The 143,382-nt window shown below is 45.8% G+C and overlaps 6 protein-coding genes and 1 non-coding gene across 15 annotated transcripts in view; 3 read left to right on the top strand and 4 right to left on the bottom strand.

Annotated features, from left to right (window-relative positions):
* egr2b (early growth response 2b) overlaps positions 1-4,721 on the top strand; it is a 6,811-nt gene extending 2,090 nt beyond the window's left edge. Inside the window, exons 2-3 of the mRNA XM_028969508.1 lie at positions 2,480-2,907; positions 3,021-4,721. Of these exons, the coding sequence (XP_028825341.1) occupies positions 2,736-2,907; positions 3,021-4,054 (1,206 nt within the window). The 5' untranslated portion in view covers positions 2,480-2,735 and the 3' untranslated portion in view covers positions 4,055-4,721. The remainder of the gene's footprint in view (positions 1-2,479; positions 2,908-3,020) is intronic.
* A 1,870-nt stretch (positions 4,722-6,591) lies between these two features.
* On the bottom strand, positions 6,592-7,959 carry adoa (2-aminoethanethiol (cysteamine) dioxygenase a). Its single transcript, XM_028969918.1, has one exon. It carries the CDS (start codon positions 7,819-7,821, stop codon positions 7,072-7,074), a length of 750 nt encoding a protein of 249 aa, XP_028825751.1. The 5' UTR covers positions 7,822-7,959; the 3' UTR covers positions 6,592-7,071.
* An 8,968-nt stretch (positions 7,960-16,927) lies between these two features.
* Positions 16,928-17,000, bottom strand: trnat-ugu (transfer RNA threonine (anticodon UGU)). The gene has a single exon. It is a non-coding gene; the product is annotated as a tRNA-Thr (tRNA).
* A 22,241-nt stretch (positions 17,001-39,241) lies between these two features.
* On the bottom strand, positions 39,242-102,543 carry arid5b (AT-rich interaction domain 5B). 2 transcript variants are annotated; one of them, XM_028961713.1, is made up of 10 exons: positions 102,336-102,543; positions 101,531-101,785; positions 95,200-95,434; positions 81,221-81,451; positions 60,798-60,922; positions 58,119-58,344; positions 55,907-55,959; positions 54,381-54,478; positions 45,201-45,405; positions 39,242-42,795 (listed from the first exon to the last, which is right to left on the bottom strand). In XM_028961713.1, the coding sequence occupies exons 1-10, from the start codon at positions 102,354-102,356 to the stop codon at positions 40,738-40,740; spliced, it is 3,507 nt and encodes a 1,168-aa protein (XP_028817546.1). In that variant the 5' UTR covers positions 102,357-102,543; the 3' UTR covers positions 39,242-40,737. The 2 variants fall into 2 exon arrangements, with proteins under 2 accessions (XP_028817546.1, XP_028817538.1); XM_028961705.1 differs by lacking the exon at positions 102,336-102,543 and adding an exon at positions 101,921-102,072.
* Positions 102,544-108,645: 6,102 nt separating this feature from the next.
* cabcoco1 (ciliary associated calcium binding coiled-coil 1) lies at positions 108,646-117,474 on the bottom strand. 2 transcript variants are annotated; one of them, XM_028961738.1, is made up of 8 exons: positions 117,426-117,474; positions 117,123-117,205; positions 115,980-116,149; positions 115,650-115,791; positions 113,735-113,807; positions 111,710-111,823; positions 110,889-110,990; positions 108,646-108,829 (listed from the first exon to the last, which is right to left on the bottom strand). In XM_028961738.1, exons 1-8 carry the CDS (start codon positions 117,468-117,470, stop codon positions 108,746-108,748), a joined length of 813 nt encoding a protein of 270 aa, XP_028817571.1. In that variant the 5' UTR covers positions 117,471-117,474; the 3' UTR covers positions 108,646-108,745. The 2 variants fall into 2 exon arrangements, with proteins under 2 accessions (XP_028817571.1, XP_028817580.1); XM_028961747.1 differs by lacking the exon at positions 111,710-111,823.
* Positions 112,640-124,085, top strand: tmem26b (transmembrane protein 26b). Of its 2 annotated transcripts, XR_003743184.1 has the most exons (8): positions 112,640-112,927; positions 119,161-119,573; positions 119,651-119,747; positions 119,860-119,943; positions 120,065-120,258; positions 122,221-122,300; positions 122,396-122,723; positions 123,145-123,161. XR_003743184.1 is itself a non-coding variant. In XM_028961722.1 (7 exons), exons 2-7 carry the CDS (start codon positions 119,389-119,391, stop codon positions 122,641-122,643), a joined length of 888 nt encoding a protein of 295 aa, XP_028817555.1. In that variant the 5' UTR covers positions 112,641-112,927; positions 119,161-119,388; the 3' UTR covers positions 122,644-124,085. The 2 variants fall into 2 exon arrangements, 1 of the variants encoding a protein (XP_028817555.1); XM_028961722.1 differs by having other exon boundaries at positions 112,641-112,927; positions 122,396-124,085.
* Positions 124,086-130,719: 6,634 nt separating this feature from the next.
* On the top strand, positions 130,720-141,678 carry rhobtb1 (Rho related BTB domain containing 1). 6 transcript variants are annotated; one of them, XM_028963655.1, is made up of 10 exons: positions 130,720-130,823; positions 132,093-132,288; positions 132,462-132,565; positions 134,794-134,979; positions 135,855-136,819; positions 136,911-137,029; positions 139,014-139,164; positions 139,378-139,466; positions 139,604-139,709; positions 139,840-140,009. In XM_028963655.1, exons 2-10 carry the CDS (start codon positions 132,109-132,111, stop codon positions 140,007-140,009), a joined length of 2,070 nt encoding a protein of 689 aa, XP_028819488.1. In that variant the 5' UTR covers positions 130,720-130,823; positions 132,093-132,108. The 6 variants fall into 6 exon arrangements, with proteins under 6 accessions (XP_028819488.1, XP_028819481.1, XP_028819473.1 ...); XM_028963648.1 differs by lacking the exon at positions 130,720-130,823 and adding an exon at positions 130,859-130,996; XM_028963681.1 differs by lacking the exon at positions 130,720-130,823 and adding an exon at positions 134,017-134,057 and having other exon boundaries at positions 132,267-132,288; positions 139,840-141,678.
* Positions 141,679-143,382: the final 1,704 nt, after the last annotated feature.

Here is a 143,382-nt window from a genome sequence, read left to right as displayed (position 1 = left end):
CATGAAGTGATTATTCACTCCGCATGGTCGCCGAGAGCGACCGGGCCTGTGCCACGGCCGTGGAAAATGGCCGTCCATACATCAGCTTTATTGCAATTGGATTGGCGGACGTCGGCCGTGCAGGGTCCCGACGCGCGCCATTGAACGGCCGCAATTTCCATTTTAAACCAGAAATCCGGGGCGGCTGCGCTCGGCGCGGTTCGGCCGCGATCGATGCGTTAGGCGGGGGGGACGTTGAGTAGTTTGGCCCTCGTTATGCACGTTCAGGCCCGGGCCCCGCGTCTGAAGGGTTTCCCCGGGTTAACCGGGCCCGGCACGTCCCTCCAATCAGCTCTGTCACCGGCCTGTCGCGCGGTTATTCACCTCCGCGCCATTAGGGATAACAAACGCCGCCCGGCGGCAGGATGTTAATGCGGAGCCTCGCGCTATCGAGCGGCCGGGGGGTGATTTGCGGCGCCACACTCCAGTCGATATCCGGCGAGGGGATGAAACCGCGCCGCCGATATGACGTCTGCAGAGGGTCGGCGGCCTTTGACCCCCGTTCTGGTCCGACTCAGGCCGGCAGGATGTTTTTCTCCTCCGCTGTCTGTTCGGCGGTTGCAGACTGGCGGTCCTGAGCGGTGACGGCAGCGTCCGCCCCCGTCGAAGCCGCTTCTTGTGTTTTTTTTGCAGGGGCGGCAGCAAAAAATACAAAGGCGGCGGCGTGACACGAGGTAACCGGGCATTTCCACTAAAAAAGATGGCCGCAGCTTCGCCTGCTGATCACAACGTTCTCAAACAACTGCAAGAAAAGCCCAGTATTATTCACTGATAGATAGATAGATAGATAGATAGATAGATAAGAACAAGTACATTCCCATATATTCTTCTCGAAAATCTCTATATCTCACAGCATCAGTGAAATTTCCAGTTAGCCAGGCCAAGGCTACATTCATTCAGAGAGAAAAAATAATGTGTATAGCAAGCAAAAGCACACACACACACACACACACACTGCACAAAGGGGGAATTTATCAGTAGAGAGTGTGAAGAGGGCGCCACAAAAATTTCCTCTCGGTTTAAATATGTGCAACAACAACAACAAAAAAAAGTATTATATATGTATATATATTTATATGTAGGAATGAAGAGAGTCTTGCACTATTCAGCGTGTGTATTTCGGATTCTTAGAATATTTTGGATTACACACACACACACTTATATATATATATCTGAATATCTGAGAACCATTAAATCCTCTGCCACGGTCGGATAAAAAGACGCCTGACGCCAGGGTCGTTGCTCTCAAGGTGTTTCCATTGTGACCGCAGCTCATTTTAAAAAGGATTAATTAATATTAAAGGACACGAGGCGGCTCTGGAAATAGAACATGAAGCTCCACTGCGCCGTTTTTAACTGCGGTTCCGCGCCAGAACCGGGGGCCCGCGCGTCGGGCCCCCACGGGCTCGCTGCCGCCCCCTGCCGCCGGCCCGTGGAAACGCCCCCGGATCGGACACCATTAATATTCAACTTTTTTATCCATTTACTTGTTTCTTGTCCGGGTGGTCGGTGAGTGGGAATGGTGGGAAATCTGTCAGCTTTCCGCCATTAATGGCGCCCGGTGGTTTATTCTAAAAAAGAAAAGACAAATAAAAAAGCCACTAAAAAGACCTCGTTTGCGTGTCCGTGGGCATGCTTTCGACACGAACTGCCGGCCGTCGGAGCGTCTTAAACAACCGAACACGATAAACGTGGCGAACTATTGAAATATATTCCACCTCGAACCGCTCGACACGGAGCGAGTTTCTAAACCCACGGGGGGATTTCGCGGGAGAAACAACCTCGGGTGGAAACTGGCTTTTTTTTTTCTTCTTTCTTTCTTCTTCTGCTCTACTTTTTTTTCTAAATTCCATTTTTAGATGTGCGTGTAGTTTTTTTTTTTTTTCTTTTTCTTTAACACCAAAGTCAGCAGTTTTCCAAAAGTTTATTCCATGCATTCGGCGTTCCTTTAAATACCAACAGAGGGCAAGAAGTCTAACAACAAGAGGAATATTAATAATAACGATACTGATGATAATAATAATAATCATCATAATAATGGTGTGAAGTAACAGACATCCAGTCACGCCTGCGCGGCTATAAATAACCGCGGCCGAGACGCGGCCTGCTTTCCAGCAGCTTTATTCAAATCGACTTTCCGCCGCGAAATCAGCCGCGGATGGGTGTTCCGTGCTCGGCGGGACTCGTCACTTTCCGACGCTCCTGCTCCGGAATGGCCTCCATATATGAGCAGGTTTGGGTGTACCCCTGAGTGGCCGGATGCACCCCATTTATGGCTCGAACGCGGCGCCGGAATATAATTTTCCGCGGCTGGCAAACGTTACTGTCAAATGTAAAAAAAAAAAAAAAGAACCGCTTCTGTTTTTATAATTGTTCGTTTTTATTTAGCTGTATTTGCTGTAATATATATAAATATATGTACATCGGCTTGGCGCTTCAGGATTCTCCGCTGACGTCACGGGGCCGCGGGCCAATCAGCGTTCGCAGCGCCACTTTCTTTCTCTTTTTTCCCGACTCCCCGGTCCATATATGGGCAGTGACGTCACGGGACATTCACCGACTCCCCATAAATACATTACGGCCACGAGCGCAGCCCGCAAAGGTCCGTCACCCAAGCAGCGGGTCCGATGACGGCGCGACGACGACGACAACAACAACAACAACAACAACTTTAAACAAACAACAACAACAAAACGATGACAGCGAAGGCGCTGGAGAAAATCCCCGTCACCGGCGCGTTCGTGCACCCGCTGCCCGAGAGCCTGTACTCCGTGGAGGACCTGGCGGCCAGCCTGCCGGCGTCGGTCGCGGTCTTCCCCGGCGCGGACTTGGGGGGCCACTACGAGCAGATCGCGGGCTCCGCGGCGGGTAAAAAAAAAAACTAAAAAAAAAAAAAAAAAACTTCCAGAAGCCTCTCCATAAAAAAAGAAGTCGGTGTGCGCGGTTGTCTCTGAACTTTTTTTTTGATGTTGTTGTTGCAGAAGGTCTGATCAATGGAGACCTGAGCGCGGAGAAGCGGGCCCTCGACCTGCCCTACGCCGCCGGCTTCGCGCCGCCCCCCGGCCCCAGGAGCCAGGCCTTCACCTACACGGGCAAGTTCTCCATCGACTCGCAGTACCCGGGCGCCTGGAACCCCGAGGGGGTGATCAACATCGTCAGCGCCGGCATCCTGGGCATGACCCAGCCGTCCTCCGCCTCCTCGTCGCCCGCCTCGTCGGCGTCGCCCGGCGGCCACTTCTCCGGGGCGCTCAGCTGCACCGTGGCGCAGAGCCAGGCGGACATGGAGCACATCTACTCGCCGCCGCCGCCGCCGCCCTACTCGGGCTGCGGGGAGGTGTACCAGGAGCCCGCTCCCTTCCTGCCCGCGTCCACGTGTCCCATCTCGTACCCGCCGCCGTCCTACTCGTCGCCGATCATCCCGGACTACGCCGGCTTCTTCCAGCCCCCCTGCCAGAGGGACATGCCGTCCGTCCCGGAGAGGAAGCCCTTCTCCTGCCCGCTGGAGTCGTTCCGGGTCCCCCCGCCCCTGACCCCCCTCAACACTATCAGGAACTTCACGCTCGGCGGCCCGGGGCCCGAGGGACCCCGGCTGCCGGCGGCGTACAGCCCCCAGAACCTGCCCCTGCGTCCCATCCTGCGGCCCCGGAAGTACCCCAACCGGCCCAGCAAGACGCCCGTGCACGAGCGGCCCTACCCCTGCCCCGCCGAGGGCTGCGACCGCCGCTTCTCCCGCTCCGACGAGCTGACGCGCCACATCCGCATCCACACCGGCCACAAGCCCTTCCAGTGCCGGATATGCATGCGCAACTTCAGCCGCAGCGACCACCTGACCACGCACATCCGGACGCACACGGGCGAGAAGCCGTTCGCCTGCGACTTCTGCGGCCGCAAGTTCGCCCGGAGCGACGAGAGGAAGCGGCACACCAAGATCCACCTGCGGCAGAAGGAGAGGAAGTCGTCGTCGTCCTCCTCATCCTCGTCCAACCAGCAGCACGGCGGCCACACGAACAATTAACACTATTCCACGTTCCGGGGCTCGACCGCGGAGAGGGAAAAGGCGGCCAGCGACACTTTATTGACCGGACGCTGCGATTGGCCGAGCGCGTCGGCCAATGGGAAGGCGCGGTTTAATTGCCGCGGGTCAGCGATTGGCTCGAATCCCGTCAATCAAAACGAAAGTTTTTTTTTTTTTTACTATTTGTGGGGCTCCGGCGACAGAAAAATCACGATCGTTATTATTATTACTTGAAGATAAAAAGAAGGGAGGAGTGTGTTCTTTCTTTTTATATATATAAAAACTAAGTACTAGGCTCGTTTCTCGGCATTTTGTTCGTTGTTCCTCCTCTTGTGCCTTCTTTTCTTTGCCTGTTCTGTTTTGTACATTTAACTACAGGTCCGCGCGATCTTATCTAATATGGGATCTTGTACAGATATATTTTTGTATTCTGCGTTTTTTTCCGTGTCACCGTGGGGTGTGTTACGTTATAATATATATGTGTGTGTATATATATATATATAAAATATGTAGTCCCCACCTCCTTGAAAAGCTGTAAATAGTTTGGAACTGTGGTGAGTGCTCAGTGACTGATGTCGGGTCGTAAATGTGATCTAATTATTTCTTGTCGACTAAAAATAAACAAACAAGTCAATAAAAAAGAAAGAATGGAACGAAAAGAGAGAAACGGGGCAGATTCGCTTTAATGAACCGCCGGGCGCGCGCCGGACGGCGGGGAGTTTCCCGCGCACGCAGCGGCTCGTTCTGACTCACGCACCCACACACACACACACACACACACACATATACACATATATACACACACAAACACACATATACACATATATACACACACACATGCGGACACACACCCACACACACGCACAGACATACACACACTAAAGTTGTCTAAGTTTACTGTGCTGCATGGACAAGGTTCGAAATAACGCTAATTGCACTAGTTGATGTACTACTGTGGATTTGTCCAGTTTTATTGCGTGACTGTGTTCAGCTACAGTAAAATAATTGTGGGTTGATGATAAACGAACGATAAAAGTTCCTCTCCACAAGCCTGCAGATGTTCCACAGAATTGATTTACCAAATGGACCACAGTTGCGAAATAAACCCGCAGAAGGCGGGAGGCGGACAGCTCACCTAACACGCGTGTCCGTGGACCGTGGGACGGAGAAAAAACCTGGAGATCGCAGTCTAACTGGAAGTGCGGAGGAGAGATGAACAGGAAAAAAGGTGCTATAATCGGAGACGAGGACGCTCCAGCGGCAGGGAAGGCGACCCTGGCGACGAGAAAACTGCGAGGAAAAGCGCACCACGGTCCCGTCTGCAAGTCCCCACGCATAACGGTACATGATAAAAAAAAAAAAACTCGCCCACTTATTGCTTATCTCGTTACAAACAGGACACGGCTGTTTGGTACCCGTGGACAATATGAAATCTGATCATTAATATTGTCATTAATATTACCCCCCCCCCCCCCCCCCCCCCCCCCCCCCCCCCCCCCCATGAGATTCTGACATGCGCTATAACACACACGAAGAAATGGAAGGCAGTACCCTTCTAAAGAACAATAAACGTACCTGTGCTAGTAGGTTTTTTTGGTACCCTAGTCATCTGTAGCCTTTAAGGCCTTTGAGTGCCTGTCATGACTTATATTTACATATAAGTACGATGTGGGGGTCTGCTGTGGGGTCAAAGACCGTGCGGAAGGAGCCACGGACGTGGGGAGTCTGGGCCTGAACCGGCAACCTTCAACTCACAGGCACAGCGAGCTAAACATTGCTGGATGTCTGTCACTGATATATTTTCGTGTTTGATGTTCTGTCATTGATATGTTTTCACAGTCCTTTTGTCCTTTTTTTGCATCATGCTGCTTTTACAAACATGGAAAAATTGGCCAGACCCACTAGCCATTCTGTCACTATTGTGCAGCTGAAATCTGGCAATTTACCCGCATTTCTGTTGGTACGTTGTCTTAATCGGGATCATTTCCATGTGGTGCAGGTTCATGGGTACAACTGTGTACCCTATGTTTCCCAAATCATGTTCCTTTAAAGGCACAACATGGTATCACAAAGGACCTGTCCTGTGATTCTTGAGGTACAATGTACCTGGAGGTTTAATATTGTACCCTGTGTGTACCCGTTCAAAGCAACGGAAACGGAATCAGCGTCAGTCTAATCTGGATCAGATGTTAATTATGACAAAATGTCTTTGTTCTCGTGAAACAGTGGCGCGGTGCGTGTCGAGGAACAGACTCTGAGCAGCTACGCGGTTTTCTTCTCATCAGATAATTCATCAGTTTGGAGTTCTTCTAGAACATCTCTACACGCCAACACGAACCGCTTTACCTCTTTCGCCAGAATAATGTGTTTTACAGCAGCATCTGTTGGGAAAAAAATCTTTCCCCACTGCCTAAAAGTTTTTCACAGAGCGGCATATAAAAATGAACAACAAAAAAAAAAGAACAGAAAGAGGCAACGCAGTGCGTTAATGGATAAGCTTCACACTGGAGTTAATAATCAGAACTGAGTGAGGTGAATTCATATTTTAATCATACTTTGGTCCCGTCAATGCAGAATGTAGAAACAGTCATGCAAAATCCAGCAATAAATAAACTCAGTGCAATATGAGAATACATCTTTCGTGTGTAGGTTTTACATTCGGTATCCATACAAAAAATACAATAATACAACAAGATTTATAGCATTTAATCCCCCCCCCCCACACACACACACACAGACAGACACACACACACACACAGCCGCATCTACAATAATACAATAAAATGTATAGCATTTAATCCCAAAGATCCAGGTTTTGCATGTTTAAGTACAAATATAGAACCCAGAATAGTAACACACACACACACACACATGCAGAAACACAGACAGACACACACACACACACACACATCTACAAAAGTACAATAAAATGTATAGCATTTACTCCCAAAGATCCAGGTTTTGCATGTTTAAGTACAAATATAGAACCCAGAATATTGTCCCGGGCGACACTGCGGTCACCTGCTGTCCGTCCCCCGTCCCCGTCGCACCGACACCTCGGGTCCGGGGTAGGGCTCCGCCCCGCAGGAGAAGCTCTCGGGCTGCGGGACCTCGAGCAGCCACGCCTGCGCCTCGTCGCTCCTCGCCGCGGCCTCCAGGACCCGGAAGTAGTGGCAGTCGCGGCCGTCGCCGGGGTCGTACGGCGGGGCCAGGATGTCGAGGAAGGCCGCGGGCCCTCCCACGGCGCGGATCTGGTGCAGGTTGTCTTGGAGGGGGGTGAGGACGCAGGGCCCGCTCTCCTCGGAGAACTCGCCCGTGGAGCGCAGCGTGGAGCGCCACAGCGCGTCCTTGTGCGCGCCGGGCGCCAGCGGGGGGTCGAACAGGCCGTCGCACTCGCCGTCCGCGGGCCGGTCCAGCTTGTCGAAGGAGCGGATGTTCACCTTGCCGTACAGCACCTTGAGGATGCCGTCCATGCCGGGGTGGTCGTGCAGCGGGATGGACGCGCCTCGGCGGAGCAGGAAGACCCCCATGCTGAACGCGTCGGTCTGGCAGATGTGCATGTACGTGACCGGGGGGCTGTGGCGGCTCGGCTTGGAGCTCTTGGTCTTCGGCGCGGCGATCCTCAGGTCCGAGGCTCGGATCTCGCCGGCCAGCCGCACCAGCTCCGCCTGGGCGTCCGGACGCGCCTTCCCGTCCGCCGAGGCGAAAGTCGTGTGCGCCTGGTCGGCGATCTTCTGGATCAGGGGGGGTTTGGCGTCCCGCGGCATTTTGCGTCGCACGGAGAACCAAAATAATAATAATAATAATAATAATAATAAAAACCAGCGTCGGTTTTGAAAATAATCCGTCGCGCAACAAAACAACTCCGCGTACGCGCCCGTCCGCCCGCCCGCTACCCCGTTCGCGGTGACGGGGGTCCGCGCGTCCCGCCGCCAGGCGCGCCGGGACTTGTAGTTCACTCCCCCGCGCACGCCGCGACGCGCGGCGCCGGCCGGACTACACTTCCCATGCGCCCCTGCGCGCCGGCGACCAGGGGAGGGGGCAAGGCCAGCCAGGCCGTTCAACTCTCCGACTTCTCCGGCACCCCCGCCCGTCCCGAGTGGAAAATCAGTTTCCACGTTTTTGTCCCGTTTATCTTTTACTTTTCCTTCGGCAAATAGGCGTTATGTTCGCAACGCGTCCACACACTTCAGAAGAAAATTTAGATTCAAACAATCATCATCTCACATTATTCCATCACATATTTCTTTTTAATGCCTATTATTGTACGCCACGTCCACAGACGATTTAATACCTCATATGCAAAATCATCATCATTAAACACTTTTTATTTTTTTTGCACCAGAAAATGAGAACGAGAATGGAGACCCCACTGAGAGTACTGCAACAGCGTGGGATTTGGACAGGCGTGGTGGGAGGGGTGTTCCGTTTCTGGTTCACCCTGATGCTGAGCGGGTCGAAGGCGTGGCTGGGCCGAGGCCGCTCCCTTCTTTCATCCTGCCACAAAGCCCCCATGAAAGGCCGGCCACTTCAGACCTGATGAGACAGGCGCATCCAAATGGCGCCTCCGCTCCCGTAATTCAGTCAGCCTCCACTCAGGAGCCGAGATATGGAAATCAGGTGGACTGACGCGCACGGCCCACGTTTCCACTGTCCCTGGTCTTGCATTAAAAAAAAAAAAAGTATAGTGAAGTGAGTGACACAGTGCACACAGTGAAATTTGTCCTCTGCATTTAATCCATCACCCTGAGTGAGCAGTGGGCGGCCATGACAGGCGCCCGGGGAGCAGCGTGTGGGGACGGTGCTTTGCTCAGTGGCACCTTGGCGACAACCTTCTGATTATGCTTCCTTAACCGCTAGGCCACCGCTGCCCCTGTGGAATTTTTTTTTTTTATATATTCATTACAAGTGATGATTGGCAGATCGCCATCTCACTCGCCTATGAACCAGAAGATCCGGGTTCGAATCCCACTTACTACCATTGTGTCCCTGAGCATGACACTTAACCCTAAATTGCTCCAGGGGGACTGTCCCTGTAATACTGATTGTAAGTCGCTCTGGATAAGGGCGTCTGATAAATGCTGTAAATGTAACATTACTCCCAACATTACTGATGATCGGTCAAAATTGGATTTATAATGCAGAAATGTCCGACTTCTGAAAAACACTCGGCTCTTGGCTGTGGCTGAAAGGTTGTAGGTTATAAAACAAATGACCTATTCCACAGTGTCCCCATTCTTCCAGATGCACTGGTAACATGAAACTGTTTGAATAGGCAGCGTTGCTTTACATTTTAAATAAATTACATTTTTAGGGAAATGTGTTTTTCCGGTGACAGTCGGCGCATTGTCGTCAGACGTACACATACGCTCATCAGCTGGGGGGAAAACGGGCGACGCAGGATAAGTAATCGTTTCCCCGTCTGCCTATGTTCGGCGGAGATAAAGGCAACATTATTCTCCGCCTTTCGAAATGTGCATGACTAACATTGCGCAGAAGTCAAGCGCGCGGCCGCGGCCAAGAGTCCTGAATGACCGCGCCGATTCTTCTCAGGCCCCGCCTTCCGCCGGTGGGACAATATGGCTCTCTAACGGCCCGGCCTGAACGCGCCCATTGTCAGGGCCCGTTCTCTTCTGTCATAATGGCGGCTTGCATACTTCTGGCCGGCGCTAAATCGGCAGGCTCACAAGGAACGGCGTTGTTGAAGCGCGCCAACAATGGCGCGGCGCGATGAAAATTCATGAGTCCGCCGCTCGCCGGGAAATTGTTGGCATAATTCGGTGGCAGAGGGCAATGCAAACATTTGTTCTTTGCGTCGGGAAAAGGTGCGTCGCGTCCGAGAGCCTCTGAACGGTCTCCTGGTGAGATGAATAATGGGCCTCCTCCGTCACGGCTTTGTGTCATGCTAATTTCCCGCGCTCATCAAGCACCTTCGTTGTAAGTCAGGCCACGAGAGGCTAAGAGCCAACGTGGTACGCGTTCGCTCGAGATCAACGCCAGGCGAGCTCGCGTGGGCTGACAATGGGAGGTGTTCCCAGTTTTCTGACTTTGTCCGGCGTGGCATGAAATGGGGAAGGAGTAAAATCCATGCGTTTTTTTCCCGCCATAAATCTGATTAAAGAACGTCATTCCTATCAGCAAAAGAGCGGACGCTAGATAGCATTCTAGAACATTCGAGGTGGATGCTGTGCTGCTGTAGGGTGCGTAACTTTTACAGACTGCAGCAGGACCACGTCCTCGCCCCCACGGGAGGTGTGGGTTCTCGGCAACAGGTCCTGACACACCGGGTAATGTCCGATCTATCACCAGGCTGCGTGGGGCTTTGTCTTTCACGCATGGCCTCTGAAGCGGAACCTGCCGTGCCGCCGCTCCAGATGAGGAGGGATGACGGGCCACACTTCGCAGCCGGAGGAGAATGAGCTTTGTTTTGGAGCCCCCCCCCATAGCACTTAGTTTATTACATGGATGACAGTCGGCCGGCGACTCGCGCCCAGGCCCAGCCGACCCCACTGATTCTGGGACACAGTTCACAAGAGACAGCAACACGCAGATAGATCAACAAATGGAGGGGCACTGAGGACGTCGACGCCCTGAAACCATCACACTCCACGAAATCCCTGTTGGTTGCCAGTTTTGAAAGATGTTATGTAAGCCATGATTTATAAAAATACAATTAAAGTTATTCTTCTGGGTACATATTTACACACCAGTGAACCATGTGCTATGTTATAGTATTAAGAAAATTGGGCCCAGCGACCAGATAAGAAGCCCAGTACCCCAGGCGTTGGGAAAGACCAAAGATCCGGGAAATTTGGCATGCTGTGTGCTGATTGGTCAGTCTCCTCCAGTCCTGTAAGTGCCCCTGACGTTCACGTGAACAGCTGCAATGGAGGAGAACCAACCAGTCCAAGCACCGGAAGAACGGATCGATTTAGCCGAGCAGAGGAGCCCTGCATTTCTGGCCATCTTAACTGAGATGCGTCTCTATTAAAAGTAATGTGCTATGAAGTCTGGGAAATCTCAGGGCCAACTCTTTCCACCAAGAAGCGTTAGTAGAGGGATAAATGTCTCATTAACTCCACCCAAGGCCCATGGTGGTGGATCACATGATCAAACCACTCAGGCTGGGCTAATAATTCTAAAAAAGTTATGAGAAAAATGAGCTGGAGATAAAAGTAATGTTGCGGATGCTCTACGTAGAGCGAGTTAGGTTTACCGCGGTAAAGGCCTTGTTAGAAGTAAATGTAAAGAGACTGCTGGTACAATACAAAGCGGTAAGAGTTTTTGGGAGGGGGGAGCGGCGCGCCGACTGCAGATACTTACAAGTTACCAGGCTCCTGTCAGCCTGGTGGAGGTCCCCATTGCTATGCTAATTTGGACCCCTTGTCGCAGGGAGCTGTCCCTGTCAAGGTGAACAGCCACGGAGGGAGGGACAGTGGGCAGGAAGGAGCTCCTCTCCCCCACCGGGGGGCTCCGGGGCTTTGTGCGAAAATGATGTATGAGACAGCGTCTCCTTTGGAGCCCGAGGAGAACACGACAGAGTAGGTAATGCCAGAGAAAACACTGTCCCCATAATGGAGACGGATGGCCCGCGTCCTGTCAGACCGTTATTGTGGGGGACCAAGATTGAGACGGGCCCGGCCAATAAGGGAGCTCATCCACTCGGCGGCTGACGTCTGGCGGGCGCGCTGGCCCTTGCCGGTGGCCTTCCACCCCGGATGGAGTGACGGGACCTCAGTGGGACCGTCGGCGGCACCTGGACACGGGGCATTCCTGGCATTGCATTCACGGGCCAGGTTTTCTGGGAAACCTGCAGCAGGCAGGATGGAGGATTCAGAGGAGGGGCCCCACGACGGCCCCACAGAATGACGTTTTTTTTGTTTTTTTCCCCGCACGTCTCTGTCTTGAATACGGGCGAGACGGAACAAGATAATGACCGTTCGACGGGAGACAGACACGGCCCCCTCGAACAATGGCGAATGCTGCTTTAATTCAGTCACGATGAGCCCGACGCGATGGAATAATGGTGGTCCAAACACCTATAGGGGAAAAAACAGTTTGACACACTGAATCACTTCCTGTCATCGTGTCCACACGGCTGAGAATAACCTATGCGGGTTTTTCGACATTCAAGAAAGGGGCTCTTTTTTTTTTTTTTTTTTTTTTTTGCGTGAACAGGATGCGCGCAATTAACCACAATCGAGATTAAAATACAGAAAGCCGATTAAAGTCTGAGGTCATATGCCAACCCGAGCGAAATATGCAAGAAACATTGGATGACCGCCTCAAATAACACGGCCGGGCGCAGTTATTTGCATCTCTGGTTGAGGCTGTTGCTACGCTAACTGCTACAAAGGCTGCATTCTCTCGTTTTAGCGTCTCAGACATGCAGCTCCACTACAAGGACCAAATGTCCTTTGTATTAGTGAGCTATGTGAATGAGAGAGCCAAGCATTATTTTGTGTGTGTTATCTTAGTTACTGACGTCTTTTAACCAGGAATCAAGGTTTCTACAATCACGTTTATCTGAGGGTCACTATTTGCCAACGTCATGCTTGCTAAGGGCAAATTTCCCAATTTCACTTGTCATCTTCATACCACAATAAAGGAATTTCTGAAAGGTTGTGAAATCTGCCGTTTGGCGTGCGTGCTCCGGGGACAACCGTATTGTCACTGTGATTCAACTCACTGTATAACAATGACAACCGCGAGTTTCTAATTTTGGAACGCAACTTCCTCCTTCTGTTCTTGTTTTGGTTTACTAGCGCGCTGCCGTTGCGTATTTCCCATACAAAGATTCTGTCTGGATTTTGGATGGCGGCCCCTGTCGGAGGTGAAGGGGGCGTGAGCGTGAGTTTTGGTTAGGCCCGACCAGCCTCCACAGACGGGTCACGTGGGGCCGCGCCTCCGTCCGGATGGAGAGTTTACGGGGGAAGGGGTGGGAGGGGGACGCCGATGTGTCTCAAAACAAGGATCCGAAACCCAATGACCAGGTTCCACTCAAAAGGTCAAAGGTTGCTCTTCAAGGCATTGGCTGATATTGTTCACGCCACCAAAGCCCACGCAGTCTATGATTCACCACTGGATGATCGGAGAAACGCATGCAGGGTCAAATGATTCTAGGGAGGCGGTGTCATCACACCGGGTTCCCACTGCAGTAAAAAAATGCAACGTAGTAATAAAAAAAAAAAACTTTTGTTGTACTTTTTTTAACCACACATTTAGACGAACTCATTAAAGTCAATGCAATGTAGTTCATTTTAACTATAACACACACACACACACACATGCTTTTTGACAGTAGCACTAATGGTAAAGGTGAGATTTAAACACACACACTCAACATAAGGCACACACCCACATATTGCTGAATCACACATGCAGCCGCCTTCATGCTTTGTCGTGGGCTCTTAACACTTGTGAATGAATTCACGCACATCGTGAAATGTGTCCCGGGCATTTAACCCATCAAGATTTTTGTGAGCAGTGGGCAGATGCCCGGTGGGCAGTGTACCTCGCTCAAGGGGACCTCAGTGTCACCCTCCAGTTACGAGTCTGCTTCCTTACCCGCCAGGCCACCACTGACCTGCACACCTGTATTATGTGAAACATGAACTGAAGCTGCATACTTAATGAAGTTGTTTAAAAAAAAAAACAACAACATATATATATATATATAGAGAGAGAGAGAGAGAGACATTAATTCCGAATGAATCTGCCTTCCTTTTAATGTTGATTTTGGAGTCTGGGTATGTGACATTTGACCTATGGCACGGGCCAAATGAGACTGAAGCGAACCCTACATACTTCGCTGACTTTGTGCAATGGCCTGGCCGTCCACCGCGGCTCCTTGTTAGAATCTTGTTAGAAGAGCGCACAGACGGGCCCGATGAGCTGGAAAGCCCAGGCTTTTTGCGGCTGGAGGTGACATTCATCTCCGATATGACCGTCTCTGAGAACAAGTCAGGTCATCGCTCTGAAATGAGTGATCATTCCACCGCGCTCGCTTGCTGCTGAGCAGCTGTGGGCGAGGGGGTCAACAAGAGCAGAAGGGCAGAAGGACCACTGGAGTTTTAGATCCTTTTTCTTTGTTTGGAGGTGTTTTCGTGATTTAATGAAAAATTTAAGTTCACTCATCTATGTACAGGTATGATATTACCGGCACTATATGTTAAGAAAGCGCAGAGCAGTGCTTAAAGTGGGACTTGTTCACTAGTGTATGGTTAAAGGCATCCTGAGGGACGGGATGGGATCTGAAGCCCATCTGAAGTGGTTTTCTAGGAGACCTCACACATCCGGGCCGCTTCTTCCGAGGTAAGAGGTGGTTTGGGTTTCAGTGTGTTAGTTTGTCGTGTTGGAGTAAAAAAGCGAAGTGGAACTGAGTGGGCCTGAAAGTGGCGAAGCAGAAGACAGGCATCCATATCTTGTTCAGTTTCATAATGCAACAAAATTAATAGAAAATCAATGACCATGTGACAATGTGCAGTCATTTATGAATTGAACTACTTTTATTCAGTTTTTTCTTTAATCCTATTATGATGCCTTTGGTCAAGTTTATTAAAGTAATAATTTGCTGGTTTATTTGGAGTCACAGATTCACTGATGCCTGATGGTTCTGAGCTCCTCAGTCAGGTGGATGTACTAGAGAGAGATTATTAGGTAAACAGTAAAACTGCAAATGATGGGAATCATTTCATATGCTCCACTCGATCTCAAAGAAAATGTACATTTCTTAACAGCCCAATGGCTTCAAATTATTGAAGATGACCAAGAAAGCACTGAACTTTCCGGTAACAAAAACACGGGGTCGATAAGGGACATCAGCCCAGTATCCCTGGCAACAAAGATCGCAAAGACTGACTGATTTAGAGAAGTGGCGACAGACAGTTTGACACTGTTCCTCTCCCAAGTGGCAGTGACAAATATAGCACAGGGTTACTGCGGCCCACCCCTCCGGCCGCAGCAGCCCCTACGTGTTGAACTTTCCAGTTTTATTCAGGTTTCATTCAGCCCTGTTCCTGGTGGTCCCAGTCCAGCATCTCAGGTGACAGGGCTCACCGGAGCATGGATGGTTCTTCTGCCGACGCTCTAACGCCCTCTATTGGTCGCCACGACTGTTTCACCAACCAAGTATTAAACACAGGCCCAACATTTTGTAGCCCCTTTAATCCCTGACCTCAGGTCATTTTTTTAGAGAACACAGGAGGAGGCACCGGCCAGCTCAGACTGATCCTGGACCAGTGCTTCGTAAAACAGGGGTCACTGGCAGTTGCTAAGAAGCCCTGTCCACCGGAGAGGTCTGTTTGACTTTTGTTTCCGAGCTTCAGAAGCTGGACCTGCTCCCTGCGTGTGTTTAAATCTTTATTTTTTAAAGATAACAAATGTTTTTAACAAAGATTTTGTGTTGTTATTATTATTATTTGCTACGATTATGACTATATTATTCATTACCGTCTTCTTCTTTTAAGGATTTCATGGAAACGCTTCCATTACACCACACCTACTTTTGGTGCAGAAAATAGTTTGGCTTTTAAAAATGCAACTATAACATGACACAGGAAGTGGGGGGAAATGGGATTTCGGCTTTAATGGCATCCGACGTTTGCATAGTAAACAATTGCAGTGGTTCTCATCGCTGGAACACTGCATTATCCCACCCTCTGATTTACAGTCCTGCACTTCAGCAGATGTCTGCTTGTTTTACGACTTCTGGATGGGGTCGCATCACTTTATTGCAGGCCGACAGTCAGCAGTCTCCTTGTTCGCGTTTCAAAGCCGGTGTCCAACCGTCCTCTTTTCTGAGAAATTTGTGGGAATTCCTGCCATTTGTCCCTCCAAGCCCATTCCAGCGGTGAAACGTGGAGCTGCTGTCCACTGTCCACCGCTGGCCGTGACTGACTGCTTCTGTGATGCTTTCTGCCTGTTGCTCAGCAGGAAATGGAGAACTACCCTGCAGCGGGTATATGGGGAAAGGCTATGGTGCTGGTAATTGGGCCAATTAAAACGTCAACCGATGGAGACGGGGGACACTTCATTGCCATTCCATGCACAGGTTTGTGTGAAATGGTGTCTGCAGACCAGGGCCATTAGAACACCACTACCAGGTCTCACACACGAACGCAAGGCTCGCTCATTAGCTGCATCACTGCTAATTAGCAGCGAGGCTCTTCAGAGCCAAGACGGGGCTCCACTCCGAGGGTCACCGTGGGTGGGAAGTGAAGTCGAGGGCCGCGCTCCGGGATGACCATGTGTCTGCGTGGTTAAAGCAGTTTACATGTAACCGCAATGTACAATGGGGACACATTAAACAGACACAGAACCTTCCAAAACTCAAGCTTTGATCAAAAGTAATTCTCGATTATTTGAATTTCCCCACACATTTTATATTATGTTAGGACTTCAAAATCTCCAACTTCTTTGTGCCTGTTAGAGGTCCCCTGTTATGAAGATGATTTAACATTAATACGAGTTCCCCTAGCCTGTCTATGGTCCTGCAGTGGCTAGAAATGGAGATAGGTGTAAATAGTGCTTTGGCCGTTCTGCTTTGCCGTTCAGAGAGGTGCAGCTCAGAAGGTCGGATCTGGAGTTTGTCCCCTTATGACATCATAAGGGGAAAGGTTACCTCCCGAGAAATTTCCCACCCCTCCCCTAAAAAAGCAGCTCCACTGACCATCATGGCTTGAAAATGTGCAAAGCATTGCAATTGTGATTGAAAGTGAAGTGAAAGTGAAGTGAATGTCACTGCAGCACGAAATGGGTCTTCTGCTTTTAACCCAGCACCCTTAGTGAGAAGTGGGTGCCTGGGGATCAGTGTGTGGGGACAGAGCTTTGCTCAGTGACACATTGGCGGACTAAAGTGACCCTATTATCGAAAGGCTCCTGTGAGGATCGAACTCACAACCCCTGGTTTACAAGACCAGTGCTCAGGCCACTGAGCTATGAAGCCATTCATAATAGGGGAACTTTAAAGAATCTACGCTTATCCCAGAGAGTAGCAACCTTAATGCACCTAAAGAATGTAATCAAAATTATTGAAGTCTGAGAGAAGCATTTGTTCAATGGGAACAAATCATTTTTCGAAAAACACCCGAAGGACAACAAACTGTGAAAAGCAAGGCAGGCAGGGTCTGAAAGAAGGGAAACCACAGTTGTCCAGACCCTGTGCAAGAACACTACTCACATTAAGTTAGGGATATTGTTATTTACATGAGCGCTTTTGATGTATATTTGCATTTTAATGAAATAAGTTCCCTGTGATATTACTAATAATGTACAGTCCCCGACACAAGTCTTGTCTCTTATATATTTTGTAGAAACACCTGCTATTAACCTGACTATTAATTAATTAATTAATTAATTGGTGTAAGAAATAGCTCATATGAAAAGCTAAAAGCCTACCAAATTATGTTTATTGCATTGAAATGAATTAGTTTCACTGAAGATTTATCATTTAATCAAGACAGAAAAGGTCAAATTTTGGCAAGACAAACGTTTTGGCGCCTAAACATAAATTTAACAAATTTACTTCAAATAAAAAATATGTCAGCAAATGAAGTAGCGGTGCTGTGAGATCCAAATTTAATATCTTGTATGACTTCCATGAGCTTGAAGGACTACATCCGTGCGGTTCGGCAACGATTCATACAATTTATTGGTGAAGTCATCAGGAAGACCAAAGAAAGCAGTCTTGCATGCCTCCCAGAGTTCATCAATATACTCCTACCCCACACATGCTCAATGATGTTCATGTCTGGTGATTGGGCTGGCCAATTGATGTGGAGATGGAAGTATGTGATGGAGCACCATCCTGCTGCAGAATTTGGCCTCTTTTATGGTTGGGAGTATAAATGGTAGCTAAGATTTCTTGGTATTTCAGACTATTGATGTTGCCTTCCACCCTGCAGATCTCTTGCACACCCCCATACTGGATGTAACCCCAGACCATGATGTTTCTGCCACCAAACTTCCCTGTTTTATGGGTGAATCTCGGATCCATGCGAGCCCCAGTAGGTCTATTTGGAGACTGTGGTGTAACTCAACAGAAGATTCATCTGAAAAATCCACCATCTGCCACTTTTCCGGCATCCATCCTTTTAGCAGGCTGTGGGCTTTGGCAAATGCCACATGGTTTTTCAATTGTCTTTTGTTTAGTGGAGGCTTCTGGGCACTGATTCGACCATGGAGGCCAATTTCGACAAACTGTTCTGGTTGACACAGGGACTTCAGGTGACCGGGTCTCGTAGAGCTCTGCTGCAGTGAAATATGAGCTGGCCTTGGATTTTCGAGCCAACAATCAGTCCACTTGAGCAGTTGTCTTGCGGGGTCTGCCTGACAAGGCGACAACACTTATGTCTTTGGAAAAAATTGACTCAATGGGCTTTACCAAGCTTTGAATATTAAAATACTTTTTTATTCGAAATACATTTCAGCGGCACTTGAGGTCAATTTGTACACAAGTGACAAGACTTTTGTTAGGGACTGTATGAGAAGAAACACCATTTTTATTAGTTTAATTTTTTTTACCCCCAAAATTTAGACAATAACAGGGACAACAAAAATTGACAAAGTCAGTAGCGGGTGTTTCCACCATTTGCCGCAATGACAGCTTGACAGCGACGTCTCATGCTCTTCACCATCCTCGTGATGTTGTTCTGACTCTTCCACAAGTGCTACACGCAGTTCTGCCAGGTCACGTGTGGGTGGGGTATGGCAGGGACGGGTTCACAGCGGCGTCTTGGTGTCAGTGGAGTCGCCTGCAACAGTCGTCTGGCATTCAAGCCAAAGCTGTGGAGTCTTTGCGAATGGTTTGTCTGGAAACCCTGGTACACCTCGCATCTTGTAAACGGGCCTGCGGCTGCGTGGCAGTTGCATAACGATGTCTGAGTGCACAGGTCCTTAGGTTCTGGTCATCGTAGCAGTCTGTCATGATCTCTGCCAGTAGTTCTGGTTCTTGATGCAAGTCTGCTGATGACACTTTGAGACACACCAAGTTCACAAGCAACATCTGACTGCTTGCCACCGACCCGAAGGCGTGCCATGGCCAGGTGACGCATGCTCGTCCGTTAAGTGACGTTTTGTGTTCATGGCTGTTTGAATGATGAGCTTGGAATGACTTACTGACAATACCAGCTTTTTATACCCACAGAATGTTTAAATTGATGCCACATTGAGAAAGGTTGTCTCTTGGTATTGGCCCCAATATAAGGCACTTCTGTACACAGTCAGACCATAACATGGAACCATTATAATCGCTTCCCTACCCCAAAAATGTCTGACAGTATGTATGACATTCACTAAGTCTCTCACAATATCCCTAATTTGTATAACCTTACCCAAAACATGTCCCCAGATCGTGCAACTGGCCTGATGGAACAGAGCTGGGGCCTGAAACCAGATCTAATCTCGGTCACTGCTGCCACCCTGCGGATACAGAGGCGAACTGCAGCACCAACAATAATGACCTCGTTCATGTTTGAGCTACAAGCCACCCTCTCCCGCATAATTCCCAGCAGGCAGCGCTGGGCGTCCTTCTGTGGCAGCATGATTCTTTTATGGTTTTCTTATCTAAGAGAGATAAACGTTTCCTCGGAGCCGCCACTCTCAGGCTCATTTTTCAACAGGCGCTAAGGCCTCCGTGGGTCATGCGATAGACACACCCTTCACCTAGGCTAAGCAATCATTGTTGGAGAGGGAATAGAGCATTTGGGCCTAATGCTGATGACACTGACCATTTTAAAATACGACTGGACTATTCAGGGGTGAAGAACCCAAATAACAGCCTAACCTGTGATGTATGACTGAAAAACACAAAAGCAGAACATGCATTTAAACATTAAATTCTTTTTTCTGAAAAAAAAAAAACAACAGGGATTGTCTGCATTTGAAATGTCTACAGTTTCCTCCTGTGGCATCCTTAAAGCACTCTCCACCAAAGAGCCATGCTGCTGTCCTAACTGTGATCAATAAATTGATCAGTCTTCTTTGTAAAGCAGGTCTCATAATGGACACTGGCAGACATACAAAGCCCACCGTGAGAAAGGGGCAAGGAAACCTGGAGAGGGACCAAGACTCAAAAATGGGAACCTTTCCTCCTCTGGTCAGCTCTGTCAGAGATGCCGTACTGGGCAGACTGCTGCCTTGTGGAACGTTAGCTATGGTAATCATGATTTTAATAAGAAAAATGGAACCGGGAGGACTGGGAGCCAAGTCCTTGAGTTTGACATCTTCACCATATCAAACATACTTCACTTTCTCCTGATACAGTAAATACTACATATGTTTCTTGCATTGGATTCTTCAAAATGGCTCCATCTTCCATAACAATAACTGCCACGAAGTAGGCGCAACCAAACCTTTGACTAGTAGTGTAGAAGGAGACCCCTCTAATGCGCCTAGACACATGTTTGTGCTTTTGGGATTTTACTTTCTTGAATTTTCATGCATGTTATTGATGGGCAAGGGTTAGGCAAGGATGTGCATTTTACGATAATTGTGGATAACATCACAAAATCCTTCACATCATCTTTTTCATGTTCAGAATCTTTTAATTCACTCTGTTGAAGATTCCGTACAATAATAATAGTTCGGCAATAAGAAAGTTACAAGTTCATCTAAATATTCTCTAAAGAGGAAGGTCTTGAGCTGCCATTTGAAAATACTCAGTGACTGAGCTGTTCTGACCTCGAGGGGAAGTTCATTCCACCACCGAGGGGCCAAGATGGAGAAGAGTCTAGATGAGCGTCTTCCTTTTACCTTCAGAGATGGAGGGACCAGTCGAGCAGTACTGGAGGCTCGGAGTATACGAGGTGCAGTGCGAAGTGTAATAAGGGCTGTGAGGTAGGATGGTGCTACTCCATGTTTGACTTTGTAGGCCAGCATCAGTACCTGATGCGTGCAGCTACTGGGAGCCAGTGGAGGGAGCGTAGCAGAGGGGTGGTGTGGGAGAACTTGGGAAGGTTTGGGAAGATCAGTCATGAGATTGTTTAAACCAACTTCGATCTAATGACTCTCAGGATTATGCTTTTCATGATTCTCATGAGAACGTTAACAAGAGAGTTTTCCTTAAGGAAAACGTTTATTACGTCATTGGGGTCGTCAGACATTTTCCTTGCCTTCACTTCCCAGTGCTCTCCTTGTGCTTTGTAGCACATGGCAATGCACCGTCTTACGTTCTTGGAGGAGCCAATGCAGAGCTTCTCTGCCTAGAAGAAGTGCATCAGAGCCTCGTCTAAGAAGAACGACGGTTGGGAATTTGGGTACATGACGAGCGCAGCCTTCTTCTGCACCCAGTTGAGTGTGTGCATGTTGTAGCACCAGCACCCCAGCAGGTAATAGCATACTGGATTGTTACTGTCCACGGCCATCGCCCTGTCTAAATGCTCCTTCAGCACTTTGTTGGTTGTGATTTTGCTGAACATGCCATCATATTTAATGTGGATGCTGGCAAGAACGGCGAATTGCATGTGACAATCGGGGCTCAGCCCTTCCTTCTTCAGCGCAGCCAAGGCCTCCTTCCAGCCATTATCAGCGTACCACTTCTTCTCCGCGGGATTCGTCGTGATGCTGTACATGACTGTGTAGGCCCGAGCCAGACGCCACAAGTACTCCGGGCTATCACCATACACTGTCTTGCAACCGTAGAGTATGTGGAACGCCTCTACCTGCGTTGTTTTGTTACCGTGGTGTAAAACGTCACACTGTTAGAGTATCTAGGGTAGGTTTTCTAGGCGTGTCATTTGACTGCGCTGCTCCGCTAATCGAAATCTTTCAATGCTCATTAGACCAGACTGTGTCAGGGTGTGGTCTTTTTCTGGGCTCATCGTGAAAACTTTTTTTTTGTATATCTTATATGTAAAGTAACAAGTTAACCCGGTAATGGCTGCGATGCCAAATGACTTTATCATCATCAGTCATAATATTATGAAATATTCACCTTCTTTTGGTTAAATAAGGTTCCTGTTTTTTTACAAACCAATACAATAGCTTAAAAATTCTTTATTGTTAAAGGCTTTAGCATCAGTACAAAATCCAGGCTTGACTGCTGGCGAATTTTTCTTTAAAAAAGTTCTTTAGAAATACACAAGCATTCTAATGATGATTATAGCCAAATATTCCGTACAATCAACCCATCAAAAAAGGGATTCAATAAAGAAGCGTCCAACTGTGAATAAAAATGTCTTCTTTTATACCGTCAACACTGGCAGCTGATGTGTTTTTATAATAAAATAATTATTACCATATTCTAATTATTACCATATTCTAAATAAATCTTTATCCATGACGTAAAAAAAAAAAAAAAAAACACATGCAAGCTCTCCTTTTGGAACGGGAAAAATAATGAGGCACCAGAGGAGCTGACGATATCACGCCAGCAGCTCCGTACGTTGTGTAAGCGAGTATAAAAGCCATCTGTGCAACTCTCCCCTTCACACAGGATGTGGAAGAGTGCAGGACAAGAGGTTACAGCTCTTCTTTTTCTTAAACAGAGAGACAGCCAGAGAGAGCCGATGAGTGTGATACGCGTGCATTGTTAAAAACAACGATTTGATGCATTCATAAACGGGCAGCAGTAATGGTAACAGCTTAATTAACATAATTAACAAATAACATTATTCTTTTTTTATGTTTGGATCTGTACAGTCTTCAGGTTTTTTGTTAATTCAGTAATAATTACAGAAAGAAAGATTTAACAAACATGGATGGATTGTCACTAATACTTTACATTTCACTTTACATCTAATGAATTCATCTTTTCAGATCTACTATTTTGAGAAGCTCTAGTATTCATCATCTTTATGTTCTTCATGTTGTGCTGATTCACGTTGCTCCAAAACAAATGCATGTAATGGCAAGCGCAGGCCACAAATGGAGTGTTTCTTTCTATAATGTTCCACAGCATAACATGTCAGATCTAGCTGAAGTTGGCCTCCGTAGCGCAGAGGGGAGGGCCGCTGGGCAGCAGCCTCGACATTCCTGCGGCTTGGTTATAAAAGTCAGCTGTGCTCCGAGTGGATCTCAGCTCTGGGGCTTCATTCATTCGCTGTGGGAACCGGCCAGATCCCACATGGTACGACCCAGCGGGACCCTGAAACGTTCCAGATCCCGCCACCAGCCTATAGGCAGGGGTAGGTCCAGCGGCCGATAAATCAAGTACCGGGGTAGACCACAGGCCCACCGCATCAGGGGTGTTTTGCGGACGTGAAGGGTGAAGAGGTCAGATTTTTTTTCCTTTCTTTTTCCATAAAATGAGCGAAAATCTCAATTCTCTGTCCTTCCCACACATCCGGAATATTATGAATCGTGATTCAACTTCTGCAGAAACAATTAACAATGGCAAGGAGGCTGTTGGAGGGGGCAAGAGAAGCTTAAATCACCAAGGGGCATTTGTTTAAAGTCAGTGGAAGTGAAAAACCGGGTGGGGTCAGATGGTGCTTTTCAGGCCGACTCTCAGATGTTCCGCCCGTATGAAAGAGAACGAATAACAAATGAGCTCATTAAGGCGTGCCATTTGCAGCCAGACCCCAGTCAATGCCATATCTGTTCATCTAAAATGTAGACAAGTTGAAGCTTTGAACGCGACCTCCTTTGAGAGGTGCGCAACCTTGACGGAGAGCTGGGGGGTGAGTTGGAAGGAGACGGTGGACGCACCTTCACATCTGCAGCCCAGAGCTCGCTCTTTCTTCCGCGGCGAATCAAAGGGCCGGCAAACGAAGTAGGACACCGTGGGGAACAACACTTCATGTCCTGCTCTCCAGGCTGAGTGGACAGGGGTGTGAAAGAACCAGGCTCATGACTCACGAATGTTCCTTCCGCTCCTGGTGCCATTCACTGGCGCTGCGTCACGGCCCTGCGTGTCTGTGTGTGTCCACCTGTTGACACAAGGCTATTTCCTCATCCTATTCAAATGCTCCTTTGTCCCCGATAACAGCGGATCTGTTCAGATCATATGTCCCCATTTCCCTCAGCCCCTCCACATGTATTAAACAGGGACGGGACTATAAATCATGGTGATACTTCCTCAAGAGACGTACTATCAAAATATCCATATCAGTAGTTATGAATTTAGGATTAATGCTTCAAATAGTGTCATTCAGACAATACAGTTTGAAATTGCAGAGATTAATGATGAAATATGAAGTATACTCCGACGAATGTAATGCATCGCATGCCAATGAATCAGTGGTGTGGTGACATATTGTGAAATTGTGGGCGATATATTGTGAAATTATTGCATCACGTGTCACTCTTTCATTCCCATCCCTTAGTGCAAAATTGTTTGCAATCTGTAACGTGTCGCCACCCACAGTCTCCGCCAAGTGGACATTTTATTGTCGATTTACGAGCGCTAATGTGCACTGCACATGTGACAACCTAGAGTATGTACATGCAGCTGAGCGTCGGGACAGGGGAGAGAACGGCTGCTCTGCCTGGGAGAGGTGAAGATCGAATGCCCCTGGCCGCCTGACATTTTCCATCTAGCCTGAGAGTGGTGAACGCTCGCCAGATCCAAGGCCCATAGCCCAATTACACAAATAGAGGCAATTATGTTCAGCTATTCTGTGACCCGCCCAAAAGTTTGGTTTTGGTTTAATTTCAAGCCATATGTGTTTAAGGAGTGAAACCTCATTTGGTGCTGCAGTTTCTGTTCACTTTAAAAGAAGATGCTTCACTGACATGACATTTTCAAAAGCTAGAGACAGTTCCTTTATTTTCTTTTACACAAGGCACACAACACCATCTAGTGGACAGAAGCCATATCAACATCAAATAATGCAATGTCCTTAAAAACAAGTCAAAATGAGGCTTAGTAGTGTGTGTGTGTGGCCTCCACGTGCCTGTATTACCTCCCTACAACGCCTGGGCATGCGCTTGATGAGGTGGTGGATGGTCTCCTGGATGGTCTCCTGAGGGATCTCCCAGACCTGGACTAAAGCACCCGCCAACTCCTGGACAGTCTGTGGTGCAACATGCCATTGGTGGATGGTGCAAGACATGATGTCCCAGATGTGCTCAATTGAATTCAGCATTCAAAAGAGACCAGAAAGCATAGGAACTGAGAAGTGGTCTGTGGTCACCACCTGCAGAACCACGCCTTTATTGGAAAAGTCTTGCTAATTGCCTATAATTTCCACCTGTTATCTACTGCATTTGCACAACCGCATGTGAAATTGATTGTCAGTCAGTGTTGCTTCCTAAGAGGTTTGATTTCACAGAAATGTGAAATGTAAGTCAATGTGATTGACTTATATTGTTACACTGTGATGTTTAAGTGTTCCCTTTATGTTTTTGATTAGTGTTTTTTTTTTAAGGCAACATCTTTAGACAACAAATAAGAACTCTTGCCTATAATAATATTAATAACACAATAATACACAATATAATATTTGCCATTCCAAGTGCTTATTATAGAAATAAAATATTAATTTTGAATTGTAGTAGGAACAAAAACATAAAAATTAAAAATAAATAAATACAAGAAATAAGAAAAAAACAGGTGCTATGTCTAATCACAAGATATTATATAAAATTTTAACAAATTAGGCACATGCATAACTTCTGTTAAATAAATAAGGAGAGAGGAAGCCTTTACTTACTTTCATATGCATCTGGCAACACATTATATCCAGTGTTGCCAGTTCTTGCTCACGGAACAAATTTTTTTATCATCACTAAAATGCGATGACTAAAATATAATTTGTAATAACTAGTTGTATCTTTGAAATACTTTAATAGAAAATAATACAAATATTGTGACCTTGGAGAATAATAAGTATCCTGTCTCTGAGATAAATTACATATGTAATGCAGTCCCTGATTCCACACTAGATAAAAACATATGAAATGTATGGCACCCAGAAACAACAGAGAAACAATAACCTAACTTGGAGTGAGGAAAGACCGTATTTAACCCTGTGACCAGAATCTCAGTTTTCATTCTGTTGTGCTCAGAGGGTATGAAACAATGAAAAGTTGCATGGAGGGGATTGAAATTTAATTAATATACTTTTCTGGCATGGGTTAGTAGTACTTCTGCTCTCGGCCCTGTGGCCTGTTGGTACGGTGTAGCCATATGAAGTTTCTTTGTCCGTTTGAACATGTGGAGTGCTGCGTTACATTGGTGTATCTTGAGTGCAGGCAAAGCACTCCCTGATGGGCTATTAGGAACATATGTCTTCCGTCACTGCTGTTTCATAGCATGTAACATTTCAGTGGAAAACTTTACAAGGGCCGCTTGGCATTTTTTTCTCTTGCAGATCATGGACTGTGCAGCTTGCAAGGGAAGTGTTGCTTTATCAAGTACGACCAGGCTCGCCGCGGCCTATGAAGCTGATCTGGAGGCACCTCTGGCAAGAGCCACAAAGTGGTGTCCGACTTCAACATGTCAGAGACACCTTGCTTATACCTCCATATTAATTCTGGAGTGGAAACACATGTGCCGCACTGTGCTGAAGATGGTCCAGTGCCTCCATTTGGGTTTTCACTTAACTTCCTAAGCATGCATTTTTTTAGCCTTCGGGGCCTGCACATGAATTCAATTAACCAGGCTGGATGGGCTTACTAAATGTTTTCTAGGCCCGATGACTCTAAATCAATTCCAAGTTTGGCTTGCATCAGCACAAGGATTTAACCATCTCCATAAAACTGCTTGTCACATTGTCATGCGAGTGATACACCACTGTGCCTCATGGCTGAAGTGTTTATCTTGTACTTCATTGCCTTATGTAACATGTATCTCCACTTTGTTTATGTTTGGGTCAAAAAAGAAACAAAAATATCCAATGTCACAGGCCAATTTGCAGGGATACACCCAAGATTGGGGTGCCAAGCGCCGCCATTTTTCGGTGAAGCATACATTTTGTACACATCACATTTGAACAATTCTCCAAATCCCATGACAATAACAAACAGAATTCTAATCTAAGTGCCATGAAGTAAGCGTGGAGTTTGTTCACTAGTGTAAGGAATCCTCAGAATTTATAAAGATATACAATCTTTAAAGATTTTTGCATATGTGACATATTGCCAGGCATGGGATTAAATGATCTCCTTACATTTTCAACTGAGTGGATGGAACAAGTATTATGTCCTGTGGTCATGTGATGTGCTGTCTGTGTTATCTCTTTATTGTGTTTTTCATTTTTTAGGAGGAGCCTGTAACTACGGAACTCCTCCCATGCCTGACGCCGATTCGCGCTCCTGTCGGAGTGGGACCATTCAAGATGCCGTAGATCCGCTGTGGAGGGTAGGAAGGAGAAGGGGGAAATATCCAACAGATGCCCTGTTCACAGTAGCTGTCTACTCTGCGTTTCTTAGTGGCCTGACTGCTTTGTTTTGTCTTTGTATTAAGGCTTAAATGTATTTCTAAAAAAAAAATACAAAAAGTATTGGTAAAAAACATTTGTATGGTTTCCCTTCCTCTTTCATATTTGTTTACCTTCCTGTCTGTTTACCTAGAGACGGACATAACAAATGGGGGCTTGTCCGGGATCACTTTTCAAATTTCTGTGATTATTCTAGGCGCTCTTCTGCGTCCTGTGTCTGGGTATGTATGTTGCACTTTGCGCGCTTGCATACACTTGGGGGGAACTCCGTTTAGGCAGAAGTGTCCTGCTGAGTCGCGCTGAGCGCCAATCCGTCCTTTGGGCACTCTTTGTTGTTTTTGTTAGGGAATTTTCTTTGGGAATAATCTTTTTTATTTTTGAGGAAAACCCTGGGGAGAAACCAGTACTTCCTTGAAGACTTGCGAGGTGCCAGGCAGAATTTTGGGTAGGCAGGTTTTGGGGCTGGAGTTCCTGGAAGCCAAGTGTCCAGGTTAATGCATAGGCCGTGAGTCCTGTTTGGTTACCCAGTGCGCAATTAATTTTGTTTTATTAGTGCTGCTGCAGTTTCAGTTTGGGTAGACGTCACAATGTTAAATTTATCACGATGGCTTCAGAATTCAGGCTTTTTTCCAAGAGTCTGTCAGATTAATTATTGGACAGTTTTACTGAAGGTAAGTTAATGGAAGTGGTGGAATTATTTTAAATTCCACTTAATAGTGCGGATAAATGATTAGACAACAAAATCTGTAAAAAATTGGACTGATAGAGCAGGACGTTATTTATTCAAGTTCAAAGCACAGTAGCCCTGTTGCGTCCATGTTAAAGAAGTCCAAAGGATGTCGGGACCCTGCTGCTGCAGTGCAGCTGGTTGGAAAAGGTGCGCTGTCACTGTCAGTCAGTAAAGTGCAACTTTCCCATGGACAACTGAGAGATTTGTCTCTGGTTAAGTGTTATTCTGTATCTGTTAGCAAGGATGATCTAACAAATCTTATTTTTGGGATTATGGAGTTTTGATGAGGAAATGGAGACCAGTTGCTGATAATTTGATTTGGAATTCTGTTTACCAATTAGTGGTTCCACTTAAATTCAGGTTGCAGGATTACCCTGAGGGCACGATATTGTGTTTGTTGGTCACCTGGGATAACTAAAACCTACAATCAAGATTTTTTGGTACTTCTTTTGGCGTGGTATAAAAGCAGATGTACCAAAGCACTGTCGTTCATGACATGTCTGTCATGACCCTACCACCATCACCATTTGATGAATTCCAAGGAAGGACAACACATGCTTAAACAGACGTGACAGGAAATTTGAGCCTTGGTCCGTCTGTACCATCTTCCGAAGCATGGCACACAGATAGAAATATTTGAAATATTTAGTTTCCTTTCAATTACATTTTGTTGGCTAAAATGTCTGTGATACGAAATTTAGTAAAACAAAATAAAACAAAAAAAAAAAACAATATTGCTGTGGCACTCCAACTGGAGTCTGGGTGACCACTGCACGGCCACAAACACCACGGGCACAGAAATGTAACGCCAGCCCACACCAAAAATGAAGAATGGGCGATGACCCTGGGACAAGCCCCCACTTGTCATATTGGTCGTGTTATTAGAATGGTCCCTTCTTTTAAGGAGCGCAAGGTAGATAAATATCACTATGACTTTGAAATGGACGATCAACATTTGGACCTTATTATTGAGATCAGTTTTAACTTTATTCTGCTTTGACCGTAGAGCACAGTTCTGATCATGGGTTTGTGAAAGCTGCTATTTTAAATGCATATGAGCTAGTTCCTGAGACTTAGTTTTGTGGACTTCGAAAACGTATAAAATTACGTTGTTGGGTTTGCCAGAGAGAAAGAGAGTGCCTTTGATAGGTGGTGCACCTCACAGCGTGCACACACTAAGGGACAAATTCGAGATTTGCTGCTTATAAAAGAATTTAAAAATTGTGTTCCCAATAAAATAGCCATGTACCTCAACGACAAGAAAGATACCACTTTAACGCAGACTGCGGTGTGTGCTGAAGAGTTTGTGCTCTTTCATAAAAGCTATTTTCATCATTTTCTCCTCCTTGACTTGACTATGCACAACCTCCCAGAACCACCTCCAGTACCTGCTCAACTTGGAGGACTGTTGACTGGAGGAGCAGAGCTGGGTCCATGATGAGGACATCTATGATGACAGCCTGATCCAAGAATTCCATAGGTCCCATCCCCATTGTCCTGCTCCTCAGCCAAGGGGACACCCTCATCACAAACCCGAGCTGTGCCTACCCTGCTGTGCATACCCCCCAATTACTGGTGCCGGTGATTACTGATCACCGGCACCAGTACTGATCACCCAATAATCACTAGAGACACCCACTGCACTTGACACATCTGAGAACACCCTAATCACCTAACTATAAAGTCCCAATGGTGTCTGACCTTCACCTTACAAGCCATGTTGAGAGACTGCCTTTGCGTGTGTTTCCGGAACTCTGGCTCCCCCTCTCCCAGTCCACAAACCTTCTTATGGAGACTGGAAGAACTGTTATGAACATTGTCCCGATTATTGTTGGTTATGTTTTGATTGTCTAGATAAACTGACTGCCTGCAACTGGGTTCCCTCAATTTGCTCACATCACATAATGCCTTTTCATAGGCAAAAAAGCTTCAAAGTCATCAGTTTTCCATTACTCTGGTACCTTAATAGACCCAGGAAAGCAGACAGATGAGTCTTGCCTAAGGCAGGATTGAAACCACCAGTTTTGACACTGGGAGTCTAACGATGGATTTCTAGCAATGCATTGTATTTGATGTTTTATTAAAATGGCCTGATTCTGATCCAGCTATATGTTTTTTAAATTAAAGAAATCATTTCATCGTGTCCCCCTTTCCATTCCCCTCTCTTTGTATAAATGTATATTAATCTTTACAGACTTTTTAAATTCTCAACATTTCATCTTTAACCACATATAAAAAAGACATTGAGATGAATTTGTGCGCAGAAGAGGTTCTGTTGAAAACCCATGTTGAATTTTTTTACTCTCAGGGCTCATGAAACGGAATAATAAAACGCTTACTTTGAGCAGGACCCTGAACTTTCAGCTGCCTGTCTTCAATATAGACAAGCCCCTTTGGTGAGCAGGAGTCAGTGCAGAATTTTTACCTGCAACAATATGATTAATAAATATCCTGCGGAGGAGAGGCCTCTGCTGTGTGCACTGGTAATATGTACTCTTCAGCTTTCTCCTATCAATTTACCGGCATGAAGGATTTTTTAATAAAATATGACATTTTCTCCACCAAGAGCTGCCTTCTGGCTATATAAATATCCTAAGGATGAGCAATACCGGATTTATTCATATATAGAGGGGCAGCATAGTCGGATAATCTACCACTTGAATGCAATTTCAAGGTTTGCATAAATGGGCATAATGCTGGTTATATTATAAATACATTTTTTTATGTCTGATTTTATAGCACAATTAAGAAATTAGAGCAATTGGCCTCCAAGCTGATAAATTGCTTTAGATTTTCAGATACATGTCTGAATAAATTCTGTTTGATTTCATTTGCTTCTCCTCCCTAGCTACACTAGACCTGAATTTGCACAATTAGATAATGAATTCACCTACAGAACACTGTTTATTTCAATCTACGTCCATAGGATAAATTGCAAAACTATCAAAATGTTGGTAGTCGTGTTACGACGTCATGTTGAAGAGATGGACACATTCACACAGCATATAACCATTGGGGGTTAATACATGAAAAAAGGGCACGCAACAATACAAGACGGACATTCAAGGACCCAATGAGGACACAATGGGCATACATTTATAACACTTCAAAGATGAAAACAATCAGGGCAATCAGGATACACAAACTTCGGACTGAATTGCAGAGCTGGAGTCCCCCCTCCGTAGTTAGTCCATAACAAGTGGGTAAAACACTTGCCTATAAACTGGAAGACCACAAAGTCACAGGTTCAAACCCCAGTTACTACCATTGTGTCCCTGAGCAAGATGCTTAACCCTGAGTCTTTCCAGAGGGACTGTCCCTGTAACTACTAATTGGACCATTTAAACTAATTAAGTGGTCATTAAAGACTTTTAATTTGTACAGTGAATTCAAAGTAAAAAAAAATAAACAACAATATCAGATTGTCTTAACAATTATCTTAATCATCCTAGTAATTAGGATAGGCTAATGATTCTTCCACATCCTCATATAGAGAATTTTCATTAATCTTGTTATCAGAAAGTTTGGAAAACTGGAACCTTGTCTGGAACTTTGACATAACTGCTACCATGAATAAACTTTATCCTAAAACTACATTGCTCAAAAAAATAAAGCGAACACTTAAACAACACAATGCAACTCACAGGCAATTAGGCAATAAAGACGTGGTTCTGCAGGTGGTGACCCCAGACCATTTCTCATTTCCTATGCTTTCTGGCTGATGTTTTGTTCACCTTTGAATGCCGGTGCTTTCATACCATGAGACGGAGTCTACAGTCATTTACATTTACATTTACAGCATTTATCAGACGCTCTTATCCAGAGCGACTTACAATCAGTAGTTACAGGGACAGTCTCCCTGGAGCAATTTAGGGTTAAGTGTCTTGCTCAGGGACACAATGGTAGTAAGTGGGATTCGAACCCGGGTCTTCTGGTTCATAGGCGAGTGTGTTACCCACTAGGCTACTACCACCCTACTACCACCCAGTCCACACAAGTGGCTCCGGTAGGGCAGCTCCTCCAGGATGGCACATCAATGTGAGCTTGGCAAGAAGGTTTGCTGTGTTTGTCAGCGTAAAGACCAGAGCTTGAAGGTGCTACCAGGAGACAAGCCAGTACAGGAGACATGGAGGAGGCCGTAGGAGGGCAACAACCCATCAGCAGGACCTTTATACAAGAAGGAACAGCAGGAGCACTGCCAGAGCCCTCCAACAAGCCACAATTGTGCATGTATCTGCTCAAATGGTCAGAAACAGCAGGGGAACCACAATGCATCACAAAGCAGATGCATTTGTACTTTACTACTGTTATTGCATACAGTATGTCTCTGCAATTTTATAATGTGCAAAATTCAGGGCAACAAATGAGTAGAGTAAAAACGTCCGCCATCTGCCTCCACTTGATGTAATGACGAGGAACATTAATGCCAACTAATGAAGAAGATAATAATTTTAGTTCAAATAAGAGCTTGTCTGAACAAAACAGTGTGGCATAAATGTAAATAACATAACAAGTAAATCATGGCAAGGTTGATGTGCCTGCATGGAGATAAGATGCATCATTCAAATGGGACACTGAATTCCAAAAGCCCAGTTTACAGGATGAACAAACAACGCAGATTTTTCACGCAGCTTGTATTGATTCCAGACCGCGATAGCTGCATATTTTCCGAAACTGAAAAGGGGCTGTTGCCAGGAGTGCGCCGAAGGGTACATCGCTGTATTCAACAATACGGCATTATTGAATGAAGGGTGATAGATCCTGAGTCAGGGGTCCCGGGGCCAGAGAGAGCGCCTCAGGCCAGTCGAAGCCTGCGAAGATAGCCAAACTAGCATGTGCAGCTGCCTGCATCGCTTTAAATTTGAAACGTTCCCAAATCCAACCACAAGCTGAATTAACCAAGAATAGTGTGTTATATTTCAAATAATTATCTCCAACTGACTTTCAGAGTTTTTAAGGACGCCTGGGTTTATGCCTAAAAGCACCCCTCCGGGGTCTGTGCCTCATTAGAATCAGTGCATTTGCATTTGTTCAATATATTTAGCTATTATTAATGCCCTCCTACTATTTGCTTATTATGATTGAGAATGAAATAGCCTTTAAACAGCATTTCAAATGGGAATAAATCATTTAACAGTGCAGACACAGGCATTAAATCCCGCTTTGAAGCCTATAGTAGACCTCTGTAACACACCACGGTTCATCTTTCCCCTGCAATTCTTCTGCTGGCAGCCCTGACAAAGCTGCTTGAGCAGGTGTCCTAGAGTCAGAGGAGGCTTCACCCTGAATCAGCAGGTAAAGGCAGCGGCGTGATTAATGCCGCCTGGCTTCCCATGAGGCTCCGGGGCTGCCCCGCTCCATGAGCTGCCGTGGCGGACCTGTCTCCACCCTCTCCCATCCTGCAGTACCTGAGCGGCGCCAGATACGGGGGAGAGGCCATTAATCGTGCGACGGCTCTCCCTGCAGGCCCTCCACCGCTCCTCCAGGCCTCTTTTATTTCTCTCTCTCTCTCTCTCCTCCCGGTGACTAGGCAGCGGAAGCTGCAGCTTCGTCCGGCCGTGACAAAGTGCTGCTCTGTGTCCCGGTATTTTGAAGATAACCTCGTTAAAGACGATCTGGGTCTCCTCCCCTTAGGGAGCGCCACAACATCGGGCCCGCTTTGGCCTGCTCAGGAGTTCGCCAAAGTCACACTTCTGCAGCCAAAGCGCTTTTTGCTTTCAGATCTGCATCGCAATCCAGTGGGGAACTTTTCACTTTTTTTAGCCACTGAATGCAGCCTGTAAGGTAGAGCAAGGCAATCAGCTGTGCGCCTTCACCTTAAGCACAAAGGACACTCGTTTTTTGGACGAAAATGTTCAAATATTGGACAGAGTAGATAGGTGGTTTGAGAGAGGAGTGGTGGAGGCCTATTCATCCTATTTTGCTGCCCTTTCATCCATCCCCAGGAGAATCAGGCCCAATTCACACGTCCACCAGGTCGGCCATATTTAACGACCCGCTTAATGGGGGCAGGAGGAGCTGCCAGGGCGGGGCTGTCACATCCACCCGCCCCCCTCGAGGCGGGAGTGAGGTGAAACCAACCTGGAGGATGAGTTTGTGGGCACAAGCCAACTTTCCTCAGATTGACAAAGTTCTGTGGATGCAGAATGAAACGTCTTGACATTAAAGACAGAAAGTCCAGTTGCCGCGACTCAACGTGCAGACTAATTCACCTGGATGACTGAGAATCAGGGTGGTAGTGGCCTAGTGGGTTAGACACTCGCCTATGAACCAGAAGACCCAGGTTCGATCCCACTTACTACCATTGTGTCCCTGAGTAAGACACTTAATCCTAAATTGCTCCAGGGGGACTGTCCCTGTAAATACTGATTGTAAGTCGCTCTGGATAAGGGCGTCTGGTAAATACTGTAAATGTAAATGTAAAATCTTCACAGGTAGCGCAAGGCTAGTAACGAAACTCCCAGAACCGCTCCGATTACATAAGCGACCTCCTCCAACTCTCTCGTTGTTTGGCCTCAGTATGAGATTGTGGGGCCTTCCTGTTCCCTTTCCAGTGTTCTGCCACGACCTTTCATCGACTGTCATTGTTTCGCGTTGTCCTCAGGCGCGTATCAGGGTGACACCATGGTCCGCTCTGGGGTGCCCTGATTCAGCACGGCAATATGTGAAGATTGGGGTCACGTCCCTTAAGGAAGACCCTTTTTGCCACTGAGCAAACAACAACTCAATAATACCTGACCTTGATGTGAATGTTACACACACACACACACACACACACACACAGTACAGTCAAACTGCAGTAGATCAGCCGGAGAAAGTCCCAAGGTCGGCCGGAGCCGGCACCTCGCTGAGCCCCGTCCCGCCCCGCCTGGTGACAGGATGAATATTTTATCCGGCAGCCGAGTGGCGATGCGGCGCGGCCTGCCACGAGCCGGGGCGACGGTCCGCTCATAATGCATCTCTGAGAGCCTGCGAGCCGAGAGGTTCCCGCGCGGCGAAGGTTACCAAAACAACATTGCCTCTAATGGCCGTTTCTAGATATGAATCTTCTAGATATGCTAATGTCACCTTTTGCATTATCCTTACACACATAGTACAAGAGCAAACAAAAAGCCCCCATAAAACCTTTTACATCCCATCAAGACAGAGGGGCACGTGGAGTCTGACCCCCGCAAAGCGCAAGTATTACATCAAAACTAAATACGCAAATATTTGACATAAAAAAAATGGACCTCCTAGCCTTTCAAAAGTATTTTTACTTCACTCCATTTTCAGCTTTTCTCTGCCGGCCGCTCATTTTGCTTTGATTTGTTTCTAACTTTCGTCTTCTTCTCTTTGGCTTTTTGACACCCTGTGAGATGCTGACGTTATTGAATTAATTTTACGGCTTTTGCTCATTGCATTTCTGTTTAATGTGTATTTTATGCCTTGTGCGAACCGTCGTGTCTTTTGTAAAGCACTTTGGTCCAGTGTGTTTGTGTAAAGTGCACTACGAATAAAAAGCTGGATTGGATTGGATACTTGCCTAATGGCCTTCAGCGTCGTAAATTTAAACTGCAAATGTGACAAAAGTGGGCAAACTTTTAATGAGGTTTAACTATGTTCCGAATCTAAATAAAATACAGTTACATTAAAACTATACCAAAGAATAACACTGAAATATAGTTCAAATATTTCACAATGGTACATGCATCTGTTTCATAATTCACTGCGTTGGCATGGACATAATGCTGCCACAGCCAATATTCTTTAGTGTTCACACTAAGTGGCTGATTGCAGTCATTCGTGCTCATGTTCAATTCTAGTCTGATGCACACACACACACACACACACAAAAAAAAAAACCCCACTTTGTGTTTCTATCATGGGAATATGAAACAGGATGGTGGGGGGCAAGAATGCGTACATGCGAGGACCACCGCAATAAGCAAATGTTTGCACAGATAAGACGAGTGGGAGCCTGAAACTGCTCACATTTTCCCTTTATGGGTGTAATCAGTTTCCCATGAAGCTCTTTTTCCTGCCTGCTGCTTTTCCTGCCCCCACTCGGACTCAGATTGAAAACACGGCTTTGTTCGCATGTGCGTGTCGGCGTTGGGGGACGTACGGCGCTGGCCACGAAGCCTCGCGCTCGGCGATGGAAAATACATTTGTAGGACTTTTTTTTTCACACCTCATGCGAACAGTAGTGGCAGCTTTGTGAAGACAACATGGGGGCCCTGCTTTGTGAAACCAGAGACGCGCCCTGTGTCAACTCGTTGCGCAGGAAACAGGACACTGCGGCCCAACTGCCCATGCGACCAGCTCACACGGTGATCGCACACATGCCGGCAGATTATCGGGGTGCAGCTGTGGCGGGGGGCGGGGACCAGCTGCTGCGTGCCATCACGCCGGCCGAACAATGGGGCTGCCCTCAGTTCCGTGTCCGAAACGGGGACGCGGGGGGACGTTGTGGACGCACACAGAAGCTTAGATCTCCGACAATGAGTAACTCCGACAACGACACACAGAGCTTGACCTCTGGGGGTCACGGGCATATACCGTTAGAGCTTTAAACAACCCCTCATACCAGCCACTCTTAACTCTGCTCGAATGAACTTGGAAGTTTGCAGGTCGCGTCCTACAGCCGGGCCTGGTGGGTAATTCGAAGGGCTGCGTGCATTTACATTTACAGCATTTATCATACGCCCTTATCCAGAGCGACTTACAGTCAGTAGTTAAAGGGACAGTCTCCCTGGAGACACTCAGGGTTAAGCGTCTTGCTCAGGGACACAATGGTAGTAAGTGGGATTCGAACCCGGGTCTTCTGGTTCATAGGCGAGTGTGTTACCCTTATAGGTGGTTCCACTTTATAGGCAGGTTCGTCTTGTGGTTGTCTAATGGAAGTGGCGTATTTCATCCTCTGTTACAGTCACGCCTCGGTAGTGAATGACTTCACGGGATAAAAATATCCCACTCCCTGGACACCTTCCTTTTCGAGTCCGCCAGAACGTGGGTGTGCTTGCAGGAACTCGTCCTACCAGTGGGCAGCAGGGGGCGCCACACTCAAAGTCTCTGTGCTTTTTTTCTGTGTGATTTTTTTCCCACCATTGCCTGCCTGGGGGGGTTGTGCAGCAAAACATGCCGGGTGATTATTCTCTTGGTTTAACATTCCATTCATACAAACTCCCTTTGCTAGCTCTGGTACTTTCATTTAAAAAAAAAAAGAGTGGGGAGGGGTGGGTGGAGGTTTAGCCCAGAACATGAACATGGAGACCTTGTCCTGCTGTAGAGGAGATGGAGCTGAGAGCTGGCTGCCAAACTGAAACGCAGAAACACCCCATGTTCGTTTTTTAAGAGGGCTGATGGTGCTGTTGCAAAGCGCTGATAAGCGGAACAATTGCCACAATGCTTCTCACATTTATTTATTTGTTGACTTATTTATGTATTTATGGCACCCGTTCCTCCTTCAACCCAGACCAGATTCAATGAATCATTTCAAATAGATTTTCGGGTCAATAGATTTTTACAAGGCCTTCTTTGCAAGGCCTTCTTCAAGCAAGCCTTGAAAGATAAACATTATCAGAAATGATTTGTGGGCCTTTAAAGGCAAAGATTTCAACAAAAAGATTAGTTATTCTGCAACAAAGAATTACGCTGTGTAAGTCATTAACTAGCTCCCCTTGAAGAGCATGAAAAACATTTTTCAATAGAGAAGGAAACTGAGCGGTTTCCACCCATTGCACTAAATATATACATTAATCACAAAGCACGCATGCACACACACACACACACACACACACACACACAAGAAACATTTCAAAGGAAGGAAACTGCCTTGGCGTCAGCTGTCATTTTTCTTCTGAATCAACAGTGGTGTGACTGCGAATTACAAAGCCACTTCAAATACGCAGCAAACCACACGGATGAATGTTCCACCGCCTCTTATGAACACCATGTTGTTTTAGATTTGAGTGCATTTCCCTGACTGGCAAGCACTAAAAAATAATATTACAAATAATAAAACACTTACATGCAAGTGGATTGCAAAATGATTAATCAAATGGTTTCTTAGAAAAAAAAGAAAAAAAAAAAAAAGGGGGGGGGGTCATTTTTTGCAACTGTCCGCGCCTCCAGAGGGGAGCGTCTAAGTAGAGTTAAGCGTGGCCTCCACTCCATAAATCCCCCCATTTATTACAATTTATTACTGGGCAGGGGTGGAGTGTTTTTACTGTGGTATGCTGTGGCTAAAACCCGCGGACAAGATGTGTGTGATTAAGTGCAGCCTGCGCCTCCACCATTTTTCAAGTGCAAAATGTGTCCACATTCGTCCACACATTACGGCACAGTGAAGTAATTAAGCAAATATTTTAGTTGGACGAAGCCTCTAATGTTAAATGGCCCTAAGGTTACACAAAAGGGGCCCAAATTTATATCAGCTATCATATGGAACAGCTTGTGTAGTATCCGCTTTATTGCTCTGTTTTCAATTTAATTCCGATGATATATTTACTACGCTGGACGGTATTAGAAAATTCTGGCAAAAAGCAAACGTGTCCATCGGGGGATGTTGCGGCATTTTGTAGCTATCTCTGAAATAGGGCCCGTCGCGCAGCTGCCTGAGACAGTCTTCTGCCGAGGACCTCGGTAAGTGTTCCTGACAAACATTCTAATTATGGGAGCCCAGAAATTCCCAGTGCTCATTACAATTATAATGAACATGGTAAACTAGACCAGATGTGCCTGAAAGCCGAGTCCTTTGTACGCTACCCAGGCAGCGGTACTTTTTCTTTTTTCCCTGTCTCCCTCCTCCCCCCAAACCCTTTTATGCAGAAATACAGTAAAAACATCGGATTTGCAGCACGCATCGCTTTATGTTAAATGCTCTCGGCGTAACACATACTTTGTGGGGAGAGAATATTATGTGCAGATCCACAGTCCCCACAGATGTCTTTTTTTGTTCCAGCAGGGGGAAGAAAGAAAGAAAGAAAAAAAAAACAACCCAAAAAACAAAGGATAAATAAATAAATAAAGGCATAAAAAATTTTGTCAAAACCTGACAGCGGCATGTTTTATATTTATAGCATGGAACACGTGACAAAAAGGCAGATGTGGTGAAGCTGTTGAGACTAATACAAATTCGCAGCACGAATTGGAGAGTTTTTATGTTATAAAACTGTTTATTACTTATTAAAAAATGTTACATAGCAACCTTGAGTGTTACTCCAAACACTGTCAGAGCAAATACAATTTCTTGAACTTTAGTTTCTACCTCTAATACATCAGAAAATCGATTACCCTTTAGTATGATTGTGTTGCTTTTCGATCAGTCTTGGTGTTTTTCCCTCTGTGCAAATACAATATTTCGAACCGATTTTGTTACACTGACAGCCACTTTCCAGCGCGTCTTGCACATTATTTAAAATAGGCCCTTTTGTGAAGTGATTGCTCATTGCTGACACTGCAGAACTGATTTCCTCCTCTTTTTTTTTTTTATTTCAAATTAATTCAGAACAGCAGTTTTGCCACGTTCCTCGGTTTGTGTGCTTAAGTAAGTGCTCCTATAAATCACTAAATTTGTCTTTTTTTTTCTTTTCTGATTTGAAATACCTGCCGAGTGGCTCCTGGAGTGTGTCCTCTGAGTTAAAAAGGGGTCACCAAAGTACACCTGCAGACTCCACAGTAGTCCTGGACAGTACACTTCCTTGTAAGTGCCCACTCCTGCCATCAGAGTGGTCAGAAATTACAGTATCCAGTGAATACGTCACCAAGTGTTGTAAAGGTTTTTTTTCTTCCTCTTCTGCTCTTCTTCTTCCTGTGGAAGTATTTACAAGCACCTCTGTCCTACATTTGACAAAGACATTCCACAAGCCAAATACATCTGGGAGTGAGAGAACAAAGCTGTTGGGGGAGGCCAGCGGATGGCGAGACGTAAGAAACCTGCTTCACATTTCTTTTCGCCGTTGAACACTTCTTCAAGGACAGCAGAATTTTGTTTTATATTTTTATGTACATGTAACCGTGCCATTTAACGCAATAGACAGGTCTCCGGTGGTTTCCTAGATAACGGAATTCGGCAAATCTCACCCCTGCTGTCTTGAAATATGAACATGCGTACTACCACACCATTACATTAAAAAAATGCACAGTAAGGAGCAGTATGAAAAGGAATTTGTTTTTTCCGACAGTAAAAGGTGATTAGAACAGTTCATCAAGGAGTACTGTTATGCTTACCCCACGTAGTGTTTCAAAGAAGAGTGCTAAGAACAGATTCAAATTGCACTGTTGCATTGCATTGATTTGTCACTCGACTCGCTCTTGTTTCCTTTGGATGACCGCAAAATGTGTTGTCCAGCAAATCTCTGCCCATCGTCCACCCCTAGCTAAGCATGCTAGCGTCCTCCCCTGGCGCTCTAGCTGAATAGCCACAACCTACAACGCTGTAAGAAACAGCCACCATTGGCCCACAATCACAGACATGTGCAAATCATACGTGAGAGTGGCGAAGAAAACAATTTGCTTCCAGCATGAAGCATCTACAGTATACAGTCTAAAAGTGGTCAACAGCGTGGCCATGCTTTGCCGGGAGCACCGTGTCATTGTCACTGTTAAAGTCGCTGGGATAGCGTAGCTTGGGCAGGAATGTTGAGGGTCTAGGATAGTTTGGTGCTTGGGTGTACTGAGGACAGCTGAGGGGGGCTAAAGTTTGGCTGAGGGTTAAGAGTCGACATGGGGTACAGGCTGTGATGGAGGAGGTCCCCGTACGCGGCCCCCACCGGATGCCGGTACAGGTGAGCAGGGCTGGCCGCCTGGGCCAGAAGTTGTCTTTGCATCATGAAGGAATGGATGGCGAAGGGGGGCATGAGCGGGGAGATGACAGCCTGGTTCTTCAAGTACTGCAATGGGTGGGAATAACTAGTTGGGAGATTTGGGCCCAGGCTGTCGCACATGTCCTGTACCTGAGATACAAAGGCCCCTGGGTACAGCCCTGGGAAGATGGGAGCATGGAGAGGAAACTTGTGACTCTCCATGGCGTAACTGTTTATGTGCACAGCATGCACAGGTTCTGCCAGTTTCACAGTTTCAACCTCGGGCTCGGGAGTCCGGGTCTTTCCCGCTGTGTCCTTGGGAGCAGAGCAATGCATGGGGGTTACGGCACGGATCTTCTTTTCCGGGGGCCCACTCTCTAACTCCTCCAGGTTTCTTTTCAAGGGTCTTGCAGCGCCGATGTTCTGCGGGCTGCTCTTGGTACCTAAGATAGGCCGAACTATCTCTTCAATCTTGTAGCCCAGGGTGTCGTCTTGTCTCCCACTGTGGGATTTCTCAAGTGCCCGTGTATGCGAGTCTATGGACTTCTTGGGCGTCGAAACGGTCATGGGAGGAACACGACAAGCTCTGGGGTGATAGTCCAGGCCTGAGTTCTGGCCAGTGCCAGGCTGATAGAGAGGAGTTGACTTTAAGTCCTGTTGCATGATGGGATGAGATAGGCCACATATAGAAGGGATAGAGGAAGCTAGTTTTGAAGGGGCAGGCTTTGGGAGACTCAAGTCTGTAGGTTGGTCCTCTGTGGACTGTTCTTCTGGAGGTGACCTGTCTTTCAAGCTACTGCTGTAGACCAACCCTACACTGTTCGATGAGTGTTGGCCAGAAGGGAAGGCCTGAGAACTCTCATGGTCCCTTGGGAAAGACTCCCTACTCAAATACTTGCTTAATGAGTCCTTGTTCAGGTGGTGTTCAGTCTGTCGGTAGAGGTTGTGAAGGTGGGGTGATGAGTAGAAGTCACTCAGGAAACTGGGGGCATGTCCGGGACGGGGCATCTCACCTGACTTCTCTACAATATGAGGGTCTACCCTCAGAAGATAGGGTTCAATGGCATGGCCAACCTGGGGCTGGGGAATGCGATGGGATGCATCACACAGGTAGGACTCTGATGGACAAGTCTCTGTGGAAGCCCGCCGGTCCTCGGCACTACGGGGTTTGAAGCTCTGAGCGTGCTGGATGACAGACGGTCGGTTGATCACTCCCACATCTGCTCCGATGGAGGCTTGTGAGCCTGTCTGCCCTCCAGGAGGGTCCTCTGCGCTACTGGTTTTTCTGTGAATCAGCGGTGGAGGTGGACCATAATTGTTGGGTTGGGATGTCCCGCTGACCTGGGAGAGCATTTTTTTCTTGGCTAAAGGGGACATGATGCCAGGGTTGGATTTAGGGTAGAGGAGTGGAGTGTGGATGGGGGCATCTACGTGATCAGTTGGGGAATCCTGACTCCTGATTGGCTGTAGAGTCGGCAGCACCATCCCTACATGACCTGGATTCTCCTTGAGGCCTGTGTGATCTGTATTTCCCAGGGTGCTTGGTGGTCCCACAGTAAACTCGGGCAGACCCTGCTGCCATTGGTTCTGTGTGAGGGAGTGGTTCAGAAGTCTGGAGGGAGGAGTCACAGGAAAGGCACCAGAATCATCCTCCTCTCCATCAGACTTTTGAGACATGGCAGGATTGTCTCCATTGGCACTGTCAGGCCGACCCCCATCCCACAATGCTCCACGTGAATGCAACACTTTCTCTGTGCCACAACTCTCTGTTTCATTCTTCACAGTCAACTGTAGCTCGTTGTCCTCCTCCTTGCTGGTTCTTCGTTCAGTCTCCCTCTGGCTGTCGAGCTTCTGACAGGCATCTTCTTGGTCTTGGATCTTGCTGTCCTTGTCTTCCAGGCCCTGGAGATCAAACGCAAGGCATTTAAAAAATGAACTGATAAAATCGCACCACAGATAATGCAAACTATTTATTTGAAGAAAAAACGATGAACAACCTCAGAGGAACAAAGAGGGAAGCTCTTTTATTATACATTTTACAATGGCAGAAGGACAAGTTGCTTGTGTGCATCGTCAATGGCTAACAGATGATGCAGGTGCTGGTGCTTAGCACTGAGAAACCACAATGCTCCTCATATAATTTGTTCTCTTGTAGCATTAAAAGCTTAACTAGCCATGGTTACACAATGTGGACTGTTTTGCTCTGTTTTGAAGCAGGCCAAATTACACATTCCCGTCCAAATAATAAGGAGCAAAAGAAAGATATCTGTGAATATGACAAGCACACATATGCTTTAGTACTTAGCAGGCTGAGCCCAAGGGCAGAGAATCCACTTCTGGCAAAAATTTGGATGGCTCAGAAAAGGCAACATTAGCGGGAACTGTGCATAGAGAACCATCCATTATTACTGTCATTGAAAAAAATGCACAGATGTTTGACATTAGTGAGTGTCAAACATGTCGCTGGCTCATCTCTCTCGATTCAACAACCCTCCTGACTGAAATAAACACATCTGACGACATAACTGTGTGCAACGCAAGGCCGGTCTTCCCCCTCGTCTGCCTTGCAAGGGAGAAAAAGAAACGATGGTGGTCCCGGGACGTTATACACGTGAGCACATTTTCCAACGGTCCTAAGCATTGTGCAGATGACGACCCTTGACCTGCAGGGTCATGTTGATCCTTAGCTTATGGGCCAATGGAGTGACAGGCCTTTTCAGGCTTGTTGAGACTCTTTCTAGCTCACTGGAATATACACAATGTCTGGGGGCTTTTAGTGGCTGGTGACTAGCAGCCAAGAATACCCGGCTGCAATGGGGTGTAACTGGCTAGATAGATAGGTCAGTAGACCCGCCCGAATATCTTGTGCTCCTGACAAATGGGGGAATTAAGCATTCCTGTGATGCACTGACACACTCCACACTAGGGTGGTTGTAGCCTAGTGGGTAACACACTCGCCTATGAACCAGAAGACCCGGGTTCAAACCCCACTTACTACCATTGTGTCCCTGAGCAAGACACTCAACCCTAAGTTGCTCCAGGGGAACTGTCCCTGTACCTACTGATTGTAAGTCGCTCTGGATAAGGGCGTCTGATAAATGCTGTAAATGTAAACACAACTTTCAGCTTATCTCCTTATCTCCTTTCTTTTTTGTGATTTTATTCAAAAGGGTAAACCTTCCCATGTATGATATTCATGGCTGTAAAACAATATTATAATATTTCATTGTTTTTCTAAGCTGCAAAATATTCTTATCTTTGAAAAGGGGGCCCTGGAGAAAAAAAGTTTTTTTTCATATTAGTGCAGCAGTGCACTAATATCCCACCTATAAATAAATAAATAAATTCTCAATTCATCATATTCCTTAACTTGGCTTTTTCCCTCAACGTACTGTACACTCAAATATGTGGCTTTTCAAATTACTCAGCATACCAGATGGATGAACTAGGCATGTATGCCACTGGAAAACTAGTCAGCCCTACACAAGGGCCCTCTTTGTTTCCACACCGCAGCCTATCATTCGCTGCATTTTCAGAAATGAATATGCGCCATGTAGTCACTCTGAAACAGGGTCTGAATTTGACACTCTGAGAGAAAATTCGAACAGGCTGTCTCATCCGCTCTTTAATCGTTCGCTTATTCATGTGAAAATAACAACTCAGTTCTCACGCGCTCCCTCCCTCGCTTCATATTTACGCATAACTGGACAGACATTTGAAAAATCACCATGGATTCATTGGCTTTGGAGGATAAAAATAAGTCTGCGGTTTTTACGTAAGAGCAAAAAAAAACGTGGTGTTCAATCCTCCCTTCACGTTTACAGCCCATCAGGTTTGATTCCAGTCTCTTCCACTGAAATAACCAGTTTGTCCTCCACCGTGAAGTATGGAGGCTTGTCAGTGGCGCAGTGTTTTCACCTGGCCTGAGAACAGAGTCTTTCTGCAACCAGTTCAGGCAAAGCGCGAAGCAAAAAAAAAAAAAAAACTGAATAAATAAAAACGGTGCCCTCGATTACCCGAGCAGGGAAATGGCATTTGATTAACCACGCTGCGCAGTGCTCGGACCTACCAATTCAACTCAAATAATTATGTTCAAACCAGCTGCTCCTGACAGGGCTTTTCTTGAAGAGCCTGTGACAGCTTATTTGTTAAATAGAGAAAAGCACAGGGCCTGAAGTGGGCTGTCATGTTTTTTTCCCCCTCTCATCGCTCTCTCTCTCTCTCTCTCTCTCTCTCTCCCCCTCCCTCCCTCTTCTCTGCACCGCTTTGCTGCTGTCTGAATGCGAATGAGCGAGACGTTGACTGACCGGCGAGGGCTCGGGGCCTTTGACGAGGGAGGCGTCCTTTTCGGCCCTGGGCCTGGCGTTTTGCTCCTCTTTGGGACGCCTCATCGCAGCCAGTTTTGTCTTGACGCCCCCCTCCTGGGTGCCGGTCTCCTGCTTGCGGGGTTTGACTGGGGGGAGGGGCTTGTCCTCCTCTCCTTTGGTGAACCTCTCGTACGGCAGGATCAGCCTGGGGGTAAGAGGGAGGGTGGCAGGTTAGTGCTGCGGTGTACCTACCACTGACTCATCAGCTGTGCTTGTGCAATCACGCCGCTCTTTTGGCAGGAAATCCGACACTCGATCCCGAGGCAAGGCGGCGAAATAAGATCCGACGCAGCCAAACACCAAGTACGTTTTCTGGACTCCATCGTGTGCAAATATTATTGTTTTATAAACAAAGTTTCAAATGGGAGGAGCCTATTAACAAAAATGACCTCTGGTATAGACCACTCCCACTACCAACACAGATTACCAGTATCGCAATTGGCGAACTGGTGAATGTGACATCGGTCAACACAAAACATTCCACCTGATAATATGCACCGTGCAATAAAAATGCGATTAATATTTTCAAACAAAGAAAGGCGACACATTGTGAGCATCAAACAAACGGAACAAAGCTCTTGAACCTAATTAACAGAATTATTTTCTCTCCCCAGCAAGCTGACGTTATTAATCTGATTGGCCGTGTGCGCCCCGACACTTCACACGGAACACACCGGTGACAGGGAAGGACGCGGTGACAGAAGACTATTTATTTTTTGTTTTCATTTCCTCGCGCCTCGTGGCGAGATGGCGGGCCTTTATCTGCGCCGCTGACGCGGACCCCTGATCGAGAGGTGGTAATTGGAGGGGATACACCGTGCCGCAATCGTGCTCTCTGCTCGGGCGACCGGAGGTTTTTATAAATGTGCTTCGCTGTGATTAATGAGTCGCGGTGGGAACGGTCGGAGGCTGCGTGGAATTATCAATATTCGTAGCGCGTGCTGCGCTGCGTCCATAATCAAAACACATTTCCCATTTCACACGTCGCTCTTTATGAACAAGGTACAAATGAAGCCACCGCAAACCGTCTGTTCCATGAAATATGTATTCCATGCCGTGTCTATATGTGCATAATCCCTTGTTTTTTTGGCCGGCTGATAAAAGTGGCCTCTGGAGAAGTCATTTCCGCTCCCGCTTTTTTTTTTTTTTTTTTTCCCCTGGTCGCGGTGTTTACTCAGATCCAGGACCCGGCCCGGCGCACCGAGCATGCTCAGACAGGGCCTGGGATCTGGCACCTGGCCAGTGGCGAAGCTAAGCAGCGGCCCTGAGGGAACATTCATCTTCAGATCCCATTACCAAAAGAGTTTAAACATGTTACAGCTGCTAAAACTGGAGGGCCGCTCGCTCCGGCTCCCGCGCCGGCGAATCAAAATAGCGGCGCGGCTGCCAAATACCTGATTCCCACTGTAATCTTTCGCTCGCTGTTTATATAATACAGGCGTAATAACGCACACAATGACTTATCTTGTTCCCGGCTAATCCTGCCCAATCTTCCCGTCTGGAGCTGAGTGGGTGTTTTTTTTTTTCCAAAACCCGGCTCTTCTGATGCACCCTGTTTTTTGTTTTTTTTTGTGTTTTTTTAAAAGACACGTCCAGAAACGACACTGTCCCTGTTTTCATTTACCGGGCTGAAAAGTGCCCACACATGTCAGTGTGTAATGTGCTTCTCTCTCTGTGTGTGTGTGTGTTTGTACAAAAGACAGAATGGAAATGACCCCTAATGCCAGAGCAAGAAGTTAGAGGAGTAGAGCATGACGAGGGAGAGAAAGAAAGAGAGAGAGAGAGAGAGAGAGAGAGAGAGAGGGGGAAAAAACCCTTCATTCCTTCCACATGTCCATGTATGGCTGTTACGAGAAACCATTCGCGTCCCTCTTTTTTTTTTTTTTTGTGCAGAAAAAGGCTCCTACAAATAAGGCACTGGACTATTTCCTATTGCAGAGGGGGGGGGGGGTTTACGAGGCCAAGAAGGTCTGTGAGATCTTAATTTCTGTTGCTGTTCACTGCGCCGCGCAGCTGGCCGACAGAGAGCGGCAGGGCAGCGTCTCGTACAGCTGGCAAGGGGCGCGGTGCCAAGGGCAGGAAATCGACAATTAAATGTTCCTTCACAAGAGAGCAGGAAAGGGAGAGCGTGGGGTCGGAGTGGAGGGCAACGCAAATCATTCCGCGGTCGTCCGAGCCGGGCTTGTTCGGGGTGGCCGGCGGACGGAGAGAGGCGCGAGGTTGGCCCGCTGGTCCATGTGAACAGATACGGCCTTTTAACCCCGCGGCCCCGCCCCCTACTACCACTGCAGCCAGCCGCCGCCCGACTCCTGAGCGACTGATTCGATCTGCAAACATGACTTGTCCTGATGTTGATGCCAGGGTCACGGGATATGTGTGTGTCATTACAGTCCAAACACCACACTAGAGCATATTTCATATATGTTACATTACATATCAAGCCAAAAAATTGTTGTTTTAATGTGGAATTATGGAAACATTCATTTATTCAGTCAAAACTTGGCCCTGAAGTATCGCCTATTTTTAATTACATTTCAAAAACCTTCTTAACACAACAGAGCAATAGCAATAATAATAATAATCATGAGGCTGCTGATGAATTCTGGGAAAACAGGAGAAACCCAGGAGCCCTGGAGAATTGGCAAGTCTTCAGCTGAACGGGGTTTTTGCTCAAGTTATTTTAAGTCCTCGATTGCAGCGGGCAGCACTGACAGCGGCGGTTCATTCTCGGGCCAGATAAATACGGCCGAGCACCGCTGGCTGAGCTCAGGTGGTTTTTTTGTTTTTTTTTAAAGCGCAGCTCTGGAGAGGGACTGCAGATTTAAAAGAAAAAAAGAAACTTCTCTGCTTTCTCTGTTCTGCCAGCTTGCCGGGCCGAGCCATCCGCGGCCGCTTGCGGGAACTCAAGCTCTCCTCCGTGACCCAGTCGACGGGGTCTTAAATAGGCCAGCAGCTCACAGCCCGCAGAGCGGAAGGCGGTTCCTGCGGTTCTGGCCTTTTTATTCCCTGGCTGGCTCAATTTGAATATCTGTTTTCATTTTTCGGATCCCAGGTGCACGGTCCCGTCCCATTTCCACAAAAGCGTTAAAAAGTGCATCCCTGAGCCGCTTACTGTCATTTAACGTGACTGGTTCGCACTGTTCAGTTTGCGCAGGGAACTCGGGCCCAGGCTCAGAGGTCACCGGCCCACTAGGCCCGTGACATTTCAAAAAGCCGCCCTGTTAATACACGTTTAAATTTATTCTCTGCATAGGAGAGGGGAAAAAAATGCAAAAATGTCCCCCGCCATTAATTCAGATGCGCGCAGTAATTAGTGACTGGGTTCAGGTCGTGAATAATGAATAAGGGCAGCGACAGGGAATAAATAAATAAATAAATAAAAAACTGAAAAAGGTGAACGGAAGTTGTGTGTAAGTACACACACACACGTCCCACCCCGCCTGCGTCTCCGCTGGGAGAGCTGTTGTTAATAAGATTCCGTCGCAGCATCCTCGTCCTTGCGGCTTTTAATCCCGCTCTTATATAACGCTCATTTCCATGATAGCCCATTCCGAAACAAAGGCACTTTAATATAATCACGCCTAAAGAACACAGTAATTACACAAAGTGCCGCCTTTATTCCCGCGGCAGAGGTGCTGTGTACTTTTTTTTTATTTATTGCCCGTCGTCCTTGCCCTGGGGAAGGTTTCGGAGAAGAAAGTGGAACAGCAGGCCCGCGGGTGAGAACATGTGTCTGTCCCCAAAAAAGGGGCAAGTAAATACAGGAGCTGAAAAAATGGCCCGCGGTCCCCTCATGCAATAACAGCCGGAGGACGCGTGGAAGGCGGCGATGGTGACGATGGTGATGAATATTAGCGCGCAGGCCGCCGGACTTGTGAAACATGCGTGGCATGCAGGCATTTTGCAAGGTGCTTGTTCGGGGACAGGACTGGGGACAGGGCAAAAAAAAAAAGTGACAATGGCTTAATGGTACTAATACAGGGAGGCTGAGGACACGGCAGCATACTGAACATTTTTTACTCACGTTTACGACCTGCAACCATCAGTTATGTCTATTTAGCATTCATATGACGGCCCAAAGCATGAAGGCATCGAGCTGAGACAGAATACGGTATCTCACAGGAGTGAGCACAAATGACGGTGGCCACACAAAATATGACATTTTTGCCTAGGGGACAACTTTGCCTAACTTGGGGGACAGCAAATTTACACTGTTACACAAGGGGGGGGTGGCTACTCCTAAAAACTTCGTCGTCAGGTTGCATAATAGTCATGCTGAACACTTAAACGAGTCACTGTGCTCTAAGTGCCGTAAACGACTTTTTCGTTTTAAGCACATGACTTCAGACATCATCTGATGCCTTTGAAAAGCAGCCATGCAATGTAAGCGCATCATACAGCTGGCATAATGGAGCCATTGTGCAGCTGCACAGCTGTTGCACGGTCAGCCATGGGGGCTCACGAGGGAGACGGACACTCAGCAGCTGATGTCATCTAACATGGGGCTCTTAAGTATCCTTGGGGCGCGTTGCCGATGGTTGTTAGGGGCCACAATGAATATTGCTGTGTAATAATAACATTCGTATTTCTCCAATAAGAGACAAAAGTCTGAACTGGCGTTGCTCCGAGCGCCCTCCTATATTGAATCGCGCGTTGTTCAATATATTACGAGAGGCGTTTGAACGTGGGCAGATTGCGGTAGTCGTTCTTGGCGTGTGGAAATTTGAGCTGCTGCAATGCGAACACGCCACCGCCAGGCTTCTAGCGAAGATCAAAGGGCTTCCTGAGCGCACCTGCTCATTAAAACAGTACAGACATTCAATGATGTCCTAAGGTCGTCCGCTCAATAAATGGAGGCCGCGGTCATTTTTGGCCCCCTTTGGGGGTGAGATGTTATGGCAAAGGCTGGGTAAAAAAAAAACTGCTGCGTTCACCAGACCAGTCCTGATATCATACGGCACGTTTAAATTTGTGGTGCAAAGACCTTCAACGCGGATGCAGTTCCCCTGCGCGGCCACAAGGTGGCACTCAACCCAGCAGAGCGCCCCCCTGCTAACCAGGAAGTCATTACTGTCATGACAATTATTACACCCTCAGCCGAACGCAAGCTATTTTTAGTGAGGTCAGCTTAAAAGGCCTCATTCGGAAATTTGCCCGCCTTCAGCGTTAATGAACCGGAGAGACCAACTGCGACCCCCCCCCCCCCCCTCTTACCCAGGAGCCTTTGCTCATCAACATCAACAACTTGATTCCCCCCATTCATCATTTATTTAGATTTTTTTTTTTGGTTCAAGCGTCGAGGATCAAACAGAACAGCGAGCGATTTGAGCGCTCGATGCAGCGGCGCTCGGCAGGTCTCCGACGCTCCGAGAATGTTAAGCAAATAACCGGAGGCCTGTTATTGGACATAATGCAGTCTGCAGCAGGCCCGGGGGCCGCTCGTGTGCTTCTGCTACGCCTGCACGCGCTGCAGCAAGGACTTTAATTATCGCCACCATGCTTTCTTTCTTTCTTTCTCTCTTTTTTTTGCTGTGCAAATGAAAATTATTTGAAGTGCTCGGAAGAAAAAGGCTGCATTCTTTCCTATGGTAAGGGGTTTCAGGAAATGCTGAGTTGATGAAAGAGACAAAAAAAGAAAAAAAGCAGAGGAAGGTGGGGGTGCAGAAAACAGACATTGTTCCATCAGCTTTGCTCAACCCCTGAGAGATTTTCTATTCTTCGTTTTTTTTTTTTTTAAGACCCTCGACCTGCCCCCTGGTTTGCGCCATTTAAGGATGATGTAAAGCAATGGCCAAAACCAGACCTTTGGTTGGCCCTAAAAAGGATCAGACTGCCTCCCCAAGGACCAGAAGTCATTAACTTTCAACAGCTAGCTTGAATAATTGAATGTGTTATAATATACGATGAGCTCTGTGTTCTGGTTCGCAGTGGAGTCCAGCTGGAGCGCTCTGTTTTTTTTTTTTTATTGCAGGAATCTGTGTTCTGAATGGGTCCCAAATTAAGGCCGCATTCCTCAGTAATGATTTTAAAGACATGAAATTGAAGGCCTCTGCTTGCGCAACAAGTCCCCTTTGAACGAATGTCCCCCTCGCAACAATACGAACACAGCGGCCTTTCTTCGCGAGGGCAATCCGCGGCAATAAAGCATAAACAGGCCCTGTGAGAATATGAGGCTGCATCAGCGCAGAGGTTCGCCAACAAAACCCCACCAAAGACCTTTTTAATTGGCAAACGGGGGGAAAGAGTGGTGGAGGGATCGGATTATGAGGCCCAAATTGGACAAAAGCAACGTGGCGCCTCCCTAAATGCATCACTGGGCCTTAGACTAATGAAAAAACACATGTTACTCAATGGATGGTCAATTCATCAATACAATGTCAATAGAACATATACGCCACTTAGTGCCCTATTTTCAAACTGCCGTTAAGTGTGGCGTATGTCTGTAAAGCAAATAGTGTCCTCTGGATTTACATAAATAAATAGATCAAACAAAACAGAAACACAATATTTAATGATGTTTGCAAATGTGACATATTGGCGCACATTAGAGCTGTCAATCATCGGGCTCCTTCCATAAAATGTTTTTTTTTAAATATTGCTGTTCTGACAGACATAATTACACACAAAAAAAGGGTAATTAGTTTCTCTTTTTCAAGATAAGGATAAGCTTTGTATTCACGTAAATCCTGTAAGGTCACGTAAACGTCTGACCTTACACTAGTGAAACAAGTGGCCTTATAGCAGTTATATAGCAGTTATTCGCCATTTTTCCATCTGAGACATACATCAGGTGCCAAAAGAATTCTTTATAAGCACCATGGCCACCTCATCCTTATTTTTCAGTAATTATTCATCATTAATGCGGCATCTACATTACACAAAAGGCACATAATGGGCTTGTGGACCCATTAAGGTGTAGGTTTTTTGAATAAACATCATTATTGTATGGCGACGTTGTCGAGACACGGTGATGCTGACGCGCGATTAATCTTCTTTTTGGACCCGGCGATTAAACAAGTCACTTTTTTACTCCTGTTAAACAATGAAAGTGATGGCATTTTACCGGGGCAAATGAGGCCGTAAATTTAAAAATGCAAATTGGCGCTGATGAACTAATTAGATCAATCGGGCTTTTTAATTAGGTTTTGTCAGTGTGCGAACACCCACAATGTCACCCCATTAGGTAATTCCACCAGCACTGTAAACACAGATAAACAGATAATTATAAATAGGTGTGAATAAATAATTGCCATTTTGGATGGGGCGCTAATTATCACGTTACGTTCACTTTTTTGCCGTATTAGAGCGGAGTATTGCGAACGTTACAAGACTGCTTTTTTGGGGTTTTTTTGTGCCGACAAAGCTTCGGTGTCTCGGGGGACAATGACAGCTGATGTAAAGCTCCATCTAAAGCAGAGATCATTAAAATATAGTTAAAGGGCTCGCATTAAAAGCTGTCATACTCGCTGTGGGTTCAAGGATGTGTGCTTTGGAGCATGGCTTGTTTGAATTTAGATCAAACATTAATTCGGAGAGGAGGGGGGGGGGGGATCAATACGGCGCTAGGAGGAAAATCGACGCATTTCTTCTTTCCTCTGGGTGGAAGAGCGGCGGTGCAGATTGTGGCTGGCGGCGGGGGTTTGTCGTGCCTCCCTCTCCACCGGCTTGTGTTTTTTAATTCATGGCTACTGTACGTACTGGCCTAATTACGGACGGCATATGCATCCTAAAATATTCAGAGCGCCACTCCCCGCTTTCTGGCCAGATCTGGGCGGAAAAAAAGGGGAACGCAGCTGAAAGGCAAACGTGCCTCGACACAAACAGGATTTTACGGCCGATGCAGAGTGGCTTGATAAGGCCTGGGAAACGCTGTTATCTTTAAAGTAGTGCTCATAAATGGAACGTTCTGGAACAAAGATTTCAACGTCGAGGGGAGGAGGAGGAGGAGGGATGAAATAAATAAAGCGGGTTGATTGATCAGTGTCACTGACCTATATAATTAAAAAAGACTGGGGGTGGAGTGAGTGAGTGAGAGAGGGAGGGAGGGGGCAAACAGACACAGCAAAGCTCCTCAAGGTTATTGATGTCATTTTTTATGACCTAATTTGAAATCTGCAATACTTTCTTATTTATTTCATTTCATTTTAAGCCATGACTGCACAGCGTGAGGGCCATTGGCGGAAATCAAGAGCATAGCACCTCCACGCACTTCCAGTATTGATTTGCATTTTATTAGCCCGAAATGTCTGATCATTATTTTTTTCTCTTTCTGTAGCTTCGGTCGGTAACTGTTTAGCACATCTGTACTCTTATCATGGCCCAATTTCCAGAACAATCTTGAACACTTTTTAAGGGTCTGGTTTATCCATTTGTAAAAGCGAGAGGGAGGGGGAAAAAAAGCTGGAGGGATATTCGTCTTGTTCCAAAGAACTGAGGTCCGCTTATAAAATAGCATCAAACGTCCACATTCCCATCTGTGGCTGTGGTTCTTGTTTTTTTTTTTTTTTTCCATTGAGCTCAAGCCATCTCGTGAAAAGCCACTTCAGTTCAACCCGAAGCGGAGGAACAATGTGCCATCCCATGTGCCGAAACAGAAGACGCAACTGGGGACCGTGCTCAGATAATACGGCGGCTCACTGCGAGCCGACATAAAGGAGCAACTGAAGAAAATAAAGACAGTTATCAATTCAATTAATTACCCTCTCAACAATGCACATCGGGCCCTTTATCTCCTGATTCACCACAGCCAGATATAAACCAGATTTTTGTACGTATTCCCAATCAGACATTGTGTCTTTGTTCCTGTCTGCAGAATTTTTGCAGCATGCAGTGCAGACCGCGAAATCAGGTTCTTTCTACTGTGGCAGGACCTCATCCATGCAAGAGATAATACTGAGCAAACGATGGCCTACAGATGACCTGCCCTGCTTGTCACACCGCTCACACCACGGTGTCCGGAACCAAAACAAGACTTTCTCATGGCAGCCGACTGCATTATTCATTAACACGCAGACGCGGTAATTAAGCACTTTGATGTGCTGCGCAGCAGCTGGACCGGTTCTCTGGACCCACGTCTACAGCCTCCTCAGTCATGGCGGAGTCGGGCAGAAGGGTCTTTACCTCTCGTAGTGTCTCCGGGTGCATGTGGCGGCGCTGGTGCTACCCGGATTGCCGCCCAGCTCGTCGTATACATTTTTCCACTGTCGGCGGGCTGTGATCTGCGAGGAAGTGGAGGGGTGGAGGAACACCGTGAGCACATGCAATAAACAATGGCTAATAAAGTCAAAAGTTATTAATAAACCTGATTCCCATCACATAAACACACACTGGTACATTTATGGCTCTTAATCAAAATCCATTTACAACAAATGAACACGGGCTGGGCTTTTTACAGTCAACAACGCCCGATTCCGTGTAAAATCTGCCGCAATTATTCCAGCGCACTAATATCAGTGTGCTGACTGAATTGGTTATTCGTTTATACAATTTCAATTTAATTTGATAGACCAGCAAGATGGCATGAAGCGTAATGCATCAGACAAAGAGCCAAGGCTAAATCTGTATAATTGGTGGCCTCAGAATTTATATGCGTGATGAGCCTTCAGAGCGCCGCGCATGAAAATAGCCATACTCGGTTGCTAATGGTTCCCCTTTCACAATATTAAGTGGTCTATTAAATGCCAAAGTGCATTAAGAGAGCGGGAACGTTTCCTTTGCAGTTTATTTATTCAGCCTGAAAAACCGTCTCTGCGATAATTTAAGGGTACATCCATTTGCAGAGTAATAATGCGATCCATGACTGTACTTCAGTCCATTTACAAAAAAACATTTTACATTTTTTAACCATCCACTGCCCATCAGCGTAACATTTGGCTTCGGCTGTCTGACCCCAAACAGGCCGCCCGAGGTTCGCTTCGGCACAAAATTCCTCGGCCATAATTTCACCGGAATTTGTTTAAATTTCACTGCCGATGAAGGTTTTAAGGTTCACGCCGGGCTGGGGTCTGAACTGCGTCGCGCATGTCAACGTTTCCAATGACATCATGCGCCACCATGCGACGGCTTGCATAACGTCCGTCGCCGACCCCTCCGAAAGCTGCGGAGTGGATGGTGCTAGAAACAAGGGTTTGAAAGCTGCTGCGAGCACTTCCTGTTTGCCGAGTGTAAAGCGATGAACGCTCTTCCTGTTTATTCATCTTCCAAACAACCCGCCGGCCCTTTCGCTGCCCCCTCGGCAGGCCTGTTTTTTGTTGAGGCTTCACTCCGAACGTCGAGACTCGGCCGGGCGGTGCTGAATGCCGGGCGGATGTCGGAAGGCCTGCCAGTGGAAATCCCTTTAGCGGACCACTCGCCTGTTGCACAATACAAGCCCCCCCCATACGAGTCTCGACACGGTTACAGTGCCGGCGCTGCCATTTCCCTTCAGAGCGAGGGGGGGAGAAAAAAGAGGGCTACACGTGTTTTCCACTTGTAGAACAACGGGCAACCGCCCCGGCCAAGTTTGGGTCTGTTCAGAGACTTGTCCAAAGCTAATAAACACACGTTTCTTTTCTTTCTTTCTCTCTGGTTTGTGTTGTTAGGAAATTGTGACGAACCGAGGTGGGGTCGGGGGAAAGAGTTTTCAAACAAATGATATAGACACTCACCAGCTCGTATCCTCCCAACTTCTGAGCAGCTTGAAACATGGTCCAGAGGTTGACTGTCAAAGGGAAGAATGAGCGTGGAAATCAATTATTCAGAAAAAGACACGTAAACACACACACAGGCAAAAACAGGATGACATTATTCCAACACACACCAATGTAGCTTGGTAGTATGACCAGTTTGGGTAAAGATAATTAGCGACTTATTCAGGTATAAATCAGAAGCAAAACAACTTGTATTATACAGATCATTTCAGTAGAATTTCAGCAGGTCAAAAGCTAGTTAGGCTAAAGCTAGTTAGCATACTTTTAATCAAGCATAGCTCATAAAAAAGCGTGCCACATACAGGCAGAACTTATTCCAATTAATTTCATGTAAAGTAAGTAAGAAGGCTATGTTACTTTAGCTTTGTGTGGTGAACATTAGGAATTAGCCCCTTTTAAATTTTCTTGCTATGCTAATTAACATAAGAACACCATATAACTGGGGGGGAAAAATATTATTCCAACGAAACCCAGGAAAGATGGCATTTTAACTAACTCGTCAATGAATGTTAATAATTATCCCCTCCTTTTTTGTCAGATCTGGCTAAGATAATTAGCGTCAACCGAACAAAGCATTTCCACGTCAAGAAAGAGGCAAAATTAATGATGGACTTTTGCCCGACGGCAAGAGTAATCAATCACGATCCACTCCACAGTCGCACAAAGGCCCTCCTGTGTCACCGCGGCCTTCGTCCACCGGCACCCTATATCGGGTTATTGATTAGTTCCCCTCCCCTTCCCAGCAGCTGTTTCAGGGGGACGGGAGTCTACCGACTTCATGAATGGCATTAGGCACCGTGCTCACTATGCTGCACTCCATCGGTAAATAAGTGCTTTTAAGCATCGCGATCGTTAAACCGTGTTTCCGGGGGGGAAGGGGAGGGACGGTGCGTGGCACTGATGTTGCAATAGACAGTTCACCTCTCAAAAGTTTATTCGTATTTGCATAATTACATGGCTCGTTTTTTTTTTCCCCCTCCCACCCTCCGTACTCTTTTAACAAGCCCTCGTAACACCAGAGTTGGCCGTGTTTATTTAGGCTACCTGAGATAAGAGCAGGTCCCCTTCCTGTAAGGCCTCTGAATTGTCTGTTATGTAGCTCTGTGGGTCGATGTGTGAGCCTGATATGATATCGCCCTGGCACGGTTCAACTGCAGTCAATCTTTCTACGCGTCTCTGTCACCTACTGTAGACTGTGTGTGTGTGTGTGTGTGTGTGTGTAAGCGGTACGTGTGTTAAAAAGACGCAACCCAACGTCTGAGAGTTATTATTGCAACCATTGCCTAAAGATTGTAATTGAAACAACATTATTGGTCAGCGTGTTTGTTTAAAGTCACATCCCTTATCAGATTCCTCTGCTATCTGATTTCTCGGAAACAAGCATTAAATATGTCACGCGACAGTGACGGATTATGATGATTACCGCTGCAGAATTGACATTTACGTTTAAGAAATATATGAGGTTAACCTGTGTGAATCGTGAAAGTAATGAATATGAATGCGCATGAAACATGAACCATAAATGTTTATGAACGTAAACCAAATATGCTGAAAGCATTCCGTAGTGCAGCAGAGAGTAGATTTAATCACAATACCCAGCCCAATAAACATGAAATATTTGCCATTCAACAGAAAAAGAAGACTATGAATGACTTATTGATGAGGTACATCTCTAGAGCTCATATCCACATATCCATATTCATAAAATATGGGGACAAGGGGGATAAAATCAAGAGGAACATGTTTATAAATAATTCCCTTTTCTAGCATTCTGCTGCTAAACTAAACTACTTGTCTATTCAAGCCCTTTGCGACCAATAAGGAGCTTGGGAGCTGAGTAGGAATAATGGCCTCCTTCCTCTCTTAAATTACACTGACCTACTTTATAACCCTGCAGAAGAGATTAACCGAAAAGAGAAAAAAGTGAAAGTGGCGGCTTCCACCGGGTACAATTTGGTGTAAACGAGGGATGCAGATAATGGCTCTCACAGAACTCAAGGTCCCTAAACGTGGAATGCGGCGTTTCTCGAAAGCCGATACCGCCGCTGCCTGCGCCACCCCTGAGTGATGCTGTCACCCAGAGTGGCACTTCTACCCCTATCAGATCCGTCTCTAGGGGTGCCTCTGGCCCAGGGATAAGGACGGATGAACGGAAGGGCGATGCACTCACTCTGTTTGAATCCGAGATACGGTATCCTCTCGATGGGGGTTTTCCTCTCTTTCATGTATTTGTAGAGGGAGACGAGGAACGCCTGCTCTTCGGCCCGACACTCCTCGCCCTCGCCCGACTTCGGATGCTCATCGGCGGCCACTTTTTTGCAGCTGCTGTTGCCGCCGGCACCGCCGCCAGTCCTGTGTTTAGTGGCGGCGACCATAGCCTTCTGCTCGGCCTTCACCTGTTGCCAGGGAAACAGATCAGTCAAAACCACACAGGGATATTCAGAGATGAATGATGATATTTACGCCGTGTTACATTCGTGCCATTTAGCAGGGCAACTTACAATCAGTGGTTACAGGCAGTTGCTCAAGCAGCGGCAGTAAGTGTGTGAGTGTGGTTCCCACTACAACCAGTTACTTAAATTGCTCCCTAAGCATCTGTTCTTCTTAACTTTCTTAATTACACTGGATGCAGCAGTATTTCCAAGTAGCTGCTAATTGCAAGCTCTACTCAAGTGTATATCATTATTGTGTTACAACCTAAAGGCCATGTTAGAATCTATCCATTTCCATTTTCCTATTATTACAGATAATATAACAGGTATAATTATATTATCTGTAGCTGAAATAACTATTTTTTAGGGATGTCAATCGATTAAACATTTAAATCGCACCTTTCGGACAATCGTCATTTTTCAGAATTAAAAGCGGAAAAGGTTTCTTTTGACGTCATGTCCCGCCAAACTGCATTGTGGGTCTACTGCTTTGCGTTGCTTGCAGCAGAAGCATTTAAAGCACAGAGTAGCAGCCATTGAAATTAATTCGTGCAATTTTCTCAAACGCATTGGCCAGTCGGCCTGGATTTTTACAGGTTTAAGCGATACAGTACAGCTGTGTTAACAGCTAAACACGCGAAAATAATCATAGTAATTATCGAGGATAATGTTGACAGCCGTAATATTATTATAGCTATCGATCTATAAGAAGTCCTCAGAAGTTTCGAAAGTTCAAACGTTTCTTAGATGTGCTCTTTCTTTACGGTGTTCAAAAGACATAATAAAATCTCAAAACTATTGCTGCAAAAGAACGCATCTTAGTGGTAAGTCAACCAGCTCAGGCCATAATCCTTCCAAATCCGAACAATCTGGCCCAGCCCTTAGGCTACTCCCAAAAGCCCTGATGAGGATATTGTGCACGTGTTTACACATTTCGCGCTACGGGCTGCTGTCACTCTGTCCAGGTGCACGGCAAAGCACAGTTGCGCTTTACGGATCCACCTCGCAAGTCAGTGGTTTCCACGTCACCTCGCGAGTGATGCATCCGAGGCGCGGCAGAACAGCTGCGCTGGCTTTTGTATCAATATGGAGCCTTTGGCGCGCCGAGAGACCCGGAGAATGATCCGGAGAAGCGAGAGGCTTGGTTGCTGACACATTGTCACACACAGTAGTCAGCGCTGGCCCACACGCGTCTGCTAACCCATCTGCTACTGATAATCAGGCGCGTTTATTTTCTGAAAGGGGCTATCAAGGCCAGTTGAACGAAACGAAACAAATCAACAACAAGAAGAAGAAGAAGAAGAAAAAAGGGAGAGTCGGGAACGCCGGTGCACTTTTCCGATTAACACGAACAGAGACACATGACCATCAAGCAGGATCTGAATTGACAGTGAGACACAAGGAGGTAGAAATACAGGAGTGTGCAAAAGTTTTAGGCATCTTCTTGACAGTAACTCTGAAATAGTTCAAAGTGCAAAACACACAAATACTAAGGGTTAAAAAGTGGATGTGGCAATAAGTTCATGTCAACATTGAGAGATGGGGACAGGGGTGGCCTAGCGGTTAAGGGAGCGGACCCGTAATCGGAAGGTTGCCAGGGTGCCACTGAGGTGCCACTGAGCAAAGCACCGTCCCCGCACACTGCTCCCCGGGCGCCTGTCATGGCTTCACTTTCACTCAGTGTGCCTGAAGACCTGCCGGTTGGTCTCCCTCAACTCATGAATGATTTAGGGGTGTGTAGTAGCCTAGCGGTTAACACGCTCACCTATGAACCAGAAAATCAGAAAGTTTCACAGATTTTCAAACCAGGCATAGATTTAAATTAAATGTAAGTGATCTCCTAAAAGCAAAGGCCTACAGATGGAGAACAATGTTGCAGCAATAGGATAATATATGAGGAGTCTCATGTCATTGTTCAATGAAAACAAGGAAATTCTGGTTTGCATTGGTGCCTAAGACTTCTGCACATTACAGATTATGTTAGTTCCTACCACAGGTGGGTGCTGCGTTTATGAATCCATGTGCCATGTCAACAGGCACAGGTCTGCCTGGCCGCTCGAGAAGAACCGTAGCACCTTTTAAACCCCTCCCATCTAAAGCACCGTCGCTTTTAATGGATAAAGTGCTTTTACTCCAAACGTGAAAGGTAGGACGCATTAACTGGAGGACGAGAGGAGAGTGAAATTATTTTAAGCCAAACATGAAACGCACGCCCCCAGGCTGAAAACGTCCTCTCGCCGAGAGCGGGAGGAGACGTAAAGATGACACAGTAAGAAGGGAGGGAGAATGTTCAGCATGCTTGACAGCTGAGCATTAATTAAACATCGCTGGCATCCGAGCAAAAGCCCCGTGTCACTGCCAAGCAAGGCCGAGGGGGGGGGGGGGGGGGGGGGGGGGGGGCGGCGTCGGTACTGTACCTTGGCTGAGGTTTTGGTGGCCTCTGCGCTGCTGGCATCCTTGGCCGCGGCGCTCTGCCCCTGCGAGTCCCGCCGCTGGGAGACGGACAGCTTCTTCTTCCGGGGCCGGCCCTTCAGATTGGGTGCTGTGGAGAGACATAAGCCGGGGTGAGGACCTGGAATCACTAGAGGCCCTACAACATGTCTCCAGGACATGCCGAAAGAAACGGAGCACGTTCTGGCTGCTGGTGTGTACTTATTCCTGAATTTTGGTGATGTTTTTAGAAACGAAGTCTGTAGGCATTACTGACAGCTCTGACAAATCTGGACAATTTAATACACCTTGTGCACCTTCGTGATACATAGGGCAATGGTGGCCTAGCGGGTAAGGAAGTGGACCCCGTGATCAGAAGGTCGTGGGTTTGAATCCCGACCCGGCAAGGTGCCACTGGGCAAAGCACCGTCCCCACACACTGCTGCCCGGGCGCCTGTCATGGCTGCCCACTGCTCACTCAGGGTGATGGGTTAAAAGCAGAGGACACATTTTGTTGTGTCACCGTGTGCTGTGCTGCAGAGTATGACAATCACTTCACTTTAACTTTCATGTTAATACGTTGTCCACAATATCCTCTTTATTCTGCACTCTGCTGTTTTAGTAAAGACCACCTCTGGTAAAGACACCCCCACCCACCCACACACACACACACACACACACACACACAATGTCACTCATTTTAAGCATCAATAATCAATTTCCATCCCAAATCCAATAATCATACATACATAAGATTGATGTCCAACCATGACAATGATTGATTAACTTTGCAGAAGTCATTTTACACCATTGTATAATAAACAGAGGTGTCATTTACCACATAAGGATATTGCTATATCCGGCAAGAAGGTTATTATTAGAAAAAATGCTGTACAGAAATGGAGCTAAAAAAAGTGTCATATGTTTTTACACCTGAAGGGGGACGTATTTCTGCTGCGCCGCGTCCAGCTGGACGATTAAGCCGCCGGGAAGGTTACGAGGCGCTCCAAGGCCGGACCAGCTCTGACACACACTGTTTTTCCGAGTCAGACTGTCTAACTGCGTAATATGCGTCTGGGCGGGAGGGGTGTTTTTTTTCTTTTTTTCGCATCTCCGATTGTCATCTCTTTTAGTCTAGTTACAAAAAAATACCCCCCCCACACAGAGACAAATTTAAACCATTCTCCGGGTAGAATAAACATCATTTTATGTAAGACATTTTGTCACCTTGGCAACAGGCAGGCTGTTTGTTTCGTGGAGCGCTGTGACAAACGCGTTTTGCGTGGCATCAGAGCTACAGCGGCCTCGTGGGGCTGATAGGGACATAGGAACGGATGCTGGGGACGTGAGGGGGGGGGGGGTGTCTTTGTCTCGGAGATTAATGTACTTTTTCAGCCTTCCCCCCCCCCCCCCCCCCCCCCTCCCTCTTTATTCTCCATGTTTTTTTTTTTTTTTTCATTTTTCCTCTTTCGCTACACCACAGCTCTCTCTCACAATCATTTGAATTCCAGGCCTGTGAGTCATGAATTAGTCATGATTGCTGGAGTACATTAGCCACTATTCCTCATGCTTGTTGTTCCTTTTTTTTTTCTTCTCCTCCCTTCCCTTCTCTCCTCTCCCCGACCCTTTCAGTACAAGCGAACCCGCTCCAAATATCAAATATCTGCGCTGCAAAAAGTGCCTCAAGTTCAGTATTGCGTTGACAGCACAGCCATAATCGATGTCGCGGACGCTGACGACGAGCATCTGTCAGTATTCAAATGCCGTGTCCAATCGTTCTACAAGATTCCAGACTAAGGGAGAGAGACCACTAGAACATATCTGGAACTCCATAACTCACAACATAAACAGATTAGGCTGGCAGGACCTTGCTGGCTTTCTGCAGGAGCCGCTCAGCGCCACGTAACCGCTCACTTTGTAGCCACCGTGGCCGTCTAGAAAGCTCTCGCGGAGTCGCACACACAAACTACAACAGCTCAAACAAACAGCTCGGCAGAAGCAAGGAACAAAGGAGCTGCGGAGAACAGTGTGGCAATCTTCAGGTTACATTTTAACGCTAGGGGCACTGTTTTCATACCGGCACCAAGGGCGAGGCTTGCACGCTGGTGTAAGGTTAAACCCTCAACAGCCCATATGTCACATGTGCAAACATTCATTTATATATACAATGTATTGTGTCGCAGGTTGTACTTGAATAAGATATGGATCATACATTTACTTTACTGTAAATGTTATTCCTTCTTTTGTATTTTGGTAGTAAGTAGGTGAGTGGATGCCATGTGTATGTTACTGGACACATACATTTCCTTCAGGATATATAAAATATCTCTATCTGTCTGTCTATCTTCTTTCTTGTTTGATCTATTTGGTATTATATATCCAGAGGATGCCTTTAATGCAAATTGAACAATGATATTTATTTTACGTTCACCTAAATGAATCCACATTGATGCCAGTATACTCAATAGCAGGCTGCTGGTGTCAAAAAACGAACACATTTTTGATGAGCTGCTGAGCGTGACCTCTCCTCCACATCCTCTCCGGCGTCAGACAACGGCGTGACTCATTCCAACGAGTTCATTACTAACTGTGAACTGATTCACTTCTTAAATCCAGCGTGTTCCCAAACATCACAGATTGCTCTGACTCTCATCCCCCAGCCGTGTGTGTGTTGTGTCCAGAGAGCCTTTGCCTGGGGCGGGACCCGCAGCGTCCAGCACCTCCGACAGACCGCATGCAACTCAGCCGCATTCCTCGGCCCGTGTTTTGTTGGGAGTTGTGAGACTGTCTGAAGTTTTTCCACAGCCACTCTGCCAGGGATTTTGGACGGAGTTGGCCGAGGCCGAGGAGAGATCTCAGAGGAAACCAAATGAAATGCTTTAAAAAGAGCTGTGTTCCATTCATGCTCAGAACACAGAAGGGAAAGAAAAAAAACTACGTCCGTCCCTCGCTGTTGTTTATGACTGAGGCTTTCATTCCATGTATTTTTCACACTGTTTTGATCTAGCTGTTAGCAGTTTTTTTTTTAAAGAAATAAATATTAAATTATGAGTTGGTGAAGGGAAACTGGCATCTGCGAAAACAGGAAAAATAAGATGTGGTTACATTACAGATGATGTAATTATATGACACTCGCTGGCTTCATACGTGTATTGTAACATTCTAACCGATAAGTGATTTTAATTGAGGCCTCAGAATACTAGACTAAAAGATATTTTAGCCCACAAAGAGCCAAAACGCTCCACAATGTTGCTTATAGTCCCTGTTTGTAAAATTGTTCATGGTACTTAATTTGTAAAAGGGCATTTTTTTCTCAAAGCCTCTACGCTAGCATTCAAATGATTAAGGTAATTTAGTAGCGGTGGGTGGGTCCGTGTCCCATGTCCTAACCCTGAGTGACAGGACTAGTGACAGGAAATGGAGGGAGATTACTGCGCCCAGGCGTTCAATTAGCTACGTAGATCCGGCATAAATGGACAACAGCGCCGCCACGCACCGACGGCCACGGCAGGGATAGACACGGACTTGCGTTGCCTAGTGGAAAGTTCGCCAAGTCGGGATGTAAGGAACAAACAAACTCGGTCCACGCCGACACGTGGCCCTTTTTTATGCATTTATTTCCTTTTATTTCAGAAATCTGTACCGAGCTTAAACGCCTCTCTTTAAAACGTAACGCAACCTTCCACGCCCGTGACCGCCATAAATAATTAGCCAATTAAGCGTCCATCTGCATGGACGCGGCGCGTCCCCGCGGCGCGCTCTTTTGTACGCGTCACCGGCATACAAATGCGCGACTCCGACAACTTCATCCATAATGCAGCGCGGCGTTCCTCTCATGTCTCACGACGCTTGATCCCGTGTTTTTTTTTTTTTTTTGCCCCCCCACTCTTTCCTGTTTCATTACCGGCAATTTGTCCCCATTTAATTTGGCGCGGACGTAACCGGCGTCGCGACGGAAACGTTCCACCCGCACGCGTCCCCCTCCCGGCGTCCCTGCTTCATACCCCGGGTTTAATTCCCCCACTTCCCCGCGTGTGTGGTTTAATGCGCTTCCCCCGGGAAAAGGGCGGCGTGAGGCGTGGACGCGGCGAATAAAACATCACCTGTGACAGCGGCCGGAAGTGTGAACACCACGAGCTCCCCGTTGGACCCCCTCCGAGGTCCAATGCCCCCAAAACCACGCGTTTATTTTTACATGCAAAAGTTATTTCCGTTTTATTTGACTTTGAACGCGTAATAGTTCGAATGTAACACGCATGCGCAGACAAGTTGTTTAAAGTGAGCGTGTACGGGGATCTGGGGATGATTTATTTATTCATTCCTGTTGGCCTAAATCACACATTCGTGTGACCTAGACGAAAAGGCACGCAGCGATAAGGATACTTGACAATAATCCACATTCCATCTTGGATTAGCTGTTTTTTTTTTTCGTCTTTCTTTCCGCCTCTGCCTATTTAAAGCGTCATTTTGACATTACTTACTCGTGCCATTTGTCGGTGAATGCTTGACCCCCACACCTCCCATCTGACTACTCGTCTAGTTATTCTCTCGGGGTAAAATATTCTTCAGATTTTACAGATGCAGTTATTAGGAAGGTAATTCTGGGCGGGGGGGGCTTCTGGCCTTACTCACGGCCTCTAGTGTCGGTGAACGGTACTGCATGCGCGGTAAACGTACACGCCGCATTGACTGGGCCAATATTAGGCATTTTCCTATTTCACACACATCAAATATGGTTCCAATTCCCAGCGAGGGAGCCGACACTGGAATCCTAATGAAAAAATGATGAGCGCGCACGCGGCCAGGGACCGGCGCATGGGCATCCCCGGGAATGGCCTCGGACGGGCGCGGCGGTCGCATCCCTCACTCACTCGGCTGATGAAAGGATCAATAGGCCTAATGGAAAAGGCATGGAGGGGTAATGCACATCCTCCACTCCACTTTAATGGTCATAATGTATGGCGCTGGGCACGCTGTCCTGACGCTGGCGGCGCTGGGAGATGGAAAACGCGCCCAGGACAAGAAAAAAAAGAAACGGCTGCTAATTACTGTTCCTTTGCACAATTTTAAACACAGTCACGTGTGATATGCAGATGCACACGAAGCCATGAGAATAATATTAGCTCCTACTTGAAATAAAGATGACAGTCATCTCCGCCCCATGAGCAGACAGTTTAATGGGCACCGGGCCTCGAAGATCCTCAAAAGACTTGGCAACGTGAGGGTCAACCTTGGCCAGCCACCCCCCCCCTCTGAGCCAGGGGAAGGTGGGAACGGGAGACTCCTGGCTGGATATATGGGCACGAATATGGGCGCGCCCCCCCCCGTAACCCGATTCCCCCGCGCCCCGCAGTTTACTTAGTGCGTCTCCCCGTACGCTACATTTCACCCTCATTTAGAAATGTCACACAGCACAGAGAGCGAGAGAGAGTGTGTGTGTGTGTGTGTGTGTGTGTGTATGTTGAGGGCCTCTGCGGCGAACGTAATATCCTACCTGCCCATTTCTCATAAATGTCATTTATCTTTACAGGCTCCTCTCGCTCTCTCTCCCCTCCTAAAAGCGGGCGGTAACACACGGAATCTCGCGTCGACACTTAATGTACCGGGCAGTTAACACCGACGTTCCAGCCGGCTTTAAAGCGTTGCCGGCGAGTGGGACCGCCATCGCTCTGGAGACTCTCCCGGGGGCCAGTGTGTGGGGAGGGTGCTGTGCTCAGTGGCACCTCAGTGGATCGCGATTCGAACCGGCAACCTTCTGACTACGGGGCCGCCATTTTTTTGGTTTTTTTACTTTTCACTTCATACTTTGACTTCACTCATTTGCACACCTTCACCCTACTTGTTACACATATTTTATGTTAAAGACGTAAAAGTGTAATATTTGTTTATGTTTGCAATATTTGCATATTGGTTCATTGTGTACAATATTTGCAATACTGTGGTTTGTAGCAGTCGCTAAAGCATTTCACTGCATATCATACCATGTATGTATGTGACAAATAAAATTAGAATTTGATTTGATTCAATAAAAGAGAGGAATGAAGTGAAAGGTGAAGAAATATGTCCTCTGTATTTAACCCATCACCCTTGGGTAGCAGTGGGCAGCCATGACAGGCGCCCGGGGAGCAGTGTGTGGGGCCGGTACGTTGCTCAAGGGGACCTCGGTGGCACTTTGGCGGATCTGGAGTCGAACCGTCAACCTTCTGATTACGGGGCCGCTTCCTTAACCGCTAGGCCGCCGCTGCCATTTCATTATACTCTCCTTATGTACACTGTTATGCATAGTTATCATGCATTAGTTAAGTAAAGGTTTTAGTAGTACGCTTCAGGAAAGGTCCTTACGTCTGGGTACCTGGGCTCAGGTACAGATTTCGGGGTCAGATGAGGTAAAGGGGGGCGGGATGTGTAATAGATACGGAGCGAGTTCACAGTCATACAATCCCCCGTGCGGACGGGCGCTTAAAGCCCGTTAATCTACGCGCCGGTGCAGCTCTCGGCTGTCGCCTCCTTACCATCACTCTTGGGCTTCGCATCCAGAATTTCTGATTATTATAACTTTCAAAAACAAACCAAAAAACACAATCTGACAAGCATATTCCCCCACCGCTTTATTTTCATGCAGGGCTCCAGTCGGAGACGTCGCTCTGCAATGAATAAGAGCAACAAAAAAAAAAAACGGGAACAGGCGGGCAGGCTGTTTGTTCAGCGTGGCTGACATAATATGAATTCCACAGTGGGCACGATTACCAAGGAGATAGGGCCGCCTGCGCCGGGATCTTCTGGCCGCCTTCGAAAAACTTCCACTGAATATAATTACGTGCCCCAGCGTGGGGCTTTTTTTTTTTTTTTTTTTTTTGTCCAAGTCAACGCAACAAAAGGCCAATATCATAAGCCTCCCCTCCGTTTTCTTTCTTTCTCTCCTGTTCTTTTTTTTTTTTTTTCAAGAAAGCATTATGCCTCCGACATTGTAATATGCCGTATACGGGCAGGAAATAAAAATTCTGAGCCAGCAGATGCTCCTCTTTCACTTTAAAAACCCCATTAGGACTTCAAAGAACGTTCAAGGTAAATATGGAGCAGGACCTTTTGACGGAATGAATGGTTATGATATTTTTTTTGCGTTTTTTTTCTCCTTCCCTCCAGCCCAGGCGCTAATCAACATTACACACACCCCAGTACCGCGGGGTCCCCATGACAACGGGCAACCAGTGGCGCGCGGATATTTACAAGAAACTCAATATAACTTTGAAGTTGATGCCCCCTGCCTTAGGTGAGCGGCTTGAATTGGCTCGATCGGGCTTGATTTAATTCACATGCACACGCTCAAATGGAATATTAAATCTAGCTTTCACTGTTGCTAATATTATCCCCGAAACAGAGAGCACTGCCAGCGGACTCATGTGAAAAGGTAATCCTGTGGTCCACCGTGATTTCATTACACACTATCAAGGCAATCTAATTAATATATACATATACAAACTCTTGGCTGTACCAAAATTCTTTAATTAATATAATAAATGCACTGACGATAACTGGTTTGTTAGTTAGTCGATTAACATGGTATGTTTAACTTTCATGCATTCATCAACACTTGTATATGGCGCTATATGCCCACCAGTCACTTTACTTTAGGAGCTGGGGTAAAGGAAGCGGACCCGTACCCGGGATGTTGCCGGTTCGAATCCCGAACCGCGAAGGTGCCCTGGGGAGGTCCCCTCCCACACACTGCTCCCCGGGCACCTGTCACGGCTGCCAACTGCTCACCACGGGTGATGGTTAAATGCAGAGGACACTGTGTGCACTGGGTGCTGTGCTGTGTCAGATGTGACAACTAATCACTTACACAAACACATCATTTAACTGAGTCAGAGTCAGATTCATCTTCCAATATTGTTAATTATCACATTTATGTGTTTTTTCACGTACGATGTTATACTTATGACTTTTGAAATGACCATTTTTAATGTCTCGCGGAAAAGAAATGGCGCAATAACAGCTGATGATAATAAAATGGCACCGGCCACCATTCGGGCTATTAATGTTCACACGGGCTTGATTGTTTTCGCCCCCCCGTTAATACCCTCCCCCCCTCCTGCCCTGTCACAACAGTCCGTGTCCCTTTTCGCGGTGTCATGTCGCCGGGAGCTCTAAGCTGAAGCGAAGCCAGCTTGGGGATCCTGACATATTTCAGCATCGTCTTCGCTGCTCTTTTCCGTCTCTTCTTGTAAGAGCTGACATTAGCGGTGGAGGCGGCGTGTTTACCCGGCCTCTATAATTAACCTCTCCCGCTTTCTGCCGCGGCCACCGGGCGTCCCAGGAAAACTCGGGAGCTCCATGGCGACGGGGACACGCCGTGCCAAGTCCCATCCGCACGGAACGTCCGCGGCACTGCTCCGCGTCCCCCCGCGAAGCTGCTGCTTTTAAACGCGCAGAGCCCCGCCCCTCCCCTCCTGGCTCCTCCCCCACTACTCCCACCCGGCCACTCACAGCCCCCTCATCTGCATATGCTTTTGGCCGGAGCTCTGAATCAGCAGTTCCCCGGGTCTGTGGGGGGCGGGGTCGAGTGGAGCGGAGGGCGGTCCCGGCAGGGCTGGCTCGGGCGAAGGCTTCACTTCACACTGGCCTGCCTTTTTTATGATTATGTGTTCAATATTCATATTTTTCCCATTTCAGCATGAAAACAAAGAATACTGTATCACAAATTAATGCTATATTATGCATGGCCAATCAAAAAAGTAATTGGCCTGGGCTGGAGGTTTACATTTTTTTTATTTAATTGTGATGTAGAACACAGAAAAACTACATCATTTTGCATGCAGTTTCACTCTCGGAGATGAAGTCTCAGGTATTTGTTTCTTTAAGATACTGTACCTCACTGACACTATGAGCGTCTGGTCGTGCACCACCCCGCCCCCGGGGGAAAAGCCCTGCACCCCTTCGGACCCTCTCTCTACCTTCTCAAGGTTCCGAAAAAAGAGTAAAAAGAATCTAAATTCGTACATTCAACGCATGAGCGACGGAGCTGCGGTTGTGCTTATCCTGCTATAATAAACCCTTGTGCACTGCGAAGTGGGGACTATGTCACAAGGTCCCGCCGCTGACCTTTCAAACGCGAAAAGTACGGCGTCGCGGAAACATAGCCGTTTGTAGTGTGGAGAAACATGGCCGCTGCTCTGGGAGGGGATTAATAATGAAACAGCACTGTCACCAAATGAAATAATACCGGTTGGAGGTGTGTGTGTGTGTCTGTGTGTCTGTGTGTGGAGACAATGGCACAAGCATATGGACGTTGGCGCTATTTTTAGATAATGGACCATGCACCAGAATGTACTTCCCCGTTCACACTTGCAGAGAGAGAGAGAGAGTGTGCATTGAGAGCGAGCGAGCGAGCGTGCATTGTTGTATTTTTTTTTCCTCCCTCTTTTTTCCTCCTCCACGGTAATCTGTCGGTGTTACTCTGCAACAGGAAAGAGATCCTTTGATCTACGGCCCTCGGCTCTGGGCAGCCCTGCAGTTGCGCTTCCTGTCTGGCAAGTAGCTGAAGTGTGAGCAGGACAGCGTTGGACAGAGAGAGAGAGAGAGAGAGAGAGAAATATCAAAAGCCACTCGGCCGCGACACCGCCTAATTTCAACGCCGCTGGCTTCGCTTAATGCCAGTCTGCGTGGCAATTACTCCTCGCCGAGGCACCCGTGACCTTGCAGATGCCCCGTTTTACACTCGTAACAGCGTGGAGTTTTTTTTGCCCTGGAATTTGGGGGTCTCACAATAACCAGGGAGGTGCAAAGCACCAAGTAATTGTTAAGCCGAACTGGAGGGCTATTAAGACCACAATTGCACAGCTCTTCAAAATGGTAGTCTATTATTTCTGCATGAATGGCATTGTGCTATGTAAACTCTGACTGGGTCTCTCTATCGCTCTCTCTCTCTCTCGTCGAAGCCAAGCCTTTCCTTTCATCCAAATAACAGATATGAGTCGGGTTCAATAAAATAAACAAGCCCCACTTTTTACCGCCGAACAGCGGGGCGACTGTCACGTTGTTCGGAACAAACCCATTTTTTCCCTCCAAGAAAGGAGGAAATAAATAAATAAATAAATGTATAATAAAGCACTCGACATAATGGCAGTTAATTACAGTGAAATGCAACACGGAGCTGATTTGCCCCCCCGGGTCATCGATATGTCGGCGTGGTATGCGAGGCGAGCCGTACTTGTCTGCCATCGCGCCCCCGGTAGTGAGAAATGCGAACGCGTCCGCTGAACCCTGAAATAACGCAGCAGATGTATCAGCAATCATACGGCGTGTCACATAACTTGGGTGGGGGGGTGAGACAGAGGGCTTTGTTCCGTGGGGGGGGGGTGTATAGATCGCCTTTCAGTGCCGGGTCAACACTGCCTGTTTGTTCGGCGGCGATGGGTTTCACTGGCAAATATAATTACACGAAAGTTGAAGGTAACTAAGCTCACTTCAAAAAAATAAATTACCATGCGAAACTTGTTAACAATGGCATAATTAATCACAACACATTTTGATTAAGGCAGTAATGTGTCGCTGTGACTGTCAATGTAATTATTGCTTATATTATAATCAACAGCATGCTTTATTTAATGCGAGAGGGCCAGAAATGTATATGAAATACAGACACCACCTAGTGGCGCTTCATTATATCACACAGAATAAAAACATAATAAAATAAATATTCTGTATTTATCACACAGAATAAATACAGACAAGCCTTCACAACTCCGAGTTGAGGTTTGTATGTTATTCCCTCCTCTATCCGATAATCATTATTCATTTATGACTGCAGAAAACACCCATCAATCCCTTGGCTTAATGTGACTTCTACTGTACATTTGTGTGTGGGGGTGTGTGTGTGTGAAGCAATTATTATTTTTTTTTTAACACTCTGGTGACAGTGCTGGCACGGCGCTCAAAAGCAACAAATTCCCTTTTCCTCATTGAATCATCTGGGTGAAACACTGCAGTGACCTTATGGTCGAGCTGAACGTTCCCGGCGTGACGCGAATAAACTCCGAGGGCGGAGGAGACATCAAACGCCATGCAACACCCCTCAAAGGTAAAATCACCTCTACAACAGAAGCCATGAATCATCCAGCGCCGGCTGCTCCCCCATGCGGCGCCGCCGCCATCCAAAGCTGGCGTTTTTGGAGCATCTACCTCATTAGAACAATACTCATATCAGATCCCTGCAAAAACGCCATTACGGCTTTCAAAATGACTTTTTAACGTTACCGCCCCTGCTGCATCTGTTCTAGTCATGCTATATGGTTTTAACATTGTAAAAATGACACTGCGTCAAAATTATATTGATGATTTCTCATCATGTCAGGAGGTTTTTATCAACAAAACAAACAAACTTTTGAAAGTCTCAGTGATAAATGGGCCGTCCCTCCATATTTCCCACAATGCATTACATTACATTTATGGCATTTACCAGACGCCCTTATCCAGAGCAACTTACAATCAGTAGTTACAGGGACAGTCCCCCCCTGGAGCAACTTAGAGTTAAGTGTCTTGCTCAGGGACACAATGGTAGATTTGAACCTGGGTACCCACTGGGCTACTACCACCCTATATATATATACACTAGATGATGCACACACACATATATATTTATAATGAATTTGATTTTATTACATGCATCATCTAGTATTTTTCCCTTATACATCAGGTTTTGAGAATATAGTATACCTTCATAAGCTAAAACCGCAATATTACATAACAGTGTAAGCTCGTGGCTGAAGATCACTGGAGGTATTGTGCACAATTAAATTAAGATTTTTCTTTGCTTATGCAGAATATGGCAGACGTGTGGCCGTTATTTAAAATGCCGCTCTGTCAGCCGGGGAGGCTGCGTGTCCCCTCTGTTCTCCGCACGCCCGGCTGCCCACGTGACGAGCGTGCGGTCCTCCAGCGAGTGTCGGGGCCACTCATTAACACGCGTCGCGGCCCTCCGCCCGGCTCTCCGAGCGGCACCGCTAATGCCACTCCGACCTCTCGGGCCCCGTGGGTCCTTTGGACGGCCTAGGGTCGCCCCGCGATGCCGGACGGTCGGAACAGCGGCCTCCGCCGGCAAGCTGCTCCGTTAGTGCCGGGAATATCTGAAGGCGTGGCCCACGCCTCTCGCCTGTGTACATAATTCATTGCTTTATTCATGTTTAACAGCGGGACGGCGCCAAAGCCGCGTGCCCTGGAAGTGCAGCGGTCGGACTGGAAGTATAGTCTTTGTGAAAAACGGCCTGTAATGGAGATGCCGGGTGTTTTAACAGATCAGCGTACGTGGCCGTACGTCTATATCAAAATCTATATCTAACATCTACATCTACAAGGTGGGCCATTTATATGGATACACCTTAATAAAATGGGAATGGTTGGTGATATTAACGTCCTGTTTGTGGCACATTAGAATATGTGACGGGGGAAACTTTTCAAGATGTGTGGTGACCATAGTGGCCATTTTGAAGTCGGCCATCTTGGATCCAACTTTTGTTTTTTCAATAGGAAGAGGGTCATGCGACACATCAAATGTATTGGAAATTTCACAAGGAAAACAATGGTGTGCTTAGTTTTAACGTAACTTTATTCTTTCGTGAGTTTCTGACCACTTATAAAATGTGTTCAAGGTGTATCCATATAAATGGCCCACCCTGTATATCTACAGAATAAAGTTTGGAGGGGCGAACGCACACCACCGAAGTGGCTCTGAAAAGCATCTCTGCGTCCCTGTGATGTTTATTGGCCAGTGTTCAGACAAGTGTTTTCAGGGATTAATTTGATATATAAAAAAAAAAAACGCAACGGTCACCCTAAATTCAGTTGGCATTTAAGAGCCTTACGTAACGCAAGCCCCCGGTGCATTTACAGTACGTCTTGCGGGCAGAAATAAACACCACCAGAGCCGGTGGAGGGGGAATGAAAAATGCATTATTTAAATCGATCCGACGGGCCAAAATGACGACTGTGCCGGAGATAATGAGAGCAGCTCGCCGCTTCGGCTGCCTCCATTTTACAGACCTTCAGCGAAACACTCAAAAGACAAAATAAACATGTTTTGCGTCGAAAGGTCTGAAATGGGCGCCTTTTTTTTTCTCCCCCCCAGAACGGAAACATTTAAGGGGACGGCATGCAGTATGAATGTCCATTAATGTCTCCATCAAGCGGCTATTGTTGGTCACGCTAAGCCAAAAATAACAGGGAGCGAGTTGCTTGGAAGTAAATCAATCAGACACACGCCCCACATTGCAACAAGCAACACGGGGCTGATGAGATAATGTTTGAAAGTTTCGCATTCTGCACCAAAGTGCAAATATCGAATTACAATTTCAAATGACTTCACATCGCCCGTGGCAGGTCAGCATAATAACATATTTAAACATGACACGATCTATCAGCGTGCTCCTCATTACCGAGCTCTTGCAAAAAAAAAAAAAAGATTCGTCCGGGGGTGGGGGGGCTGGTTGTTCTAACGCTGGCCAGCTCTCACATTCCTAAACGCCTGCCAGAGAGAGAGATACTCAAACGAGACGGAGCCGTGTGTGTGTGTGTGTGTGTGTGTGTGCGTGCGCGTACGTGCATGTTCAAGCAGGAGAATAATAAATAAATATTGAGCCGCGAAAACAAAGGAGCGAAATCAGTTAACAGGCAGCCATGTTTTGTTCGGCATTCCAGAAAGTGCATCAAAGACTCCTTGCTTTAAAGCCATCATTGGTTATATTCCTCCGCGATTCTCTCAGATCCACGTAGTTCAGCTCATTAAATGTTTAGGTGGGGGGGATTTTACTGACGTCGGCGTGGCAATAAATCACAGCATCGACCAAAAAGAAGCATCTCCTGGAGAAACCAGGCCACGTACACCTGACGTGAAATTGTGTGTGTGTGGGGGGGGGGATTAAATACTATCTTGGGCTGAAAGTGACATTTTACTTCAGACTTGTGTCTCAAGTGGAAATTTTATTACCAGTGGACAGAACCAGAGAGAGAGGGAGAGAGGGAGAGAGAGAGAAACTCCGAGCCCTGAATGGAAGGTTCCATTTTTTTACACCATGAATTATTTATCCCTCCTGTAAGTAGTCTGCTGGGGATACGACAGAACAAAAAAAAAAAAAAATCAATACACTTCAACAGCGGCTTTTTGTTGAGCTGCTTAATAGCAAAGGGCATTCGAGTAGTCCAAATGTTGCCATGCGCGGCTCCTTTTTTCAGGGTGCGAGGCCGAGCGGTTCAGGAAGGGGGCAGTTGTTTGTCGTTGGGGTGGGCAGGGGGGGGGGCTGTTTGAGAGACTTGAGACTTCTCTCCGTCTTCACTGAAGTCTCGTTGCCAATAATGAACGTCCCCAAACCCAGAAAGGGGAGCCAAGAGCGTAATTAGTCCAAATCACAGAGGAGAGAGACACTAAAAATATCGCCCGTGAGCTCAAATGTCACCTCCTGACTGATGATCCATTCCAACGGGCGAACCTGAATTCCAGAACGGTGACATTATTATCCGTGACATTATCTTCAAACGCACGTGTGGGTAAAAAAAGGCGGATTGAGCACAGGTCATCGCCTATTAATTCCTTTGTCCGGATGCAGTGCCGCTATTAGCCTTCAGCGGCCGTATCGTTTCACGTAAAAGCTACGTGTGTTGGGCTGGATGGGCTTCTAATGTAAAAAAATCAATTATCTCACACAAGGCCAACCCAGTCACCGCATCAGAGTGAAAAATATGCCGAAGATCGATTGCAAGTTGGTTTAAATTTTTGGACCAAACACATCTGCACATTTTATAAATACTCATCAATTCAGCTATTCTGAGACGATCTGCTCACACTGTTTTCAAACTGGTGCTAACTGCAGCACTATGTGTTAAGAGTGGGGCTTCTTTGCTGTTTTAAGGCAAGGTTTTACATAACTAGATAAAACATACCACCCATTCTGTAGGAGACAGATCATGATGAGCTGATAGCTCTCTTTACTGATGATTTAAACCCACACCTCTCAATATAACCCATGCACAAACCTAATTAAAGATCTTGTAGATCTTTCCTGTTTTATCTATTTGACCTTATACTAGCGAGCAAGCCCCCACGCTTGCTGAGTAATGCTGCGCTTGAAAATAGGGCCCTTTTGTGTTTCACTTTTTTGTTACCAAGGCCGATTGTATAAATATTGCACCACAGAGGATTATGAACTACCTGCTGGAGGCTTGAGCTAACATGTGCTTCGTGCAGGCATGAAGGATGCATGAGGGTGTCCAGAGGCATCGGAAGTTTAGCCATTGGGACCTTAAAGACTCTGAGAGGAAGAAGGCTGTGGTTCAAGCCCCCCTCTTGCATGAGACATGCATTAAACATCTTAATTTTTTCAGGCCTGGACGTCTGAAGACTAAGACTTCATACCCGATCGCCGCAAGTTGTTCGATGGAGAAATGAATACCTCAGAATGATGGGAGATTTGCAAAACTCCAGCTAGGTATTACAGAATTAATTCTGAACTGATAAAATAACAACCCTGCAGGAATTCTGCAGTGAACCACAAATTATGTGTGTTGGTGTGTGTGTGTGTGAGCAGACACACACACTCACCCCCTTCTTGCACCCCACACTTAACCAGCAAATAATATTTCTCAAGGCTAAACACTGGCATGCGTGGCCTATAATAGCATGCATCTGGAAGGCTTGCATGTTATTCATTAGGAAATAAGGGAATATTGTACCTCACCAGACAATTATGCAAATTCCACTTAAGGGTAAAAACGTTTTCAGGTTTGTTTTTTTTATGAGGTCATTTTTTTTAGGCAAGGGTACCTCAAACAACCGTGCCAGGAATATCACTTAAAAATTAAAACACAAAAAAAAACCAACCTCCTTTTCACTTTCTCCTTGAATTCTTTATATGACATATGGATAAGGCATATGGGCTATTAAAAAATGCATGACCTTTAGTAATTCAATCCAGATTGTGAAATGACTGAGAGAGAAAAAAAAATAACACTGAATAATCAAACATAGAGCGGAAAAAAAAAAAAAAAAACGGAGAAAAAGGAAAAAAAAATCTGTGATCTCATTTTTTTTTTTATTTTGGCTAAAGCAACAGAGACAGATAGACTACAGCCCGAGCCGAACATGTAGGTCTATTTTGGCATAATGCGCATGATTACTCCATATAGCCTGTGTGCCGGGCTAATTGCACGTTGCGCAAGTGGAAAAACAGTAATCATTTTTCTGGCGTTCTGTTTACTTAACCGCGCGTACAATCCTTCTTAAAGCGCACGAGGTGACTGGTGCGGAGGGGAGGGGGCTGCCTGCCTTGGCTTGTCCGTACTTCCATTTGGGCCCCAGAAAATCTGGATGGTATTAATAATAACCTGTGTTAAACTCTTGGTGAAACAAAAACCGCTGGCATTTCATTTAGCGGGACGTGGGAGAAAAAGAAAAACGGCGATTTCGGGGCGACAGAAGTGGCCGCTATAAATAGTGGAGATTGCCGGAATCAAAAAATGCAGCCCGCTCGGTTTACTTAAGCATGCCTGAGGTTCCCTGCTGACTGCCGGAGGAACTGGGTAATAGGTACATTTTTGCCCCCTGCTTCTTGTTCCTTGTTTCACAACACTGCGACGGGTGATAAATCTCTTCCGAGCATCAAATTATTCAAATGCTTCCAAGTGGCCACACGTTCCCGGCCAGAAGGCCTCGCCCACTTCTGTGAAGCCCTCCAACAAGTCGTCGTGACATCAGACTTTGCCTTTAGAATGTGGGGGAAAAGAAAAAGAAATAAAAAAAACCCACCCAGCTTCCCTTTTAATGAATCGCCCAGCCATGCCCGGCGTCCTAGAGGTATTTTATTAAACATACAGTGATACTTTCTCCCCCCGCCATCGCTAAACCATAGACTCCTCCGTTGTGCGGGTGCACGCTGAGAGAACTGCTGAGATATGCAGCATAAACACACACACACACACAGTCAGGCAGGCTTTTTGCTTTTCATGGGAGGAAAGTAAATGACCCATTTTTTATTGCAGTGTATGTGGTAAACATGGTCCGCAGAATAAGTCTGGAAATGGATTTGGAATTCTTGAGCCCCGGCGTCTCCGGCCTCGATCGAGGGGCGGTATAAAAAAAGAGCGAGAGAGCGAGAGAGGAAATCTGAAATCTGTTATTGCTGTAATTTGATTTATTAGAGTGCGAATGATTAACACTCAAGAACAATAGCTGGTGCAGAGGGCTTTCCTGATGCTGCACTAACAATGAGCTCTTTGTCTCGGCCATCTTTCCGGCGCACAACAAGCCATCATTAATTTGTCCCTAGTTGCTATGCAGAAATCATCCTTTAATAACACGCGCGGAATTCCTGTCACAAAGGGCGTCTCTGGGTGGAATACAAAGTGCTTAGTTTGTAAAGAATTATGTGGGGGGGGTTTCATAATCTCCACACACACACCCCTATTTTTATTTGCATATGCTTAAACCCACATATCTTGAGAATAGAGTGCTGAAAGATGCCTTGATGTTGTCCTAACACATACAAAAAAAAAAGCAATTTTGAGTTCATATTGGCGCACTGTATTAATAACATCATAATAATAAGAATAGCAATCACAATTATGATGTTATTGCTGGTTAAACTGTAAGAGATGCTATGGAGACACAAGTATGTGTTTGCTCAAGCACAGCACTGTATGTGCCTGCATAATAACACCAGGTTTCTAATATTAGCTCACTCGCAAGGAAAATGGATCTGGATGGCCATTACAGCACATCAGTGTACAAAAAAAAATCTGCTCAATAACGCGTGGCTTTGTGCGTAACAGCCTCCTCCTCCTGCTCTTGAATGTCCATCATGTCCCCCATCCCATCCGGCCTCCCATAATCTGAATAAGGATCTTCAACATACAACTAAATATATACATCAGTATTACTTAAATAAATCAGATATCAGTTTGATATATGAGCATTTTTCATGTGTCATATATGTCATATTCACTAATTCACACATCAGAATAGTTAAAGAGCTGATAAGATGCATGTTTGTGTTGTAAGTGGGTGTGGTCTTTCGGACATACATAACTGGACTTACTGATGGCAGGGGGTTTTAAAAGTTTTAAAAGGACTGGGCGGGCAGTTCATTCCTCCTGTCCCAGATAACTAACACGTCAGCAGTTACTTCCTGGTGGTCCAATTGATATGACGCCCATTGATACATTAGAAGACAATTAACATGTTATGTATTACTGACAGGTTAGTCAACAGGGGGGAAAATACATATTTTTTTAAACTGTAAAAATATACAGTACAGGCCAAAAGTTTGGACACACCTTCTCATTCAATGTGTTTTCTTTATTTTCATGACCATTTACGTTGGTAGATTCTCACTGAAGGCATCAAAACTATGAATGAACACATGTGGAGTTATGTACTTAACAAAAAAGGAGAAATAACTGAAAACGTGTTTTATATTCTAGTTTCTCCAAAATAGCCGCCCTTTGCTCTGATTACTGCTTTGCACACTCTTGGCATTCTCTCAATGAGCTTCAAGAGGTCGTCACCTTAAATGGTTTTCCAACAGTCTTTAAGGAGTTCCCAGAGGTGTTTAGCACTTGTTGGGGTCCAGCTCACCCCAAACCATCTGAAGAAATGGGTTCAGGTCCAGTGACTGTGGAGGCCAGGTCTCCACCTTTTGTTAAGTACATAACTCCACATTCATAGTTTTGATGCCTTCAGTGAGAATCTACCAACGTAAATGTTCATGAAAATAAAGAAAACACATTGAATGAGAAGGTGTGTCCACACTTTTGGCCTGTACTGTATATCCTCTGGAGTCGGTTTTAACATGTCAGGCACATCTGATATGCCTGAAGCCGAGTAGGGTCACCTGACTGTTCAGGTCATCTTTAGGTTTTTAGGTTTTTCCTTCTCACCCACCGTTGTCAAAAGGCTCAATTTAGCTGACAGATTTTTACTGGGCTGCCTTAAGCATGACACGGAGAAGAAAGAGGGGCTGAAATAACAGGCAGCCAGTAGAGCAAATTCTGGGAACACTTCTGCTATTTCTATTAACTGAGGAGAAAATGTTCACCAGCAACAAATGACTAAAAGTACACGAGTGATAGCAAGGCTAACCAGTCAATTTCCCTTAAATACTATTCCATCACTCGACCCCCTGACTACTTTCACGTTGGCCACCGGCTACAAAAAAAAGCTTAAAAAAGTTAATAGCAGCACTAAACGTGGTATTTTTTTTTCTCCCCCTCACCAAGTAGCTGTCATTCCGGGCACAAAAAGGCTCTGCGAAGTTTCTCATGTGTCGCTGGCAGGATTCAGACTGACCACAATGGGATCTATCCCTGTGTAATAAATTCAGCGTGTCGGGGGCCCTTACATGAACAGTGACTTCATGCGCTGAGATCAAGACTTAATAAATACCACTCGCGGTGTAGCTGCCTCGGAGAAAGTCTGAAGCCATTTTAAAGCTCCGGGACACGAAACAAAGACATTTCGATCTGGGGCATGTAAGCTACTAAAACGTGTTTTAGATTCATTGCCTGAAATTCATTGCCGCTGTCAAAACACGTGGAATATCTGCAAAATGGCTCTCTTTCTCTTTCTCTCTCTGGCAAGTCGTTTGTCGTTAATTCTACCGCGCTGTCCTCTACTGTACATGAAGCGTCTCGACGACAAGAGAACTCAAGAAAGCAAGACGTCTTAATTATAATCCTCGCGTTGTAAAGTGTGGTAGTAGCCTAGCGGGTAAAACACTCGCCTGTGAACCAGAAGACCCAGGTTCAAATCCCACTTACTACCATTGTGTCCCTGAGCAAGACACTTAACCCCAGGGGGGGGGACTGTCCCTGTAACTAATGATTGTAAGTTGTTCTGGATAAGGCTGTCTGATAAATACTGTAAATGTAAATGCCATGTGCCGGTCTCGGTTTAGAAGGGTTTAAAATAATGCCGATGTGGTCCCCGACGATCAGAGCCGCTAACGGGCCAAGGCCTCATCTCGGACACCGTCAAGGCGTCTTCCTGAAGGAGCTACTCTGCGGCTGGAGACGTTCGAGCGCTCTGACCCGACCTCGGTTTAAAAATATCCGTGGCGAGTACGGCTGTCTGAAGAAGCGACCGCTCGGCCACAACAATCTGAGCCAGAGACTTTCCTCATTTCTTCAATTAGTGGCTCACCCATGACACACCTATGAACTGCCCAGGTGTCACTGAGGTGCCACTGAGCTAACACGCTGCTCCCCGGGTGCCTGTCATGGCCGCCCACTGCTCACCAAGGGTGATGGTTAAAAGCAGAGGACACATTTCGTTGTGTGATTATGTCCTCTGCTGCAGCGTTTCACAATTTTTCCTCTTTCTCGTACATGCACACATTCCGTACTGTCGAGGGTGAAAAGCGGCACTTACCAAACTCGTCACAGACGCTTTCGTTCTCAATGAGGGTGGGATGCTCGAAGGTGTCCCTGCAGTAGAGGATCTGGGTGTTGTTGGTGAGCGACGCAATGCCGCCCAGCGCCAGCACCACATGGTCCGTCAGGAGCGAGGTGGGCCGCTCGCGCAGCCGGGCGATGATGGACCGGTAGCGGCAGTACTGTGGGTAGCTCAGAACCAGCACCTTCTTCTCCTCGCCGTCATCGCCTAGGCCCAGAGGGACAAGGAAAATGTTAGCATTTAGCATTACCATCACATTTTATTTGCTTTAGGACGAATGCTAATGCTAGTATACGTAAAGCTAATTACAGATTCCACTCTGGGGTTTGGCCCTGAGAAGCAAAAAAGCATTTAGCATTAGCGATATTTAGCGTTACCATTAATATTACCATCACATTTTATTTGCTTTAGGATGAATGCTAATGCTAGTATACGTAAAGCTAATTACAGATTCCACTCTGGAGTTCGGCCCTGAGAAGCAAAAGAGCATTTAGCATTAGCGATATTTAGCGTTACTATTAATATTACCATCACATTTTATTTGCTTTAGGATGAATGCTAATGCTAGTATACGTAAAGCTAATTACAGATTCCACTCTGGGGTTCGGCCCTGAGAAGCAAAAAAAGCATTTAGCATTAGCGATACTTTCATTAACTTTAGGATGAATGTTAAAAAAGAATGCATATACAATGCAAAAAATAAAAAAAAATCAGTTTTGTGTTCGGGTTTGGCCTGTGAGGAACCAAAAAACGCATTTAACATTGATATTGTTCAGCATTACTATTATTTATTATTTACCATTAATATTACCATTTCCTTTCATTAGGAAATAAGGATAAATAGCAATAATGGATGCATAAATCCAACTGCGTGTTCCCGTTTGGGGTTTTATATTGAAAAGGGCAATTCTTCCAGTCTACCCCAGGATTTAGCAAAACATATCAATAACAAATGATGAACTCTGTTCGGTGTTGAAATATAGATCTGTGAGACCATTTTACTGCAGACAAAAACTGCTGTTTTAACAAGCGTGCTCGCTGTCAGTATTGGCAATATAAAAGAAACCAGGCAGCATGCCATGTCATTCAGAGCGCAGTGAGATCAGAGCGTTATTCCGGGGTTTTTCTGCCTCACAAGTCACTGCGATCCCTTCTGCTGAATCGGAAAAAAAAGAACGATCCCTCTCCCCCCCGACCCCACGACAAATAATCAAACTGAAATATAGGCCCGTTCGGCGATGACTGCCAATGCACGACCTGTACAGCGCCCCGAAGGGGTCCGGCCGCGAGGCGATGGTTGCTGAGACACGGCGGCGGCATAAAAGATCTGGCAGGGAGTCATAAAACACAATCCACTTGACACGGCCGGAGTGAGTTTACATCTGTCTCAGACGTCAAAATCCATCTGCGTCTATTAGACGAAGGCGGCCTGTGTGTTGGCACTTTAAAAAGGCTGACATAACCCACCACACGGCTGGCAGGACTGGAATGTGTGGATGGGAAGAACAGGGTCTTCGGGATCAGTGCTTCCCGAGCCTGATTTTTTTTAATTCTCATACCTTTACCTCTTTAGAGAATATTTAGATTAACTTGTAACCTTCTTATTGTCTAACTTATGTACAGAATCTACAACAAGAGTGAATAAAAAGATTGTATTCATCTTTGGGGGTCCTAATGAACCAGAAGTATTCACTTCATCGATGGTAACTTGAAAGCACGGTGTAAGTCGCTCTGGATAAGGGCGTCTGCCAAATGCCTTAAATGTAAATGTAAATGTAGCAGGAATTTTTCAAATCGGCCCACGGCCCACCATAATTCTGGCAGTTTTCAAATAATCTTCAAATGGCATAATGATGGATGAGTTGTAATGAAAGTCTTGATTTGCTGTGAGCTTATCTTTTTTATTGGATTGAGATATATACAGATATATAGGATTTATTTGGGGGGGGGGGCAGTAAATGCAACAGCTCAGCGATGGGCCTCTGTTTTCTTTTTTCCCTCCACGTGCAATAATGCAACTTCTAACACAATCAATGGAAAGTCTATTTGCTCCGTGAAACCACCGACTCGCTACACTCAATCTTCTTCAATTAGCTCGGTGGAAGTCAGTTTGGGGAGGAGGGAAAAAAACAGAAGGCATGTTTTTTAGGCCACGCTGGCCTTGCGCTAATCTCACAGGGGGATAGCGCATACATTTTTTGCTGATTAGATTTCGCTTCAGGGCAGAGAGGAGGGCACGGAGGAAGCTGCGCAGCAAAGATCCCCAGTTACGCAGTCATTTGCTTAATAAAATCTAACCTTTTTTTTTTTTCCCAAAGAAAGGAATTCTTATCTTTTGCCGTTTAATGGGTAGGGGCTGCACTATCATTAGAGCACATGGAAAATCACATTATGCAATTTTCCTTTAATACCCCTGACAAGCAGCCTTTGTCAAGTGAGTTGGGGCGGAGGGGAGGAAAGGGGGGAGCGAGGCAGGTAGACCGACTGGCTGCAAAATCTACCCTAAAATCAGTTCAACTAAGCCTGGCGTCTTATCAGATCAGGGCCAATGGAGGCTGTTATATTATTATATATTTTTTTTAGTTTTTAACCATGTCAAGTGCTCCACAAAAATATATTTATGTAACACCTCTCAACTCATATCCGGGCCCCAAAGTGGTCCAATTAAAACGAAACGGACAGAGGAGGAACACCTCTGCTGTATTAATAATTCATGTTGTACCGTGGTGGGATGATAGATAGCGTACACAGAATATTTTGAGGATTCGTGCCATCCATCAAGTTCTGATAAGGCTGTAGAATATGGGGAGGAAAAAAAAAACCCTAATTGAGTTACTAGTTTTGAAAGCGAGCTGTCGTGCATTACACTTTGCATCACAAAGTGATGTTACATACCTGCCCAAAAAACAGATAATGTAGGGCTTTTGTGGCAAGGATGGAAATCTCAACATTTCATTATCTTTTTATAATGTCTCCAAAGCAAGAATGCAGACACATCAAAAAGGCCCTTTGATTACATTTCAGAAAAAGACGAAAAAAGCTAAAAAAAAATAAAATAGAACACGAGACATTGTTTCATATCAGGCATCTTTTTTTATGATGCCAGACGGTCGACTAAGCTTAACAATGAATAAAAAGCCTGCCTGTGTTCTTGCTAATGTACATTACGCATTATCTTGAAAGTCTCTGCAAATGGCTCACAAATTCCTCCGAAAGAGCAAACACATTCCGACACGGCTCCGCCCGCGAGAGGAGCCATTACCCAATATATTCTGCTGTCAGTGAGTCAGCCTCGACAAACAGTGTGTTTAATAGCTACCTGTCTGTTTAAAATGTGCTGGGGAGAAACATCAAACCCACTGTCAGTGTGGAAAAATGTCGATGGGAAATAGCGAACAGCAGCTGCACTTCATCATTTCAAAATTTCGATATCGGGTTGCAGCATAGCGCAACGTCGACATGAAACACACCAAAAGCTCGCTTTTAAATGATTCATAAATACAGTCTCAGGTTATGTGAGGCTATCGGAACTGTCCTCGCCCAGCACTACGTCTGAGTACCTGCTATGAGATGTATTGCATTAGGCCTAGGTGGCATCTCTGAGGAGCATGAACGCTCTCCACGTCTTATGGGGTTCCTCCAAAGTCTAGCACGTTCTTTGAGCTGGTGGTGTTAAAGTGGACCTGGACCTTTCACCTCGCAATACACTGGTGTCCTGTCCAGGGGTAGTTCCTGGATGGCTGGATGGATAACAGGTTTAGGATTGATGAATTTTTCATGACGATGATTTTAAACCGCTGCATATAAATAGACAAACTCTATGTTGCAAACATGATGTCATATAATGAATCACCAACAGATGTATTCTGGGTAAAAGTTTGTCAGCTGATCAAGGTAATAATAATAAAAAAAAACTAGAGTACATGACATGGATGGTCAACTTGATAAAAAATAGTCAGTAAATATCACACATTTCATTAAATAGTCAGCTCATTTTAAAACACTTACGCATGTATACCACCATTTCGTGACATCCCAAATGATCCCAAATCCCTGGGTGATTAGCATATTACTTACTCATCTGTTATTATACCAATGAAAAAGTCCTATTTGTCATATAATTAAACAGCCTTGTTATGGCAGGAGAGATTTAATGTTGCTATCAGAGATAAATTTGCATATTCTTATATTAACTATGTTAAATACTGCAATGCACATGAAACACCACACATTACACGGATGCATTTAAAAGGCCGCGTGTCACAAATGGCAACTGAATGTAAGTGTGATTTTGCTTTATTACTATTCTTTAAAAGCGCAATGCCAGGTAACAGCAGCTGCAGAGTTCAAGACGAGACAAGAAAAAGAAACAGTGCCGAGTGGCGCTGCAATCTCGCCGGCGCGATTTCTGCGGGGAGCTCTTAGGTGTGCAAAGCTGTCAGAACAACGCACTCAAAGCAATATCGATCTCAGATAAGATACGACGGCAAATATTTGACGGGGGGGAGGAGAGAAGAAAAAAAAGTGTTTTATATGCGGTGAGGAAGGCAGCGTTTCATAATTATTTATGGGCAGTTTGCAGTAATGTTCATCTAACTGAGCCATTTTAATAGAGTGAAACAGCCTGTAAAGTCAGTCAGTGAAAAGAATGCTTTCTCCAAATGAAATAAATTATACGCCAGCCTGGGGAGCGCAGGACGGTGGTCACTGAACTTATTCCTTGCAGCAGAAATGAAACAAGGCCGAAATATGTACACACATATACGCGCAGTAAAATCTCCGAACTTAAATACCTCACCCTTTTCATATTCAAATGACTCTAATAAGCTGCTGACGATGCTTCAGAGAACCATGCAATCTTAAAGAGTCCTCAAGAATGTTCCTGCGCAATTCAGATCCCTTCATTGAGAGTCATTATGACTCCAACAAACCTTTCTTTCACTGAATGAATGGAGTCCCCTTAAGCATATCATATTTTCACAAGAAAAAAAAAAAAAAAACCCAGAGGAAACCTTCTGTTGGAACCGTGTGCCTGCAAAAATACAGTCCGTGTTTGTTCCTCGGGCTGAATTTCCGAAATCCTCTGGCCCGCTTGTTAAATTTGTGCGATTGCTCGCCGGACGCCAAGAGAAACACTCAAACATCTACGCTTAATATATCACAATTCGACGAACATAGATCGGGCCGGTCCTGCGTGTTCTCTCTCCCCAACACCTCCAAAACTTTGACCCATGCTTCATTCACGCAAAAAAAAAAAAAAGGCCCAAATTGCCTCGAGGCACATTTTCCAGCGTACGCCGCGGTGTCAACTTAAAACAGCCACTTGATTTATGTTGCCTCGCAATATTTTATTATGTTGGACATTCCATCCTCTAAGCTCCTAGCTTTATTTTATTCTTTTTTCTCTCTCATGTGGCTCCCTAGCAACAGGCCAAGGCTCCGGTTCTCTAAAGAGGGCACCATGCCAGTTTCAAACGTCCGTATTATTGATTGTGCGACTGCGAAACGTTGCATTTAATGACTTCTGAAATGCGCGGCTGTATAATAACAAAAGGAAAAAAAATAGTTTTGTTGTCTCAAGAGATGACCAGTTCGAAATAATTTTCAATTTGTGCGATTAAAGGGAAAGCATGCGGATGAATCCGGAATCTGTGCATAATCATTAATGGCTGTCGGCGTGAGAAGGAAACGCCACGATGGCCATACGTTTGCATCCCAGCTACCAGCGGAGCTCGAATTATGAATAGTGCATGAAACAGATGAAAATCTATCTTTCATGAAGCAGAAAGGGCCCGTTTGAGCTGGCCCACAGTTGTTTGTAGGGTATGAAGGGGGACTTGGCGGGGACAATACTATGTATTTTTGATCACCCATAAACAGTAGCCATTGGGCGATCCACGACGTAAATTATTTAAGCATCATCGTCATCCCCCTCTTCGTCTGCTTTCTCCGAGCTGCTTCAGAGGCTCTTTCCCATGATCCTTCGAAATACAAAATGTGCCAATCTGCGGCGTGACAAGAGGAGGCTTAAAATAAACGCTGGTTAGGGCGCAGCTTACTGTATCACTCGATGACGGCGGGGAAAAAAGTAAGCAGCAGTCGGAAAATGCATCCAAATTGGGGTCAAGTCAGAAATGTACAGAGTTCCCTCTATACATTTACATTAAACCCCAGCGAAATCCAACGTTTACCCAAAGCATCCGTGCGCCGCATAAAACCCCCGGGAGCAATGTTTCATGGCGGAACTTCGGTTAATCCTCAATTGAAATATGCACCAAGCCGCGCGCAGGTGTCTCAGGCGAGCGGCGTGGACGCCGCAGCGATTAAGCCGCGCTTGTTTGCCTAAATGGAAATTATATTCAAACAGGGCCGGGTCGTGAACAATGGCCGCCTCTCGTTTTTAGCACACGAGTGGGAGGAACGATCGCAATTTCCACAGTGCAGGAAGAATGGCGGGCAAATAATAGCATTACTCAATGAAACCAATTAAAGAGCATTTAGAAACGTGACACAGGGGAGAGATTAGATGTCGGCAGGGATAAGGAGACTTGCGCGCCGTCAATGCGCCATTGTGCCGACTGCTTCATCTGCAGTCGCGGTTGGGAGCGAAATCGTTCACAATTCGGAGACGGAGAGAAAGAAAAGGGCCATTCCAGGAACGCGGGCACGCGAAACACCTTCCCGATCCTTCACGCCCTCTCACGAGAATCAGAATAAGAAGAGCGGCGAGCTAATGAGTGGCACATTGCCCGTATCTGGTTTAGTGAGACGACCCAATGAGATTAGACGTGCAGAAAATTAACGACACGGGAGGCGCACCGCTCTCTGATGCGGGAGGGGCACTGAAGGAACGCGCCGATCCTTCCCCACTTAAAATCGCTCAGCATATGGCCGCGGCTGCCGGCGTGTACCCTCGCGCATAAAGGCCTGCACGAATGTGGATCCCTAATGGCTCCTATTGACCAAGAATGAAGGCCCCATGGGGTGGAGGGGGTTAGCGGGGGTCACTGTGACAACTGTTCATCGGAGACGGGTCACGGGGGTAGGGGAGGGGCGACGGTCGGGATTCAGGGGCGGGGGGGTTGAGAGAGAGAGACGTTTGCAGCTGACTTGATATTTAATGGCCATTTGCAGGCACTAAATCCACATTCGGGTCAATGGTGAGAACCAGGCCGCGGCCGGGGCCAATTCGATTGTCGCGTAGTTAATGTGTGCCAGGTCTGCAACGCAAGTGTGCAAATTACAGGGCATTTCATATTTAAGGAGGTGTCGGACTGGTGATAATAGCAGATCAGTCATCGTGCCTGGATAGGGCCTGGCACCGCGTGCAACATAAAGACACTTTGTGCCCTTTTTCTTTTTTTTTTTTTTCCGTCACAACGCACAACGAGCGCTCTTAGGTTCACGTGAACAATGGCGGCCTGCATTCCTGCAGGGAGGGGGTGGAGGGCAACTCATAAAAGAGCGCCGCGTACTGTACCATTAGTATTTAATTAAATTTCCACTTTAAGCGGCATCCCTAAAAGAAAAAAAAAAAAACAAGGGAACGATTTAAGCAAAGAAGTAACAGAGACAGAAACGAATACATTACTTCAATGTTTTGGGGGCTTTTTTTTTTGTTTCTGGCCCTCAGGGGACTTGTTTTATGTTATAGGAGAAGTAACATTAATAACTTCACTGTTGTTTCAGACTTAGTAATGGACGCACAAGAGAACCATTCATTTCCTCAAAGGTCAGCCCTCGGAGACGTGCACATTGTTTGACTGTCTGCTGGCCCGGCTATCATCTCAGAGCACGCGCTGCCGGGAACGGCGGAGCGCCGAGCGGAGCAGCGAAAAAACAAGACGCCTTTCCCACTTAAAAAAGGGACTCGGTGATGCCAGCCCCCCCGCCCCCTCCGCCTTCCAGAATGCATCCCGCCGTTATTAGGCGGGCAGGAAAGTTTTTTTTTCCGGGCCAACTCACAGATTTAGCGGCGCTGGCAGCTGTCCATGCTTTAGTCATAAGGGGAATATTGATATGAGCAGATCAGTGAGCTATAATGGATACTAAGCCCTGTAAAACGTCCAAACGGGTCTGCCAATAATCAAAACACGATGAGTATTTATTAAAAAAAAAAAAGAGAGAGAGAGAGAGAGGCCCGTCTAAAATACCTCTGAGCGAGAACAGAATTGTTATCCGATATGCTCTGTGGCCGCTGCAAAGCAAAATATATACTTTTTTTTCTTTTAAAGTGGAGCAAAAGAAAAAAAAAAGAAAAGAAAAGCTGCACATTTCATTATGCAAGCAATGGTATTTTTTTTTTTGTGTGTGCGTGTGCTTTTAAAGAGTTTGGAGCGCTCTCTCCCTTTCCCCAGCAATGCCAATGCAATCTGTTTTTGTCGTGCACAATCTGCATAATCTGCATAGCAATATTTATTGCCCTGCACAAGGGGGGGGGGGGGGGGTATGGGGGGTGAGCGAAGCGACACCCACTCGCCGCTGACCCAGTAAACTTATAAATAATTAGCTTTTATATTCGGCGCCCAGGTCTACCAGACGAAGAGATGTATGAATATGTGTAAAGCCTGAGGGGGGGGGTGCTTTCTTATTCCTATTGGTCTTGTTCTTATCATCGGCCGCGATCGGAGCCACGCACAGTATCCAGATAAAAACAGCAGCCGGCGATTTGCATTTTGGTCACCATTAAAGCATCCGGCGTGTTTCCGTTTCGCTGGTCCCTGCCACCTTTTATTCATCTTTGTTTTTTCTTTTTCTTTTTCTTTTTTTTTTTTTGCATAATCTGTGCGACGGCCAAATCTGATAAGTGTCACATTTGGCCTGCAAAGTTTCACGGCACAGGTCATCCTCCAGCCATGGTTACCTGAGCAAGTGTGTCAAACGTTAGGTGACTGTGTTATATTAAGTCTGTGAAATGCCTTCTGTTGAGTTCAGGATGTACAAGTACGACACAGTGAAAAGTGAAAAAAACATGCAGATGCCTGACGGTGAAGAAAATACGCCGTTGATGGGTTTTTTTTGGACAGGTATGTGGTTTAATTGGTTACGCCGAGCTGAAAAACAGACTATTTGGGATTTAACAGAAAAAAAAGGCCGACTCTGGGCCAGATTCGCTCACAACAGGCACGTTAGCGCTCTTCCTCGCTGTTCTCCCTGCTGATGCTGCTGTGCAACCGGGACGTTGCTCGCGAATAAGACCCCGACCGCGGAATCAGACTTGACTCGCCGAAATCCCTCCGTACAAGTATTCATTACCCACCTGCGGCTGCCGCACGGCACAAGACGGTTCACAGGGCCGGCCGATGCCGAAAAAAAAAAACATGGACGCCATCGCAATCAATGCATTCAACCCATTACTATTACTGCCACTTTGCATTGATTGCATGGAGAGTGCAAGCTTGATGCAATAAAATATCAATATATGCAACTGATATATCCAGGTTGCATTACGTTCAGCCGGCGCTCTTATCTAAAGCTCTTACGTGTGGGTTTATATTTCGTTCAGATTGTGCAGAAAATCAGAGAAAACGATGGAATTAAAGGTTTTCATACGCCGCTGCTCTTGTTGCACACTTGTGAACACAATCCTCCGTTAACGTGCCATTGTTGCCGGCAGAAGCAGTAATTGTGTGGGAGAACGGGAGCCAGTTGTGATTATATCACCATCCTCCAGGTGCCCTTCAGTCCAGCGGCTTCTCACCGTCTCTGCCGCAAAGGGTTGCTTTCTCATGCTTGTTTAAGGAAAAATTACAACGATGATAAAAACGATCTAATAAATAACACATATATTTCCTCGAATTGGGCCGATTGGGTTATTTTGACATTACACGACCTCAGGGGTCAGCGTCTCCATTACTGATTTACTGAGCTGTAACAGAACTGGTGAAGCCTCAGGCTGCGCCATCGTACCCGTCTTCAATAAAACCAGTGTACGTTTTTATATGATTAAAAAAAAAGAAAATAACGTGTCATGTTGCGATATCACTGATATGGCGCCGTGATTCGTCTACGTTCAGCACTCGCCTGAACACGACCGACACCGAGAGCAGCGAGTCGGTCTCCCATGATGATTAGAGGCTGACAGTTTTTTTTTTTTTTTGGTTTTCTTGGGAATCCCGTAGTCATGGGATTCTTGCAGGATCGGAGTCAAGTTCACTGTTCATCTCTTGCCTGGGATGGGACAGTGATAAGAGCATTAAAATCAGTCTTTTTTCATTATGAATATGCGTGCAACAATTGCTGTCTTGCAGTAAGCAGGTCAAAGGGTGTGTGTTTCTTCAGCATCATAAATATATCCATTAAGAATTGTCATAAATTTCATTATAGCAAATATGGCAATAATATAATTTGGAGCACAGTAACAGATGAGACGTCCTCTGCGATCATAATCTACCGACGCAATTTTATTACACAATGTCAGACTCACAAGCGCAGAGGTTCATGTGCGCGACCTTTGACCTGAATCACACTCACACCCACAGCTCTCAACAGCCAGTCGGGGATTACGGAGAGAGAGCGGCCAAGGTATCTGTACCATCATGAGAATTAATGACTGGAAACTTATCCTAAAGACAAAAGAGGAATTCTTCATCAGGGTATACCGAGGCCAGCCGGGAGACAGTTTAATTACGAGACGAGTTTTTCTGCTCTTTTCTCTTTTCTTTTCTCTCTCTCTCCCTCTCTCTCTCTGCTTGGTTCACTAGGCATCTGAAACAAGAGCCTATATGAGTTTTAATTTAGCCTCGGAAGAAATTCTATAGTTCGGTGACACAACGACCTCTGTATAGACGTGCTAAACACACACCGAGCACTTAAACAGCAGTTCATGTGCTGCAAATTCACCAGACTAAAACAGGCCGATATTTCAGGCCTCTTGTATATTATACTGTTTCAGCTGGTGAATGAATCCTTTAAAGCGACAGTAATGATTTACTACTATTACTACTAGTACTGATAATGTGGCTAGAGTAAACAGGGCAGTGGAAATTCACCGCCGGCACACTCGCCCGCGCGGCCATTGTGCGTTCGCATGAAAAGTGAGTCATAAACCTATTTCACAATGCCATGAAATGTAGCAGCATTGAACAGCCGCAGCCTTTAACAGCAACCGCATTGAACGTTCTAGAATTCTGCAACTGCAAGGAATGTCAAGGTGGCTGTTGGACGTGGAAAGAAGAAGAGGAGGAAAAAAAACCGAGTCCGACGCTTGCTGGGAAATGGCTGGCATGCAAATGAAAAAGGCGTGCATTCAGGAAGACCCTGAATTCGTTTATTGTCAGATATGGAAAGGAGAGGGGGTTGAGGGGGTGGTTTACAGGGCACGGAAGACAATGCCTTCATTATCCGCACACAGTATTACTGTAAAATGTTACTCGAAAGCGCAGTATTTTGTTACGTTTTATTATTTTTCTGTCACAGATTAGGCACCTGATGCAACAGATGGGGCTTTTTTTTTTTTTTTTTTTTTAAGGCCGCTATGCTTTTGTTTTCAACCGCCGTCAAGCTGTTCCTACTGGAAGGGACACGCCGTTGTCAGGATCAGAGCACGTCTGTTGACGGAGGTTTGATGGGAGAAAGTCGTGAAAATTAATGGCCGAGACGCTTCTCTCCCATTCCCATTTCTTCAGGTGAACAATGACTTTTTATACATTTTTTCCCCCAATTATTATTCAACGGCAATTTTTTTTACAGCAACAGCAGCGCTGTTATATTTCTTATGACTGAAGCAATTTTCACATCAAATAACGACAGCCCCTTTATGTTCAGGCTGGGGGGGGGTGGCGTTTATAGTGGATGTCAGGAAAAACAAGAGGGAGGGGGGTCACCCCCCCGTGGCCAATCCCCTCTTCCCTTTAATTCCTCTTTCATTTTGTGACTTATGATCTTTAATGAAAAGGCAAATGAGTTTACTCCATATTTCTGTGATTCATTATAACTGAAGACATCAATAATAAATAGACTTTGCAGAAGTACTGGAGGGGGAGGGGGTTGCGGAGGAGGAAGAATGGGAAGGGGAGGGGGGGGGGGGGGGGTCAAACCTCAGAACAAAAGTTGACGTGGCTAATTCATGTGGCGGTTTCAATTAATGGTTTGTTTCCATCGGCGGCCGCGCATTTTGAAAGTCGGGCCTCGCTGCGATTGAAAAGCCCTTCCCTGCTGAATGATTCCTTTCTTTTCTCCGGGCAACAAAGAGAGCGAGCGAGTGAGAGACGGTCCCTGGTTCCCCGCCAGAATATTTTGCTTACCCAGCTAAAGCCACGGGCACTTTGACTAGCTGCATTTACAATCCTGACAACACCAACGGGCTGATATAGTCATTAAACAGCCACTTATTAACATTACAAAAACGTACAGCCTCAACGTGCACAACTAATAAGGTTATAAGACTGACAGTAAATAAATCACACACACACACACACACACACTATATATATATATATATTTTTTTTTTTTTTTTACCCCCCCCTCCTTCTCAACACCTATTGATTCACATTCGCTGCTGTGGCTTCATGTACGCTTAAGTGACAAGGCAGCTATTATTGATTCCTCTATCTAATCTCGGCGCGGGGATCTCATACATCAGCCAATTCAAGGGCAATTTAACATTTGTTTCCATGGACTGAGACAAAGGCGTATGCAAATTCCGGCAACTGGCGGAGTCAAAAGACCTGCATAATTACTGCATCTACTAAATACTGAGGAAAATCTCCTGTGGCAGCGGCCCTGTCCTTCTCTCAATTATTTAAACAGATTGCGTAAAAAAAAAAGAAAAAAAAGAAAAAAAAGAAAGAAATAAAGGAGAAGGGATGGAAAAAATGAAATGTTCTATTCTGGGTTTGGATTCAGTGGCACAGTTGCGAAACAAGCTTACGGATCCTTGAATGTTCCTGTTGAGCCAATTCTTTGGCTCCGGGCAGGTATCTGCGTGGCAGGAAGGCTGCCAAAAATTACACATTTAAAAGCCCATAAAGCTGAGGCTTTTATACCAAACAGGGAAGGAGTCTGTGATAACCGGGGGTTGTTACAGATGTACAAATGCATTGTGCGGTTTGAGATTGGATGGAAAAAACACTTATTAATCCCCTAACATGACATTAAAATTTTTTATTATAATTTTTTTTGTGCCTGTGAGACATTCTATTACCTACAAATGTAAGCTGCAATACTCAAACATGCTCTCGGTCGAGAGTACTTGTTTAGTCATATCAGCTGCAATGACTGCAACGTCATGGTAAGTTTCTGCATATTGGGATGTTCCATGCATTCAAATTGTCAGGTTTGATCTTGGTTATTTTGGTGTTCCGTAGTTATAAATCACTGCATCTTGGTAAGGTGCTGGTTGGAGTTCCATAGATTAAAATAACAACTTTTTGTGAATATTCTGTTTATTCTGGTCTTCCACTTGCTTAAATAACCACAACTTTGAAAGGTCTGGGACTTTTTGGCATTTTGTATGTTAAATGACCACATCTTGGGAAGATTCTGGCTATTTCTGGTCTGTCACAACTTTAAAAAAGTGCATCTTGGGAATCCTGTGGTCATTTTGGAGCCCCGCAGGTTCACATAACTGCATTTTGGGACTCTTTTAGTTATTTTGGTGTTCCGCGTGTGTAGAAAACCGTAGCCATATGCTGTTGACTCAATATCCTATTACATTCTTAATTAAGGTCTCTGAACGCCTAAGTGAGTGCAGCTTATTGCACTTTCAGTTATTCCCAGGTCATATATTTTTTTTTACGTACACATCTCTAACTTTCACCTGAACACATAAACACGACTTTTACTCTTTTAGACTTTTAGTCTTCCATTCAAACGCACCAGACGTTCCATCAAAAACACCCCAGCGAAGCTATCGACTTCTGTGCAGGGGACATGAATAACCCCGTCACAGAGGCGCGGTGCAGTGAAAAGGGGGTAAGGGGAGAGTAAATAAGTTAACGGCGTCGAGCAATTACCCAGTTCCGCCTTCTCCTTCAGCACGTCTTTGAAGTTGAGGCCGCTGTTGAGGGTGGACTCACGGTACTTGTGCAGGGACTCCCGCTGCCCGTTCTTGCCCAGCTCCCTCAGGACGGTGGGCTTCAGGGGCACGGCCGTCGTCCCCCTCGGCCAGCCGGACGCGTCGCACACTGTCCATTTCGCCAGGTCCTCGAGCTTCACTATCACCTTCTCCGACACGGCCATGACCTCGTCCTGCCACCACAGCAAAACACGGAAGTTAGGCAGGGTGACGCTGCTCGCTCGATTCGCTGATGCTCCTGCGGTCTCTAATTACAGCGGCGGGGGGGTGGCAGACTTTGCAGTTTACACATAGCTGAGATCCCCCATCCCCCCAAAAAAAGGGGCGGAGAACGACTCATAAATCAATCAAACGATTCAATTAGCGCACAGATAACGTTGCGTGCGCTTGCTGCTTCGCATTGTGTGAAAGCCGCAGCCGGAGAGGGTCGCTGATAAGGGCCACGGCGGAATAAATAGAATAATAATTAGTTCAAGATAAAGAGGAGCATGTGACCCGGCGTGGGATAACCGTGGGAATTTCGTCTTTTTTCAGGAGGCGATGAGGCTGCGGGACTAGTTCACCGCCAACACCTGCCCCCTGTGGTGTCCGAAAGTTTTTTTTTTTTTTTTTACTTTTTTGCCCTTGTAGGCAGAAACCTACACCCCCCCCCATCTGGTCAAGCTATTTATAACGTGTCTTCTTTGGGCCATTTTTAGAGAGGTTGTTGTTTTTTCCTATAAAGAGATATGTCCAGTGATGTGCTAAAGCCACGCCCCCTTCCTCGAGGGTCAATTACGACGACAAGCCGAAAACTGGACGCTGCATATGGCAGCTTTATTGGTCCACTTCAGCCATACATGTATGGCCCACCAGAGCCAGAACTTCGATTCAGAATCAGAAGACCTCTTAACTCTCTGCTATTTTCTTACATTTTTGGAACTAAGCTATATGTTTTACCGGCTTCACATACAGATGCACAGAACAAATATATACACAATCAAAAGTTAGAACACCCACTCTTTTATGGGTCTTGCTTTTTTTAAAATTTTTATTAAAGAGCAAAACTGCAGGCATGGGACTATGAAATAACACACATAAGGTTATGTAATAAACAAAAACAAGGCAGTTTAATATTTGCTTCTCTCCAAATCAGGAAGCTTTTGCTGTGATTGCAGCATTTCACAGTCTCGGCTTCTCTTCACCACCTGTTTCCAACAGTCCTGTCGGTTTATTATGCTGAACACTTTCTTATCATTCACTCGTGTTAATGAGCATCTCATCAGGCGTCTTTTGATGACGACAACAGTGAACAAAGCAGCCATGAAGGTGAAAACAGATTCATCTTCACTTTCTCCTGATACAAACTTCTGACCGGACGTGTATTCTGTCACTTTACCAGAAGTCATCCTAGTCACAGATGGCCAATGTGAGTTATCTTCTATAGCAACAATGTAATAAGGCCAGGGTCATCAGAAACAGAGAAATATTTCTGTATAAGGTGTTTAGAAGCAAAGCTCAGAATTAAGTTCATAATGCTGAAACATACAGTACAGGCCAAAGGTTTGGACACGCTTCTCTTTATTTTCGTGACCATTTACATTGGTAGATTCTCACTGAAGGCATCAAAACTATGAATGAACACATGTGGAGTTATGAACATAACAAAAAGTGGAGACCTGGCCTCCGCAGTCACCGGACCTGAACCCAATCGAGATGGTTTGGGGTGAGCTGGACCGCAGAGTGAAGGCAAAGGGGCCAACAAGTGCTAAACACCTCTGGGAACTCCTTCAAGACTGCTGGAAAACCATAATCGAGAGAATGCCAAGAGTGTGCAAAGCAGTAATCAGAGCAAAGAAACTAGAATATAAAACATGTTTTCAGTTATTTCACCTTTTTTTATTAGGTACATAACTCCACATGTGTTCATTCATAGTTTTGATGCCTTCAGTGAGAATCTACCAACTTAAATGGTCATGAAAATAAAGAAAACACATTGAACGAGAAGGTGTGTCCAGACTTTTGGCCTGTACTGTAATTTACAGTGCAATAATAACTAACGCATGTGTTCAACAGGACAACGGTATACTTCCTAGTTAAACGTTCCTTAGACAAACACGGAAAGGCTCCCGCAGACCCATAATCGACCCTCAGACAGCCGTAAAAGAACGTTTAACACAACTGAAACAGATCGGGGCCACTAATCCTCATCAGAACATGTGTCCCGAAACACGAGTTCCTCTCGTCCTCATTCCACGGCGGGCTCTTGACCCTCGGAGTTGCCGCTTCTCTAGAGCGCAGCAGCCACTTAAGCGCAAAGGAATCTGTTCCTAGAAAAAAAAAAAAAAAAAAGCACACCGCTGGCGTTTCACCAAGCTCTACCCCGAGGTCACGTGCGGCCGGCTGCTTTTGAAGACCGGACGACGTTCATTAGGACATTTCCGGCCTTCGCTTACTCCATACATGCATTGTACGTCCTTTCACGAGGATTCAGGGACTCGCACTTTTGCCCGTGCGTGGTTGGGCTTAAAAAAAATAACCGGGCGTAAAGGCCGCTTTGGGTTGACAACTACGCCTTGGAACCGAATACGTCTCGTTCGGAGTGGCAAGTAACAACTGGCTCCTTGTAGCGTCGGGTTTTTTTTCCGGAGGGTGAAGTCGGCCGGCATCAGCCAGCGGTCTCGCTCCACCGAATCGGCGAGGTCGCCGCAAGAATCCCCCAGGTCACCGCAGATTTGTCCACCTGCTCCCGGGCCTATTGAGTTATTGACCCGGCAACATGAAAAATGTGCCTCGCCGCGGCCGAGGGGGAAGCCTTTACGCTTGAGCTTTAAAAAGTTGAGTCGCGTTGTTTCTTTTTTTTTTTTCGGCCCCCCCCACCCTTTGACCAATAATTGATCGGGTCCTGGGATCCAGTTAATTACTTTGTCCGGGTAAGAAATGCACATTTCACATACTGATTCACAGAAAGGGGGGGGAATTTTTCCGGACGAGTGAAAGATTAACAAGCGTCAGCTTCGAAATCAATAAATGGCAAAAATATTGTTTTGCGTGGCGCCTCTGCACGACATTTGGCTTTCACTTATATTTACTGCATTTGCCAGACGTCCTTTGTCCAGAGCGTCTTACAATCAGTAGTTACAGGGAAAGTCCCCCCCTGGGGGGTTAAGTGTCTTGCTTTGATTTGAACCGGGGTCTTCTGGTTCATAGGCGTAGGGTGGTAGTAGCCTAGTGGTAACACACTCGCCTATGAACCAGAAGACCCAGGTTCAAACCCCACTTACTACCATCGTGTCCCTGAGCAAGACACTTAACCCTGAGTGTCTCCAGGGGGGACTGACCCTGTAACTACTGATTGTAAGTCGCTCTGGTATATAAGGGCGCCTGGTAAATGCTGTAAATGTGGTATGAGTGTGCAGAAGTACGGGGAGAGAGAGAGAGCCGAGGTGTCGGACCCGGAAACCCGCTCTGACTCAAGCTGCGAGCATCCCGCAGTGGAATGTTGCCCACGAGGACGGGGCAGGAGTAAAGAAAAAAAAAAAAAAAACCTCGGATTATCTCATTCGGGCTATAAATCCGCTCCAGGCCCTCGAAACCCAGGCCGTGCCGGGACCGGTGCCACGGGTTCCGAATACGAGCGACTCGCCGCACGACGGGCCCAGAGTCCTTCGCGCCGCTTGTGGGGAGATGACTGGCCTGAGCACGGCCCGGTCTAACCCTAGTTCCGGAACGCCGTCGCAATAAACGAATTCATCTCGGCTACAAAGAACGAGGCCGACTTCGACTTCGCCCGCGCTGCAGCAGGGCCGCCATGAGAGGCCATTTGCGCGCGGCCCTCGTAAACCAGCGGCGTTTAAAATGCCTGGGAGCCCGGCAGAGTGGGAACAGCACCCGCTCGGAACCAGGGCGTAACGTTGCCCTCTCCAGGATTAAGTGCTAAGTGTTAAATTCTATAGGGCCGCCTGCCAGAGCGCGATGGGACCTGCCCGCCCGCCCGCCCGTTGCCGCTTCGGCCGCTGCAATTCTCCTAATGAATGACTAACCGCGGGCCGGGGAGGAAATGACATCACCTGGGCGTAGAAACAAATAGGCGTCGAGAAGCACAGAGCCTCCCTTTACTGCCGCGATCGGGGGGCCATTATCCGGGCGCACTCGCACAGTAAACACGAGGCGGAAGAAGGCATGTTTTTGCCGGAACTCTGACGCCGGAGAAGTTACTGATACAGGAGAGCGACGGGCACGCCGGAGGTCAAGACGGAGAAGAATGGGGTCGTGGTGATGGTGGTGGGGGGGGGTAATTTGCGCCTCTCCTGGATTATTCAGTGCAGATGCTAATGTCATTGAATTGGACAATTCGCCGAGTGCATCATCGGCGGCGGCGGTGCCGGCGTCGGGTTACCGCAGGTGGCCGGGGCGACGCTCGGTCGCACCGTAATCGCCATCGTCCATATGCCTCCCGTCCCAGCATAACTGCTATTCAGGCCCACTGCTGACTACAAGTCATTACAGGCCAATAATAAATGAATATTAGCTGAATATGTCAATATTGTCATATGCACGTATTGATCCTGTGACATCTGCCTCCTCGGTATAAAACGTGTTACTTTTATGGTTACTTGTGTTGTTTATGCGGCTCCTATCTTATCACGGCTGCTAATACCAGCAACTGGAATAAATGAAGGTACAATTTGAATGACAACCCCAGACACAGAAGTGTGTCGAAAGCTGTCAGAATTGCAACGGGGCGGGCCGAGCGACGCGGTCTATCGTTCCGGACCACCAAGAATGCATTCCTGATAAATTTGACAGACAAATAATTCGCCTTGTTGGCAGTAGGCGGGCTCCAGTTTAACGGGTGGGAGTGGCCTAGTGGGTTCCATACTCGTCAATGAAACCAGAAGACCCAGGTTCGAACCCCACTTACTACCATCGTGTCCCCGAGCAAGACACTTAACCCTGAGTGTCTCCAGGGGGCACTGTCCCTGTAACTACTGACTGTAAGTTGCTCTGGATAAGGGCGTCTGATAAATGCTGTAAATGTAAATGTAAGTTCAGCAAGAAAAAAACTTTGAGCAAATAAGGTCAAGTCCCCCCCCTCGAGTTTGCAAACCGTCTTATGAACAGCTAATGTTATTACGTTTGTCGCCAGGCAACCTTGACATTTCACCACACGCATTAAAACCTGTTGCTTATTATGAAAGGGAAATTTGATCCTGGACTCTTTTAGGAAGGTGGTGGTGGTGCCGGGAGAACAATAAAAAGTTCGGCTGGAAGGAGCTGTATTCCTTTGTATTCCGCCACACTGATTACACTGGCAGTACAAGATAAAACAGGTTTACACCACTCCTCCTCCTCCTCCTCCTCTCTCCCTCCCTCCCTTCCTCCTCCCCTTCAGCTTATTGCATTACAACACACCATCAGAGCAGCAAGAAAAAAAAAAAAAAGAGAACAAAAAACAAAGCCCGGCGTTATTACTGCTGTTATTACGGCTCTCGTTATTACCATCACCACGACGCGGAATAACCTTCACAAACGGGACGCGGCCCCTTTAAGGCGCGTTATACCAGCGCGCCGTTATTAATCAATTCCTACTGACCCGGCGCGTTTCGGGACCGGGGGGGGGGGGTCGATGCAGATGCTTGTACTTTAAATATCGACGAGCAGCACCACGACGCGTTTATTCATGCAAGATGAATGTCATTTATTTTTTAACATTTGTATTATTATTTTATTATTATTTATATATTTGGTTGAATAAAGCATGCGTTGCTGCGGTTGCCGTGAAAAGACGCTGTCGGGCACGTCTTTTTTTTTTTTTTTTTGGAGGGGGGGGGGGGGGTCCTCTGATGCGCCGCGTCGTAAATTTCCGCACTACTGTACTTATCAGAAGACACGAAACCGCCGGGGCTGAACGCGACAACTTCACAGCGCCACATCCTGCGTGTCATTTAAACACACACACACACACACACACACACACACCGCTGGTGTGCAAATGAGCAAGGTTAAGAAAAGCGAGGCTCGACAGACGCGAGAAGAACGGGTCTCTCTCTCTCTCTCTCTGTGTAATAGGAATTCGCGATCTTCCTTCTTCATTTCACACGCAGACATAAAGCGGAATAGCGGTCATGTTTCGCCCCAAAAACCCCAAAAAAAGCACGAATACATATACAAAAATATACAAATATATAAACTTGCGCACGCAAAACGCAATACGAATACACCACAGCACATACATACATACATATATATATACATTTATTCCATATATATGGAAGAAGCGTAATCACCTCTCCATGGCTGACCGTCCTTCCCTGGGGGGTGTCCTCTGGCAGAAAATAAAGTTTGGAGCTGGACAGAAGTTGCCCGCTCGTCCTCTCCTCCCACAGCAGCTGCAGCTCCGCCACGCAGATCGGCTCGCCCGGCTTGCAGCGCACGAAGAAGAAGTCGCCGAGCGACAGGATCCTCGGTGCGGCGTCAAGGTGAAAGCGGAACGCCTTGTAGAAGACGTACGGGCCGTGCAGACCGCAGGGCGAGCCTACCCACTGCGGAGACAAGCGACACGGGTCACGCATTTCGCACGACTCGCACTCGCGACGCGGTCGATGAAACGTCCCGGGCGCCGGCGCGACGGCGACAAGTTTTGCCTGCGACAGAAAGTTGGCGGCGGGTTCCAGTACCGTGAGTGAGTCGGGCTCCATCTCGGCGCTCTGAATTGATTAAACTCAACATTCTCCCCGAACTTGTTGGCTTGAATGGATTGCTGAAGGTCCCGGAAGGACGTAATATCCGAGCACCAATGATCGCGGCGCTCGTCGATACGAATTCGGCACGGGAGCGAGAGAGAGAGAGAGAGAGAGAGAGAGAAGGGGGGGGGGGGGGGCAAAGAAAAAAAAGAAAAGCAAGAAAAGGAAAAAAAAAAACGCGACGACGAGATGGAGGATTATAACGTCGCGTCTACGGGTCGGACGCGTTAAAGTTGCAAAATGCGCAGCGGGCGGAAGCCAACATGGCGTTGGATATATATATATATATATTTATTTATTTATTATTGTATATTATTCTTGTTATCGTTATTAATTGTAATATACTCACGTTTCCCCCCGCGCAGGGCATCGTGCGCCGGCGTTCATCAACGCGTCGCGTCGCGCATTCGTCCGCCCGACGCGCGGCTTTTTCTCCGCCTTTGCGCGCCGCCCGGGACCTGCGTGCGCGGCAGAAGAGAACATTTCCTGCGGACCCGCGCGGATCCACTGGCGCCCTTCTTCCTATTTCCAGAGCGCGTCCGCGGCGTTAACTCCTTTTTATTTCTCTCTTTATTTTTGGGGTGGGGTGGGGGGGTTCTCGCTGTTTTGAACCCGCGGCGCGTTAATCTCTGTCCCCGTCCTCCCCGTCCTTGTATTTATTATTGTCGTGATGATGAGGATGATTGTTATCGTCATAATTTTATTATTGGGAACAGAAAGGCTTTAGTTCGCGCGTTGCGTAAAAAAAAGAGAGAGAGAGAGAGAGAGAGAGGGACTTGAGAATCGTGGGGAAGCGGCAGCCAGAAGTGGCCGGTACGCGTGGACGGGGGGCTGCGGGAATCCATTGTGCGTGGATCACGTTGCCGGAATGACGGCGCGTAACAGCAACGTCAGCTATTTTTATAAACGTTACGCAACGTCCCATCTCGGATCACGCGGGCGGCGGGGACGATCCGAGCCTATAGTCTGTACGGGGGGGTCCCACGTTATTAATTCTGTTCGGATATCATCGCCCTGAGCCGAGCTGGCGGCGTCTGCCGTGGAAATGCCGAGTTCGTACACGCCGTGGTGGAGTGGGGGGTCACGTGACAGCGACGTGCTTTAAACGGGACGGTTCATATCCGCCCGTGTAATTTGTAAGGGTTGGGGGGGGGGGGGGGGGGGGGCACTGGGGGTCGCCACTAGTAATGCTGTGATTAAGCCACTTTATTTGGAGACCATCAATCATCCATGACCCTGACACAACGACAAGGGGGCTTAGATTAGAGGAAAATCTACTCTTATGCCCAACACATGCTACATAATGTCACATCTGTCACATTAATGCATGACATGCATCATATATGATTCATATTTTATTTATATATATATATATATGTATGTATGTATGCATTATATTTTTTTAGAGGTTGCCTATGAACCAGAAGACCCCAAGTCACAAGTTCAAATCCCACTTACAATCATTGTGTCGGTGAGAAAGACATGTAACCCTGAATGTCCCCAGGGGGGACTGTCCCTGTAACTACTGATTGTAAGGCCCTCTGGATAAATGACATAATTGAAGAAGCCATATATAAGGAAATAGGGATGTACATAATAATGTATTCATCTTTAACTGCGGGGAGGTGCAAATTGGCAGATATAAATGGCGAGGGGGACGTCGGTTGTGCGTTTCCGCCGCGCGGTGCGCTGTGACAATATGACTCGTGCAGATTGATAGCCTAATCTCTCCTTCCCCTGAGCAGCACGAGCATGTTTTAGCCGTTCGAGAGCTTGTGGGAAAATTGAATTCCCCTTCCTGTGTGTGTTTAGGTTCTGTGTACGTGTGGGTGGTGGTCGGTTTATTGTCCTAATATCAGTTTCCCATCATGCAACAGCAAAAAAAATACTATATATATATATGTGTGTGTGTGTGTGTGTGTGTGTATATATATATGGTCTCATTTGTATCCCGATTGTATCCAGATTGGACGTCCAATTTAACTCAAACAATCTGGATACAAATGAGTCCGAATTTGAAAAAGCCCCGCAGTGCTATAATGTAACCTATTCATGGCATGCAAAGTGATTATGCGTCGTCCTTTCAGGTTTTCGGGGACCTGCTTTGAATTAAAAGTGGAACCGTTTGAAGAGATCGCTCCGAGGCACTCGCATGCAGTTCACCTTCCCGGCAGTAATTCAAAAAAACACCGTCAGCTATTTTTTCCCCCCTTTCTTTCTCCTTTGGAGATAACAAATAGCTTGTAATGACAAATCATTACACTACATTACTCAACAGCAAAGCTAGTGGTGAGAAATGGGCATTACACACACACACACACACACACACATGTACTTAAGTCCAGTTTACTTGGACATACTGAGGCTTTCGACCGGCTTGCTAAAGATCCTGCCGCCAAAATAAACGTCCACGCAATCGTGCATTTCTTTTGCAATACAGCGAGTACACAAACTATCTGGGATGGCATCCAACAACAGATTACAGCAACCCATCGCGGGCAAAAGGGTTTATTCCTCGCCACTGTAAATTAGCGATGAACTAAGTTCCAGTTTTTTTGCGTTGGGTGCGAACGTAAAGGTGGCTTTTAGATGATTCATCTCTGCGGCTCCGGGCTGTTTCTGTGATCATCAGTTTAGGTGGATGCCCATCTCTTGGTACCCACCAAACTCGCAAAAGCCCTATGAAATACGATTAACTTTGCAGTTGTACCGTGACAAAAAACGTGGGAAAAGTTCCAGGGGTGTGAATAGGCATGGTTTAATATTCTATACAGAGCTGTACACAGAATGACCGGCATTATGGGAATTGTAGTCACTAATGTAAAATGACCCCATGGAGTCCCACAAAATATAGGTCAGTGTGGTAATTTTTTATTTTTTTTTTTGCAGAGAATCGTGGAAACACGTGGATGTTAGATCCTTTTGTTTTATCCCAGAGAAACGCCTTTCCTTCTTCCGAAAGTGAGTGAGCTCAGCCGGCAAGCAGAAGCTGCCCGTAAGCACGTCCTAAATGTCCCGCGTTATCGAAGATAATGGCCATCAACTCAAGTCGAAGAAAGGCTATCATTAACACATGAGTGGATGGATTTAATTGGAGGCCGTGAAGCCCGGAGCAGACGTAGCAGCCAACCTGCTCCACATTCCCACAGTTCAAATATTTACACATTACGCTGACAGTAAAAGTGAAGTGGTTGTCATCGTGAGACACTGCAGCACAGCACGCGGTGACACAACGAAATGTGTCCTCTGCTTTTAACCATCAACCCTTGGTGAGCAGTGGGCAGCCATGACAGGCGCCCGGGGGGCAGCGTGTGGGGACCTCAGCGGAACCTTGGCGGATCGGGATTTGAACCGGCGACCTTCTGATTACGGGGCCGCTTCCTTAACCGCCCCGTGAGGTTCGTGCAAATATCGTTTTTAATGACGGGTCTCGTACGTCCACTGAGGCTGACGCATGATTACGGGAAGCACGGGGTCGCAGGAAACCCCCTGTTGGCGTAGAGAGGAACAGCCCCACCCCGCCCGGCTGAAACGGATCCGTCTACTGACAAGCATCAACTGTTGGTCGGAGAGCACGACACCGGGCTTCCAACACCAGATCGATAACATCAGCTTGTTGTTTTTCTTTTAGCCACGCGCCCCCAGTGCCGAGCAGCAGTGTGCATTTTAAAAGAAAGCTCACGAATTGACTTTTTTTTTTTTTTGGGGGGGGGTTGAGACATCTTAATTGGAGCCGTGGTTTGATATAAGGATGGATTTGCGATGGCGGTCACGTCAGGGGGAAGAGGAGCGGAATTGTGCAGCCCCGGCGCCGAAACTGCTGCATTATTCAAACTCCCCTAGCACGTAATAATGCAATTCATTACGGAACAACCCCGCTTTAAGGAGCAATATTAACAATGCATAATTCAGGATTGTTACACAACACACGTTTCGGCTGCCGCCGAGGCAAAATGGGGGCCGCTTTGAATTATATAAACCTGAACATAATCGAGGCCCAATATGGATTAAGCCGGCACTGGAGGGGTGCGCTTACGACAAGACATCTTAACCGAAGCCAGGCCGCAGCGAATGGCGGTTTAAAATTTCTGATTCAATTATGCCACGCTCACTTATCATGTTTCCAGCCATTCTCTCGCAGCCGGCCAGAGATATTGCTGTTGCCAACGCTGGATGAAAGCAAATATTTCTCCCCGCGCCGGAGCCCAAGAAGTTTATGATGAGAACATGCACCCCCCCCCCCACACAGCTTCCCTAATAACAGGATCTGCTGTCATTGCTGATCCTGAAGCTCTCAGGCCTGCAAAGCGATCAGGTTTCCCATTTACATAAACATGCGGCGGCATGACAGCGACCTCCTGCACCCCCGGCGTCACGGGCCCCGGCGCTGCGCCACACTCCGCCATCCCGGGGCCTTATTTGTATTAATAACAGCGTAGCTGCGTTATTAGCATAAGCAGCAAAAAATAAAATAAAATAAAAAACAGCAGACAGATCATCTTAAGATCGTCCCGGGGCCGGGAAAACATTGTCGGTGAGAATTTTCACGTTTAAAAAAAAAAAAAAAAAAACGTGGCCGGGAACGAGTGAGATTTTTTTTGGCCTCCTTCCCGCGCTCCATTGTGCATTGTGCAGGCCGGCCGCATTCCTTTAATATCAACGGCAAAGTGCTGGTATGTCAATAAGACCTGACCTTTGCGACCGTTTTTTTTTTTTTTTTGGTTGGTTGGTTGGGGGTTAAACACGCGAGCCTATCTCGCACCCGATAAGATTATTCCGATTCTTGGGAGAGAGAGCGGGGAAGCGCAGGGTGGGGCTGATCTAGTGCGGCCCGTAGCGAAGGGAGCGGAATTAATGATTTATACGACGGGCCCTAAAGACAGAATGAATTTCATTATGTAAGCAACATTAATGGCGCCTAACAGGACTGGAAATGAATATAAACTGCGGCGGGAGATAATGAGGCCGAACCGTGGGCTGTGTTTTTATTGAATCCCGTTGAAACATATTGTTGCGCGTCGTTTTTTCCCCCCCCGAGTGTCACGTTTCTAACGAGGAACTACTTTTATGGAAATGGCGCGGAGCAGGCCGACCATGGGCGGCAGGAGCTCAATGCAAACAAGGCCAAGTGATCCTGGCCATTTGCATGGATACGGGAAAGACAAAAAACAATTCAAATCTAACAGCTCGACGGTCCCCGTGGCGTTTTTATTGCGTTCATTCGGTTCGTTCTCGTCCTGCAACTCAAACTTTTTTTTTTTTTTTTTGGTTGCAGTTTTAAATTACACGGTCATTTAGGAATGTGTGGAGAGTTCAAAGGCTACCAGGCAGGCATTTTGGATAACCCTCATAACTCAGAAGCGCAAGATGTCAAACATCTGGCTTTTAAAACATTTTTTTTTTTTTGCGGCTCCCCGGGCCTCAAGTGTTTATGTTCTTAAATGAGTTTAAATATAACTCGTCCTCTTGGTGTATATTGTGCTCTAGTTTATTTTCCTCTTATCTTAGCTCGGAGGGAGAGGGACGCATTTGATATTCGTGGCCAAGTGGAAGTGATCCACCATAAACTGATCCGAGACAGGGAGAATCGTGCGTTTATCGGGGCGGCCGCAAATTTGCCCCAGATATCGAGACCCTCCGAGTCCACTAACGTTAAACTCGGGACTAGAGTTTCAATGTTCGGCCTGAACTTGTGTCATCTGGGAGATACTGACGAGAACCTGCTCTGTAGCAGCTGCACAACATGCCGGCAGCAGTGGTGCATGGCCACTTCGCCGGAGCTATTTGCATCCTCGACCGCAGCGGCGAAGAAAGAAAAAGAACCGAAAAAACCCCCCCAACAAGTTCTTATAATTTCAGCTGGGCTCGGAATTGCAGGGGATGTCACAGCCGGCCTCAGGCTTCACCGTCACCGCAACTGTGCATCTGACCTCCATTAATACTCGCACCGATAAGACATGCAAAGCTGACCAGCTTGCGTAAAACGGACGTTTTTTTTTTTTTTATTATTATTTCCACCCATGCGGATGACGTTGGATCAGAAGCAATGCAAAAGTAATGGATCTCAGGGTCGGGTCAGGGTCATGTTTAGCGCTGTTCATCATTTGCTAAAATGCCGGGGGTTAAATGTCTGCGCGCTTTCGACTGCGTCCCCGCCGTGAAATTATTGATGGAGCTGTACGGGCCCTGTACGCCGTATTGGGGTGTGCGTCGCGCTGTTGCTCCAGCAGAGGGCGTGTTTCCCAAGTTTGTTCCCAAGTTGCTTAACCTCGGACAAGAAGCTGGAGGAAGGACCCACACCTCCCTGGTGGATAGAACTCCAAAACAAGCCCGTGCGCTTCTCACCTCGTCCTGGGAAATAACCACGGGGCTGAGGGAGAAAGCGTGAAAATGAACCCCCTTTTTTGTCAACGTTCAATTGAACAGACGTAATAAAGCGAGAGGCAAGAGCCTCCTGACGGACGAACAAAGTTCTCACAGATAATGCGTCTTTGTCTCGGCGCCAGTAATCATAGGAACTGCTCAGTCTGAAGACAATGGCAGGCATAAAAACCAGGGCACTGTGGAGGGATGTGAATGGGCTGAGGGTGTGTGTGTGTGTGTGTGTGTGTGTGTGTTATTCTTTCAGACGTACTAAATCATAGAAGGACCAACGCTTCTTGTGAACCAGGGCTGGGATTTAATTCGCTCGGCACAAACATCCGAGGAGCACCTGTCCTGCGTGTAGTGTAAAGTGCCCTCGTGAAGGTCGGCGCTGTGTCACTTGGACGAGGCGCTCTGCAGGCGCTCTATTCGGGCGAGGCACGCCTCCTCCCGGATCCGCAGCTTCGCCGTGAATTCCGCCTGTGCGAAAACACAAGGGCGCGGGGCAAAAAAAAAATCAGCCAGTGTATCAAACCATCTGTTTATTTATTCTTTTTTTTTCTTCTCCCCCATAGGGAACGATTCCACGTCCGCATAACACTATTTGGTCTTGAGGTCACCTGACTTGCATACCATATAAGGTTTGAGGAGATCTACATCTGCAACTGGAAATATCCTCTTGTGAATAAAAAACAAGCGTTAGGCCCTTAAAAGTAAACCGGAGGCCGGATGAGTGATAATTCCGACCAATCGTTTTTGAATGGGCCGTCTAAATTTAGCCGGTCTGAAATATGTAATTGACCTTGTGCAGACATTAAAGCTGGGCGTGCCCAGGAGGCCTGATGGGAAAAGAAACTAGTTCTTCTGCAGAGTAATTCAGAAGCCACATCCTCCCTTTTAGTGATATCACACACACACAATGTTAAAATTACACAGAGGGCCAGATAATAAAGGCACAGCTCTTTTATTTTTAAAACCTTCTTCTTCGTTCTTTCTTCAAACAAAGGATGACTACAGTGTTCCTAGGATGATTAATCCTAATCAAAGTGAAACCGCGGTGCTTTTAATTAGGCCAGGATATTTGTAGAACGCTCTGGACCAGTTCTGCCTGAGCGAGGAATTCAAAGTATGCAACTTGTGAAAACTTGCGAGATGTGCGGGGACAAAAACGACAACCCCACTGCAGTGTTTCCGGACGGCCGCAGTGCACTGAGACCAAAACCTCTGGCCGGTTTGTTACATGGCGAGTGGTGAAGATCCACGGCACAGAGCGGGGAGGCACACAGACCTGTCTTTGATTTGCAGCCACTGGTAAAGCATTAGAAACCGCACAGCCTTACTGGTTTCTTACAGGTTCAACAATTGTACAAGTGGATATAAGTTTTAAACGCGTCTGCTAAATAAAGTAAAATAAAGTTTTAGCTCCTGGCATCCTCATCTTATATTCCATTACCCAGAACTGCTGTATGTGAAATTGGAGCATATATTCCAAAAATCATGCAAGCATTCAGTAAATATACTAATAAAATTGTACCATTCTAAATTTATAAACTGCATATACACTATTAGGTGTAACAGTAGTCACTTTTAATACAACTTCAGAGTACATGTAACAAGCTATAAGTTTATAAATTGGACTTATACACTATTGTATAAGTCCAATAAAAGTGACAATTGTGTATATACAGTTTATACATTTAGAATGGAACAATTTTATTAGTATACTTGCATTTGCAAGATATTTGCATTTACATTTACAGAATTTACCAGACGCCCTTAACCAGAGCGACTTACAATCAGTAGTTACAGGGGACAGTCCCCCCCGGAGCAACTTAGGGTTAAGTGTCTTGCTCAGGGACACAATGGTAGTAAGTGGGATTTGAACCTGGGTCTTCTGGTTCATAGGCGAGTGTGTTACCCACTAGGCTACCACCACCCTTTTATTTGGAATATATACTCCAATTTAACATACATTAACATGATAAAAGGAACTTTTTGGTAATGCTTAGTTTGTGTAGGGGAACTTCAATTCTTCTTTTGATGTAAGCATGGAAAATTCTGAGAACAATATCCTACATCTACACCTATAAGCCAATCTGTCTTGCCTCATGCATAAGGCAAGAATGCCTAGTTATAATAGTAAAACCAAGTGCTGGCCAAGTATATAAGTAACTATCTTAGTTAGTATGAGACAAGTATACTTTTTTTATATGACAAAACGTAAAAAAGCATTCGCAGTTGCGACTATTTACATTTGTTGTCCTTTTGTTTCTGTGACCTGACCACATAAGATGCCCCCGTGAGGGTGACACTCGAGTGTCACAGAGCACAGAACCTCCCGCCAGGTTCTCTTCATAAACAGAACGTCATGGAAACGTCTCTTTCCAGATGCTGGGCTTCAGCGTGGCCTTTAAATGGGTGTTCAACGAGATTGATTACTGATTAGCGATTTCCTTGCCTCAGAGGGGTAATTATATGGGGTTGAAATTGTACCACATTGTGGTGTTTGTACAGGAAGTTGAAGAGCAGAGAGAGTTACCTGCACGCCTGGCAGCATCTCCCCCAGCGCCTCCTCCAGCGCCTCCTTCACCTCCTCCAGGCTGTACTCCTCCGCCACTCCTCCATCCCGCTCCGCCGCCTGCTTTAATTCAAACAGAGTTCACCATGCAGACCTGGAGTCGTGCCCGGCCTCCCGCGGGTACCGTATAAGGGCATGAGGGTTACCAGGGTAATGGAATCCATTAAATGGGGAGAATTATAATTACACAGGCCCTTGTCTGGTCAGAGCCTAACGTTGCGACGTAATGCGTTTCCCATGCGAAGCTGATTAGCACCCACTGAAAGCGATTTACTGCTGTTTCCCTGCGCTGAAAACAATGTTTTGTACACCGCCACAAGGCCCCAGATGAAGTTATCAGGGAGCGTAGCAGGACGTTCTGGTCTGGAATGTACCAAAATAGCTTTTTACGAGCCCAAGGACTCGGTTTGGAGAAGGGGGACAGCACCTATTTGTGGCTAAGTGCTGTACTACATCCCGGGCCCGATGAATACTCCTTAATGTGGCATCGGCATTCGAATTCGGGGCTGGGGCCCTCATCGCGGTGCAAGGCAAGGCGCCACAGTCATGGAGACAAACAAGCCTTACACTGAACAAACGTTCATCCTAAAACGAAACATTTAATATTACATTTTTTTTTTAATATGAAAGGGAGAAGTTTTGTATAGAACCAGGATTGGGATATTTCGGAACGTTTAATCCTCACAATATGCTACAGGCGTGCGTGTGTGTGTGTTTTTTTTTTTTTTTTTTTCATCTGCAGAGCAAATGCTGTTATGTAACTGGCAGCCCTCGGTCCATACCTCTACAAGCTGTTCAGCGGGAGCGGGTGCCAAGAAGCGGAGGAAGACGTCGGCCGGCATGCCCTCCTCCAGAGGAGCGGGCAGATCCGCCGGGCCCATCACCTCCACCGTCCGCTGCCAAGAACGGAGCCATTAGGTGCCGTCCCTTCCAGTCTCGCTCAAGTCCGAGATTTTCGCGCTCGGACAGCGCTCGGCTGTGACTAATGGAAGGCCCGAACTCTCGCCCCGGCCCAGCTCGAGGAAATGCGGGCCCTGCATTAGCAGCTGAATTGAATTTCCGCCGTTCCTTTTTTATTTTCCTGCACTTGGCAGCGAGGCCTTAACCTTGAATGCAGAACCAGCATGTTAAAAAACAACAGACCGCAGGGTTTACATGAAGATAATTAGCATGTCAAGCCCAGGAACCGGGGAGGAACAGCGGCCCTTCTTAATCCCGGCCGTTTCCCCTCCCGCAGCCTGATGCCTCTGGACGTGCATTGTGATTTTGCAAAGGTCATTTCATTCATGTTAACATCATACGGTCGCGAGGACGTGGCCTCTGCGTAATTCACAACACATTCAGGCTCCCTCTCCCGACGGTGCGAGGGCCAGGGCCGAGACTTTGAACTCGTCATCAAACGCGAACAGATACGCCGTCGCGTTTTATGGCATTCGGGAGCCGTTATATATATATATCGGCGCTGTGCAGCGTGACCTAGATTCCCTCCCTGATCCCCGGTACACTGCAGGACACTCGAAAGGCAAATATCATTATCGGCTCCGCTAGCCGCCTCCAGCACCGCTAACGAACAAAGGGCCCCGGCTGCCGGCAACAATTTGATGTAATCGGCGCTACGAATGGTACGATTCCGCTTTATCCGCGCAGACAAATGTTTCACAAGCAAGGCGTGAATATTAACGGCCGCTTTTCAGGGATAAAAGGAGGGATACGATTGTTTTGAAACATTATTTAGAGTTAAATGTAATTACAATGTCATGTTTTCATAATTTAATTAATAAAAGTAAACCTATATATTCTATATTCAGTACACACAATGCAAAATGTTTTTCTTTTGTCATGACTGGACTAGTGTTTGTTTTTATTAATCATAGGTGACAAATCTTTCCACACAATGCATTTCATAAATATACGATGTGTTTACAGTATAATATTGATAATCTGTCCCACCTTACCCAGCAGGTAAGGAATCGGACCCGTAACCGAACTGATCATGGGGGGTAAGGAAACTTTTCGCTGTGTGTATCACAATAAAACACAGGGTGGTAGTAGCCTAGCGGGTAACACACTCACCTATGAACCAGAAGACCCAGGTTCAAATCCCGCTTACTACCATTGTGTCCCTGAGCAAGACACTTATCCCTGAGTGTCTCCAGGTCTAAATAAGGGCATCTGATAAATGCTGTAAATGTAAATGTAAAAAAAACAATCACTTTCGCTTTTTAAAAGATGCTGATAGGATCAGTTGGAGACACTCTTCACAATGAGAGCTGAACTTCCCACATCCCACATCCACCATAGGGAACTGACATTTTCACTATCTTGGCTTTTAGCAGGCATATCGGCACACGTCAACCGCACATCAGCCAGATCTGGTGGGCGAGACGTTGATTTTCTGAATGGTCCATCAACAGATTATACACACACAAAAAAAAAAACAAGAATCTCACCAACCCTGAATATCTTCATGTCAAATGCTAGAGCCGCGCGGCAATGTGGGATTTTTCTCCTGTAGCACACAGGATGTCAGGAGATGAGAATAAATGCTGGAAAGATTGCCTTCTGCCTCGGGGTGGTCAGCGAACTTCCCAGCTAAATATTCTGCTCCCTTCCAAAGACTGCCATTTTTTCATAGGAACATCGGCATTGGCCAATAAAACAGCAGGCATGACATTTTTCATCCTTGCCAGTGAGGCACCTTTTTTTTCTACCGTTTTCTATCTTAATTCTTATATATTATGTCTTACATATTTTTAAGCTTTCTGAATTCCTGTGTGTGTTTACCACATGTTTACCATGCAGCTTACTTCATGTCTGTGGAGTTGCCTCTCTCTGCCATGGTGGAAAAGGAACTCGTACATGGTGTAGTGCTGAAACAGACTGTAAAAGGGAGAATTTAGGGCTTAAACTCCAAAGTCTTTCAGCCTTTGAACATGAATGTCAGGTTTGTGTCTCTCTCTCTCTCTTTATCACACCCACCTATCCGCCCACACACACACACACACACACACACACACACACACACACACACATACACACACAGTTTAACATTTTCTTGCATGCATACAATGAATAAAAAAAGGTATTCATCCCACAGATAGTTTCTTTCATTTCACAAGATCTGCTGAGATTTATTGTGGCCGACTCAATCCAAATATAAAACTGGAGCAATCTGCACCTAAAAATGACTCTCAAAATTGGGCCAAAACCAGATGCGATGGGTATTAAATTTACTCATGCCTCTACCAGATATCAAATGTTATTTATGCAAAAAATATGCATTATTCTGAAATATTTTTGCCACAAGAAATTCAAATATTATACAACATTGCATTATTATTCACATGACGTTTGGCTGATTTTGCACTCATCTGTAATCTCATAATGTCTCAGAAGACCTGCTTTTATGGCATGCGGTGTCTGTCACATGCTGAAAATTTGTCATTGCACGGCCAAAAATATCATGTTTGCGTCAGACCTAAAACAGCAGCCCGTTACAAATGGTTGTGTCAGCAGACTGAGGCCAAAAGCAGCATAACGTCCCCCAGCATTTGGAACTTTTATAACCAAAACCCACGAGTGCCGCATGTCAGTTTAACAATTTCAGATTTTCCACACACGGGTTCAGTGAGCGCTGCGTGACAGGCCTTTATAAACGCACTGATGGGTGCACTTTCCGACGGCCGTATCACGTTGCGAATGTGAATTGGCACTTTCCATAATAAGTCTCTGAGACGATTCCCAGGGATGCTGGTGCTGGATGGGATGGGATGTGTGAGTGCGTGTGTGTTTCTTTCTTTTTTTTTTTTTTTTTTTTTTTTGAAGATTCATAGGCAGCAGGGGGCAGACTAAAAAAAAAAAAAGAGAGAAACAGACATGGTGACAGTCCGCCTGACAAGAGCTGTCACAGGCTAACAAAGTAACGTACAATGTGTGCCAGCGATGCGGCTGGGGAAAACATCAGATTACATCACTCGCAACGTTTATTTGACAACCCACTCCAACTAACACCAGACTAGCCGTAACTATGAAACTACGTAAGTGGTTCCAGCATAAGTAACAGGTTGATTAAAGTCTCGCCAAATTGTTCATCCGAGCAACAAGCTGAAATGCTTTTGTGGGGACGAGAGCTCTTTCGGCGCATGTGAATGCCAGTAACCAGTTCTTTCATTCGCCGCCAGATGCCAAGATTTGACTAATGTACTGTGCACGGTATATTAATTACTATATAGTAACAGCATGAATTTGGATGTAGTTTTTCCTGCTAGAGCAAGGAATTCCTCTACAATTATATGTAGATGCATCTAAATGAGAAAAAGTACCTTTATGACCAGAAAACGCAATGTAGTTTAATGCAGGCTTAGGCTTGGGCAGCTTGGTTGCTTGTAAGTTTTGTGGCCAAAAGGGGGCGCCACAATGCAAATTCTGTGGATTCCACAATCCTACTAAAGATGTGCATCATTACAACTGTGGAAAAAGTGGGCGCTTCACATATTTTTCTTTTGATATTATTATAATCCTTATTATTATTATTATTATACACTATAAATTCCAAACTAGGCATAAGGCAAAGGTGATGCATGATGTGTAAAGGCAAAATTCCTAACTTTACAACCCAAACATTAGACAATTACACACAAATTGACCGAGCTTATGTGTAAAAATGAGTTGATTGAAATTAAATAGAAACTTTCTGTTGCTGAAGGGTGGAACAAACGTCACCTGCATTTGAAATAATCTTCAATGGCCGCGGCTTGCTTCACATCGAACAACGGGCCGGGCTCTGTTTCTGAGAGCAAACTCTGTCTGGCAGCGATCGCTGTTTTGGCAAATGCAGCGTTGTCAGCGGCCGACATCTGTTTCTCTGCGGTTAAAAAGCAAAGGAGACTCAACTGCATTCGGTTCTTACAACTGCATGCTTTATTGTTCCACTTTTCAAACTCATGAGTGGAACAAGCTCGGATTCTGCCCCCCAGTGGTGTGTGTAGTTTTATGCACGGGTGAAAGGTTCGACCTTGGTAAGATGAACTGATAAACACGCAAACTGCTTACCCATCACGTTGCCAAGCAACGTGTGCAGCAATGTCACAATGAAGGATATTTGCTCAGACGTGAAGTTGGTCTCTTTTGCCCACCAGAAGCCGGACACGTAGTAATCCAGCAGAGCGGCCTCTTTTGGACACGTCTGGTGGTTTTTGCATCCGAACAGTTCCTCAAATTGCCTGTGAAAGAACAAAGAAATAAAAATTTCACAGCGCAGTGGTGGGTGCGCAGTGGTGCAATTGAAAGCAGTGGTTAAAAGCAGCTGGGGGGCGGTGGTGGCCTAGCGGGTAAAAGTAAAGTAAAGTGAAGTGATTGTCACGTGTGATACACAGCAGCACAGCACACGGTGCACACAGTGAAATTTGTCCTCTGCATTTAACCCATCACCCTGAGTGAGCAGTGGGCAGCCATGACAGGCGCCCGGGGAGCAGTGTGTGGAGACAGTGGCACCTCGGTGGCCCCTTGGAACCCATTCGAACCAGCAACCTTCTGATTACGGGGCTGCTTCCTTAACCGCTAGGCCACCACTGCCCAGGACCCGTAATAAGAAGCTTGCCGTCCCCACACACATATAATAACAATAAATTGTCATCATATTACATATGCTGACAGACTTTCCATTCTTTGTAGGTACAACCACATGTGAAATTGATTGCCAGTCAGTGTTGCTTCCTAAGTGGACAGTTTGATTTTGCAGAAGTGCGACTGACTCTGAGTTACGTTGTTTTGTTTAAGTGTTACCCTTTTGTACATTTTTTTTTGAGCAGTGTATTTTCACTGATGTCAAGTGAGGACATGTTGGCAGCATTTTCCCATAGGTGTAATGATATTGTCCGGAAGCTACATGATGCATAATACAGGTGTGATCACAGGCGTTTAGTAATATAGCATTGTATGATGAATTTGTAAAAAAAATAACACTTTAGAAAAATAAAAATGATGTATTTATTAAACTATATTTGAAGTAAAAATAAATCTATAAGGTGAAATAATATTAAACCTCACACTTTTTCATTGTTAATTTGAACTCTCAACTGAGTAAAATGAATTATTAAAAGTTAACTCTTGACATAGGGTTAATTTCACTTCACTTTAGTTTTTTTTACTGTGGAGAACTTGGCCGCGTCAGGTGCAGCTCTCTGTTCTACTTACAGCTGAACGCGTTCCACGGGTGAACTCAGCAGGGAGCCTGTCTCATCCTGGGATATTATCCACGAGGAGCCCGCATCACTTTCCTTGAAAATAAGTGCGTTCAGGAATTAATACTGTAACTGTTTCTTGATATTTGCCGGCTAGTAAATTATCCAGGTAGGCCAATCAATCCAAAAGTCGTGACGTGAGGGTACAATATACTTCCCTGTGGTAATTAATTCAGATGAATAAACTGTAAATTATTACATCCTATGCTACAATATTTTTCCACAGTAGACGTTTTTAATAATAAAGACGACGTACATTGGCAGCGTCGTATTCGGACTCGACCGTCTCGCTGGCCGCCATGTTTTTTTTTCCCCTCGCTTCCGTGACGGTTGCCATGGTGACTGGGAGGCACTGGGAGGGAGGGGCGCGGCTTTCCTCTTATAATAATAATAATAATTCCTAATTATTATATTCAGCACTCTTCAAAACGAAAACGTCACTTTAAAAAGAAAAACTGAACTCCAGGCATGCACTGATCCAGCTTTCTGGGTGTCAGTATTTTTTTTTTGTAATGAACTTGCTCTGTTGTGTTTAAGAAATTAACTTAATTACAGTTTTCTTTACTTGTAACTACTACAGACATATAGGTACAGTGCATCCGGAAAGTATTCACGGCACATCGCTTGTTCCACATTTTTTGGCATGTTGTGGCCAACAGGTATTAAATAAAAAGAATTCTAAAATTAAATTCTCAGAAATCTTCACACAACACCCCATTATGACAATGTGAAAAGGTTTACTTGACGCTTTGGCAAATCAATTAACCCTTTTACTCTTTAACCTTAGAAATAAACTTGTATTGACTTCAACATGAAGGCAGCATTTAAAAAATAAATAATTTTTCAGAACAATTTCAGAACTGGGATTCCTGAGGAGGAAATATAATATATACTAAATTAGCATCATTATAGAACCTGTCACGACTCATGTGACCCATGGATATTACATTATTATTAATTGCATTTTCTGTTGTTTATTAATAACTTGGCAACTTAGCGCTAAAGTAAGGAACAGGAAGTGGTTCTGTGGTCACCGTTGCCACAGGTCTACAGCCACAGTCTGTAAGAGACCCATGGAAACAGGGCTCATGGTCATCTCCAATCTGGCCTACTGTAACTCACTCCTGGCTGGTCTTCCTCTTGCCGCTACACGACCTCTTCCCAGATTCTCCCACACATCTCCATCTCTTCATTCCCTCCACTGGCTTCCGGTATCAGAATCCTGCATCGGATTTAAAATACTAGGGCAGTGGTGGCCTAGGGGTTAAGGAAGGGGCCCCGTAATCAGATGGTTGTGGGTTTGAATCCCGATCCACCAAGGTGAAAAAGTGAAAGTTAAGTGATTGTCACATGTGATACACAGCAGCACAGCACACGGTGCACACAGTGAAATTTGTCTTCTGCATTTATCCCATCACCCTGAGTGAGCAGTGGGCAGCCATGACAGGCGCCCGGGGAGCAGTGTGTGGGGACGTTGCTTTGCTCAGTGGCACCTCAGTGGCACCTTGGCGGACCGGGATTCGAATCGGCAACCAACTGATTACAGGACCACTTCCTTAACCGCTAGGCCACCACTGCCCTCACCATGGTGCCGATGAGTACGCACTGCGCCTGTCATGGCTGCCCACTGCTCACCAAGGGTGATGGTTAAAAGCAGAGGACACATTTCGTTGTGTCACCGTGTGCTGTGCTGCAGTGTGTCACAATGACAATCACTTCACTTTCACTTTCACAAAGCCAAGGAAGGGTCATTTACATTTACATTTACAGCATTTATCAGATGCCCTTATCCAGAGCGACTTACAATCAGTAGTTACAGGGACAGTCCCCCTGGAGCAACTTAGGGTTAAGTGTCTTGCTCAGGGACACAATGGTAGTAAGTGGGATTCGAACCCGGGTCTGCTGGTTCATAGGCGAGTGTGTTACCCACTAGGCTACTACCACCCTCCTACCTCAGGTTTCTCTTAACTCCTCGCTCTCCGATCCTCCAGCACTGCTCCACTGGTACCACATACAGGAATTGAATGGAAACCCTATTCAGGCTGCTGGAACGTCATAAAAAGAAAGCAAAAATCTGCTCTGGAGGCGGGCCTTCGCTTTTTTATGTCACCTCCTGCGGTCTTATCTCACCCCTTCTTATCCCATTCACTGGAAGTCATTGCCGAGCCCACGTCCTCATCCAGCTGCAGGGACAGGAATAACACTTCTCTTCACGAGACATGGTGCTGCTGAACTTCATCTGTGCGGTTGTCACCAGGTCATTGTTCATTCTGGTGTCCCTTATCGGTGTCTGGACATGGGTTAAAAATAATAAACTCTACTGGTTTCTCACCATCCTTTACTTGCCACTTGTGGCTGAAATGATCATTACACTGAGGAGCAGGAGATCACGGGTCTACAAATGGTAAGAAATCCTTTTTTTCTTGCAAAAGTAACCCCCTCCAAATACACAGCCTGTTAAATTGGACTTTTTTTTCACAGGTTCTCCCCTACAATTTTTCTGTTTCTTGTCAGTATTATACCAACTGTATGGATTTTAGAGGTGGACCACCTGCAAAATAAACCACCTGCTGAAAAGGTCTGACATCTGAAGATTTCCAATTCACAGTGTGTGTTGTTTAAGGAAATGTGCTCTGCATAAATAAATAATCTTTTTGTGAATATTAAGACACTTTTTATATTGATTTTAGTGTGCAAAACTGGATTCAGCGGAGTCAATAGGAAAATTCATTGTTGGCTTCAGGAACGGAACTAACGGAACTGATTTCTCACAGGTATTTGCGAAACTGTTATTTCCAGCAGTCGTTTTTAAACTAGTTTTTTTTGCCAGTGCATTTGGAAAAATGGAGAAAACAAATTGATAAATGTCTTGTCTCTCCCCTCTTGGTTTCAAAGATGCACTCCCTGTGTGCTAGAGACTGGATCTTAGCGCTGCACCAGATCCTGCTCATCCTGCTCATCGTGGGAAAGTGGCTGTTGCCCACCGGTGGAGAGGTGACACGTGACGAGCTCGCACAGATCCTGCTGGTGTTTGTTGGCACAGCCGCCGACATCTTGGAGTTCAACAGCGAGACGCTTTATGACATCAAGTGAGAGCGTGCCGCCGTGTTTTGGGGGTCTGGGTAGGGATTCTGACAAATGGTCCCACAATAATTGACTAGAACCTCTCATACCCCAAATCATATTAACTTGTCTATCAACAGTTTCAGCTCGATCCTTCTGGCTGATGCCCAAAGGCACCTGTCCAGAAAGAATAGTTTTCATTGAGCCCTATAAATAAATAAATAGGTTAAAAACTTATTTCTGTCACCTAGACAGATATTTTATATTCATAAAATATTCATTCTGGACTATTTAAAACCCTTCCTGTCAATACATCTGAGTAGAACAAGCCGCGTTGCCAGATTCCTGATTGAGTCAGCCCCAAATTATCCAACAATGCTAGAAAGCATGCAAAGAACTGCCGAATGTATTTAAGTTTTCAAGCATTATGACTACTTTACATACTTAAATGAGATTAGAGGCACTTGACAAGTAATTCTTCCTCCACATGTCAAATTTGACTCCATCCAATCTGGCAACCGTGAGAGGCTGGCTCTGTTACAATCATCTCCACTCCCAAAGCAAACATGCATGTCCAAACATGCATGTCTGAACCTTTATGCAGGATTTTTGCATAAATAATACCTCCAAAATATCCTCACACATAATTTTTCCAAAATGTGATTTGTCACTGCACATTTAACGTCACATTTATTGTATGAAAAACTATAGATGATTTATGTTGCAGCTTCAGGCGCGTTGCATATGCACGTTTCTATCATTATATGGTAGACTAGCTTTATATGAAATGTAATTAGAGTAATTGAAAATGATTTCAACCTCAGGTGAGTTAATTTGTTTCATTAATATTTTATGTGATACATTACTAATTAAAGTCCTTTGTAGATTAATACTCAATTCATTATTTATTTGAATAATTAAGTGATAAAAAAAAATATTATGTCGGTTTCATGGTGGTAAGTCGGCCTGATTGTAATTAAAATGGCTACAGTCATTTCCAGACCCCAGCATTCATTTCCACGTTACAGATACTTCTTCAGAATAATGATGTTTCAGTAAACAGGAAGATGACAGATTTTGATCAGTTGTGTTCAGGTGTGTTCGGTTGTATTAAATAAGCACAGCACCAACTTTTCAATAATATTTTCTGTTGTGAATTTACATGAATCTGACATTTTACCCTCAGATTAATAGCTATTTCCCTCAGATTAAAAGCAGTTTCAAAGTCTGAAATTGACAAAAAAAAAAGTAAGGACAGTGGTAATATATTATTTTAACAGATGGTTGTAATTCCAATAGTTAATTACAGAAAATATCACAGTTTTAGTGATGTACCTGGATTATGTAATGAATTAATCATTTTTGTACTATACTGCATAAGTCATGTATATATTTAATTCATCTTTGTTATATATGAACAGTCCCAAGCCGCCAAAATGCCACTGAGGTGCCACTGAACACAGTACTGTCCCCACACAAAGTAACTGTCCCCTTTCACTGCTCACTAAGGGTGATGTGACATTCGGTTGTGTCACCGTGCGCTGTGCTTGCTGTGCATCAAAATCACTTCACTTTCAATTAATCTTGAGTTCCAATGCAATTACTCTGTGTTCGCTAATGTAGGTCTGTCACTCTAAAAGCTTATTGATTATTAGAAAACCCGTTTTATTGATCTTAGAGCAGCTGACAACAGTCAAACTGATTGAAGAAGCAATAAAACGGGCCTTGGCGCTGGTGCATCAGCAAATGTGGCTTCGGCTTCACTATTACTATTGTTATTTCTAACATTGTTGATTCAAACACGGACATTTCTTGCCACTAAAAAGGATATTAAATCATTCTGTCCATTGCGCAATGCTTTTACCATTAAGAATATTGCTTGCAAGTTTTTATAGTTTTATTGACCCTGAACCCATTTCTCGTCTCACTGCTTTGCATAATTTATTATTATGTCTGACTTGAAAGCGCCTCCTGTTGTTTGATTTTAGGGGAGAAAGCCCAGAGCTGCTGTACGCCACTCTGGCCGTGTGGACATGGAGCATGCTGCAGTTCCCATTTCACTTGTCAGGTCTGCCTACATTCGTCCAAACGTACCAATTTAAGCGGAACTTGTGAATTGCGCATGTGCGGCCTGACCGGCTTTGTCATCTGCTCCGCTTTCAGTGGTGAGCTCCGATCCGGAGAACTTTGAGGAGAACTTGCTGGCCAGGCACAGGCCAGACATCTGCCAGATAGTGGAGGCCCTCTTCATCCAAGACGGACCTTTCTTGGTGGTCCGCCTGTCTGTCATGTCTCACTTTAAAGTTGTTCATCAGATGCTCCTCTTTTTTACCATCAAGAACCTTTTGGTGGTGTCCCTGAACTTGTATCGTCTGCACATCATCATATCCGAGCTGAAATCAAACCACTGACAGACAAACAATATCTCAAAGAGTTCGAGAAGACTCTGCAGTTCAAATGCATGCAGGAATACTGGAAACAGTGATTTGATGTATGATGATTTATTATTATTTTCATAATGGTTTCAATATGCAACGTGATGGCAGGAGTATTTACTTTGCAAAATTCCCACGGCGACGTTATAATAAAACATCCATGCTGTGTTTTATCACGCTCCATCTTGTTGATGAATTTTCAACATTACTGCCCCTAGCATGGACAAGTCCGCTCTTGCAGTTTGCTGGGAAACGTTCAGTGTTTCTTGTGTTTCAGCAAAGGAATTCCTCCCCTTTATTGCTCATGTTCTCTTCCGTTGAAGGCAAAGATCCAAATCTTCTGTGCGCTGAGAAAATACCAAGGCACAGTCATGAGGGAGTTGCTCGTTTTTTTGTGTGCTTTGTATTTTTTAATCACAAATACACTGAACACAGATGGTTACTAAAGAGAAAAAACTTTTTTTTTTTTTATTCAAGGTTTTGGAAGATATCTCAAGGTCAAAGCATGGACAACCGAGACCAGGATCCTGAAGTTAGCAATGTCTGGATGTAGCCAGATAGGACATTGTCCTTGAACTGGTGCAGGGATGGCATGTGGTCAAATGTTCCAAGATTTGGGCAGAATCAGGAAAACAGGGCGTTGCGATTGAGTGACTTTTGTCGTGTTTTGACTTGCCGTTTACTCGTGTACTGAAGATGTGGAGGAGAAAACGAGTGTGGATTTGGAGTGCTAAAGTGCATACCCATAAAGTGAATACCCATATTGGTAATCATTGTATACTTGCAATATTTGCAATACCGTGGTCTGTAGCAGTCGGCAAAGCATTTCACTGCATATCATACCGTGTATGACTATGTATGTGACAAATAAAATCTGAATTTGAATTTCCACAATTTAGCAAGCCAGAATGGGACATTTTCATTTTCTGATATGCATGAAGTTAAACAATACATCATTATATTGTCATTAGTTCTCAGCATTAACACACCGACGTAAAAATAAAAAGCACTATAAACCCTCTACAGGCTCCATAGTTCAAACTTGCCATGTTATGAATTTTTGGCATAACTGACCATGGCCTGGACGAGTCCCTTCCTGTAGCCGATTTTAATGGGAAATGTTTACAGGCTCATCAAGGCCGATTAGATTTCAGTGGCATGCCGTACTTCTGCGGAGGGCGGAACTCCGCCCGTTTAGCTCTCAAATTTCCTGCTGATTATTCTGTTGCCCCGGAAAAAAAGCCGAAAAAAACCCACCAAGGCAAGGCCACAGGGCAGAAGCCATTATTAGAGACGCACTTTTCCTAATTGCATCCTCTGCTGACCTCCGGCACCTCATATCTCAGATGGTGCAAAGGGGTCGTGGAACGCTAATATCAACACATTTGCCCGCTTGTTTTGCTCCGATGTGTGCTCAGTAATCACTTCCAGAGTATTTACAGAGATGCGGGCTGGGATTAGCAAAAGACACGCCCTTGGGTTCATTTTACAACGTTATTCTCAGCTTTCAAGTTTTTTTTTTTTTTTACGCTTAAAACTGTCAATCCTGCTTTTATTATTATGTCAAGGTTGTTTACAATAAATTTCAATAAAAATTAAAATACCATTAATTTCCAACATTTGTCCTGACCTCCACAGCGGAGCACTTTTAAGTCACCAACCTCCGCAGGAAATCAATGCTTCCCATAGTCAGCAGACTCCACAATGCCTCCGTTTAGCATTTAATAATATTATTTTCAGTATGTTTGGATCTGATAGCTAGATGACAATTAGACAACAATTTATTGCAATATGTTTTACCATTAGATTTCTATATATTGCGTACAAGCATATGTTTGGTCTGTTTTTGATTTGTCTTTTGATTCCGAGTCTTGAAAACTCATTATGATTTGTATTTCTGTGCGAAAATGTTAATTCATTGTTAATAACTGATACCCAGCTTGTCTGAAATACTGGTAGTATTATCTGCCATTTCATTTTTTGACACTAGGTGGCGTCTTATTACAGAAGGACTAAATGTGCATGTGCTTTATCTGAACCTTACAGAAATATCTGGTCACTGTGTAATCAGTCTTACTTATGCAATGCAGCTATCATATCATCTTTCTGTCATGTCAGATAGTTATTAACATGAGAAAGTTATTAAGATCCACAGTGAACACTGATGCTCAAAAAGGACGTCTAGTTCTGTCTCAAGATCAATCCAGGGGACAAATAGATCAGAACTTAACCAACATTTTCAGTGAAAATGCACTGAAATCAAGAAAACCTGCACCTCACGATCCCAGCAACCATCGTTTTTTTTTTTTTTTGTATTTATAGCTAGCTTACGTTGATAGCATTTTCATCTTGCTAAATGTCACATTCACTAGTTCACAAGGAGTGTGTGTGAGACCTGTCAATCATGTCTACAGGCTCCTCCCATTTGAAATGTTGTAATATAAAAACATTCCCCTTCTTGGTGTCGCAAATAACTGCACGCCAACAAAAAGGGCTCGGAGAGTAGTTAAGTCCTCCTCTCCAACCTGGACAGATAACCATAGCCGCTTCTCATTTTTTGTTTATTTATGTAAATCCTGGAGCCATAATTGCTGCGACATGCCCCACGCACAACGTCTTAAATGGCATCGGAAAAAAACATTTGACACTGTTTGTGCCATTACATAAATAGTTGTGCCCGGCAGATGATGTAAGTCAATATTATCAGATTAATTACTGAGTTTGTGGACGCGTCTGCTTTTATAATAACTGGTTTGAATTTTTGTTTTTGCTGTAGAAAGACATCCAAAGAGGTGCATGAAAGTCACATAAACACCATAGGCATTGTCTCCCGGCTCTACCTAAGAAAAGCGACCCGGTCTGAGTCATGGAAATTCAAAATGACTACACTGTGGCTTGCCTATGAATAGCCAGCATCAAGTGGCCCGTCTCTTTGTCCCCTGGCTGACAGTAACTGAATATTGCAACGTCCCTTGGGCACATCTGCCGCTCTTTTTGCTCTGTATTTCAAATGTGGGAATGGTTTTGTGTAACCTTCACTAGCCCTATTTCCAGAAGTGTGAATTTCCATCAATTCACATCACTCACAGACTTTGAAGTCGGAATAAAAACCAGCATTAAGTTGAATCTGACCTTTAACCTGGTCTGGCCAACAGGCATGGGTCCATTATTGGGATCCAGGTTCCCAGCGACCAGATTGGAGACTGACAAACAGATAAAGGGTAAATTTTCTTTCTGTTTTTTTTTTTTTTGGTTCTTTGTATTTTGTGCAAATGTGCTCTTTCTCACATAGCCACATTATGTAACATGGTTATCTGGACAGATTTTGCAGAGGCTGATTACAAGTAGCTCAGTTCTGGGCCATCTGTTTATTTCGTGGACTCCGATGCATCACAGGTTGGAGTCTGTTTGTCTTTAATTTCCTCTCAAAAATAAGATTGTGTTTTTAAGTCTGTAGGAACAGTCGAGTAGGCGAGTTTTTTTCCCCCCCGATTTTTTTCTGTCCTCTTTCTCTAACACACTTATACACACACACACAAAGTCACTGAGCGATGCAGATGAATGTATGTGGTGTAATCTTGTCAGGGATTATCAGATAATATAGTCCTGTATCCTTAAATCAACCTTAAACCGCTGTCACTTGCTTAAATTATACATAATGAAAGTCATACACAGACACAAAAATGTGTCCTCTGCTTTTAACCATCACCCTTGGTGAGCAGTGGGCAGCTGTGTGTGGGGACGGTGCTTTGCTCAGTTGGCACCTTGGCGGATCCTTCAACAAATGATTAGTGTGATCAAAATAAAAAGTGGCATGGGGGAAAATCGGGAGAAGGGAAGGAATCATTCCCAGTCTCTGCTGAGATGAGAATATTGTGACGGCTCGGCCTACAACAGACGTCTAGGTGACTTGCCAAAACAAGGACTGTGTTTAATGTTGCCATGGCAACCACTGGGGAACTGTTGCAAAGAGTGAGGGTTTTTTTTTTTTATTTGACGAAGATACAAAAGCAGTGTGGTTTTCACCTCCCCAAAATAGGGCCCATTCCCTTAACAATAGGCACAAACAGAATATTGTAATTAATGCTTTTTAGTAATGCATTTTTTAAAGATATCACCCAGCAACAGTTGTTCTTAAATGGAAAAGCTCCAGTACAGCAATATATTAAAATGTTTTTACAGAGGTGGGTAGAGCAGCCAAAAATGTACTCACATATGAGTAGTGTTACCCCAAAATACTAAATACTCAAGTACAATTGATAAGTAGTCATTCAACTGTGTCCCTGAGCAAGACACTTAACCCTGAGCGTCTCCGGGGGGACTTGTCCCTGCCACTACTGATTTAAAGTCACTCTGGATAAGGGTGTCTGATAAATGCCGTAGTGTAAAAAGTACTCAAGTAGGACTACAAAGTTATGTAGTGTTATGTGACACCAAGGCAGCCCTGGGCTAGCCAGGTGCTGCCAGTCACGTACACACACGTGTTCTAATAAGTTGGTTTTCTCCCTCACTCCCTTCTCCTGCATTGTAGATGTTTCGCTGCTGTTCGGGTTACTGTTTTTTTGTTTCAGGCCATCATACAATTTTCACATGTTTTCCTGATGCCGAGCGTTTGTGCCTCCTTCACCCCCGTGGCATGACATGATAAAACTACTCGAGTGCTGATTAACTGTAGCATCTCACTTTCTGGAAATGTAGTAATGTATTCAGACAGAAAAATTATAAATGCGCTAATTCTGGAATTTCCTAATAAAATTAATCATAGAAATTAATTGAGTAAATCCGAGTATACAAACTATTTTATACATGCTAATTGTATGTGTATTAAATAAAACAGCTAAACAATCATGCTGAGAAATGTGTTGAAGTCTACTTAGTTTAACAAAATGTTTACAAAAACTAAAAGATAATGCAATGACCATGAAATAATAAATTTCCAATAATACGTAATATATTTCACAATAAGGAGCTGTATATCCAAATGTGTTCAGTTATTTCATTTTAATATTATATATCAGCCTCTTTTTTATTCATCATGTCATACTTTGGACATTTTCTAGTTTCATAATATGAAAGGGATTCTGTATTCTGTAACTTTTGATTTTAGCACTGGAGACAGTTGCATCTGCCATTTTTTATTCTGGTTTGTGTGTGGTCATGGAGAAGTTGGCTGCATGTCTGGCCAAAATAAAGCAAATAAATTGTTTTAAAAAATGAATGAGTCGAGTTTTGCCCAAAGTAGCGAAGCAAGAGTAGAGTTCATAAATATACTCAAGTAAAAGTAAAAAGTGTTTTATTTTTTCAGATAGTTACTCAGGTCAATGTTGCACGTGTACGTGTAATATCCGTCTTTGGCCACTGGCCGCAGATCTGGCGCTGTTTCAAATTCGAACCTTTTCACAAACTGTTCGCACCGCACACCTCTTCCAAGCAGGCAATGTCTCAGCCATCTACAAAAATCTATTATTTATTTGATTCAAGTTGTTTTCTTATTAGGCCACATTTGGTATTGGCATTATGGCTATTTAAAATAAACACAGATAAGGGCCCTTGCCTAAACAGTTCTATTTAACGAGATCATAGTTAGCAATGTCGTCCTGCTGTATCACTATTTACTGTTACATTTACATTTACATTTACAGCATTTACCAGACGCCCTTATCCAGAGCGACTTACAATCAGTAGTTACAGGGACAGTCCCCCCCCCCCTGGAGACACTCAGGGACACTTGCTCAGGGACACGATGGTAGTGAGTGGGGTTCGAACCTGGGTCTTCTGGTTCATAGGCGAGTGTGTTACCCACTAGGCTCCTACCACCCATGTTAGGCTGCTGACATAGGCCACACAAACCACCCAATAGAAGAAAAACGGAAGAGTTTCCTAATAAGAGTCCTTATAGGGGAAGTGGTGGCCTAGCGTTTAAGGAAGCGGCCCCGTAATCAGAAGGTTGTCGGTTCAAATCCCTGAGGTGCCACTGAGCAAAGCACTGTCCCCACACACTGCTCCCCGGGCGCCTGTCATGGCTGCCCACTGCTCACTCAGGGTGATGGGTTAAATGCAGAGGACAAATTTCACTGTGTGCACCGTGTGCTGTGTATCACATGTGACAATACCTTCACTTTACTTTATAGAGCAATGTATAACCTGCTAAGCAGAAGGTGCTCTATAATGTACCCGTAGATGGGATGTGCTGGGTACCCATGATAAGCGCCCCACCAGTCGGCGGAGAGGCGCTAGCAGCCCACTGGCTAATGGATGATTAGCACATGCACCTGCCAAGCACGTCTGCCCGTCAAGGGCTTTAAAAGATTAAAGGTTTCCCACAACCCCGGGCCGGCTTATCCTGACTGACGTCTCTCGGGTCATCTGTAAAACGGTCTGCCGCGGAGAAAAGCAGAGCAAACAACACAACACATGCAAAAGAAACAAAAAAAAAAAGAACCAGAAATCAAGCGTGCGATTTGCATCGGTTAAATGTGAAATGGTGGCAACTACGCCCCTGGGTCGGGTTCTGGCGGAGAGGCGACGCCCGGTAATCTTGTTTACAGTCGGCGGTGACTTCGCGCTCATCCCGCCTGTGTGTCAGGTGGACAAACAAAAGGATCAGCCCTGATCGGGGCCATAAATATAACTCCTGAGGGCGGCCGGCATTTTGGGCCCTTCGGTTCCAGCCACGCTCGCATCTGATCCTGTGTCCCGCCCATCGACGCCGCGAGGACACGGCGGAACGGAGCCTCCCGCGACATCTCCTCTTCGAAGTCGACTCAAGAGCAGCAGGAAACTGCCGATGTGCCACAAAGCGCTGATACGGCGAGGCCAGACGCGGCCATTGGCGAGACGCGGCCCGGCCAGGCAGAAGGGGGCGTCGCGCCTTTGTCAGGCATATCTAATCTCGGGCAGAAGGACACGAAGTTCGTCCTCCCGCTGTCTCGCAAACAACGGGCACAAACCCCCCCACCAAAAAAAACGTCCAGGTTTCTGAAGGCGGCCCATCGGATGCCCGTCCACGGTAACAAATCCACGAAAGCTCGCACACGCGTTGTGCAGGACTACCTGCCACAATAAAAAAGAGCCGGTCTGCCCTTGGCTTTGGCCTTTCCGTCCCGTTCCCTTCTCTTATGTAAGATTTTGAGTGTCATTAAAGTGATTGCAATTGCCCCATTTAGGGCCGCGGTTTAGCAACCAGACGGTCATTAACAGGCCGTCAAGCAGAGAAGGCTGCCTTTCATCCTCCGCACACACCCTGCCTAAAGTTGTGTGTGTGTGTGTGTGTGTGAGAGAGAGAGAGAGAGAGAAACCAAGCCCTACAGGAGCTTTTTTATGGGTCAGACAAAATTACCCTTTCCCCCCTCAGACACAGTACACAGACGGACCGAAATATACGACCTGACGGACACATTTACGAACGGCCAGACGTTCTGCAGCACATCATTGTCAAATTGTGCATTTTTTTTTTAATGCAATTTCTGTATTCGAGCTCATTCAGGAACAGTAATGGCGTAGTACGGCTTTAAGGTGCAGGGCCAATGGAACGTGACGTCAATAACCTGCCATAATTTCATTTTCTGACACTTGACAGTTCAGAGTTGAGGCAAGCAACGTCAAATAAACCGCCCAGGACGTGCCAGGACGCACGGAAAAATAGGGAAACTGGGTGTAATATGTACTTTATGTATGTACGTGTGTGTGTATATATATATATAATACATATATGTATGTATGTATGTATTTTTTATGCTGGTTTCATCATTATTCAAAAACAGACGCAATGCAACTGCTTTGTCAGTAGGGTTCCGTTGGTGACCTGCATGGTTTTATGGTGTTTTGGGAACAACGTGGTTTATACTGGTCCATGCAGGTTTTTTTTTTATTATTATTTAACTAGAAGTACACGTTCTAAAGGCAACGCGGGTGCAAATACGTTTCTTTTTTTATTATTATTTTAAACGCGACGCCTGGATATAAAAGGCACCGCGGCCGCACGGAGCCCTGTTTTCCTGAATGAAACCGTACGCCCGGCTATTAATAGACCAGGGCCGCTGACGTCACGCTGGAAGCTGCAGCCGCTGCGTGGTTGCGTGGCTGCGTGGCTGCGGACGCGGCGCGGACGAGACCCGGACGCCGTCGGGAGCCCTTTCCGCTCCGCTCCCAGCGCAGTTAGTTAGTCGCCTGCCTTCGTTCGTTTCCGCGATTCTTCCTCTTCTTCTTCCTCTTCCTCTTTTTTTTTTTTTTTGTGCGGGATGACCCCGCGCTGCGTGCGTGGCTAGCGACGCGATGCGCGGTTGCTGAGGAAGCTGCGTGTTTTATTCCCGGTCCGAGGAGAAGGACGGTAGGTGCCTGGATCTACACCCTGCGCCCGCTCCCCGGCGCCGGCCCTCCGGCCTCGGGCGCGCTTTTGTTCCTGCACCGGAGACAAAGAATAACGCCAAAAAAAAAAAAAAAAAAAAAAAAAATCATCCATGCAGGAAGAGATTTGCGCGCTGCTGTGTCTGTTACATAACGACAGAACTTTTTGTTAAATAATGTTTTTTTTCTATTTAGTTTTTTTATTCTATACATATATATATAGAATTTGACAGTGCATTGCATTGTTTCTTAATGCAAGTTGTTGCTGCGTTTTGATCTATTATAAATGGAACTGATGGTGCAATACAGCTGTTATTTATGTATAGGAGTGTGAAGTGGGCGTCTTCTGCACTCCGGCCTGTGTCTAACTGTTACCAAGTCGGTGGCGAACTCGGAGCGGCTCCCCGGAGCCCGGTTGGGTGCAAAATGCATCAATTTAATCAAACCACTCGTGATCAGCACAGCTCTCTCTATTGACATCCGGCCGCTCTGGGGTGGTTGTAACTGGAACTGGCTGCCTGGATCGCGGGTACCTTGGCCGCACGTCTCAGTGACCCACGATGCCCCTCTTTGCCCCTCTCTTGTTGCCGCTGTGACTGTGCATCCTCCTGTGTTGGCCACTGGTCGGGTGCGCGGCTTGGCAGGAATAAAATTAGACGGAGTATCGATGGCGGGGCTGAGAAAGAAACTTAAGACCCACAGAACTCGAAGGATACTTTGAAACATCAATAATTGTGACATCGTAGGCCGTGCTGAATCCAGTAATGCATGATAATCGATGATTTCCTAGACGACTTACATGCTTATTGCCACATGCTATGATATCAAATTAGTTTAAATGGGGCTGGACGATACATTGATACAATATTTGAATATCCTCATTATTGTTATGTCACGTAAACACTTCTTTTCTGGCGTAATTAAGTTGTTATCCGTTATCTTTGTGGGAAATGTATTTATTCCCATATGATGCAATGTAAACATAGAAATATTTTGGGGTACCGTCCTTTGACCAGAAGACGCCGTTCTGCTTTATCGGCACTAAAAGGTGCGAATGTGTGTTTGTTCTTTGTACAAAGGCAACTGGTGGACGATATGGATTACGAACGGCCAAACGTAGAGACCATCAAGTGTGTAGTCGTGGGAGACAACGCTGTTGGAAAGACCCGCCTCATTTGTGCCCGGGCGTGCAACACGACGCTCACCCAGTACCAGCTCCTGGCGACCCACGTGCCCACGGTCTGGGCCATCGATCAGTACCGAGTGTGTCAAGAGGTGAAGGAACATTTACAATCAACATCAAAAAAAGAGGAAATGTACTTGTGTCAGATAATGCAAATTTGGAACTCGCGTATTGTTCTCAAGTGATGATCAGACTGTGGATTCAATATTAGCAGAGCGGCGCTACGTATGACGCGCGTGTCACTGATTCTCCGCTCTGGATTTAGGTCTTGGAACGCTCCCGGGATGTGGTGGACGAGGTGAGTGTGTCCCTCCGGCTCTGGGACACGTTCGGAGACCACCACAAAGACCGGCGGTTCGCCTACGGGAGGTAAGCGTGGCCTTTCGCAGACTGTAGATATTCGTTTTGGGGTATAGCCGGAGCTCAGAAGACACTTTTCAGAATGATTAAATATCGGCCTGGCACAAAAATGGACAGGTTGTGTGCAAAAATAACACAAAATAACCCGACCTCCTCCAACGATTTGCATTGACAACAGACATTTATTTTCCTCCTATTGATGTCATGCAAATCAGGTAACCGGTCAACATGGTTTTTTTTTTTTTTTTTTTTTTTTTTGCTCGTTTGGTTTTGTCTTTTTCTTTCTGGAAAGTTCCACTTCTTTCCAGTTTCCATGAAATCCGACCATGAATCTCATCTTCATGTCTTTGCAACCTGTCGACTGGTGTGCGATGTGTGGCCACTTCATACCTCTGTGGAAGTGTAACTGTCATGTGCTGCCCGAGGAGTTTGTGAAAACGTGGAAGGGAAAATCCGTCATGTCGCCAGTAGGATCCTGTTCGTTAAAAAAAAAAAAAAAAATTGCACCGAGGTCATGAAGAACTCAACAAAAAAAAAAGCGCCCAGAGCCCTGAGAGGCAATTAGAGAACGTTTCCATCTTGATTTAGTGTATGGTGCAGTAACAAATTTGTAAAAGACACGCCCCACTTCACCCACACGCGCAACAGAGCCATGCGCGCCGTCCTTGCGCCCTTCAACCTTTCAGTCGACTCGTGTTGCAATAACTGTGAGTAAGTGACACCCCACTTCTTACATTTTTTTTTTTTTATTGAAAAAATCTGAAACTCGAACTCCAAACCTTGCGATGGGAAGTGAGACATTTGACCTGGGCGTGAAAATGACTTTACACATTATGCTTTGCGACGTGAAATATGCATTTTGTGCCGGGGCGGTGTTGCGTATTGTGCTCTGCGATGGAAATTGGACCCCGTGGCATCGGCTGTAACTATTATTTAAAGTACAAAAGTACCTGATGTGATTTCTATGAAAACAAATTAAAAGACGCATACAAATGATCTTGGACTGAGCTGAATATTGATTGTATAAAGTTTTCTTTAATTCTTACCGTAAAAACCAATACTGAATCTTAAAATGAGGCCAAATGTTTCTTTTTTTGTTTTCTGGCGGGGCTTTGCACAACTCTTCTAGCACTTTCTGTGCTCACCCATAACACAACATCTACGCTTAAATCACTGGTACACAAATATTTCCTAAAGAGTCGAGTACGGTGTCATATCGATTTCTCTGATCTTTGAACGCGGCCTGCTTGTCTCCAAGATAAAGTGCACGGCTGATTTCACACGGTTTCACTCTTTGACCCGCGGGTCCAGTGAAGCGATTCCGTTGTGGGGAACGGAAGGTCTTGGTCAGCAGTTCCAGGATGCGCCGTCGAGGCCCATAGTCGAGCGGAACGGTGTGAATTTCGACTTGTTCTTCAAGGCAAAATGTCGTGCTGTCATGTTCCTGTTTCTGTTTGTAGGGCCTCCTGTGATCTTTAAGCAGGAGGGATTGGAGGAACCTGTAAGTGCTCAAGCTGAGTAGCTTCCTCCTCCCAGCCGAGGCTTTTACGCATCTTCATTCTTGACCGCCGGCGAATTCCAGTTCCTGCGTGGGTGTGGTAGCGGCGTCTGTTTGCTTGCCCCTTTGCCAGCGAGTGGTGCACGACTCCTTTTTTTTGTGCCGATGACAAATGAGTGACCATACATTTGTTGACGTTCTTTTGTGTGGTGACCAATGTGGCCCTCAGTGCAGACAGTGTACTAACCTCACTATGGAAAGGTATGCTAGTGATGTGTCCATATGTCTGCATGTCCTCCTTCTGTTTCCTTTTTGTTCGTTTATTCGTTTTTTTTTTTTTTTGTTTTTTTACAAGAATGGTCTCTACTAAGGCCGCTTGAAAAAGTATTGCCAAAGACATTCAAAGTTGTGACAGTCGGACCCTCAAGGAGGTGTGGGCATTAAAACCAAAGGCAATCTTTTCACAACCCATCTAGAGGTCAATGTGACAGCCATCACCCGGCTGGCATTGAGAAAGTGGGATCAACCAATGCATGACCACCAGGCACCTGCAGGACTGTGGTGTTGCTACGGATACCGCTTGGCGCCTTGTGCTGTTCAACACTCTTTGCTGGACATTTGTTAGCATGCTGTGTACAACGTTGCCTTGCCCCTTTGTCATCTTGCTCGGCTGCAGCCAGACGGCGTCAGCAAATCTGCGTAACATCCTGTTCCTTTTTTTTTGTTGTTTTGTGCCAAGGTCTGATGTGGTAGTGTTATGCTTCTCCATCGCCAACCCCAACTCCCTCCACCACGTCAAAACCATGTGGTACATGGAGATCAAGCACTTCTGTCCAAGGACACCTGTCATTCTAGTGGGATGCCAGCTGGACCTGCGCTATGCTGATTTGGAGGCCGTCAATCGGGCCAGACGGCCACTAGCCAGGTATCCGTCATCCCTGCCGTTTCTGACACCACACATATTGCAGTGATTCTGAGAAAAACGGAGAAAAATTATTTGTTTATAATATGCGCCTAACATAATAATTTAACTTGGATTTGCAATAGCCAGTAACCATGAATGGAAAATCTAGCTGTAAAACGTAATTAATACTTAATGCATCAAAATAGTTGAGAAGTGTCACTGCTTGAGGGTGGGCGTGTATGCCGTGCAGGGAGCACACGAGTGGTAACCAATTGATGTTCTCACTCATGACTGCATAGCCAGCTTAACCTGCATTTATTCTGACATATTAGCCAACGCATTTTCATTTTGAGAGATTGCTTATTTTGCATATTATTTTCAAAGCTGGCAATAGCCACAACTACTAACTGGAGCAAGTAAACCAGGTTTGCCCATGTGGTGTGGTGTGAATTCTGCAAATGGCAATAGGGTATTACCTAGCATTTCACTAAAAAAATTCCCACTTTGTTAAGCGTACAGGCCACTGCAATTGAAAAATTAGCAAAACCTTGACTAGAACCTTGACTTGACATCTGGACCAAGCATGGGCATTCAGCACCAGCGTTTAGTCGGCTGCGCAGTTGGATGACGTCAAACAAACGCTTCATGCAACATTTTTGTTCGCGTCAATTTCTGCCAAAATCCAGCTAAACGTTTAACAGTGTTAACAAGGCCAGTAAAACGGCTAAGAAAATACAGCAAACAGGCGTATTCATTTTGAATGTCTGTGGATGAGGCCATAATGCTAATTTTAACATGGTTGGCATTTTACTACGGCAATTTTAACTATGGTAACCAGTAGAACCAACATAATAATTCTATATTAGCAACTGACATTTTTATGTCCTCTCATTTAGACCCATTAAACCTGGGGACATTTTGCCACCAGAAAGTGGTAGAGAAGTTGCCAAAGAGCTTGGCATTCCCTACTATGAGACAAGTGTCTTTGACCAGTTTGGCATCAAGGACATCTTTGACAATGCCATCCGTGCTGCTCTCATCTCCCGGCGCCATCTGCAGTTCTGGAAGTCCCATCTGCGCAAGGTCCAGAAGCCATTGTTGCAAGCCCCATTCCTGCCACCCAAAGCCCCACCACCACTCATCAAAATTCCAGAGTGTCCTCCGAACAACAGGGAGGGGCCACAGATGCTGCTGGACAGCCCCCTGTGTGCCGATGTCATGTTCATCTTGCAGGACCACGTCCGAGTCTTTGCCCACAAGATCTACCTGGCCACATCCTCCTCAAAGTTCTACGACCTCTTCCAGATGGAGCTCCCTGACGAGGCTCAGTGCCTGGTGGTGACGGAGCGGCGACCTGGCCGAGACTCTTACCTCATGCGTACGCTCAGCCTTGATACGGACGAAGAGATGGTGACAACGCCAAACTTGTCCCCCTGCTCTCTGCGAGCTTCCAAGAGCGATGGGACCCTACGAATGGTCAGCTTCAGCGGCAAGCACCGTCGCACCAAGCTCTCGCTTGCCTCCTGGAGCAAAGCGTTCTACAGCATCCACTGCGAGACCGTGGCCAATCCTGTGACGGGCACAGTGGCGCCCATGACCGTGGTGAAGATGGACTACTCCATCCAGCTGGGTCCCTTCAGCGCCGTGGTGCGTTTCCTCTACACAGGAGAACTGGACGAGGGGGAGAAGGACTTGATGAAGATCGCCCAGATTGCCGAGATCCTGGAAGTCTTCGACCTGAGGATGATGGTGGAGAACATTATGAATAAAGAGGGCTTCATGAATCAGGAAATCACCAAAGCATTCCACGTGAGAAAAGCCAACCGGATTAAAGAATGCCTGGCCAAGAATAATTTTACAGGTGAGGTTAATGCAATTGTTCAGCATTTTTTGGCAACTGCTGCCAATTAGGAGTGTCGTCTTACAGACTTGCTGTTTGATGCTCCTTGCAGATGTTGTATTCAGGCTGGATGATGGTACCATCAGTGCTCACAAGCCTTTGCTGATATCCAGCTGTGACTGGATGGCTGCTTTGTTCGGCGGCTCTTTCATGGAGAGTTCAAACGACGAGGTGAGTCAAATATAAGCCTCGCTGAAAAAGTTTGCCGAAGGCTGTGCCATTTTGCACAATGCAAAAATGCACATTACAAGGTCACGAAGATTCAATTATCCATCAGCAGCACAGTTTATGTAACCTAGATTAGATAAACCAAGGTACTGTTATAATGATCAGCCCCTGTTGACGTCAGAAGCCTGCCATGGCTGTCTATTAGTTTTCCAAGAATATGTCATCAAAAGATCAATTGACCTCTGCAAATAAAAAAATCAATTTCTGAGACTCGCAACATTTCTATTAGTGGAAATACGCCTTCTGTCACACATAACACTGCCACCCTGTGCCCACATTATTGTTGCCACAACAGTAGCGTTTAACATTAATTGTACCTTAAATATACATAAATGTGACTTTCAGCCGTACAAGGACACATGCATGTGGGTTCATTATTATAGCGGGAACAGTCTTATTGAAATGTACCTTGGGAACCAAAATTTCTGGTGGTGGGTAGAACACGACGAGCGCCGTTTTCAAACTAGTGCTAAGCGCAGCACCACACACAAAGAGTTGGGCTTGTTCTCTAGTGTAAGGTCAAAAAACAAATGGGTAAAATGAGAAAAAAGATTTTTACTGAATGCCAGGTAGATCGCTCTAATTTTATATACTTGTTCGTGTAAATCTTGAAGCCCCCGCGTGTAGTGCTGTGTTTAGCACCAGTTTGACAACAGTACCCAGTGTGCATGGTCGAGAAATGATAATAACCCAGAACTCATAAATCCGCTGTATCCTATATGTGTTTAAAGAGCCTGTATGACAAAACTTAAAAATGACACCACATAATGGTGGCACAAATATGTCGCAATTGCAACGTGTTTGCTTAAAAATGCTTATCGTTTAAAAATACAAGCTGTCCTTGGAGTTTAATGGGCAAATATTACAGACATTATTAGGTTATTATTACGGATTAATAGAGCTAATGGTTAGAACATGACACGGGTGGCATGCCAGTGAAACAATTGGGACGGTTTTATTTTAGCACAGAGGTGACCTACTTTTGGCATGCATGTCTGCAGCAACGGTTGGCATGTTGTATATTTTTATTTCGTTATATATGTATTTTTGTCTGTGGCTTTCCCACCTGCCTACACAGCCTAGGTTGCATAGCCTGGCCCTGAAACATGTTATGTAACGTGTTATTTCAGGATTTAAACAGGTTTAGTAATGCCCTGCTATGAGGTGAATTGACTATTGATTCCAGGCAGATTAAAATTGCGATCAGCGAAAAAGACACTGTAGGAGGTCAGTGATTGAAAAATTTCCCTTCCCAACATTCCCTCTGAACATCCTCTGCAAGAATAACGTTGTCTTCCATCCAGAAATTTGATAATGCATGAAAGCAATCCTATTTAAAGCAAGCATAAAAATACTTTCAGTACAGCTGCAACAAAATACTTCAGTATAACTGCATTATTCACAACATAAAGTGCAACAAAAGGGCAAAGCCTCATGAATGTTCTTTTTAAACAATGAACGGTGTGAGTTTTTTCTAAATGTAATGATAGTGCATCAGTACCATGTCAATAGGGCAGCTAAATGGTTTTGGGCCAAACGTCTATGCAGGGGCACACTGCTAGTGTAATATCTGCCAAGAATGATCCTTCAATGACCTTCAAGGCATGTTAGAACATCACCAAGATACCTCTTCATGTGCCGCTGTGATTAATATCTTTTTGCAGCTTGGTTTTGCATCCCTAGTAACTAGGCGTTTGCAATTTTGTGCACAAATCCTATTTTCAGCACAAAGTCATGGTTTCTTCACACTGAAACTTGTCAAGTGTGTCTGGAAATACACACAAGCATTCACAGTTATTAACACCCAGAGAGAACAGCGTCGGCAGCGAGTCTCAGCGTCCCCGAGTCCCAACGCTGGCAGCAGTGTGAGAAAAGGAGGGCGGGCCGTGGCTCGTTTTTTTTTAATTCCCGGCCGTGCGTTCTCCAGGTCTCCTTCCCCAACACCAGTAAGGGGTGCATGCAGGCCGTGCTGGAGTACCTCTACACCAATCAGCTCTCGCCCACCGCCGACCTGGACCCGATGGAGCTCATCGCCCTGGCGAACAGACTGTGCCTTCCCCGCCTGATCGCTCTGACAGGTGGGTGCGCCGCTCAGCACACCAGGCCGCCGGGCCGGCCGCCAGCTCTGCTCTTTTTATAGCCGCACGGCCCCCGGCTTTTGTCTCCGAGATCTGTGTTTGGTAGAAGGTGCGGTGTCCCTGTCCCCCTGCCCCAATTCACTTTGCAGCTCCGTTTCACTAAAACCTTCCTTAAATGGCAAATGGCTAATGGTCTCGGTCTTTGTTCCACAGAGCAGTACACCGTAAATGAGCTGGTGAAGGCGTCCCGAGAAGGTCAAGACATCGACGGAGAGGTTCTCACCTACTTAGAGTTCGCTCAGGTGCTAAAGGCGACAAAGAATAACCCCCCCCCCCCCGCGCCCGCATGCAGTCATCAGTTCCTCGTTTTAAAACGTTGAATTTGAAATGCTCTGTGGTTTATGACTATTCATGTGTTCCATTATCTCCCCCTCCGCAGTTCCACAATGCTAATCAGCTGGCCGCTTGGTGCCTGCATCACATCTGCACACATTATAACAGCGTTTGTGCCAATTATCGCAAGGAAATTAAGTCCAAATCACCAGGTAGGGGCAATTAGCAAATAACACGAGCAGTGTTTCTCTTGCACAACAGTAGTGTGAAATCTGGTGTTCGGAAAATCTGTGTCCTCAAGGCCGTCTCAAAACGCTTTTTCTTTCTTCGCTGGCACTCCAGAGAATCAGGAGTACTTTGAAAAGCACCGCTGGCCCCCGGTGTGGTACCTGAAGGAGGAGGACCACTACCAGCGCGTCCGGAAGGAGCGGGAGAAGGAGGACGTGGTCCTCAACAAGCACCACTCGCGCCGCCACTGGTGCTTCTGGAGCACGTCTCCCGCCGTGGCTTGAGGTGGAGCAGACCTGTAGCAACCTTCCGGCTCTAACCATGGGATCTGTCTTAACTTGAGAAGGATGCTTCTTCCCATCTAATCCGGGGGGGGTTCAGTTTGAGTTTGAGACCGTTGTTTTAGACCAAAATTTGGCATCAGCCGGACCCAACGTCCGACAAGGTCCGAAGCACAAGTTTTGTGTTGAAACGGTACAATCTACACATTTACACTTCGCCACCATCCATCTAAAGCTGCGAAACCCATCAAAAAGCTGCATTGTATACCGTCCAGAAGATTGTTTTACCGCAGTGGTTCGAATACAACATGACCCCGAATATCAGGAGACTAATTAAAACACGTTACGAAATATCGTAATTGGCACCGTCTACCGGTATTGTATTTATTTATTCATTTTCTTGGTCTAGACCGCGAATGTAAGACGACCCCACTTTTTCAGACGTGATTGTAACAGATCTCTATTGGTTGTTTGCCTCAGAGGTCCAAAACGACGCACGATATGAAATATTAACAAAAAAATGCTGCTTTCTTACGTCGTGGCGAGTGTTAGATTACTCCTTAGACGTTCTTGCACTACCGATCCAACCTCTGCAAACCAAACGATTATATTGTCCAGCGCTTTTAGCTCCCTCACCGGCAGTGTATCTTCCATGTAATGGAGTAATTTGTTGCTTACTGTAAGCCTTCATTGTACATGCGTATATCTCTCGGTATATGAATATCTGCAGCTGTGCCTATGGCACCAGCCCGTCGTATAAGTCAGGTTCTTTAATGCAATAACTTCCAATGCAACAGCAGATTATACCTTACCAGGTACAGGGATTTAAAAAAAAAAAAAACACAGCTCAACTCTAGCCGGGCCAATACGACAAGTCCACCAGGGCAGGACGTTATTTTTCTACTGAAAGGCCTGTCATGTTCCTTTATCGTAGCACAATGTTGACTATTTTGGTTCCAGAATTCATTTTTAGAAGGGCTTAGCACTAATGATTAGTACAGGGTTTCTTTTAAAAGATGTACTTATACATATACTAGTGTCACCATGTTATGTAGTTACTTAAGTGTAAATCGTGACATTATTGACATGATGGCTCTAAAGGACATTTGGACTGAGAGATAATATCTTCTTATCGGATGTCTGTACTGTAAACGTGCCCCTGTGATTGTCCAGTAGAAGCTCTGTTCTGTCGGAGGACGAACACACACTGCGGATGAGCCTTGCTTGCTAAAGCTATGGTCAATGTATCTTAAGAAGCTGTTGGTGTTTTAAGTGTGTGTGCGTGTGTGTGTGTGTGTGCAATGCACCAGATAAATGTAAACTCACCAGGAAAGCTACTGTAGATGGTCTAAATTGCCCATTGGTAACATTTAAGTATCATTGCAGTAGGTTCTCTTTAGTTTACCAAAGCGATATACATATATATATATATATATAGACATCTCATCCACTTGATAACCATGTGGTTTGTTCTTCTTCTTTCTTTCTTTCTCTGATATTGCAAATACTGTATCTGTCTGTTAGCTGCTAAAAACCAAGTGGCTGGTTCATTTGGTATTTGGTGTCAAAAAGGCCTTTGATCTTGCTGGTCATTATCCTTTATGATGGTTGTTAATTAATTTATTTTTTAAAACATACGATGAACGTGCAATAAATTATTGATTTTATAGAAGCCGTGTGCCTTTTCCTTTTCCCCTCTCATTATTTCATAGAGATTTTAAACTGAAACCATTGACCCAGGGGTTCCACCTTAAATACTGCACAACAGGTGAGCATGAAATATTATTTATTTTACATGGAAATGTCCATATTCATCATAAATCTATGTGCACAAGAACCCAGGTCAATTTTACACTGAAAAATGTTTTGGACCAGAAAGGTATTAGTTCAACTAAACTCGAATTTTCAGTGGCCCAGAGCTTTTAAATTGTAGGTTTTTTTTGTATAACAATGCCATGCGTCAATCCAATGCACAGTTCCCATGTGAAATCTTCAGTAAAAACAGTGTTGGGCCAGACAGTAAACCTTTTCTAATAGTTCAGGATGTTGAGTGGGCACAGAAGATCATCACCATATATAGATTTAAAATGTGAACTAGACCCCCTACAGGTGCAATACGGGTATTATTGACCATTCAAATTCAAATGTTATTTGTCACATACATAGTCATACATGGTATGATATGCAGTGAAATGCTTTTAGCGACTGCTACAGACCACAGTATTGCAAATGTATACAATGTATACAATGAAAACAAATATGCAAATATTGCAAACATAACCAAATATTACACTTTTATGTCTTTAACATAAAATATGTGTAACAGGTAGGGTGAAGGGGTGCAAATAAGTAAAAAGAGCAGGGATTTTGTGTAAAGAGTCCAGAGTTCGAATAAGGAGCTACTTCAGCGTTGTGTTTTACTTTGTGAGCTGGTTATTAGACCAGCCCCCTCCCTCTGTTACAAGCAGCAGGCGCCCTTACTCCCCGCAAACGGGGAATAGAAAACCAATCGGTGGCCATGCAATCGTGATGTAAGGGCAGAAAAAAAAAGTTGCCAATGCCCGTGATACCGGCGCCCACCACGTTGCGATATATAAAAGCGGCGCTGCGTTGACCTGTGATGATCGGCGATTAAGCACAGTGAGGGTGACGGGTAAGAAGGCTGAAGGCAATGCGGCGTTACTAAGGCAGGGAGGCAGTCTGACTGGTCTCTGGGCCCGTTGGACCGAATGCCTGCATGCACGGTGCTACCAACAATACGGGCTTCTGGCCCGTGGCTGCATATTAAAGAGTTCGCAGAAGGGCTTCATCTGTGCCTGAGTCAGCGAGGGACTAAACGTCTGGATATTGGAGAAGACGGAGAATCTGCTTGTGACGCCCATGGGCTGCTGTCGTTGCACCTGATTATGGAGTCCTGATCAATCCGAGCTGACACCAATTAGGCGAGATTGGTCAGGACTCCATAGGACCAGGCAGCCGCCACCCAGCTGGCGCGGCTGCATTGGTGTCTATCTGTACTTACCTTGAGTTCGTTTTGGTTCCTGACAGTTGTCATATGCCTTCGGGTCAGTTTGTGTTCTTGTATGTTTGTTCCTACTTCTGGCCATCATGCCTATTTCTTTGTTATTAATAATTCCCTTATCCTTATGATGTCCCGCCTCTGCACCTCAATCCCTCACGACCCAAAGTTTAGCCACCGAAACAAGAAGCACAGCAGCTAAATAAAGAGGCCGAGGAGGAAAGAGGGGGAGTAGGGACTGCTGGAATGCCGGCCCTGGGAGGGTGTTGTGGTCAATGAGGTGCCATCTGTGCGACAGGGCTGCACCATGGCGAGTTGAGTCATGCCAAACCAGCGGTCCCAGCATGATCCACCAAA

This window comes from Denticeps clupeoides, chromosome 2 (genome assembly GCF_900700375.1).
Source record: "Denticeps clupeoides chromosome 2, fDenClu1.1, whole genome shotgun sequence".
Classification (NCBI taxonomy): domain Eukaryota; kingdom Metazoa; phylum Chordata; class Actinopteri; order Clupeiformes; family Denticipitidae; genus Denticeps; species Denticeps clupeoides.
The sequence above is the reverse complement of the archived record's forward strand: the minus strand, read 5'-3'. Positions and strand labels throughout refer to the sequence as shown.

Excerpts from the sequence above, each read along its gene's own strand:
- cabcoco1 (XM_028961738.1), bottom strand. The coding sequence starts at position 117,470 with ATGGCGGCCAGCGAGACGGTCGAGTCCGAATACGACGCTGCCAAT. Across the intron at positions 116,150-117,122 it reads CCCGTGGAACGCGTTCAGCT|GCAATTTGAGGAACTGTTCG; the intron begins GTAAGTAGAACA and ends GTTCTTTCACAG. Across the intron at positions 115,792-115,979 it reads GTTGCTTGGCAACGTGATGG|AGAAACAGATGTCGGCCGCT; the intron begins GTAAGCAGTTTG and ends TTTTAACCGCAG.
- adoa (XM_028969918.1), bottom strand. The coding sequence starts at position 7,821 with ATGCCGCGGGACGCCAAACCCCCCCTGATCCAGAAGATCGCCGACCAG.
- rhobtb1 (XM_028963640.1), top strand. The coding sequence starts at position 131,980 with ATGATGCAATGTAAACATAGAAATATTTTGGGGTACCGTCCTTTGACC. Across the intron at positions 132,289-132,461 it reads AGTACCGAGTGTGTCAAGAG|GTCTTGGAACGCTCCCGGGA; the intron begins GTGAAGGAACAT and ends CTCTGGATTTAG. Across the intron at positions 139,710-139,839 it reads AATTAAGTCCAAATCACCAG|AGAATCAGGAGTACTTTGAA; the intron begins GTAGGGGCAATT and ends CTGGCACTCCAG.
- tmem26b (XM_028961722.1), top strand. The coding sequence starts at position 119,389 with ATGGTGCTGCTGAACTTCATCTGTGCGGTTGTCACCAGGTCATTGTTC. Across the intron at positions 119,574-119,650 it reads AGATCACGGGTCTACAAATG|GTTCTCCCCTACAATTTTTC; the intron begins GTAAGAAATCCT and ends TTTTTTTCACAG. Across the intron at positions 119,748-119,859 it reads ATAAACCACCTGCTGAAAAG|TGTGCAAAACTGGATTCAGC; the intron begins GTCTGACATCTG and ends TATTGATTTTAG.
- arid5b (XM_028961713.1), bottom strand. The coding sequence starts at position 102,356 with ATGCCCTGCGCGGGGGGAAAC. Across the intron at positions 101,786-102,335 it reads TGCCCTGCGCGGGGGGAAAC|TGGGTAGGCTCGCCCTGCGG; the intron begins GTGAGTATATTA and ends TTGTCTCCGCAG. Across the intron at positions 54,479-55,906 it reads AGTTGGGAGGATACGAGCTG|ATCACAGCCCGCCGACAGTG; the intron begins GTGAGTGTCTAT and ends ACTTCCTCGCAG.